Source organism: Prionailurus viverrinus, chromosome C1 (genome assembly GCF_022837055.1).
Source record: "Prionailurus viverrinus isolate Anna chromosome C1, UM_Priviv_1.0, whole genome shotgun sequence".
In the NCBI taxonomy this organism is placed as follows: domain Eukaryota; kingdom Metazoa; phylum Chordata; class Mammalia; order Carnivora; family Felidae; genus Prionailurus; species Prionailurus viverrinus.
The window spans coordinates 83,227,181-83,371,359 of NC_062568.1; the positions used below are offsets into that span (position 1 = coordinate 83,227,181).

General features: G+C 35.1%; 1 long non-coding RNA gene across 1 annotated transcript; it reads left to right on the forward strand.

The window, feature by feature from the left end:
- The first annotated feature begins 45,491 nt into the window (after positions 1-45,491).
- On the forward strand, positions 45,492-103,706 carry LOC125173207 (uncharacterized). Its single transcript, XR_007154963.1, has 5 exons — positions 45,492-45,538; positions 45,786-45,859; positions 82,390-82,566; positions 88,545-88,659; positions 103,541-103,706. It is a non-coding gene; the product is annotated as an uncharacterized LOC125173207 (long non-coding RNA).
- The last annotated feature ends 40,473 nt before the right edge of the window (positions 103,707-144,179 follow it).

Sequence of the window (144,179 nt, forward strand, 5' to 3'; positions counted from 1 at the left end):
TCCGCAGAAGCGCAGAGTTGGGTGTTTGCGCGGAGCGAGCAAGTTCCCTGGCAGGAACGGGTTCTCTCTGGGATTTTGGCCGGGGGATGGGCGGGGAAGATGGCGCTGGCGAGCGCCTTTGTTCCCCACCAAACTGAGCTCTGTTGTCAGGGGGCTCAGCAGCTCTCCCTCCCTTTGTCCTCCAGCCTTCCCGCTTCCCGAGCAGAGCTGTTAACTTACGACTTCCCAGACGCTAAGTCGCGCTTGTTGTGGGAACACAGTCCGTCAGGCCCCTCCGCTTTTGCAAGCCAGACTCGGGGGCTCTGCTTGGCCGGCGAGCCGCCCCTCCGCCCCGGCTCCCTCCCGCCAGTCCGTGGAGCGCGCACCGCCTCGCCGCCCTTCCTACCCTCTTCCGTGGGCCTCTCGTCTGCGTTTGGCTCCGGCGACTCCGTTCTGCTAATCCTCTGGCGGTTTTCTGGGTTATTTAGGCAGGTGTAGATGGAATCTAAGTGATCAGCAGGACGTGCGGTGAGCCCAGCGTCCTCCTAAGCCGCCATCTTGCAAAAAAAAAAAAAAAAAAACTATTTTCATGTTTTTAAAGAAGTTAAATCTCATACTAGCTTTTTTCCTTTTTTGATATTTCTAATTAGCCTTTAGCTTTTGTTTGTTGAAAGTTTCAACTTTCACACTCCACACATATGATGGCAAATTATTGTCATCATCATATGGATGCCTATCATCATATTAGGTGAGTATACACACAAATTTTGAAAATAAGCAGTTGTCCAAAATGATGGTGCCCTGGGTTATGTAGGGATTAAATTCTATAGACAGTGAATAAGATAAAAAATCACATTTGATCAAATAAACCACCCTTAAATGTCTAGGAATTTGACCTTTGGAAGGTTCAAGTAACCAAAACAAAACAAAACAGAAAAACCCTCACTTTTGAACAAAGACTTATTTAACACTTATGCTTGGTGTCAGGTACCATTCAAGATTTGGAAATACAAAACAGCAAAAACTCCTAACCTCAGGAAGCTTACATTTTAACGTGTGACACAGGCAATAAATATGATAAATAAATTTTATGTATTTTCTATAATGATGTGTTAAAGAGAAAAAACAAAGCATTTTTTAATTATCTTTGCTTTTCAGCCTTCCCTGTAACTGAGGAAAGGGCAAGAGGGTGAATAAAGGAAACTGTGTCTTTCTTTCCTTCTCTCTGCCTCCTGTCAAATCCAAGTCATTTTCAACTCTGGAACTATATAGTATTAGATATAACAGATCTTTTGATTTCTAGATTTTGGCAAACTCAAACTAACTTGAACATCCTTATTAAATGGATACATCTAATCTGCATGATGTTTGAGGCACAGGCTAACGGGTGGTATAGCAAAGAGAAATCCCTTACCTAAATCAGTGAGTGTAGCAGATTGTATGCACATTTCAGTGTAGTTTTAATCTATTTTATTTTATTTTATTTATTTTATTATTTCCACAATTGAGCTCCTTTTTCAGAATTTATTTTTTTGGATTTTATCCTCTATTTCTTTGTGGTATCACTTCATAGAGGTTTTGCATCTGCTTTAAAGATCTTCCATGCCTTGACTTCTGTATCATTGCCAAGTTTTTGATTCTGTCTTATTTTTTAATGCTTTACAGTCCAGCCTTTTCACTTCTCTGAACAGCAAACCATCTTTTTCTCAGTGTTCCATTCTTGAGCCTCTCCTATTTTCTCTAATATATTTCCAGGCAATATCATGACTTTAATTTTTACTTCTCTGTCAGTGGGTATTATCTGAATCTTCAGTGATTCTCTCTCTCAGGACCCAGCACCGTAATACCAACTATATTTTGGATACCTCTACAAGTATTCTGTGTACTTCAAATCCAAAGAATCTAAGAATGAACGCATAATTGTCCTTTCCACAGTTGTCACTTTTCCCATGTCCCTTTATGTTATTAGAATTAAAACTGTCTTTCAGAACTAAAGTTTTAGAATCATTCTCAATGTCTCCTTTCTAGTCTTCTGCATTAAGTCATTAATTACTATTGTTTGAAATCCATAAAATCTTTTTTGTTGTTATTAACATCAGAGCCATCATGCATGACTGCTCACCATGCACAGCACAATTCCAGGGCTTCCATTCACATATCTATACTTGGAATGGCACCTGGAACAGGTGTGTAGGATCATCTCCTTAAAGCATTTCTCTAACCTGTCCTTTTTTTTTCTAATCAAAGAACAGAATGTAAAAGACTAGAAAGTACACAGAGTATGGGATCTACTAATCCATGAAAAGTTTCCCTCTAGGGTGATCTCTGCCAAGATGTTTAACATCTCTGGGACCCAAATTTTATCTTCTGTAAGAATAATGGCGAAGTATGCAATTTTTAAAAAGCATAGCTCTACCTTAAGAGGAAATGCTACTTGGGTGTTATAATGGGGAATTCTGGGGTGTCACCAAGCAGAATGAAGGTCTCAGGCACTTGATAAGATAATAAACCATAGGAAATAAAGATGACATCAGAATATGAAAGGACGTCAAATGTGAATCTTTCCCACATCAAAACCAGGCAGCACTGGACTGGATAATCCACTGAAATTGGAAAATAAATGTAAATATGTAAGATTAAAAGTATACCACCATTCCTCAACCTTGTTCACCTTGTAGTGAAAACTCAAAAGGGAACAAAGAAACTGGAAAGAAAACATGATCAATTTATTCCTCTCACATTATTTTTAACTCTTCTCCCAACCCACGTAATGAATAGGATCTCTGTTAAAATAGGTGGTATAGTGGAATTAATAGTGACAAGAGAATTTGGTGCTAAAGAATGGGTTTTGTAAGCTATCCATTCATCTAATCCTGTCACTGAAATTAGATAATTAATTTGCATGGAAAACAGTTAATTCAGTCAAAGTTAATAAAAGTTACAATGAAGAGGCTTTCTCAAGATCATGATCTTTCTCCAAGTAATTGAGGTAGCACTCAAAAGCCTCTTGTGATAATAAAAATGGTTTTTATAGATAAACTTGATCTTCAAAATCTCCCACATTTTCTTTCTCAATTTTATAATAGTTAAAATGTTTTTTCAGCAAAAATGCAACTAAATCAGTTGTTTAAGTAAGAAAATAAAGTAGAAGGTAAATATGTTATTTTAAAGATTGTGTCAGTTTCTTCAAGGATTTTGTTTTGGTTAAAATGGATTTTTATTTGAAAAAAAATAACATCTCGAATAATTCAAAAAAAATTAATCACTTTCTTTTTTAGAATAACACAAATTAAAATGCATTTTTAAAATATTCATATTCCTGGAAACATATTAAGAACTTAAAAAATATTTTTGTACTAAAAAAGTGATTGAAGTTAAAATTTAACTTTAAACAAATATTTGCCCACTATTCTGCTTTCTCTGTCAACAATGAGATATATTTGAGCCAAGTGTTGCTTTCGATTTAGGGAGAAAATTGAAGAATGCTTTAATTTCTCATTAACTACATCATTAATCAGTGGTTAATTGTAATTATTTAGCCTGTAGAAAAAGTGAAAGTAGAATTAGAATCTGACTACAAGTCAAATAAACGTTGTCTTTCTTATTGATTTCAGCATTTTTTAAGACAGATATTCAATAACGTTTGCTTAGCAAAATTTTGGTATTGGTTGGTCAATGTGTTGAATAATAATTTAAGAGAGTGACTATGTCAAACTCTGTATCTCTTTCTTCGTCAACTTGCAAACATTAATAATACAGGACAGCATTAGTATGTTTTTTTCCAGTATCATTGTATAATTGCAATTAAGTAATCTGAGTAGTTATAGAAATAAATATATTCCCCTGTATTTTATTTAGAACAACTTAGAATGATATAAATTCTCTCAACAGGTTTCCCCGGGGGGTATTCTGTCTTGCTAATTCTTCAATGTTAAGATACAAATACTGAATCTTACCCATTTCAACTTCTCTTTTGCATGTGCAAAGTACCCTTTTGTTTATAATACAGGAGAGAAAATTGAAGACATAAACTTCAATTTTCAATAGAATGTCAGGAAATAGATAAAAACCCCATTTCAAAAATGTGAAAATGTTAATAATGTACCATGTCTAGTTTCTCAGTATAGGAAGGTGTGGTGGTTCCAGGGTCTCATCCTTTTCCTAATAACTATACTCAGAGCCTCTTTACAGTCTTTTCTGAATAGAAATTGCTCATCGAAGAAGCAACACCTGAATTTGGCATTCTTTAGCTTCCCTTTCATCAGTATCTAAATTATCCACATTTTCTAAATCCTATGTTAACACGCCTCTGCAGGCTAGTGCTAAATGTTATTAACCTTCAACAAATTGGATTCCTGATGAGTCCATGTTCATTTTTGAAATAGTGTCATCAAGTCATCACAGGGCCCCAACTGGAGCCCCAAAAGTGGCTCTGAGAAAGGGCCCAGACTACTTGGCCTACGCATTTGATGATATCCATGCCCTCTTTTGGTGGTTTATAAAATAATTGCAAACATTAAAATGTAACTTTACTTTCTATTTAATGGATATTTATTTGGTATGAGTGGAGGTTGGTGCCATGTTTGGGCGTGTTTGCTCTAAAACAACAGATACATTCACAGTATTTCTTTTATTCATTCAGTACATTTAGGTAGGAGTGGTTTTATAGAAGTATGTTCCACATTTTCGTACCTGCATCAAAGTAAGAGCACTAGACATAATTTGGCCTTTCTGTATCTTGAGTTAATAATGAGACAGTGAATTTTAACATAATCTATTAATCTGTATTTTATTTTTCAGATGTTTATTCCTAGTTTCGTGTGTGTGTGTGTGTGTGTGTGTGTGTGCGTGTGTGTCTTTATTCTATGAGGTTATACACAGCTTTTAGATTGCAAGGCAAAAATGTTGCCATTTCCATGCATAGAAAGGACCTCCACTCAGCCTTTTGTTTTCCATAGCCTAGCCGTATATTGGAAGTACATGGTTAAGAAAAGGTGGCAGCTCTAAGCTTTGAACTAATAACAATAAAGACCTATCTCTGCAATTTCTTACAAAGTACCAGATGCAGCCCTAAGCATCCTCAAATGCTAGGCTCATCTCTGTGATTTTTGCCTCTCAGTTTTCAGATTTCTAATTCTTCACTTCCTAACTCTTTAATGTTTGTCTGATGATCTTTATTATGTTTCCCTATCTTCTAAGAGGTCCTAAGCAGGAACATTGGTCTGGATGCCTAATCAGCCATTCGCAGAGTTGAAGTCTGGTCCTGCCATTTTCAAGCCCTCCACTGAGTGCCTCCTCACACTCGCATGCCCTCTCTGAGCTTTATATTTGAAGAGTAACAATACCCCCCAATACTTCCACTCTAGCCATTTGTGTTTGTCACAGCACATTGATAATAAAGAGAGCAGGCCTCTTCAAACTTGTGATTTTCAGCAAAGTTTTTATCAAACTTTCAGTTTCTAATCATTTCTCTTTTTTTCTTTTTCTTTTCTTATTCTCTGCTTCTTCCATTGGTGGGATTTTAGCTTTCAAGTGTAGAACAGCATGGTATTATTGGTTAAAAGGTAATAGAATTGTTTTAACTGCAATGTCAGCTGCAGGAGGAAGGAAAGGGAATAAGAAAGTTTAGAAAGGAAAAATAAGTTTGCAAAGTAAGCTACCTCAGAGAAAAATTACAAAGCATATAGTGCCTTTAAAGACTTTCCAGGGGGGAGTCCTAGGAGGGAATGGATTGAGGATCTATGGAAAGAAATATAAAGATATTTGAGAAATATAAGGCTCTCTAGGCATTAGGAATGGGTGGGATTAGGCATAGGATTCAGGAATTATGGCTTTTAGGAAGAAGAACTGAAATGTCTCACTTGTAAGGAATTTATAAGTCAGGGTTCAGATGAGAGTTGAGGACTAAACTGTACATATTTCCAAGGAAATTATCATGAAATGCTATTTATACCAGTAGGAACAAAACTGTGAGAAAATTCAGTTTAATAATGAAAATCTATATTAGATACAATCATTTCTTTAAATTACTTATTAGGTATTTTATTAGTTTTAGTAGGGATGCCACACAAATTTACCACAAACTGGGTACCTTAAAAAAACTCAGAAATGTATTCTCTCACACTTGGAGCCTGTAAGTCCAAAATCAATCCCTTTGAAAGTTGTAGGGAAGAATCCTTCAATTTCTTATTTCTACTTTCTGGAGGCATTCCATGCCTTACAGCTGCATCATTCCAATCTCTGCCTTCATCTTCAAATGGGCTTCTTCCCTCTATTTTGCTGTCATTGTCCTACTACAGGACACTGCACATTAGATCTAGGGTCCAACCTAATCCAGAATGATCTCATTTTAGTTTAGTCACATCTGCAAATATGGTCATATGCTGAGGTTTCAGGTGGGTATACAGCTTTGAGGGACAACATTCAACTTATTGTGGGTACAAGTGTTATATTTGTATCAGTAGCTAAGTATGCAGAGTATTACATTTGCTGTACTGCTTTTGTTATTTTATTTTATTTATTTTATTTTATTATTCTATTTTATTTTATTTTATTATAATTATCTCCTATATTCATATGCCTGGTCTTAGTTTATTTTATTTTCAGTTATGGATTGGATTCAATTACCCATTCAACAAGCATTTATTTTGTGTCTGGAAGGTGCTATGCACTTTGCTAGACACTTAGGATATAACAATGAATAAAACATAATAGATGAAAAAAACCAGAACATAATGGGATAATGAAGTTTCTAAATATGCAGCAATCATAAGTGGAGATTTTTAATGGCTATATTAGAAGTGATACTTTCCAAGTAGAGGAAACAACATGAGAGAAAATGACAGCTTTGAAATAGCATGGTGAGTTTTGAGAACAGCAAGCAGTTCTGAGACAAAGCAATACAAGGAAGGTTTGGTGAGAAGTGAAGATAGGAAGGAATTTAAGAGCCAATCACACCAATCTTCTATAGCCTCCTATGCAAGCTGACTATAATTCTTTTGATACTAAAGACTCACTGAAGGGTTTTAAGCTGGTTGAGGAAGATACGATTAAATGATTCAACTGGTATTTCGATTTTTTCACTTGCTTCAGATTTCTATAAATTAGATTATTGTTGTCTATTAACTTTTAGGTTTGCACATTCTAATTTTAGGTGTTATTTTGTGTTGCTTCTGAATTTGGGGAGAATATTTCTAACAGTGTTGATGAGTTCATCAACCACTACTCTCACCCTGTTGCTGACTATCCACCAGAGTAAATTGTGAAGATTTGATTACTACATGGGGCTTTGTAACTGGAAATACTTACTTAACATTGTGTTTGTGAGATTCAGTGTCCTATAGGCACCCTTCAGGGATGGCAGAAATCATGGGATTGTTTCTGATCCTTTATTCAAGGCTGTGGCAAGTGTAGCCATCCCCTCCCCACCTCCAAAATTGGTGCTGTTGGGGCAATTTTTAAGTGAAAATAGGAGATTTTTTTTTCTGATCTCATAATATGATAACTATCTTCTTCAAAATATCACACACACACACACACACACACACACACACACTATTCTTTAATCGCTATTTTTTAACTGCCTTACCCTGGTAAACTTCTTTGAAGAAGCTGGCCGTAAGGAACAGAAGTATCTTTACTGTTGGCTAAAGATGATGAGCACGTAAGGTCAGTCATCCATGGGATGTTGTCAACAGATCCCCCAAACAGGGAATGAAGTACTATATAAAGTATCAACCAGGAATTCATGTGAAGATACTCAGAGAAACACACAAAACAGGAAAGGCACAGAGATGATGGGGCGCCTGGGTGGTTCAGTCGGTTAAGTGTCCGACTTCGACTCAGTTCATGATCTCTTGGTTCATGAGTTTGAACCCCGTGTCAGGCTTTGGGCTGACAGCTCAGAACCTGGAGCTTGCTTCGGATTCTGTGTCTCCCTCTCTCTCGGCCCCTCCCCTGCTCATTTTCTGTCTGTCTGTCTGTCTCTCTCAAAAATAAACATTAAAATTGTTTTTAAAAAAGGCACAGAGATGAAATTTGTGATGTGCCTATGAGCCCACAGGTTGTTGATATGGGAAAACACAACCCTGGAGAATCATGTAGTTGTGGGGATACTATATACAGAACTTTTAACACCCCTTTTAGAACATACAGATTTCTATGAAAACAGCTCCGTTGGCCAGGAATCCAGAGATGCACCTTGTTTTCTCTTTCAAGTGATTTCAAAGTAATAAATAATATTAAGACCTTTCTGAAACCAATAGGAAATTATAATAATCAATAATTACAATTTTAATACATAAAAAATGCATTTAAATAGCATTATGCTGGAAAGTATTTTGTTTGTAGGTGATAGAAGTTTTCTAAAAGACAATAGTCTTTGGCTCAGAAACTGTAAATATATGCTCATGAGAGAAAGTGACTTCAGACTGAGGGACTGAAGGCAGGATAAATAGTCATATTAAAGCCTGAATCATTGGTAGGAATCAGAGCATGACTGGATGGAGAAACACAACAGAAGACTGGGTTCCAGTCTAAGATCCAGAACTGAAACAATAGTATCAGCATTGATGCAATAAAATGGGCATTTTGCTATCTAATTGTGATAATGCATAATTTGTGGATCTGTGATGAAATAAAATATTTTCTAAAAAATGAGCACTTTGAAGTATAGGAAAATGCAAAGATGAATAAGAAAGAATTTTTTGTCTCCTGGTTTAAAAAATCAAGCTTTTTTTTTAACATTTACATGAAATACTGAAATATGGATATATGAGCTGAAAGAAATCCAATCAATATGGACTTTAGCACGTGAGCTAGAATGTCACTCTCAATGTTAATTATGTAAAGACATTTCTTAAACAAGTTTTGTGTACTAGTCACTGGCATATATAAGCTGAAAGTCTCAGAATTTTCTGGAATAAAAACAAAATATTGTACATCATAGAACAGAATCTGAACTTATTTCATAAAAATTCTCTTAGTCTAATATTACATATAGGATCTGATACAACAACTCAGTTTTAGGGGGCATGTATGAATTCACCATTTCTCTGATCATTACTCCCAGACTGTCCTTAGCAATCGACTTCTACAACATTAGGTAGTGTCATAAAATAAGAAAATACTAAAAGTAAAAAAAAAAAAAATCACACAATCTTGGGATTATGACAAAAGGACATAGGACCCAATGAAAAGAGTCTTTTTTTTTTTTAACGTTTATTTATTTTTGAGACAGAGCATGAACGGGGGAGGGTCAGAGAGAGAGAGAGACACAGAATCCGAAACAGGCTCCAGGTTCTGAGCTGTCAGCACAGAGCCCAACGTGGGGCTCGAATCCATGAACCGCGAGATCATGACCTGAGCCTAAGTCAGACGCTTAACCTACTGAGCCACCCAGGCGCCCCTGAAAAGAGTTCTAGATGGGGACAGCTGGGACAATTTGAATAAATAAATAAATAATGTATCATTGGACTATAGCCCAAGTATAAAATAAATATCCATGAGTTTATACTGATACGAATAAATAATTGAATAAATAAATGAATGGGGGGGAGGGAGGGATAGATAAATATCCTATGCAGAAGAATACCAAATAATTTATACAGATACACTGCCTTCAAAAAGGTAGAGCATAACTTCCTACTCCTAAAGTCTGGGCTGACCATGTTGACTTTCTTCCAAAGAGCACAGTGTGGAAATGCAGGAATGATAACTTTATAGTGGAGAAACCTAACAAACACTATCTCAGCCGGGTGATCAGGTTAATATCAATAATGATAAGCTGTGTTGATATTATGTACCCTTGATATAATATATTGAAATGGCAATTCACCTCTGTAGTCTTCCTCCCAGTAACCCATATCCCCATTCTAATCACAAGAAAATATCAGATAAACTGGGATAAATCCCAGTTGAGAAATATTTTACGAAACATCTTACCAGTATTCTGTCAAGGTGATTAAAAACAAAGTCTGAGGAAATGTCTCAGTTAAGAGGAACCTGAGGAGACATGATGACTAAATGTAACGTAGTATCTTGGATGGGATTCTGGAATGGATTTACGAACATTGGATAAAACTGGACCCTAGTTAATAATGTATCAATATTGGCACATTAATTGTAACAAGTGTACCAGAGTAATACAAGATGTTAATAATAGGGGAAACTGGGTACAGGATATATGGGAAGTCTCTTTACTATTTTTGAAATTTTTCTTTAAATCTAGAATTGTTCTAAAATAGAAAGTTTATTTTAAAAAATTTACTTGTGCTCTTTCCCTGGTATCTCACCGCTGCGTCGGTGCAGGTAGGGGATTGAGCTCGAGCTAGCTCGAATAAAGGCTCTTTGCTTTTGCATCGGAAAAAAAAAAATAAATAAATAAAATAAAAAAAAATAAAAAATTTACTTGTTCATTCTGAGATATTGCCATTTCAGTACAGCTGGCTTGATGCTGAACCCCAGTAGAGAATGTGAAGCAGGCCTGGCTCAGTTGAGCATTACCTCTTACATAAACACACAGATAGTTTCCAAGATGGACATATAATCCATATTACTTCAGTCAGAGCAAATCCTGAAGTGTTTTGTGAATGGACTAAAAAAAAGAGGTGTTGTTTTTGTTTTTGTTTTTTTTCCTCTTCTGCCAGATGAGCTGTGTGCATGTGGTCCTGGAGCCACCCTGCCACCACAAAGGCAGCAACTGACTTAGGACAGAATGAGAAAATGAGCTGAGATTTGCAGAGTGTAATGCTTATTTTAACCACATTTTCTGAGTTCCTGGCTCTAGTAATATTTAAATCAAGTATAACTTTTGTTCTTTTCCATTTATATGAGCCAGTATGATCCTCCTTTTGCTTAAGCCAGTTCAAGTTGTGACCCTGGCAACCAATTACTCTAATTCTAACTGATATAATGTATTTGAGATAAAGCATAGAATTGTCAGGGGAGTATAGAGCTTCTAATAGGGTTCACCTTGGGAGACACTGTTTGCATAGCTTAAACCATGGACCTAGTGGCACAGGGTGACATTGTGGTAGACTGAAGACAGTTGTCTGATTTATCCCTCAACATTTGTATGAAATACAACTGTTCTATTTAATGAAGCAATTAGGTATTTTCCTGTAATAAATGAGTTAAGTGGAGACAATACGGTCCACATGTTCATTCATTATTATTATTTTTTAAGGAATGCTTGAGTGCCAGTATGTGAGGAGTCAACAACAGTGAACAAAAGACAATACTCTGGTTTCATTTTAATAGGAGAATATGGGTCCTATATAAGAACCAATGTACAAAAAAGCAAAATGAAAGTGACTGTATCATCAGTGAAGTACTGATAAACACCATGGAGCAAGTAGAGGATAGAGGAGACCAGAAGAGGAGAGAGGAGGGTGTCACACAGATGGCTGGGGAAGGAATATTATGGTTATGGGGAATAGCATAGCAAAGGTCATGAGTTGGCTATGACTGATGTAATGGTTAACTGTGTATGTCAACATGGTCCGGTAATGGTGCCCCAATATTCGATCAAACATTACTCTAGATGTATCTGTGAAGATGTTTTTGGATGAGAGTAACATTTAAACCAGTGGACTTTGAGTAAAACATATTGTCCCCTATGATGTGGGTTGACCTCAGCCAATCACTTGAAAGCCTTGATAGAACAAAGACTGACCTCCCCAGAAAGAAGAAATTCTGCCAGCAGATTTCCTTTGAACTTAAACTGAAACTCTTCCCTGGGTCTCCAGCCTGCTCATCTACCTGGGAGATTTTTTTGACTTTCACCTCCACAGCTGTGAGCTAATTCCTTACAAAATATATATATGTATATACACACACACACATACAAATATATGTATACATATATACACATATATATATATTTGGTAAATTAAAAAAATAGCAATGAAATCCAAGTGGTTTGGGCAGAGGGAGTAAGGGGGAGAATATGTCAGCCTTATTAGCTTTGCCTCACAGTCAGAGATTTTTATTTGTAGGGTGGAGATGGGTCATTCAGCAAACTGACAATAATTAAATTCACTAACAGTTTCAATCCTCCTAGCTCTGTATTGTTACTATTCTAAATAGTCTTCATGTGTTGATATCTTTACATGATAAGGTATACCTATCATTTCTACATTTTGAGTCTCCAATTAAATGTGGCTCTGACAATGATAAAACCACAGACTAATATGTCAAATAAAATAAAAATAAAGTAAAATAAAATTGATTACCTTGTATTTTATAATAAAACAAAGTCTCTAACACCGCTTCTCTGCTCCCCCTGACAATTATTACAATAAATTTTTATTTTCCCTGTTGCTTCTTGGCAGTGGGAAAATATATTGTAAGAAATTAAAATGTAAAATATTTCTAAATTTGCCAGTTCTTCAGAACTGAGTATTACAGTTAAGCTTCCAAAATTCCAATTCTTCAACTTGACACTAAAAGTTCCACTATTTTCTAACTCATATGAGTTGTGACATACAATGTTGTTTTCAACAAGAAAGCCTTCTGAGGAATATTAACCAAACCCCCCTACAAGAGCTAAGTAATTCTAGTCTTCTTATATTTCCATTTATTTTTCATGAATTCCAGCTCTGATTCCTAATAAATCATTTTTGATTGTAGGTACAAAGCAAATGACATTTTGTTAATTTGAAAAAAGGAGAATTCTTTATTGTGTCTAATGTACTGGATCTCACTTTTGTCATCAGATTTCAAAGCTCCCTTCCTGTTCCAGAGGAAGTTGAACAACAACGACAAATTTTTGATATGATTAGCGGACAGATCTAGGCCATTATGTAGGATGGAATTCAAGAGAAATCAAGTAGCTTTTAAGAAGTATGCTTCTACTTATACATTCAAATTAATGTTTTACTCTAAGTGGCCACCTTTGGAGGGGTGAGTTACTTATTCTAATGACAGTGTTATTATTCAAAATATGTTTAAAGCCTTTTTTGTTTTGTTTTGTTTTCATTCAGCCTCAGAACCCATTTATGAGTCACCTAAGAAAATTATTTGTTTCTCTGTGTGTATTATTCATTTAATAAACACTTATATATGCTAAAACGATTCAGGCATTGTCCTAAGACAATGTCCTTTTAAAATGTTCATTTACTTGAAACTTATACCAACCTCATAAAGCAGGTAATACAATAATCCTAATTTTATCAATAAGGAAACTTAAGTATTGCCCAATATTACACATTTAAGAATTTAGGGAGTTAGACTGAACTCAAAAGCCTCATAGTACTTGCTTTATCACTATTCATGTTACCTCTCACATCTACATTTTGTTTCAAAATTATCAACTATATTTTTCACAAAGTATAACATACCCCTAAATATTATTTTTGCCTTTAATATAAAGTGGCTTCTTCAATGACCCTTCAGAGATAAACTGAGGAACTTGGAGCAAAACAAGAACCTGAGTCAAGAAAGATTAAATCATTTATATACTGACATAAAAAGGGAAAATGGAAAATTTTCTGCTAGAAGTTTTCTGCTTAGCTTTTCGCTAATCAGAAGAACTGACATTGTCATAGCTTTCTTTCCTTTAATGTCTAGTGAATTGAGGTTTTGTTAAGGCAAATGTAGTATCAATTCTCTTAGCCACCAATTCAAAGCTATCATTCTTGAGTTTAAGATGTGCCATGTCAGCACTATGTTGACTTTCACTAACTCGGTCAGACCATTACTCAGTTGATCTTGATGAATCTCTACTAGTGAGATGATTTTGATGAGCTATAAATCAGTCTTGATGTCTTTTTGTCCCCTTAAATCTGTCTTGGTAGACTGTAGAAATAAGTTAACTGTGAAATGTTGTCCAAATATAGATTCAAATAATTCCAAAAAAGAATAAATTGTATACATATATATATATATATATATATATATATACACACACACACACACATATATATACATATATGTACATACATACATATATATACATATATACATATATATACATATATATATATAGTGTTATGATTTCTATTCTAAATATCGTCATCAAAGATCTAATCCAAAGAACAGAATTGAATGACTCTAAATTTCGTATGGTTTTATGAGTTGTTCATAAGCCTAAATTAAAAATGCAATTGCTTTTCATAGGGAAACTAATTTCTCATGAGGGGATCATTTAAGTGAAATCTTTGTAAAATTATTTGTTTCACCATTAGATATAATCTCTAATAGGGTAATGATGATGTCTATTTCACTCACCATTGTACTTAGCAACTAATACAATGCCTGGTACCTAATAGTAGGTACTCAATAAATAATTATTGAATGAATAAAGATTTCATTCTTATTGTTATAATTAAGATCCTTTTCTAGGATGGCAGGGGAAACTCATATCCTCTGAATGCTCATAATATTTCAGGAATAGACTCAAGTGGTCTCCATGATTGAGAAGTAAGGGATTTGGAATGCCAAGATTAATCCCATTATCTTGTATTTTTATAAAATTTCATATATACACCCTTATACTACATACACCCTTGTTATTTGCAGCAGCATCCATGAGAGTAGCAAAATAGGTTTTGTTGATTCTTCTTTTACAGAATATATAATAGACTTATGCAGTTTAAGACACTGGCTAAAGGGTCACACACTGAAGTCAAAATCCTAAGCAAGGATTTGAGTTTCTTCCCACAGAGTTCAGAAGGGTGTAAATCTGCCCCAACAGCATAAATTATTTAATGACCTAGATTCATCTTTTTGCATCCAGAATAAGGCTACTATATTTGCACCTTTCTGACTGCAGAGGAGAGAGAAAGCTCATGGCAGCTGGCAAGAAGGACAAGCAAATTAATCAGTGTATAAAATGTTTATAAACTCCCCCAAAATTTCAGGAGTTCCCAGTCTGGTTCTTCTCTTACTGTTTCTACGTATGGTTTCTTACAGAGGCTAGATCTGATGGTCAATTCAGATTTATTCTGTTTATTTATATGTTTTAGATATTTTGAGGTGTGAAACATAATGAGTATCTCAAAGAAGCCAGTTATCAAAATCAATGGTATTTGTGAAATGCATTAGGAAAAGGCTAATTATAATTTATTATGAAGCATCCCTACATCTATTGTGAATAAAGTAATGTGCTCTTCACAGCAGGCCCTAGTTTCATTAACCTTTTCATAGAAGCAGTGATCTCATTCAGAAATCTTATTTCTGAATTATGTGTTCATACCACACACTGATTCCTTCATACCTGGGTGAGGGGGGAAACCAATGTGCAGTCGTGGATTTATCTTATAGGTTTAAACAGTTAAGGGAGGTGGGGAAAGATGAAGAAGGAAAAGCGGAGTCATCTCATTAATAAAGGTGTTGATACTTCTTTTCAAGGCATTATTTTCTACTTTATCTTTTTTATTGTTCCCTTCATTCTAAAAAATGACATTCAAAAAAATTTTTTTAGCGTTTATTTTTGAGAGACAGAGCATGAGTGGGGGAGGGGCAGAGAAAGAGGGAGCTACAGAATGGGAAGCTGGCTCCAGGCTCTGAGCTGTCAGCACAGAGCCAGAAATTCAGCCAGAAATTGAATCCACGGACTGTGAGACCATGACCTGAGCTAAAGTTGAACGCTTAACCGACTGAGCCATCCATGTGCCCCTAAAAAATGACACTTTAAAAGAAAAAAAATCACAGTAAATGAAGGAGTGCCCACAATAATACAGTAATCAAGGTATATAGTGATATGTATTTAAAGGGGAAGGAAAGAGTCCACAAGGGTCTCTGTCACTCTCTGTCTCTCCCTCTCTCTTTCCTTCAGGTCCTTCCTCCAGATAGTGAGTTCATTTCCTTGATAATTTCAAGACAGTGAAAATGCCACTTCCATTATTATTCTACTTCAAGTATAAATCTCTCCTCTATCCAACACTCTATCTTGCTGGAAAGGCTAGAAAATTCATGATTCCTTTGTATGGTTTCTAAAAAAACAAAAAACTAAAACCCACAAAATACATTGCAAACTAAAGGTATATTCTTTTTTGCACACTTCCACACAAGGAACGCAAGAATGCCACTAAAGTCTTACAATCTTTTTCTCCTCTGTTTTAAATCCCTTTAGCTTTTCATAATCTTCATGGAGGCAGTAAATAAAATGCATGGAGAGTCTGTCAGGCTTTCAGCTCCTGAAGCCCTCTGACCCTTGCTGTTGGTGTCATTTAAGTTAGTTAAGTAAATTTAGATCTTCTATAGAATCTAAATTCTTGAGTAGGTGTTGGGGAGCAAGAGTTTTTTGCTTTTATAAGGTCCTTCTAGGTGGAATGAGAATCAAGTTGACATGAGACAGATTAATAGGAGAAAATCAAATTTAATTTCATACATATGGGGAAGCCACACAGACATGGAAATTCCAAAAACTGTCAGGCAACATGAAGTATGTATGTCATTCTGAACTAAAACGAATAGGGCAGGGCTCTAGGACTTCTAAGAGAAGAAATGTAATACAGAGGAAGATGAAAAGAAATAAATGTTTGGTAAACAAATATTTGCTAGGCCACTGAGAAAAATTGGGACATAGAAGATTTTGATCAAACAGGCCTTGCTAGGTTCCTCCTTGTCTATCCTACCTAATTCATATCATAATGTATTTACCTATGGTGAGAGCTCTCTTCTTGGAACAGGTCCTCTATCTAAATTCTTTTAAGCAGTTATGGGGGTAAAGAACTTCTCCTGAATCTGCTGGGGTTTGATTGCTTTTTAAGTCAATATTCTCTTCATGCCAAAGTGGCCCATCTTGGGGCAGCCTGTCCTTAGCCCCTAGTGTAGGTTAAAAAAAATCTCTGGGCTACTATTTATTTTTCTTAGGATCAAGTCAGCCAGGCTTCTGATCTTACTTGAATGTTACACACCAAGACTAAGAACAGGACTTTTCATTGACTATGACCATGATTTTGCATTACAGTACATTTTTAATTGTGCAACACTTTTGTATTAGCATACAGCGGGGCTGTTTATCAGTCCTTTGGGTAATATTAAAGCTCTATTGAACCAAAATCCTTCATGTTCTTGTCCTTTATTTTTCCAGGGAAATATATTCTTTCTTGTTCCTCCTTTCCATGCTAGAGTCTTCACTACTGGCTTTCAGCTCACTGTGAGGCCAATTTCCTAGCAAATTCCTTAAACAGTATCCTCTTAGAGGATAAATGCTTATTTTCCATGGTCTTCCCGAATATTCTAACCACTTGTTTCCCAGGTCTTGGTCATTACTGATGGGACCATTCTTTTTCCAACCAAGTCACAGTTAAAATAATATATACTATAGGCAATCCATTTGCATAAATATTTTAATCATACTTTAAAGTTAAATAATTCTATATCTGATGTAAGCATTAACTATGAGCAGTTTTGAAACTGTTTGAAAACAAGTCACATTTGTTTGAATAAGTCTATACCTAATTTAGGCAATATACATCTTCACATTTTTCCATAAAGTTAAAAAAAAAACATTACAAAAGATATTACAGTGAAATCTGAATTCTGTCGCTTAACCACAAAAGTGCCCTGGCTTAATAAATCATGAAGAGAATCAATGAGGCTTGCACTGAATGCCTGAAAGAAAGCTGTAATCATTCATAAGGAGTAACTTTGGATGATTACTAAGTTCTCTAAAGTAGTTGAGACTGCAGAAAACCATAAATGCTTTGTCCAACAATTATCACTATCTCATATACCACTGGAGCCATTTTGAAAGTATTTCCAATAAATCCACAAATGCCCTGACTGGAACTTACATGGACTATTTCTGCAGATCTCTATTGTAACTCTCAGTTACAAAGGTTGCTGTCTGAATGGAATAATAATGTTCTTTTGTCAAGATGATAAATATTTGTTTATAATTGTAGATCTCTTGATCAAATGCTTCTACTCAGGAGGAAAAACAACAAAAGGAAAGCTGTTGCTATGCAGAACAATGTAATGACATAGAAATATGACAAAATCACAAAACTGATTTAGTGTAGACTATGGATGATTAAGGAACAGCCATTTAGAGGCTTAATTGAGTTAATATCTCTCCTTCATAGCCAAGAAAATACATTTATTGAATATGTTGTTCCATATGCCACACACTGCATCAGATGCTAGAGGAAAATAAAGATGAATAGATTTGGTTGCTATTTTCAAATTACTTCAAATATGGAGAGAGTTCATGGTAGACAAGCAAGAATGCAATAACATAGGTTTGGCTAAAAAGAAGATGTTTTTACACAGCCATTCACATGGCCAGTTTATACTTTTCACCATTATCATAGGGATTGTGCCTGAGTTTCTAAACAAACTATTTATTGATACACACCAACTGCTATTGTTGAAGAGGACATCCTAGATTATTTGAAGAGAAAAATGTATAGACACACTATATATAATCCCTAAAGGGGGTAGAAGTTGCTTAAGTGACATGGCTACATCTTAGACTAAGCATAGCCAGAGGACATAGTAGGTCTTCATTAATTGGCTGGTGACTGAATGAACCTAAAATAATTATAAAAGCTGTATGAGACTTTATTATTCATGTTGCATAGCCTGGGTTCATAAACTCTGAATATATAAGAATTAAAGATATATTTAGAGAAGGAAAATGTTAGAAAGATTTAGCGGAAAGAAGCTATTAGGTGTGAATGAGGGCCAATATGCTGTGTAATTACATCATGGATATCTAGGCCAGTAATAATTTTAATGATTGATGGATTTACAAGGGCAAACTTATTTTGCATTATGTGTCTACTGTCAAATCAAGTGGATGATATGTGAAAACATATTTACTGGAGTACATCATTGAGAACCAGCCTGCACTTTCAACCCTTTCCTAAAAATAACTTATTTTGCAGTGTGTTTCAATACATGAGACTGCTTGGCCTTAGTTCATGGTATCCAGAGTGTAAAAGAGTGAGGGCATCTGTGTCTGCTCCCAATGGCAACACTATTCCATTTACATAACTCTCTGAATCATTTCACATCTCTCTTCACACACCATGGGTAAGAATGCAAGTGCTGAGTGTTCTCTGAAGTCAATGGAAATCTGTTATTAGGTTAGCTTGATATGGGTGTTGCAAAAAATTAGAAGTTTTTCCTTATGACTAAGGACCAAGAAAAACAGATGGCTGGATGAGGAATGTGGAGGTTGTCGGATAAAGCTCTTGCCAATAAGATTTGGTGCTGACATAATATATTCAGTCAATTGGAGCATCTTGATGATACCAAATATAGAAAAGAAAGATGCTTCTGGTTGTCTTTGTAACTTATGTGATGATGGAAGGAAAACTGACTTAACTTGGACTCAGTGATATTTGCTTATTATAGAACAAAGGTCACATTTCTAAAAAACAAACAAAAAAATGTTTCCCTGCTCATGTATCTTATTTTTATAAGTAAGTAATAATTTTTTTTTACCTTTAAGCCAAAGCAACTGTTAAAAATTAAAAATTAATTCATGACCAAATTAAATATATCAATTTTAAATATAGATAGATAGAGAAAAGGAGATAGATGTATAGCTCATGTACAAACACAATTTGAATTGTTACATGACAGCAATAATAACCATGTTAAGTTCAGAAAAAGCCTCCCTAATCCAATTAGGGAATGTAATACAATATACAACAAAGCAGCTATCCTTGCATATAATCCTTAGTGCATTCCAGTACAGAGAGGGCAATCTGTGGTGCTATTTATGGCACTAAAACAAGCTTTAATGGCACTTACTTGCTATATGCCTCTCTTTATTTTCTGTTCCTCTCCCTTTTATTGGCCTACATTCCAAAATTGCTTTTCTCTTAGGCAGACTGTCTATATCCTCTTTATATCTCTGGCTTTCTTCTCATAATCGTGTTGTATGATTATATTCCCTTTCTTTACTCTTTAAATTTATTTTCCTTAATGTCCTGACAGACACATCCATAGACATTTTTAGTGATTAATACCTATCTTTGGAACTAAAACATTCACTGTCTCAACATTTGGGACTGTAGATATTGTCTTAGAATAAAATTTATCATTCTATTTTCTGTTGGGCAATCAGGAAAAGAATGGAAAACAGGCAGCTTTATCCAAGGCTGAATAAGAGTATCTTCAGGAATAGAAAGACGTGGAACATAAAAGACCAGAGAAGCAAATAATATTTTCCACAGTGGTTTTTATATAGTCATGAGAAGAGGATCCATATACTGGATATGAAGAGACCATAGTATCTTGAAAAAAACTTGGAGTAAGGAAAAAAAAAAAAAAACTAGTAACATAGGCCTGAAATAAAGCTCATTCCTTTTCTTTACTGACTACTATAAACCTGTGTCCTCCTCCCCAAAATGAACATAATGGTACAATTCCTTAAGATGGTTGAGGAGCAGGAAATAATGCATATGAGGAATTTATCATAGGATCAAAATAATTCCTTCATTTATTTTCATAATTTACCACACATAGTTATTGATAAGAACATAAACGAGATAAAGGACAGTAGTGTGATACCTCTGATGAATGTCAGATGCTTATTTTTATGTTTATGCTTATTCTTTCATGTTCTCAATATATGCTTGATGTACTAACATAATAACATCAGAAAAGTTACTGCTAGGTTTCTTTTTATCTTCTTTTAAAAAAAATTTGTTTAGTTAACACAACAGCGTAATATTGGTTTCAGGTGTACAATACAGTGATGCAACACTTCCATACAAAGTCAGGTATTCATCACAACGAGTGCGTTCCTTAGTCCCCATCACCTATTTAACCTGTCTTCTTTAACTTTGGCAAGTTTGATTTTTTTTTTTACTTTAAACTATTTGTATGCCTAAAATTCTGAGTGTCTGAGTCCTAACATGGAAAGCAGTTTCAGAAAAATTTTCCACTAAACCAATATGTACATCGGAGACTTTATTTTTAGGGCTACAATAAAAAATAGTACCCTCATTCTTTCATAGTGATTCATAATATGCCCACATCTTTGTAGAGATATAATGTGATCAGAAGGTATCTTATCCATAGTTTTGGGGGGGATAAAAGGTGGAGGAAAGGACAAATCATTTATGGTCACAGGGTTTTTGAGTAGAGAATGAAGACACAAACTCCATACTTCATTAGTTTTTTTCTTTACTGCATGACTTTCTTTATGGACTCCTGTAATTCTGTTTGTAGATAAGTAACTTCTCCCGGATTAGTAGGTTGGTAGAATAAATCTTATATGTTTATTTCTAGAATTTGAGCACTGGGTGTTATATGTAAGTGATGAACCATGGGAATCCACCTCAAAAACCAAGAGCACACTTTATACACTGTATGTTAGCCAATTTGACAATAAATTATATTTTTAAAAAAGGCCAAATATTCTTAGATCTCAGCACATTCCCTTACAAATCTGTTAGAAGAAAATGAGACATCATCTACACTGAAACAACTTCATGTGTGCTTTCTCCACAGAAAGGAAAATTGTTTGAAAATCATTAGAATGCTAATTTCATATTAGCCATAGCTTGCCTATATTTTCAGTAGGGAACAGTATTTACAGCACTTTTTTGAAACCAGAATTATTTTCCATATGAGAAGAATGATTTGTCTTATCTTATTTAAAAAAATGTTTCAATTCACTTATTTTGACAGAGGGAGAGAGGGAACAAGCAGGGGAGGGGAAGAAAGAGAGGGAGAGAATCTCAAGCAGGCTTTACACTGTAAATGCAGAGCCCAGTGCAGGCTCCATCCCACCCACTGCGAGTTCATGACCTGAGACGAAATAAGTCAGATGCTTAACCGACTGAGCCACCCAGGTGCACCCCCCACCCCCCGCTTTATTAGTCACTTTTTAAAAATTCTTTAAGGTATGCTGCTATTTAAGAATAGTAAAATTTAGTATGAATTGAAACTTATATAAATTGTTCCTAATTTTTGAAAGCTTCAAGTATTTTCATTCAATTTCTGACATTATTTTCTGTTTTTATGAGGCAACTAAGTATTCATCAATCTTTTTCTACGTGTAAAATATTACTAAAATTTCTTTAGCTCCTGTTAACACAAAAACTCCAAAGCTGGCCACCAAAGTAAAAAGACTTTTAGGGTAACTTTATTTTGTCGTTCTTTTTCCTGCAGCACTAATAGAAAATCCTAAGTAAAAGAAAGGGTATTTGATGTGTTACAAAGTACATTTTTGCATATTGTATAAGTATGTGTGTGGGTTATTGGTAATTTGCTGCACAATCTCTGCATTCTTTTCAAAATGAACCTGAATAATATGTTTCACAAGGGTAGGTGAATATTTTTAAACCAATTCATTCATCATGGGAAATGATCTTAGGGGCTTTTAAAATCCTATAAACTGTAAGAACTTCCATAATATTGTTAAAAATACTCATTTAACTTTTGCTTGAAGATGTCTGTGGTCCTCATTACTTCCGAGAAAGCCACTGTCCTTTGTTGGATATGAAAAATTACCTAAATTTCCTTAATTTTTAGGGAGTTTTTCCCTATATTGATCTGAAGTCTATCTCCCTGTAATTCCAATTTATTCATTCCTATCTCGTGCATGGAACTATACAGATACAATTTTATTCTAGTCCTCCAAATGTCAAATAGTAAATATCATATTTCAAAATTCTTTCTAAAATATAACAGCCAGAACTGAACACATTACTCTGTATTACCTAACAAGTACAATACATAATGGAATTATTATTTTCCCCAGCCATGCAACTCTGCTGATCAAAACTGAGTAAATTAACAACTACATTCCTCCTCTTCCTGCACAGTTATTTTGTGTCAGGTACTATGTTAAGCAGTTTGGTTTATTTATATAGCAATCAGCTTAGTCAGCTATTTTTATTTATGTGATCCAGACAAGAAAACCAATGTTTGCTCAAGGTTCCATAGCTACCAAGGAGACAGAAAGGCTGAGCTATCTCATTTCAACCTCATATGCTTAGCTACTAGACGAAATTGCATTCCTAAAGTAAAATGCTGGAGACCCTATCACATGATCAGTGGGGTCAGATAGGTACTGCTGGTGACAGTGATTTCTTCCAAAGACTACACCTGTGCCTTGGCTTTAGGCAAGCTTCCTCACACCTGATTTTCAAGCCTGATTGTTCCTCTCTCCCAATAATTGTGATTTATGCTTAGCCTTTTGGAACAAGTGGTTTCTTTCTAATCAGCTATTTTTAGGGTAAACTTTATAATGGTTTTGTTTTTGTTGTTTGATCAGCCAGAATTCGATTTTGTCATTTACACTTAAGACTGACATACTCATCTGAAGAATGTTATGCTGCTATGGAATCTTGCGCTGTGATCAAGATGTATTACGTTATGTCATTTGTCTTCTTTTTCAGTAATCTTATGAAACATGAGGTTAAATTTAGTTTGTTCCATGAGAACGTCACTATTTTCTAAGTGTTTACCAACCCCCTGTTTAATAAATAAATACACCTATAATTTTTCTGGAGATTATAATAAAACAGAATCCATTTTCATATCTTTAATATATCACTGACCCATTCTGAAAATTACGAAAACATTTAGCCACTCCCAGTCTTCTGTTGGTAATAACTGAAATAATATCGGTAACATTTTATGTATGAGATTATGACATTTTGATGTCAAAACCAGTTGTCACATTAACCTTGATAAGAAAAACTTACTTTTTTTTCTGACTGTTTTAGAGAAAAAAACAATTAACAATTGTGTGATCAGTATATCTGACAAGAGTCTCGCCCTGTCAACATTTTCCCTGACAAGGAAAATTATCTCTTTTAGTCATTGTCCCCAGGATTCTCATTCCTGCCCTTATAATCCTGATCTTGTTTTTCTTTACCTCTTTTCCCTTTCTGAGGTAAACTGGGGGTAATAGCTGAGGTAAATTGGCATTGCCAATCCTATACCTAAATGAAAGTCCTGGATAAAGTCTAGTCTTCAACACAGCACTGTTCTTATTCTTACCACCTAACTTAATAATTGGTGTCCCTGGTTTCTAGTAGTCTTAATTCATGTCATACTACCTAGCATTTGACTTCAAACTGGCAAATATGGTTCTCTTGATATATCAAATGTGTCGTACTCTAACTATGGTGAAAGCATCTTTGAAAAGAAGACACTATTGCCCGCTTTCCTACTGCTTCTGCATCTATTTCTCTATGGGAGGAGCTGCAAGATTCCTAAGCTTACATATTAGCCCTTTATTTCCTTAGGCTGCTTAGTTGGGAATTTTTCCTGAAGAAGCTACAAACTTGCCCTAGTCATATAAATTCAGTGTCTGAAAACATGTGCATCAATATTCTTTTTGACTGTAGTTGTTCTAGAAACTATTTCTTTTTCTTCTTCTTCTTCTTCTTTTTTTCATTACGACCTAGGGCTGCTTATTTTTTGATACATTGTGAAAAAAAATTTTTGGTTTGTTTTTGGATGGTGTAATACAGACCTTTTAGATTGTCTGCTAAGCTATCAGTGGGGGTCCTGGCAGCTGTGATTGCTGGGAGTGACTTCATTTTCCTGGACATAGCTATGTGCAATTGATTTAGACACCTGGATCAAGCAAAAATTTTGAATTGGGAATTCAGAGATACTAGTCAATTTTGGCTCTCTTCTGAACTGAAACTTCCAAACTACAAAGCAGTTGGGCAAATATTTTTTCCCATATAAAAGAGGAGCAGAGAAAGACTTCACAGAGAGAGACTGGAATTTAAGATACTCAGAAGGATTCAGATCTGAAAGACTCTGTGGCCCTAAACAGTGAGGGAGGAGGGAGAGAAGGAGGGGGATAAAATGAACAAAAACAACCAGAGGGACCAGAGAAAATGCCTTAATTCCTGATGCCTTTTCAGCTCTCTCCCCCTAAAGCTGACAACTCAAACTTTTCCTGAGGTTCCTGAGCTACAGCTTTAGTTTTATCCTACATTTCCTATTTTTTGTAAAGCTAACTTTAGTGGGTTCCGGTGACTTGAAAACCAAAGAAACTTAGCCCAGACATGCTGCCATGGATATGAAATGAGAGTGGGGGGAAAACGCAGAGTTAAAGGGAGATAATTTAATAGAGTTACATTTGTATTAATATCATCATAACTTCTGTTTGATTTGGAAAAATTTTCAGTCTGAATAACAAAGCAAAGGGCTTTAGAACTTTTCATCTTCAGCAGGTGGTAATGAAACATGGAAGTTATTGCCCACAGACACACACTTAGGAGAGACATACCTGAGGCTCACAGTAGTACACAAGGACACAATTCCTAAATCTAAAAGGCAGTTAACATTCTACAAAGTGAAAAGAAAGCAAGGGACTTTATTATATTTAAATTGAGTTATAACAGCATTTAGAATGTAAATTCTGAGCAACCCAGAGTCTAAGACTTATTTTCAATTATATATAGAATATATATAATATAGTGCACTGATACAATGTACCACCTGCCATTCCAAGAAAAGAACCCACTGGCTCTAGAAAAATCTGAGATGTTGAGCTAATCAAACAGATAATCCAGACTGAGCCATCAGAGAAAATTTCTTCAGCCTGGTTAAGAATTTTACTTACTTTTTAGTGAAACATAATTACATGTCACTTCTGGTATTACACTGCACAGGATTAGTAGTATTTCATAATTTGAGTTGTTAACTACATGATTGATAATCTATAGCAAGGAGATAGTCTTTGTCATAGAATTATTTTATGTTTTTATATATGAGGCTTTCCTTCTTTTGTTTTTTTTCAAATGCATCCAAGAAAAATGAGAGTTGTGTAGGTGAAATCAACATAGAATTTCCCTTTAGACTGCTGGTCCTAGAAAGGCAGATATAGCAATAAGTGCCCTTAAAGAGGAGTCATCATTAGAATTTATTCCTATTGATTGCTTAATACTACGTATGTAAACTTTTCCTGCCTTCGCTTTTAAGAAACCAAGGTTTAAGCTGATGACTTGATAGCCTTAGAGAGAAAGTTTGTCCATAGGTCTGATTCTTTGTTTCTTAATCAGGAAAATACCAAAAACTAGGATACAAAGCAATATACTTGCAAATGGTGAAACACTATTGAGTATTAAAATATAGTTATCTGTGTGTTTTTGCTTTCCTATAATCTGAAGGCAACAATTGCTTCTCATTAGATGGCATCACTGCTATAATGCTCGAGGCAATTCACAGCCCTGTGGCATTTGTTCAGTCTGTCTGCACACCAGAATATCACTGCAGCTCACAACTGAAGGCAGGAATTAGGCTGTTTTCCATTTTTTACACTCATCAAGTCCACCCAAATTGATTACAGCCTCTAACTCTGATGCTAAAAGATTTTTTTTTCAAAACTTTCTACTGATTTCACAACACTTAATATTACCCAAAAGCATCAATCTTTTTTAAAAGGTTGGCGAAGGCAAGAGTGGGTAAAGGGTAAGATTTTTTTTTCCAACTTAATAAATGTCAAGCATAATATGTAGCAGGTTAAGAACCCTCCCCCTTTTTAGATCAACAAAATTGTTATATCTGCACATGCAATAGATGATGGAATGGTATTTCAACAATTGGTGGGAGAATTGCTAATTGAGAGATGGATTAGATGAGAAGAATGGGATGTGGAAATCATTAGTGGAGACCAGGCCAGTGAGGTGCAGAAGGGAGACCAAGAATGCCCTTGGAATATTTCTCATTTTAAAAGAACAGAACTTAAGCTAAGTGTCCGGTAAATAATTAGCACTAAATAAATGTTTGATGAATGAATGAACAAGTGAGAAATGTAAAAAAAAAATGCATGTATGAATGTACTTTTCTTGTATGCTCAGCTAACAGAAATATCTAAGCATTGAATGTCACCTATGTTGAATGACAAACATTTGCATGGAAACTGAACACAGTATTAACAATGAAACTTATAATAATACTTTTCAGATATTCATTTATCTTTTATAACTTTTGTCTATTAATTCACCTTTTTTTTGTTTATCTGCAAATTTTCAAGGCAATGTTTTAACACTGTGAGATCTGTGCAAATGAATAAAATAGTCCTTCCCCTGGAAGAGATTTCCATTCTAAAGAGATCATATAAGTGTATACAAATAATAGAGGACAGTAATCAAAGAAGAAGGGCGGCAGGTCAGAAGTGAGTTGAGAAATAAGTAAATATTGAAGTAGCTAAATTTGTTCCATAAACAGACTTGTTTTTTAAGCTTTTAAATTAACCTTTAAGTTTTTCTATTATAAAGTAATATGCATTTATTGAATAAATTTTTCATAAAGTAGATGATGAAACAAAGGAAAAAAATCACCCATATCTTACTAAACTCTAAGATACTAAGTCATGTATATTGATTTCTAGAATATGCACAACTTGCAAGATTATGACAGCAAAACAGCAGGACATTCCTAATAGGTAGCAAAACTTTAGTACTCTTTACTAAAGAGTTAGTTAATAAAAACAAACAATCATTAAAAAGATATTTTTAACTATATTTAATGTTATGGGGAAATCCAGAAAATAAGTGCATATTATACCTCTGGCATCATACATTTATATCTATACTTATATTTTTATATCTATTTATTATGTATCTATGGGTCTATCATCTGTCTGTGTATCTATCTATATATCTGTCTATCTACCTATCACTGGAGAATCAACACAACACAAAATAATAACTTACTAGAAGTAAGAGAATATGCTTCTAAACAAACATTTCAAAGAATGAATAAACAGGAAAAATTATCACTGTTCAGATTTAAATTAGTAGTCTGGGAAATCAAATAGAAGAATACCTCAAAACAGAGAGCGAAAATATAAAGAGATGAAAATCATGAAGTGGAAGAAAAGAGGCAAAGAAAACAGATACAAAAGACATAAGATATGAATAATAGAGGTTTCAGAAGGAGAAAAAGAAACAGATGGAAAAGAGACAGTAATTCAACTAATAAAGAAGAAAATTTCCCTGGTGTGAAGAAATATTTGAGTCTGCAAATTAAAATAGTTCACTGACTTCCAGACAAGATTGGTGGAACACAGACCTAGCTATATCTTGGAAAAATTTTTGAACTCTAAGGTAAAAAAAAATCTTATAGTCTGCCACAAAGAAGACTGAAGTTATAAACAAAGGAACATAATTTCTCATCAGTGACCTTAGGTATTACAAGATACTATAGTTTCTTGAGACAAATGGACTTCAACCCAAGAATCTTCTACCTAGGTAAGACAGCTTTCACATGGCAATGTAATGTTGGGAGAATATATAAGCCTTCATAGTTATCCCCATATTTAGTATTCAAGCAAAGCTCTTAGCAAATAATACATGAATTGGATCACTGATCTCAATGGGAGGAAGATAAAATAATGCGGTGGTGAGTGATGGCTAGGATATGGTAACTAAAAATATATGATCAGTTCTAGTTGTGGTTTCTTAAAGTAGAAGAAACAAACTTCTATAAGACACTGAAAGTACTAAACAATCACAGCAAACCTTACTGAATGGGAATGGAGTAGAGAAATAAAGTACTTCCCAAAGTTTCATCTCTTAATGGGGATGTAAGGAAGTAAAAGTATTTTCAAAGTCTTATTCTCTTTGTGGGAGGGAAAAAATGTAAGAAAAGAGAGCTGGTGTGAATAAACAGTTGGTGGTTTTTATACAATGATTGAGGATATATGTTTGATTGGGACCATTAGTTACAAGAAATGCAATCACCAATGGAAAGCAATCAAGCCAAGCATGTTTTGTTGTTGTTTTGTGAATAGGTAACATCTGTATTGAATGGAGAGTCCTACCTGGCTTTCTGGGTTAACTGCATTTCTATTTTTTTTTTTTAACAAATAGAGGCGGGCAGGTGGTGGGGAGGAGGAGAGAGAGGGAGGGAGAGAATCCCAAGCAGGGTCCGTGCTGGCAGCACCAAGCCTGACTCGGGGCTCAGTGTCACGAAGCGTCAGATCATGACCTCAGCTGAAATCAAGAGTTGGAGGCTTAACTGACTGAGTCACCCAGCGGTCCCTGAATTTCTATTTTTAAAAGGGAGGAGAAAATAAAATCTGAACTTCAATTCAGGGAGAAATCTTGTGGAGTTATTTTTGTTTATATTTGTTAAGACATTTCTTAGAACTTTCTGTCCCTTCTCTTAAAAATCTCACTAAAGGGGCGCCTGGGTGGCGCAGTCAGTTAAGCGTCCGACTTCAGCCAGGTCACGATCTCGCGGTCCGTGAGTTCGAGCCCCACGTCGGGCCCTGGGCTGATGACTCAGAGCCTGGAGCCTGTTTCCGATTCTGTGTCTCCCTCTCTCTCTGCACCTCACCGGTTCATGCTCTGTATTTCTCTGTCCCAAAGATAAATAAACGTTTAAAAAAAAAAAACTCACTAAAAAAATTATTTCTTTACCATCCATATATACTATATAAATAAAAGAAAGAAAATTTAATAACAAAGCATCTCACTTTCTTTTCAAAATCAAGTCCTAAGTAAGGGTCTCACTTCATATAAAAAAGGATCACTAAAGTCCCTTCTCAAGTAGAAAAGAAAGAATGCTCATGCTTCACCATTCTTATAATAAAGCGATGAAGATAAAAAGGAACTTGAATCTGTTTGATAGAAGTATAAATGCTTCTGTAGATTGATTTAATTAAATAATTATTGATTCAATAGTTTCATTGAATATCAGTTTTATACATCTCCTTGTGATGGTTATGGGAGAAACAGAGATGAAGGATATAATCCTACCCTTAAGAACTGACAGACTGATAGGCAGACAGACAGACGTACACTATAATCTTATAGTGTAGAAACAGCAGTGCTAGAAACAGCAGTGGCTAAAGGCACGCTCTTTTATAAAGGTTAGGTAATTCTTTAGAGGGGAAGAGCCACATGGACAGGAGAAGAATGAGGAGGAATATTATATGGAGCCTACAATGGAAGAGCATCTGTGAAACCACAGATGAGCTAGGTTGAGGACACTAGTTGTCATTGTGTATGCTCGCAATATTGAGTGCAGCAGAGAGATGTCATAGGGGAGGTATGTACTCGGCTCTAACCTGCATGTAGGTCATGCTGAGGGTTTGCACTTCCTCCTGTAGGCAACAGAGAGCCATTGATAAGCATTAATCAAGACCTTCCTTATTTAGACCTCTGATTTAGTCCCAGATTCTAAGTTGTTGATGAGCTATTGTGGCGTTTTCAGGTCTGAACCTTAAAATAACTCTCTTTGACAAAGCATTTTTATAGTTAGTATTGGTTTTAACGATATAAAGTAATGAATTAAATTCACAATCTGAAATGTATAGTTTGATATTGTTCTCATAAAATATTTTCCAAACACATAATATGCTTTCTTTCTTGTATTGTTTTTTTATTTATTTTGAGAGAGACACAGAGAGAGAGTGTGTGCACGAGCTGGGGAGAGGCAGGGAGAGAAGGAGAAAGAGAATCCCAAGCAGGCTCTGCACTGATGGTGCAGAGTTATTTGAGGCTCAAACTGATGAACCGTGACATCATGACCTGAGCTGAAATCGAGTCTGACACTTAACTAACTGAGCTACCCACGTGCTGCACGCAACATAATATACTTTCTAGTAGTAGTGCACTCTTAATTGCATGAGCCTTTCTTACTTCTGATAAAAATGCCAAGAGGAAGGGAAACATATATGATGTAGTTTATTTCATCAGTTTAGAGCCAACTTATTTACACATTTTAATGTCTCTAAAATTAGGATGTCTTATAATCAATGTCAATTTACAACTTTAATTGCAGATCTCATTTCTTTTTTTTGGCAAGATATAAAATAACACATTCTCTCCCATTTAGTGGAGTTGCTATATACAGTGAGTAACTTTGATGTATGTAGCATCTACAATCAGGAGCAAAATTTTCACTCAAGTGTAGCCTCTGAGGTTTGGCTAGAGAGAGTCCATTTAATAACTCTGCAAGTCTGATTTCTTACATTTTTGCAAATAGAATAATTGTATGCTATTCAAGTGTGCTAGCTAAAACTTTAGAAAGACTTATACTTTTAAAATATTAGATAATTAGATAATTTAACAGAAACACAAAAATTGAATCAAAACATCGAATTCTTAAAATCGAGCATGGGAATAAGACTACATGAGGGAGAAACATATAAGTAAAAATGACATAACCCAACTCTTAATCCAGAAATTTTGAGTTTAATTCTGGTAAATTCTAATATTAATATATGTCAAATCCAAAATGTTCAAAGCACTATTACCTGCTGGGTACAAGAAATATAACAAATAATTGCAAAACTGCAAGTTATTAATATCCTTTAGTTGTAAATTTCACTGCATATTCATACCTCATGAATTGATAACGATTCATCAACTTGCAAATGTCTCACTTTTTGTGTTAAGACTATTTGTCAAAGAGCTTGGGAAATAAGAAGAAATATGATAAAACTAGTTTAAATATTTCAGTAGAATTAAAATAAGCCCAAAGTTAACATTTAAATTTGCATGCATGAAAATCATTGTTGTTTGAGGATTTTTACAACTTTTTTCTTCTGTTGAAAACACATATTGGCTGACATATCAAGATATATATTTCATAAAATATTTGATTATTCTGTTTGATGTCCTGAAAGCTTTAAAATTTGCCTTTTTCCTTTAACTTACATCTCTTTTAAAGAAAATAACTGTGATCCTCCTATCTCTGTAGGGAAATTGTCAATGAAGTGCAAATCTGAACTTCTAAAAATGTTTCTCACCCTGGAAACATTATCACAAGTGACTCCCTCCTGGTAGTTCATAAAAGGTGACAGAAACCACAGAAGGGATTATAGATTAGTAAAATATTATTTGTTATCTGTACATGTGCTCAACATTAAAACATTCCATACTAAGATTATCAATGTTGTTTTGTTTCATAATAAATCAATGATGAGGCAATAACTCTCTTCAAAGAAGAAGCCTTGGGCCCAAAGAATCAAATAATTTTGGACCTAAGAGATTCCCTCACCATAAAACTGCTCTCCTACTCATGTACATTGAACAGATCTTTTGAACTGGTTTAACAATACGTGCAACATAAATAGTATATACCATAGAGTCAGGCATATAACAGGTGCTCAATAATTACTGGTAGGATCAGATAATTTATCAACTCACTTCTGTTTGAAATATCTCTAGCATATTTTAGCTTAACATAATCATCACAAGAAAAAGAGCCATGTCTTTGTATGATTATTTTCAATACAAGTTTTTTTTTTAAAGCAAATACGATATAACTAACAACAATGCTGTATCAATTTTCCACTTTAATGTATGTGTTCTGTGACCACCATTTACAACTTTTCTGGATTTCTCAGTGCATGCTCCCATTTCGATAATATTATTTTAAAAGTGGGGATGGGAACATATTTTTTAAAGATACAAAGGAAAGGGTGAATATGACTAAATCATCGTTGGTTTCCTGTCCAATATCTGCTCCCTCCATTTCTTTTTTCCAATTAGAAAATTAGTTCTAGTTTTATAGTACCTGGCTCTAATAAATACCTAATTCAAGTATTTATTTGATGACTATGCATTTTTGGTTAGGGATCATGTTTCAGCTAAATCCAAAGTGTTCAAACTTTAGCATGCCATATATTCATTCACCCGGGGAACCTGTTAAAATACAAATTGCTGGCTCCCACCCTCAAATTTTTCTAATTCAGTTGTTCTGAGATGGGACCCAAGAATTTGCATTTTTAACTAGTTCCTAAATGGTGCTGATACTGCTGGTTCAGGGAATACAATTTGAAACCACTAGTATAACCCAATTATAAATAATTATTAGTGCTATAATAGTACTTGTACTAGTAGTAGTACTTTCCTGTCTCTCACTACACTTAACAATTAGATTTGTAGACAGTTGGGAACATGGCTGGTCTGAACAGGGGTAGAGACGAGCAGTTTGGTGGGCTTCCCCACCATACCCAGTGCTGTTCCTTTTGTTTGTTTGTTTCGTTCTGTATTTTCTGGTGGGGGACACTAGTGTTCAGTTTGCCTCTCATCACAAGAAAGTTTTAAATTAGGTCATAAAATGACATTAATATAATTAACTCCAAGACCAAAACTATGTCCTTTATTCTAATTTTCTCTCCAATTGAGACAATGACACAACATTCATCTTATTTGAAGTTTCCTTGGGGGAAAGCTCACCTTCGTATATGGTACCTGCTCTCTGCATATAGATGCGGAGACATTTCTGACTTTCCACAAAATTGAAACAGTTGTAGTTTGGCAACCATAGTTATCAGGATCACTTGACATAATCTCCTTTCTACCTAACATACTGAAAATTTCTTCATGTCCATTTTCCTGTTGGTTCTGTGTATGTGTACCCTGGGCTATACTCTCACTTGAGTCTCCTCACTGAGGCCTGCCTTTCTTTTTCGGTTTTATAATATTGATCCCCAAGCATTTTTTTCATACATAATAACACCTAAAATAACTCCCCCCTTTTCTTATCACATGTTACTGGCAGTAGACTCAGGCATATCTCTGATATTGCTTACCTCACTTGGGGCTTGTCCTGTAAGATTATAACCTTTCTTTTAAGAAAAATAAAACAAAACTTCTCTTTCCTGATAGTCATAACATCCCCACCTTGCTTCTGCTCGAGAGCTGTTCTGTGAAATATATTTTTAAAACCAATCCAGTTGCCATTTGCATTCCAGCAAACTTTTTTGATGGACACTGAGATTTCCAAACACAGGCTTATGTAATTGCTTTATTTACTTTTGAGTGTGCAATAATTTCACTCAGCTATTTCCTTCCTCAATCAAAGAAAAACTCTCAGTCCTCTGAGAATACTCAGTATTCTTTGTATTCTCTGTATTTTTATTCTCAGTACCCTCAGAGTATTTTAAAGTAAATGGTCTTTAAAATGGGATGCGTGAACCCCTGGAGCTACACAGAAATCTTCCCAGGGGCATGGTTTCTGCATCCTCAACCTTCATGTATTCTTTTCCCTAGTGAGTTCATAGCAGTACTCCCATTTCACAAAGAGGAGAGGATTTCTCATCCCACATTTTGTCCTTTATAGCCTGTTCTGGAGCAAAAATGAGAGCTCCTAACCATACGACAATTAAAACAATGTATTTTGGAGAAAACCTTTAATGACAAATCAAAGGTCCAAAAATCTATATTAGTGTTTTAAAAATTCAATATCTTTTACATAATGCATTGCTTAAAAAAGGGGAGATAGGGGCGCCTGGGTGGCCCAGTCGGTTAAGCGTCTGACTTCAGCCAGGTCACGATCTCACGGTCCGTGGGTTCGAGCCCTGCGTCGGGCTCTGGGCTGATGGCTCGGAGCCTGGAGCCTGTTTCCGATTCTGTGTCTCCCTCTGTCTCTCTGCCCCTCCCCCATTCATGCTCTGTCTCTCTCTGTCCCAAAAATAAATAAACGTTGAAAAAAAAATTAAAAAAAAAAAAGAAAAGAAAAGGGGAGATATTAGAACTATCAGAAGTATTAGCAATATTAGAAATGGGTAGATTTGTAGAGATATTCCAAATTGAATGTTTAACACTGTGCGAATGGTAAAATTGATGGCAGTTTTCATTTAAGGACTTCATGATGTCTATGGTCCATATATATCTTACTCTTGCAAAAATCTGGTAAGATCAAAGACAACAATGGTCTTAAAAATTATGAATTTGAAAGTGATTTTCATTGTCTTTAATTATAAAAGATTATTTTCAGTTATTTTAGTCCTTGGTCATAGGGCTGGCTATTTGCCAGAATATTCTAAGAGAAGAAACAATAGAGCTTATGATATTGATTATTTTAAATAAAATCGGAGTATTTTTCAAGGACCATCAAATATTCCAAGTTATGTTTGAGAAAACTCACAGATCGTCATTTTGTATGATTCCACCAGATTCAGTGAATGTGTTATAATAAGATATTTTAAATCTATTTTATCAAATCATATCATGAAATGCTCATTCAATTACAATCATAATATCATTTTATCATATAAAACACTTAACATTTTCTACCTCATATTAACAAAAACTAAAAGCACATGTTAGTCTTAAACTGTAAATCTTTTACAAAATTGTATAGATCTTTTTCATTAAGTACATATAAACAGGTTGTGATGTCTTAATGGGGTTATTTCTGTGTGGGTTCTTATTTTTTTAACATGGCTCTTACTTATTATAAAAGTTGAACCCAGAAGTCAAAACAGTTATGCACTGACATTTTCACCCAATAAACACAGTGCCTATTATATTCTTAATCTCAGAAGGTATGTATGTTTATCCAATATTACTTGTAGTACTAAAAGTTAAATTATAGGAAGCAGAATGTTGACTTATTTATTTTTTAACTTATTATGAAGACATCTAAATAAATTATTTAGACACCTTTTAGTTTAATCTTGATTTAGCTAATTTTAGCAATGTATGTCTCAAATTGGATTCCATATTTTATATATCAATTTTTCTTATATTTCCCTAAATCATATTAACACATTTACTTAAACTATAAAATGGAAGCTACTGTGATGTTATAAAATTTTAGGTTATTCCAAAGCAAATCCACTTTAGAGGACACATTTGTTTGATTGATATTTTGATAAAGTATGTATGAATTAGGCTTTCACTTCCCTCCTTCCCTCCCACTTTTCCTTTCTCCCCTTCCTTCCTTCCTTCCTTCCTTCCTTCCTTCTTGGCTTCTTTACATTGTTCCTTTCATGTGTTTCACTAGTATTTCTTTCCCTATAATTTAAAGTTGCTATGCCACGCCTTCACATTTAGAAAGATTATCATTAGCTGATCTGGCTGTGTAGTTCAATGACCTTACCTATATTACTAAAAACATAATCTCTAAACTAAAATCTTAATAGACATCAGGGGTGCTTGGGTGGCTCAGTTGGTTAAGCGTCAAACTCTAGCTTCGGTCATGGTCTTGTGGTTTGTGAATTCGAGCTCCGCATCTGGCTCTCTACACTGACAGCACAGAGCCTGCTTCAGGTCCTCTGTCTCCCTCTCTCTCTGCCCCTCCTCTGCTCTCTCTCTCTCTCAAAAGTAAATAAACATGAAAAAAATAAAATCTTAATAGACATCATAGTTATATGAATTACAGTATTATCTTTTTAAGCCAATCAAGCTATTTTAAAGTTAGTATGCATACATACATATATAGTCTCCAGATTTAATAGTATATTATTGAGTTGAAAACAGTTTTTCTACCACTTTGAAACATTTCTTGGATTTCTGTCATCATCATTAGGTGGTTGTGGTTGACCGTACAATGACCTTTTAGATGTCACTGCTTTGGGACCATGCAATTTCACTGGAACAGCATCTTTGAATACCAGACCTTAAAAGTCAATACTGTTCTTCCTGTGACCTACTTTCCAGATAGCAATGTGGCACATGGGAAACATACATTGATAGATGAGGATCTTTGTTGAACATTAGAACAAAAAGAACTAAATTGGGTCTCCAGATACTAATTATTCTCAGAGACACAGTCCATCTTAGTGATCTTCAAATTGAGAGACAATTTTACACTTTAAGATGATTGAGAATAGAAACATTTCAGACCTGGAGCGCAGTAAGCAATATTACAAATGGGTTGAGAAGAAGGAAAAAAAAACACTTATGAACACATTTATAAATTAAGTTGAGAATGGTAATATTCTCTGCCCTGAGACATTTTGGCTAAGCAAAATGAAAAGAAAGGATAATTTTACCCTCTTCTGCTCAGTCTAAGACTACCCTAGGGACAACTTGCTTTGTAAAACAGATCAAAGCACTTTTACAAACAGATGTAGCTTGATCAAAGTAAACATAAATGATTTGGATTAATGTTCACCATAGGTAAAATAACAAGAAAATGTGTCCTTTGCCTTTTTACTTTTTCATACTGTTAGCTTATTTTAATCTTATGTGTAAAAGTATATATAATCAATTTATCTTGCCAAATGGATAATATTTATGTTGATTATTGTAGGCTCATGCTTGTTAGGAGATCAGATTAAATAATATATATAAAAAGGGTTTTGGAAAATATAAAGCATTATACAAATGGATGTGATTATTATGATTATAATCATTGTAAATAGTGAGAGTAACTGCTGTGAACATCTTAAAATATGCTTCCAACTAGGATAATCTGTCAGTCTGTCAGTCAATTGCATTTATTTTATGAATACACATACTGAATTCTGTATTATGCCAACTGGTGAGATAGAAATGAAGGAGATCTTGTAATAGGTGACTTCTGAAGGCTTAACAATGTAAAGAGAGCACATGATAATCTTAAATGAATATGTGAAAGATAACATATGTACACTACATATCAAATGCCAAGCATATAAATCATGTCAAGCTCAATACAGCATATCTACTTTTGAATAGCAGTTAGAAAAACAAATCCAATCAAATAACTGCAATATAATGGGCCAAGGGGAATAATACAGGTTTGCACAAGGCATGTGTAGCACATAGATTAGACCATTTGGCACAGTGGTGGCAATTTAGCATATCATAATCTCAAATATGATTGAAAGATGTGTTTTATTTGGTCAGTACATTGTCCCATTTTCCTCCCTCCTTTCTTCACTCTCTCCCTCCCTCCTTCTTCTCTCCCTCCATCCTTTCCTTCCTTCCGACAGAGGATGTGTAAGCCCTTTATACAGAAAATTATAAATCTGTATTGAGGATTACAAGGGTCTTCAGTAAATAAAATATATGCTGTTGTCTCTGAATTTTACTTTACCTTACTTAAAACCAGCCAAATTACTTTGATACTATTTTATAGATTGTGGCAGAAGGCACAAGACTCTTGAGTTACAGACAAACTATTACAGCTAAGGAGGCAGCATGAATATTGCCATATTTGCTTTGGTCCCTTTGTCCTCATCATCCAAGACCACAGAGTGGCATGGCAGGTAGATGCCTATACACAGAGGAGGCTGAATGATAGGAGAAGAAAACTGAATTTAAGGATCCATTCCTTTCATCTCAAGCAGTAAGCAAGACACGTTTTGTTTTTCAGGTTCTCAAAGTTGCCGGTTACATAAATAACACTGAGAAGTGACCTGTTTCAGTCACTGGAGAGCAGTCAGGGCCCTGCATTCTTTTCGTACCCAAAAGATGCATAGTGAGGACACAAGAGGCCCAAGGAGGACTGTCCTCCCAACATGTATCATGTCTATAAATGGCATATATAAATATGTGTATAATAATGGAACATTTGTATCATATAAATGTTAATTTTCTCTCAATTAATTTATGAATTTATTGCCAGTCCAGCCAAAATCCCAACAAATTTATTTGGGGATATGGAATAATATACATGGTTGGAGGGAGTGCATATTAATAAAATTATTATGGATTTTTATTTGACATTATCTAGCACAACTGATGATGGCCATCTTGTATAACCCAGAATTTCTGTTTGTAATGTGCCTACCTTTGTTAAACTCTGCCACATGTACATTATAAGGATGTTTGTGGTATTCCTTATGATATTGTTTGTTTTGGAAAAAACTGAAAAAAGTCTAAAATATTTTATCAATATGGGAATGGAAAATAAATTATTAAATAGTTATTGAAATAAATTAGCTAGATCCAACAGGTTAACTGGGATAATACTAAAAAAACTAATGTGCTATAAAATAAATTACCAAAGGATACATGTCATTTATGCAAATTAAAATGCAGAACAATATTATTTATTATTTATAAACACAAAATGCTAGAAATTTGACAACATGCAAAGAAAAAATACCACAGATTGAAATAGTTATTACCTTTGGATTAAGAGGATAAAGAGAAAATAGAAGAGTGAGGAGCTTTAATTGCTTATGAAATATTTTGTTTCTTTAAAATGAAGACTTGAAAAATTGCTAACACTGATATATAAATTCAGTAAAGTTGCAGGATACAAAATCAACATAGAAAAATCTGTTGCATGTCTATACACCAATAATGAAGCAGAAAGAGAAATCAAGGAATTGATCCCATTTACAATTGCTTCAAAAACCATAAGGTACCAAGGAATAAACTTAACCAAAGAGGTAAAAGATCTGTAATCTGAAAACTGTAGAACACTTATGAAAGAAATTGAAAAGGACGCAAAGAAATGGAAAAACATTCTGTACTCATGGATTGGAAGAACAAATATTGTTAAAATGTCTATACTACTCAAAGCAATCTATGCATTTATTGCAAATCTTATCAAAATGCCACCTGCATTTTTCACAGAGCTAGAACAAACAGTCCTAAAATTTGTATGGAAACTTAGAAGACCCCAGATAGCCGAAGCAATCTTGGAAAAGCAAAGCAAGCCTGGAGGCATCACAATTCCAGGCTTCAAGCTATATTACAAAGGTGGAGCCATCAAGACAGTATGTTACTGGCACAAACACAGACACATATATCAATGAACAGAATAGAAAGCCCAGAAGTGGACCCACAACTATTTGGTCAACTAATCTTCGACAAAGCAGGAAAGAATATCCAATGGGAAAAAGACAGTGTCTTCAACAAATGGTGTTGGGAAAACTGGACAGTGAAATGCGGAAGAATGAAACTGGACCACTTTCTTATAACATATATAAAAATATTTCAAAATGGATGAAAGACCTAAACGTGAGACAGGAAACCATCAAACAGATGGAACACAGGCAGCGACCTCTTTGACTTTGGTTGTAGCAACTTCTTATTAGACACGTTGCCAGAGGCAAGGGAAAGAAAAGCAAACTTGAACTACTGGGACTTCATCAAGATAAAAAGATTCTGCACAGAGAAGGAAACATTCAACAGAACTAAAAGGCAGCCTACAGAATGGGAGAAGATATTTGGAAAGGGTTGGTATCCAAAATCTATAAAGAGAGTATACAGCTCAACACCCAAAAACCAAATATTCCAGTTAAGAAATGGGCAAAAGACATGAATAGACACTTTTTCAAGGAAGACATCCTGATGGCTAACAGACACATAAAAAGATGTTCAAAATCACTCATCATCAGGGAAATACAAATCAAAACTACAATGAAATACCCCCTCACACCTGTCAGAATGGCAAAAATTAACAACCAGAAAACAACGGATGTTGGCAAGGATGTGGAGAAAGGGGAACACTCTTACACTTTTGGTAGGAATATGAACTGATACAGCCACTCTGGAAGACAGTATGGAGGTTCCTCAAAAAAGTTAAAAATAGAACTACCTTGTGACACAGCAATTGTACTACTAGGTGTTTATCCAAAGGATATGAAAATAACTCATTTGAAGGGGAACATGCACCACAATGTTTATAGCAGCATTATCCACAGTAGCAAAATTATGGGAAGAACCTAAATGTCCGTCGAATAATGAATGGGTAAAGAAGATATGATATAACTCTATCTCTATTTCTATCTCTATCTCTATCTATCTCTATCTCTATCTCTATCTCTATCTCTATCTCTATCTCTATCTCATCTATCTCTATCATTTCTATCTCTCTATATCATCTATATCACCTATATCTATATCTATCTATATGTAATGCAATACTACTATTCAATCATCAAACAGAATGAAATCTTGCTATTTGCAATGACATGGATGGAGCTAAAATTCATCATGCGAAACAAAAACTAGGTCAGAAAAGGCAAATACCATATGATTTCACTCCCATGTGAAATTTAAGAAAGAAAACAAATGAACATAGGGGAAAGAAAAAAGGAGAGAGGGAAACAAACCATAGGAGACTCTTAAATATAGAGAACAAACAGGGTTGCTGGAGGGAATGTGGGGGGGGATGGGCTAGCTGGGCGATGGGCATTAAGGAGGGCATTTGTGATGAGCACTGGATGTTATATGTAAGTGATGAATCACTAAATTCTATTCCTAAAACTAATATTGCACTATATGTTAACTAACTAAAATTTAAATAAAAACTAACTAACTAACTAACTAACTAACTAAATAAATAAATAGAAAGACTTAAAGCAGCTATGGCAAAATTATAACAGTTGTGAAATTTGGATGATGGGAACATGGATGTGTCACAATATTATTTGTTTCTGTCTGTATGTTTAAAACATTTTAATAGTAATAATAACTTTAATAATACAAAAATATAAACACTTTGTCTAGCTGTCTGTCTGAATTAATGAATTCACGCAAAGTATTAAGAATTTCCCTCAGTAGCTATACTGACTAGACATTAGTATGATTAGTTTTTAGCATGAGCTATGTTCTTGTGTTCAGGTTTACAATTTAATCATAATCACTGCGAAAACAGAAGAACATATAATAGTTGAAAGATAATATTTTCCTGGAAGTTAAAGAATGAGGATAAGCTGGACAAGTTCTTCTGGGCAGGTTATTTGAAATAGCGATTAAGTATTTTGACCCAAAACAATGACAGTGTTATTTTTTAAAGCTCTGTACTGAGGAGGAAAATAATTTCTGGGAGTTGTTAAAATTGTAATTTTATGTTTTAACATCAGGTTGTATTGGAGGTGTGCATGCTTTTATCATTTCTGAGTCACTATACCTTATTTGATGCTACTTATTCATGGGTGTTTAATTTTACTTTATGTTTAAGATTCAAAAAGTAATATATGCTCATTGTATAATAAATTCAAATTCCAAAGTAAACCAAGAAACAACAACCATATTCCATAACACAAAAACACCAACTGTTATTAACATTTGACTTCTTTTAATACTTTTATATGCATACCTTTATTTTTAACTTAATTGCAATCATAACATATGTAAACCATTATTCACAGCTTCTGAAGTTTGAGATTTATTTCCAGCAGATAAAATCTAGCAATTAAATTTAGTTTTAGAAGTGTTTTTGAGATTTGCATAAAGGTGGTGAAAACTACAGAGAAGTTAGAATTGGAAAGCTATATAATTATTTACAAAGACTTAAATATTCAGAAAGAAATAATTTTCAGAATATTATTCAGAAAGAAATAATATTCAGAAAGAAAGTACTGCAGCTGGAGCCTTTCTCTGACTTAAAGGCTACATTGAGAGCAGGGCTGACCTAGGAAAAGTAAGTGTTTACCTCAGCCCTTTCTGTCTTTTGGAAGGGTTGCTTAGGAATGAGTGGATGAAACAGTAGAAGAAAATATCAAACAAATTAAGTGTGAAGTCTCATTTCAGATTTGAGTTAGAGAAAACTTTTGTATCTCTGAGAAACCAGAACATGTTCCCTAGCAAATACTATAGAAGTTGATCAAGTGATTGTAGAAGCTGTCACAAAGACCATGAAATTGCGTACTCTTGTGAGGAAATGAAGAACACTATGACAAACACATCTATATCCCAAGGATTCCTAGTCTTGGTTTGATATATGTTGTCTCTAAGTTTGATCTAGTTGTAGTTTTAGTTTCTGCATATATTCATTTTGTAATAAAACTCAGAATTTTGTGGAACAAATCTTAGTGAAGCAACCAATGCAATAAGCTTCAATATATTGATAAAAACAACTTAGTGCTCAATCGCCAACTCAAATCTCTGTGAGACATTTTCAGCTGCTCTGACATTAAATGACTAATTGTATTGCTGGAAATTTGGGAAAAAAATACATTGAGTTTATAGGAATTCAGACTGCATGGCAGGTAAATCAGTCCACATGCATCTGTTCCTGAGCTGATGTCGGACACTTCACTGAGTGGTCCACCCAGGCATCCCTAAAAGATCATTTTAAATGTTAATTAATTTTGTAACATTCCTGCTAGGACATTTACAACATCGAAGTTTAAACTTATCAGTAGCCATTAAGAGATGCTTACAACAAATTTTAACAATTTGCCTTTATACATTTTGTGATTTTTATTTTAAATTACCTTCAAAGTTTAGAGCCTATTCTACTCAATATCCATGTTGAGAGCTTCCACCTGAGACTGAAGAAAAGAATTATTTTCTATTTAGTTTTTGCATTGAGGTATAATTGACATTTTAAAATGTAAATATGGGGGCACCTGGGTGGCTCAGTCAGTGAATTGTCTGACTTTGGCTAAGGTCATGATCTTGTGGTTCACGAGTTTGAGCCCCGCATCGGGCTCTGTGCTGACAGCTCAGAGCCTGGACCCTGCTTCAGATTCTGTGTCTCCCTTTCTACCCCTCCCCTGCTCATGCTCTCTCTCTCTCTCTTTCTCAAAAATAAATAAACTTTAAAAAAAAATTTTAAATAAAATATAAATATGGATGCCAAATTGTCATGTTATATCTGATAATGCCTAATTTGTAGGAAAGAGCATAGTGTGTGTGCCAATTCAATCTTCTCAAAAAATTCCAGAAATATACAGACTCTCCAGCCAGATACAGCTGTTCTGCACCCAGGCAGGACTTACCCTTACCTTACTCCTAAACACCCCTCCTCAAAGGCCAGAGCAGAGGAGAAACAGGGAGAACTCACTCTGTGCCAGCAACAGCTGAGAAGCAGGTAGCACTGGTACAGCCGTATCTACATAGTCCTCCTAAACTTAACTGATAGTTTATTTCTGGAGAGGAGTGGACATATAAGCACAAAGAGACTGGGAGTAGTGTCCATTCAGCAGTCTTAGCAATAAGAAAATTCTTGGAGTGAAGAAGTGTATTCCTACTATCAACACATAAAATGGGAAAAATAACTTTTTCCTTAAAATTAATAATTATTTATATATCTTTACAGATCTCATAACATTTCTCTTAACTGTACTATTATATAATCTTCACAATTTTTTATTTCAGTAGTTATTTTATTTTCATCTAGAAGATAAGAAATAGAGTCTCTGAGAATTTAAATCTCTTACCCAATATTACTTAGCCAGAAAGTGGAAGATATTTTTCCACACTGTGCTGCTGTCTATTGTATCTTCATTGAAATTAAACATAATCTCTCAAAAACTCTACAACCAGTTGAGTCCAAATTTATGAATGAAATGTATCAGGATCGTGATTACAATTATTAGCAACAAAATGAATAAAAACAGATAATTTTTCTCCTTTGGTTCTGAGTTATAGTTGTGAAGAAAAGTTCCAAAACCTTTTTGAACATTCGTTCTATTTCTAGAATTGGCGCAAAATTTACTGAAAAAATTACTTTTAAAATGGTATTACTTACGGGTGCCTGGGTGGCTCAGTTGGTTGAGTGTCCAACTTTGGCTCAGGTCATGATCTCACGGTTCACACTTTTGAGCCCCACATCCATTTTTGTGCTGACAGTACGGAGCCTTCTTGGATTCTCTGTTTCCCTCTCTCTCTGTTTCTCACCCACTTGTACTCTTTCTTTCTCTCAAAACTAAATAAACATTGAAAATTTTTAGATTATAAAAATAAAATGGTATTATTCATGTTAATACAAAAATCTAGCTTTTCTTAAAAATTAAAAATCTTAACATTTTCTATAATTACTTATAGTCAAACTTCATATTTTTATTACATTGTTCTGCATATGGATCCTCATCATGGCTATGACTTCATAGATGAAACTGAATACTTGCAGAGCAAAGCAAAATATTTTACAATACATTTATTTTTATTTAAAGACGACAATGTAGATAATTTGAGGTTAAAGAAATCTGCAGCTTCTCTCTTGGTCTATTGATGTTTTGGAAAGCTGTTACACAATTACCTTATAATCTTTGAAGTTAAATTCAAAATTTTCCATTCTGTTTTTTCCCCAAAAGTTTAGTTAAAGAAGCTATATTTAAAATACATACTTTTTTTTATTGTTTTTCAGTTTGTTATGCTATTTTGCTTCTGCTGTTGCTGAACCAAGTAATTTCAACAGCAGTGTTATTTTACTTTGCCCTTATAAGTTAAAAAATGCTGCATATTATTTGCAGTCTATAGGGAATTAGGCTGTAGTTTCTATTCAGGCAAATCAGGAAAATTCTTTATAGATTTCAATTTTTGCATGATTAAGAACTAAAGAACCATTCCTATTAATATCACTATACAATTAGGTCACAGATCAGTAGGATTTTTAGGCTTTTTACATGAATATAAAAATTTAAATTTCGAAAACCTTCATTATAGTAGGAAACTTAATCGGCACTTATTTGTTTCATACCATTATTGATGCACATTTTAATGATGGAAGATTCCTAATGCATTTGTTGATAAATAGGAGACTAGCTTTTCTCTATAGGATTACTGAGTTTTATCTTTTCTTCATTAAATTGTCAAGGCTTCTCTCCTCAATCACGAGTACATCCTGTATAATAATGTACAACAATGATTGGTGATAGAAAAGTGCAATGGGGAACATTTCAATTTTTGAACTTCCTGGTTTTTGGTTTTAGTTAATTATTCTACGATTGATGTGCAAGCAGGGATGTCATTGATCTCCATCTCCCAGATGCCTCATCTGCTGTCTGATATTAGGCTAGGCATCAGGGTGCTATGTTAACTCTCTCAGGCCAAAGGAACACTACTGAGTGAATTATAATGGGGCCATTATTATATTTGGGTTTTCTTTATTCAGGTCATTTATGGCAAGCTTCAGAGATGATGCCATGACCCTGTAGTATTGGCCAATTATTCTGTCAAGGTATGCCCTAGCCAGACTAGTGATATCACAGAGTTACAAAGCAGAATGAAAGATTCTACTTAAACAGCTTCATTTTAGGGAGGCATAAATTTTAGTCCAGAAGGATTAAAGACTTTGTGACATCATAAAGGTAATGACATATCTGGAGACAAAGAGAAATGTGACCTGACCTTTAACACATTGCTTTTGGAGAATCCAAGGTTCTTCCACTTATTGGCTGTGTGATATCTGGCAAGTTATATAGCCTATCAGGCTTCAAGTTCATTACTTACTCTTTATTGATAATGTCTACTTCATAGGTTTGTGTGGGGGGGAAAAAGGCAGATATACAGTAATCATTAAATTTCCTTCTTTTATTTTTATTTTTATTGTTTCAGAGAAATCCACCATTAGCTCTTGAAAATTTTTCCTTAACCATGGTCTCTTGGAAATATTACCTTTATGATTGTAGGTAAGCAGATTTTGTTAAAATTATTCTTTTTAATCAAAGAGTTAAAATACTTTAAAACATTTCATTGTTGTCAGTGGTTGAGTGGTGAGAGGGGCAGAAAGGATTTGAGGAAGCTTGCGTTTCAACTCACTGCATTAGAAATAAACTGCAGCTAGAAATATCTCAGCTTGTGTATTTCTTTGAGTGAAAGATTTTTTGTAAAATTTTCCTTTTCTCCATTGTATTTCCATGAACAGGAATGAAAGCGAGTGCTGATTCACTTGTCCTCTATATAGCTCCCTTTGCCTCTTCTCTATTTAATCTTGCAAGCATAGGATCCTGGGATCCTCTTATGATTTTTTTCTCCTACTGAGTAAAAACTTAGTCCTATATATGATACTGGTGAGATAGTTCAAAAATGTCAAAATTCAGTCATTTGATTGTTGACTTGAATTGCTGTTCAAGAAATACAATATAATTGTTGAAACCATGTATTTGAAATGGAACTTTAAATCTTCTGATTATTTTTAAATAATTATTTAAAAAATTATTTAAAATTAAAAAAAATATTATTTTTTTTTAAAAATTATTTTTAAATTTTATGTATCAAACCATCCTCATTACTGTTGTTGCCTAATTCTAGAGAAGAAATTTTAGAGGTGCTATTTATTTATAAAACCTCAGAAAAAAATGGTTAATGTCACTCTAGACCTGTGGGTTTTTGAGACAAGTATTTCGGTTGAAGCAGGATAGCATTAGGAAGAGCACTACCTAAGATGAATGTGCCAGCAGAACTCTTCCAAAAAGAAACAAAAGAGTGATAACATGTTTTAAAAATGTAAGTTAAACCTTTTCCAAAAAATTAATATTTGACATAAAAGAGGTTGTTATAATGGCTAGAATGGAATACACACTGCTATGCATTACAAAATAATTATAGACAAATTTTATTTGGATTCGAAATTCATTAATGATAGGTGTGTTTTGAAATATTAGTAATAAAACCATGTTAGGGTAGCATTAAAAACATTAATTTGTGATCCCCAATGGATTATTTACATAAAGTATCATAACTGCTTAATGACAATTCTTATATTTATAACTTTTATAGGTTATATAGTAATTGATGGATAGCCAAATATTATCATACCATCTTCAAACCATCCCTCTGAAATAAGATATTATACTTATTTTATAGATGAGGTAACTGAGGTTCAGAAAGATTACATTTCCCAAAGTTACCCAGGCCAGAATTTGAACCCAGCTCTTCTAGTTCCAAGTCTTTTGAGTTCATATCACACTCTAATACCATAAATAATAAACACTGTGATAATGTGAAGAGAAAAGTGAAATGAGAGTTTAAAATCTGGAGTTTGCTCCTAACTGTATCATTAACTCACTGTTGAACTAGCATGAGAACTTTTGAGTCTACACAGAGAAAACTGAAGCCTAAAGATTTTAATTTGCCCAGTCCAGTGTTTGGGGTTGAATAGACAGTTCTCACCTGGTGATAGTAGGAAGGAATAGTAACTACAAATTAAGGAAAATAAAATGATTATTTGAACCAAATGAGTTATATTAGGAAAAAATTTAAAGAAATATAGCTGAGCAACAAAAAAAAAGTGAAACATTGGAGACAAAAAAAATGACATTCTTTATAATATGCAGATGACCAAAGCAATTATCTTCCTGGTCTTTTCTTTCATCATATTTTCTCCAGAAAATGGATTAATCACCCTTTTTGACTCACATTTCTTTAATTTTTTTTAATGTTTATTTATTTATTTTGAGAGGGAGAGAGAGAGAGAGAGAGAGCAGGGGAGGGGCAGAGAGAGAGAGGGAGACAGAGAATGGGAAGCTGGTTCCAGGCTCTGAGCTGTCAGCACAGACGTGGGGCTCGAACGCATGAACCATGAGATCATGACCTAAGCTGAAGTCAGATGCTTAACTGACTGAGCCACCCAGGCACCCTTCTATCCATTCATCTATTGATGGACACTTGGCAGGCTCCACACTGTCAGCATGGAGCCAGATGTGGGGCTCTAACTCATGAATTGTGAGATCATGACCTGAACTGAAATCAAGAGTAGGACATGCAACTGACTGAGCCACCCAGACGCCCCACAAATACTTTGCGCTTTTTAGGCAATTTCATCAGAATTCCACTGTTGCCCATTTTGAGATTTGGTACATAATAGGTTCTAGAAAGTAAAGCCTCTCCAATTTTTGAGCAAGAGTTTCATCAGCTTTTCCTGGCTAAATACAGTGTTTAATTGAGATAGCCTATGTAAGTCTGAAAGCTATTAGCTAAAAGACAAAAAGAATACACTGGAAAGGAAGAACAATCGACTGTATTGTGAAGCCCAGCTAAAATGAAGTTGACACCGGGTTTGCAATTTTCTCTCTAGTCAAATCTAATCAAAGAAAATTCTGAACCTTACCTAAAATAAAACTACTTACAATCAAAGGAAATGTAAGTGAATTTGCCCAACTTGATAATCAGTTTTCTGAATGAGAATCGAATATATGAAAGATTCACCAAATTAGAAAGCGGCACAGTAGAGATGTTAGCAGTATTTCAAAGTGAGGAGTGAATAACAGTCCTGTAATCCCAACAGAACAATACACAATGGCCAGTGGAAGAGCTTCTTGTTCTAAACTATATTCCACCCCAAAAGATAAATCATATTCTGTCTCCACATCTTTAAAAAATATGTTCTAAAGTTCTTCCTCTCCTATTCATCTCTCCAACTGAATTTTGTGTCACCAACTAAAATCCTACACATTCATTAAGAATCCTCTCAAAAGCTACATATGCCATGATTGAAGCATTTCCCCCCACCCAGTGGATTCAAAACAATTCCCTCTGTGGTTCCACAGCTGTTTCTTTATTATACAAAATTAAATCACTTTGATAGTCAACAACAAATTACTATTTGTGGTATATATGTATCGGTATAGGTATCGGTATCTATCCCCTTTTAATGTGCTTGAAAGCAAAGAACTTACTTGGTTAATCTTTCAAGTTCCCACATTATCCCATCTATTCTAAGCAATGCTATGTTTTCAATAAATGTTTGTTCTGTTGAATTCACACTAAAATGTATATTCACACTATTTATATATCTTAATATAAGATTATTATATTTAGGAAATAATAGATTTAGAAAGAGGTAGAATAAGATCAGCTGGGAAATGATTCATTAAAATGTACAGAAATAGATGTCATGAGGAGTGAAAATAATTTCCTAGTTGCTAATTTATAGAAGGTAGGCAATTAGCTGGCCTGCTGCTAAAGTCATATCTAGTGCATGTATGTAAATGCATGTATGTATTGTCCACTATAGAATAACTTAAAATATTATTGTGATTCTCAGTCCTGGAAATGACTATAGGTAATTGAACTGTGACAACTCTGTTTTCATAAATCCTGAAACCTATTGAAGTTACATCTGCTCTGGAAGATTATAAATCTTTCTTAACAAGAATTTTGAGGCAGTTTTTAACTTGTATTACACAGACATGACATTTATTACTACACACACACACACACACACACACACACACACACACAAATTCCTATTGACTAAATAAACACAAGCTAAAATCTTTCTATTTAATTCCCTCATTAAACCAGATAATTTTATTTTCCTTCAAGGTTATTTTGAGAGAAATAGAGAGAGAGAGTGGGAAATGGGGCAGAGAGAGAGGGAGAGAGAGATAATCACAAGCAGGCTCTGCACTGTCATTGCGGAGCCTGATGCAAGGCTTGAACTCACGAATTCTGGGATCATAACCTGAGCTGAAACCAAGAGTCTGATGCTTAACCAACTGAGGCACCCAGGTGCCCCCAAACCAAATAATTTTAAACATCATTGTTCACTTTTTATTCTATGTGCTATAAATATTGGTTATGTTATATATATTAAGCAGATTTCTTCTCTGATCATATTATCTTGACATCTTCTTCAGAATAATTTTAACCTTAAATTTTAAAGATTTTTTAAACATGAATTAAATTTTCCAGTGAAGAATCCATTACTGTTATTTGTCTTTCTTTTTTTTTTTTAAACTGAACAGAGGTGAATATATAACAGCCTAAAAACAAAGTGAAGGCTCAGTAGAACATATACAGTATTCTGCCAAATTTAGTGATGTTAACATGTTGTTTTTTTAATGTTTATTTATTTATTTATTTTGAGAGAGAGAGAGAGAGAGAGAGAGGGAGAGAGAGAGAGTGTGTGTGTATGTGTGCGCACAAGTAGGGTAGGGGCAGAAAGAGAGGGAGAGAGAGAAAGGATCCCAAGCGGGCTGTATGCTGTCAAGGTAGAGCAAGACACAGGCTTGAACCCACAAACTGTGAAGTCATGACCTGAGCCGAAATGAAGTCGGGCACTTAACCAACTGAGTCACCCAGGTGCCCCAACATTTTTTTTTTGCATCTGAATTATTTCATCATGAATGTATTCTGACAAGCATAAATGGCTTTTCTTCATAGACACACAGGGTTGTTATTTTAAAAGAGAATGAAAATCAATCAAGTCATCAAAGTTTCTGTGGAAACAAATAGCTTTATTTATCTTCTTTAGATAATCAATCTGTGAATATTTTATGTAATTTCATTAACAACAGTGAAGACTTCCCTTCATATTTTATTGCCAGAGATACTCTTTTACTACATATTTCTTCTCTTTGTAATGAAAATTATGTCTAAAAAACAGATTTGCTTTTTAAAATATTTTTATTAATATTTTAAATGCATTTTTACATTTTATTCATTCTTCTTTCTTCACATATTTAGTATTTGATTTCTTCTGTAATTGGAATTTGTTCTTAAATATTACTTGATGTGCATTAGAATTACAAATTTCACTTCTATTATGCTGCTATATGCTCTTACACTTAAATTCATTGACTTACTCTTTTCTCCTTTTTTTGGTCTGACCTTGAATAATTATTTCTTCTCTATTAAATTTGTTGACTCACAATTTACACTTTGTAATACTTAAGAACCTCAAAGTCAAACTGTACTCCAAGTACATTTGTGAAAGCCTCATAAATGTGAATATAAGTTCAAAGTTGGGAAATAAAACTAAGACTTAGAATTTTTTTACACGGCACTCACTTTCACAAAAAAAACTTACAAGTATTTAAAGTCTCATCTCCTCATAAAACTTTCCCAAGTTACACCCTACAAATCTTGAATCTTTGCCCTTGAATTCCTATAGTATTTCTCTCCACATATATTTTTTCTATATTATCTTCTAATTGTTTTATAACCTTGGATAAAATTACACAATCCTTGAAGATATTGTTAATATTGTTAATATTGTTAATATAACCTTGGATAAAATTACACAATCCTTGAAGATATGGTTAAGGTTGTTTTTGGTATTTTCATTATTTGAAATGCCTGTCACCTTGTGATTGTATATTGAGGTATTTCGCATATTGATGAAATGAGATAATTTATGTAAAATATGTCATTAATTTGACCTCTATCCGCCATGGTTGAGGCACCAAAGCAGAAGTAATTTACAACCTCATAATATCAGTTATTTTGATTCAACCTACATGTTAACAATAATGTTTAAGATGGACAACAAAGTTTTAGTATCTATCCTCTTAGTGATGTCTTATTGGCCAAACAGCCAACTTTCCGTCATCTAGTAATTAAAATATTAGATAGGCTATCTTCATCAGTGCAAAAGCGACCTTTTGCCCCATTGCTCTCTAACCAAAGCCACTTTCCTTCTGTCTGAGTAGTCACTTCAGAAGCTACAAGTCACAGAATGTATGAAGATCTCTGCTTCTTCCTCAGGATAGCATTTCTGCTGTAACAAAATCATGAAGTACAAATTTTATTGAAGCAAATAAAGGAGCTGAGTACCCACTGAATCCTACCCACAGAAGAAGAGTTGTATGCTTAATTACAACAGAGAAGAGCCTCAGTTGTTCTCTGAAACAGGATCTCAATTGTAATATCTTTAGGTTTGTATCATTGTGATTGCTTTAAGTCACACAGTTTTAAAATAATAACAGACATTCACAAAGCTTCTAGTAGGTTTCAGACATTGCAGTATGATTACATTTAATCATCCTATAGGATAGTAACCCTCCAACCCCATGCTTGGTACTGGTATGTTTTATCACTCTGTTTTAGAGAAGATGAATTTAAATAACTTGGTTTAGGTAACCCCAATAACAAGTTTATAATGAGAATTTAAATATAAATACATCTTTCTTCAAACTCACATTCTTCACTAACCCATGTTGCCTCCACAAATCCTCTCAAATATAAAGTGTGAACTAATGGTATTTTCTTTTTTAACTTACAGCACTTATTCTTTTCACTTATAATATTGTGACAATTGGAGAAATTAGGTAACTTCTATTTTGGAGTATTAATTTTGTAATCTAGAGACAGTTAGCCAAGGGATTCAGAAATATCTTATGACTATGTTTTGACTTAGTTTTCCAGGTCAACTGTTGGCATTAATTTTACCAGTATAGATATCTTTATATCTTTGGAAATGAACATAAATACCTTTTAGATCATTGTTTACTTTTCACTGTCATTTTATTTTGAGATATATCATTTATAATCTGACATTTTGATTATGTCTTTAAACAGCTACAATATATATCATATTCAGTCAACATAGACGGTATAATCAGATAAATTGAATAATTCTCTATCATCACATTTTATTAGTGCTGATAATAACTCAAAAACATTCTATGAGGTTACTCTGTCTTAGCTCAATAGAAATACCATTGCTGTTTATTCACTATGTGCTTTTAGACAGCACCTAAATATTTTTCACTCATTCATTCACTCATTATGTATGTTGCTTGTAGGACAATAATTCTCAAACATTATTGACTCACAACTCATCAGGGAAGTTTATAACTAGCCCCATCTCAGAGATTCTAATTCAATAATTGACAAATATAGTCATTATGGAGCAGATTAACACAAGGACCATACTGTTATAGGAAATGCAGCTAATTAATATCAGTCACTTAGCAAATAATATTTATTTAGTGAAAAAGTGTATTTGTTTCAATGGCATATATTTCTGCCTTTTAGTATTCTTCAATTTATTTAGGGAGATAAAATTACATATAAATTTTAGGATATCTGTGAAACAATCATCAAATAGCATTTGTTCAGTAGTTTCTAACAACTGTATTTTTCAAAACATATTCTTTATTACCTTTCTTTTTTAAATAATTTATTTTTAAGTTAGCTAACATACAGTGTAGTCTTGGCTTTAGGAGTAGATTCCCATGATTCATTACTTACATACACTACCCAGTGTTTGTCCCAACAAGTGCCCCCCTCAATACCCAACACCCATTTTTACAATCCCTCCCATCCCCCCACCCACCCACCCATCAACCCTCAGTTTGTTCTCTGTATTTAAGAGTCTCTTCTCCTATGGTTTGCCTCCCTCTCTGTTTGTAACTTATTTTTCCTTCTCTTCTCCTGGTCTTCTGTTAAGCTTCTCAAATTCCACATATGAGTAAAAACATATATCTTTTTCTGACTGACTTATTTCACTTAGCATAATACCCTACAATCAGTTCTCTCCATGTTGTTGCAAATAGCAGGATTTCATGCTTTTTCATCGCTGAGTATTATCCTTATTTCAACATTACTTTCCCTGACCATTTTCACTTAGGATATATACAAAAAGGTAATTTTTCATCTTCTCCTACACATAGCATAAAATATTGACAGCTGGTTGAAAAGTGAATAGTCCATAAATATAAATAAATTATTATTAGGCTTAATCAAGTATCTTATAACTTGATTTAATCTATAGATTGTTTTGTCTTTTAAAAATGATTCTATCCGGGGCGCCTGGGTGGCGCAGTCGGTTAAGCGTCCGACTTCAGCCAGGTCACAATCTCCCGGTCGGTGAGTTTGAGCCCCGTGTCAGGCTCTGGGCTGATGGCTCAGAGCCTGGAGCCTGTTTCCGATTCTGTGTCTCCCTCTCTCTCTGCCCCTCCCCCGTTCATGCTCTGTCTCTCTCTGTCCCAAAAATAAATAAACGTTGAAAAAAAAACAAAAAACAAAACAAAAAAAATGATTCTATCCTTAGAATTTTGAATTCTAAAGAATTAAATTGCTGTATCTAATTAGCATAAAGCCCAGAAAATTTGTGGTTTATCATTTTCAGTTTATTCCTTGTTCTGATTCTGAGAATAAGTCATCAAAAATGTGGTAAAATATTAAGTTGGATTTTGTAATTATATGTATTTAGTTCTGATATATGCATAACCATCTGGGTTTATTTGGCATGTTATATGAAAAGTTAAGTAATCTTTACCAAACTAAAAGTTATTGAAATATTTATGAAGGTTGACATGTATCTTTCATCACTAACAAAATGAATGCAACTATCAAAGAAAATATCTGAAGATCTCACCAAGGGAAAAGTAAACAAATAAATAGTTAATCATGGGAGAAATAAGCAGGATTAACAACTACAGACATGTACAAGATCGTTTGTATTAATTATAGCCAAGTTTTGATGTGTCTCATTAAATTTCAGTCACAAATTTTATTCAGAAGAGTTCATTTAAGTTGGCTTTGCATTGAGCATTGTTGTAATGTTTAAAATCTGGACAATGGGCTTGAATCAGAGTGACAGTAAACAATGTCATGTTTTCCGGGTAACATAGGGATGAATTTCAGTCTGGTCTTATTTGAAACCTCATTAATGATGTGGGAGTCAGAGTAAATAGAGTACTAATGAAATTCTGAGATGAGCTCAGATTGGCAGGTAGTGACTTAAAAAATGGTCATTGTTTGAGACGACCTTAAACAAGTAGAAATTTGGCATGATAGTTAAAACACATTTAATTTTTTAAATGGGATAACTGAGGAAATTAATGGAAACTACAATATGAGCTCAATCTTTAAAAGGTATTTTGGAATTAAATAACAGGAAATATTAAATTAGAACATTTTATTCTAATTTCACCACAAAACAGTTCCATAGATAATACAGCATGGCATTCAAAAGTTTAAAAAGTTAATAGTTTATATTACACATACAGATATCCACATATCTATTTGAAAACCTACAGGCATTTTACTGTACTTAATACTCTGGATGTATCTACATTATAGCCCCTCAGAGACTGAACTTTAAATCTTGTTGTCGATGTTGGCTAACTCATTCCAAGAAAGTTGTAGATGAAGTGGCAGGAGAGAAAGAAAAAAACCCATAAAAAGCAATTAAGAGGGGAAAAAGGAATAAGAATTAGGAAAGAATAGCATTGGAATGACACCTTTGGGAAAAGAGAGAAGAATGCCTTCCTGGAATCATTTATATGAAACAGAAGAAGGGAAATAAACAGTAAAACATGAAATTTAAAAGAAATATCAGGACAAGAGTGGTAAAATAATGGAAAGAGTAGCATTTACAAATGAAATCAGTTTGAAAATAACTTTCACTACAAAGATTATCTTTTTAGAGCCAACAGATCTGTCTCTAAGTTATGTTACAAGCTCAACTGCCCTATTTATTACTATCCAGACTCCTTTCTACTCTGGTAATTTAAATATTTTTGTGACATAAACCTACACATTAATTTTTTTAAGGCCTATTTAGAACCTATTGGTTTATTTGTCAGTTCCTGAGCACTTTTTGCCTTAGGCAACTTCTACATTTGGTGTTCTAGACTTTGGTTGAGTTTTAAGAAAACCATGTATGAAAAATAAAGACATATTTGTTTAGGGCATGTGGAAGAGCTCTATTTTTGGTGTCAGAGCAAATGTATTTGAAAGAGTACTGAATTACAAGTCTGGTCAGACAGATTATATTAGTTAAGTCACCAACCACATTGATCTTGGATAAATTCCTTAAACTCTTATATTTAATTGTGAAATTGTAGAGGTAGAATTAGATGATCCAACAAGTCTAGTATTCTATAGGTAGGAAATAAGTCCTTTGTCCCTCTTATCATCCAAGATATAAGAAATATAGACAACATTTTTAGGAACACTGAAAATAGGGGCAATGTATTAATCAAAAGATTCTACTGTACAAATTACTTATCAGCTAACTAAACACTATATCAAGACAGTACAAATAACATACTGAAAACAATCTAGAATTCTGAAGATTAATGGGACTTAAGTGTGGATATTTAAAGACAGTTAGGAATTTCCTAAAAACTGAATTGTAAATATGAAGAGTAGATCCTAAGTAAGCAGAAAGAAAAAAGTGATCCTTTAGGGTCTACTGTTATTAAAGCTTAACTTTTGGTTCTTGTATTTAAATTTTTTATATGGAGTTTTGACAAATGCCACTTGGAGGCACTCTTATACTGTAGTACTGTACAATTTATACTATCAGGATGTCATATAATGAAACTTTCAGTTTTTATTTCCTTTTTTAATTCTAATAATCACTTGGGGATGGGTAATTAACACTGGTTGTGGTATTTAAACTTTCACATTATTCATATTTATCACCTTGTAATTTTTACTGTTGTAAATAATCTCCTCTTTATCTAATAAAACGGATTTCATTCATTCCTGTAAGGAATGGAAGATTTTAGGACAACACCAAAGAATTACTGGAGGATAAATTTTGGTTTACAAATTAATGTCTATTTTTCAAATTAGAAATTCTTACTATTTTTTAAATTAATGTTTATTTAAATTTGCTATTATCCAAAGTAGAACAACAATGAGAATTCAGAGACACTCTTGATGAGAACCAATCTCTTTAATCATTTGAAAAAAATTATGGAAAATATAGACAACAGGATTAAAATTACATTACATATACTAAAATATGTAATGGAATACAGAAGCATGTACAGGAATATACCTTAAAATTGATTTGCACAGGAAAACTAAAGTTCATAAGGAATGAAGTCATGTTATTTGAGATTTTCTTACTTTTATTCATTTTTATAAAGTTAATTTATTTTAAAATTATATAAAATTATTTCTATACATGTGAAGAATATGCATTGTTCATACTTTTCTTGGTTTCAAATATATTTGGAAGATGTTGAATGTTACATTAGTAAGGATATGAATTTTACCTCATTTCTACCTTAATCTGAAGGTAGAATATATAAAATAATGCATTAGAAGTAAACATTTTTTACTGTTACTTTTGCACAGGATATTTTAATGTTCTTATTATAAGCAATGTTATTATAACATTCAAGCTACACAATTAAAATTTTTATTTTTATCAACATTTTAATTAATTGGTAATAGATAATACTGATTAAAATAGTATATTTGACTATGCATGAAAGGAGTAAACACTAATAGAACTCATGTATATGTGAATATGTTATGTTTGAAAATATTAATAATTTAATTCTTTAAACTCTTGTTAGTCCAATGACATATTGAAAAGGATCTGTCATTTGGATAACTTCAGTGGGAAGGAGTTTGTTCGCTAACCTGACTTGTTGATTAAATCCCCACCCACAGTTTTGGGCACTGGCTCCCTATTCACTCTTTTGACATTCATTCCTTCTTAAGATGATTATTCATTTCCAGGGTCTTAACAGCTAAGGCATTTATGTTTGTCAGCACTACAAATCTTGCTTTGCCCTATTGTTCTACACAATGAAACATTTCTTTAATCTAGGAATTTGATTAATATTTGGACAAAATCTCTATCCAATCTTTATCTCTGTCCAGATATCTCTATCTCTATCATCTATCTACATCTTCTTTTTATTAGTTGGGGTTTTATTGGTTGGAATTAATATATCATATTAATATTAATTAATACATATTAATATATCATTGATTAAAAGCTAACAATTGAGGGCAAAGGTTACTTATTTAAATTCATACATCAAAAATGTACTCTCTCTAGGAACTTAATGGAAAATTATATTTACAGCTAAGAAAACCAAAAATACTGATGACTGAATTTTCCTCTTTGCAAGTCAATGGGTAAGCATTATATAAAGACAACATAATAGTGAGATATCTGTGTGTTCTGGTTGTTTATTTTTGTGTACTGAGCCACTGCACAATGGCTTAAGTCAATAGCAGTCGTTTATTTGTTTACAAATTTGGGGAATGGGACTCAGGCCAGTTCTTTCTCATCGCATGGGGTAGTGGCAGACACTGGTTCAGGCTGGGGCATAGAGAAGAATGTTTTACTCAAGCACCTGGTATTGAACTCCCTCTTTCCCACTACATGGTATCTGTCTCCATATGGCAGCTCAGGGTAGCCGGAATTTAGTACATGATGGCTTAATGCTTCCAGACCAGTGTTCCAAGAGACAGCAGAACATGCATGGCCTTTTCTAAACTACCCTTGGAAGTCATGAAGCATCACTTTCCATCATGTTCTATTTGTCACAAAGGTCTATCCAGTTTCAAGGGGAGACATGGATTTTACCTCCTGATTTAGGACTGTTAGAAAAAAATCACATTTTTAACACAGCTCTTTTATCAAATTTTCCAAGCAAAGATAAACCTCAACTTTACCCAAATCACAAACATCAACCCAGAATATTTTAATTATAAATACATTCAATTTATCATTTTGTACACTTTGAGATTCCTAATCCAAACAAGTATATATCTTCCTTCAAATGAATAGTGATTTTCTTTTTTTTCCAAATTTAAAATTAAATCTTTTTATTCTATACAAATGAGAAAATATTTCCTAAATCTGTAATGTACTGTGATTCTCTGATTTTCTGTTCCTTTACATATTAGGATGAATTCCTTAGTTGTCTAGTCTAATCCTCTGCATAAAGCCTAAATACCTTGACAACATTCCAGATAGGTGAAAATCAGCTAATGTCCAAATACACACAGGAATTATTGACTGACTCAGGGAAGTCCATTCACATTTTACCCAGAAACAATAGAACATTTCTTAATTTTTTCCAATTTTACTGAGAAATTATTGAGATACATCACTATATAAATTTAATGAGTATAGCATGATGATTAGATTTACATATAGTAAGAAATGATTACCATAGTAAGTTCAGCTCACATTCACCTTTTCTTACAGATACAATAAAAAGAAAAGAAAGAAAGAAAAAAGGAAAAAAAAATGTCTCCTTGTTATGTTAAATCATGATTTACTCTCTTAACTTTTCTATGTATCATATAGCAGAGTTAGCTACTCATCATGTCTTATGTTATAACCCCAATACAGTTAAACCTTGGATTGCAAGTAACTTGTTCTGTGAGTGTTCTGCAAGACGAACAAACATTTTTTTCTTTTTTTTTCTTCTTTAATGTATATTTATTATTTTCAGAGATAGATCATGAGCAGGGGAAGGACAGAGAGAGAGAGGAAGACAGCATCCAAAGCAGGCTCCAGGCTCTGAGCTGTTAGCACGGAGCATGATGCATAACTTGAACTCACAAACTGTGAGATCATAACCTGAGTCAAAGTCAGATGCTTAACTGAGCCACCCAAGTGCCCCTAGACAAGAAAACATTTGCAATAAATTTTAACTTGATAAACGAGCAATGTCTTGCAATACAAGTAGTATGTGAGGCCACGTGTCACATGATCACAACTAAGCCAGTGATCATTGAAATTCACTTTGATATAGGAGTGCTTTGGATTACAAGCATGTTTCTGGAATGAATTATGCTTGCAAACCAAGGTTTTATTATACTTATTTATCTTATAACTGAAAGTTCATACTATCTACCTTCAATTCCCTCCCCCACCAATGTCCATCTCATAACCACAAGTCTATCTCTTTTCTGAGTTTAAGATTTCATTTATAAGTGAGATCATGTAGTGTTTGTCTTTCTCTGAATTATTTCACTTAGCATAACGACTTTCATGTCCATCCATCTTATTGCAAATAGTAGAATTTCCTTGTTTTTTTATGGCTCAATAATATTCCATTATATATATTATTTCTATATATTCTAATATATTATATATTTCAATATATATTATATTTCTATATTTCTATATTATAAATTGTATATATAAACAAGTAAGTTATTACATATAACATCTTTGTCCATTTATCCATTGATAAACATTTAAGCTGTTTCCTTATCTTGACTATTTTAAACAATGCTGCTATAAATACGGGAGTGAATATATTTTTTCAACTGTTTTCATTTCCTTTGGATATATTTCCAGAAGTAGAATTGCTGGATGACATGGTAGTTTTGTTTTTAATTATGAGAATCTTCCATACTGTTTTCCATAGTGGCTCTATCAATTTACAGTCCCACCAACAATGCACAAGGGTTCCTTTTTCTCCATTTTCATCCCAACACTTGTTCTGTTGTCTTTATGATGAAGGCCATTCTAACAAGTGTGAGGTAATTATCTCCCTGTGGTTTTAATTTGCATTTCCCAAATGACTACTAATGTTCAGCCTCTTTTGATTTACCTGTTGGCCTTTCATGTATTTTCTTTGAAAAAACGTCTCAGGTCCTTTGCCCATTTTTGTATTGGATGTTGTTCATTTCTGTTGAGTAGCATAAGTTTTTTATATTTTTTGGACATTAATCCCCTATTGGATATATGGCATGAAAATATTTTTCCTGTTCTGTAGGGATTTTTTTCACTTTGTTGATGCTTTCTTTTGCTGTGCAGAAGCTTTTCAGTTTGATATGGTCCCACTTGTTGATTTCTGGTTTTGTGGCTTGTGCTTTAGGTGTCATATCCAAAAATCATTACCAATGCCAATGTCAAGGAGCTTTATTTCTATGTTTACTTCTAGGAGTTTCATGGTTTCAGATCTTACATTTAAGTCTTTATTTTAAGTTATTTTTTTTTAGTGGTGTAAGATAGAAGGTCCAGTTTCATTCTTTTACATGTGAATATCCAATAGTCCCAGCCCCATATATTGAAGACTATCTTTTCTTTATTGAATATTTTTGGTTCCCTTGTCAATATTACTTAACTGTATATGCATTGATTTATTTCTGGGTTTGTGATTCTGTTCCATTGTTCTATTTGTCTATTTTTATGCCAGTAACATACTATTTTGATGACTATAGCTTTATAGTATACCTTGAAATCAGGAAGGGTGTTGCTTCCTGCTTTGTTCTTTTTTCTCAGGATTTCCTTCACTACTTGGGGACTTTTGTGGTTCCATATGAATTTTAGGAGTTTTATTATTATTCTTTTAACTTGGTACAAAAAATCATCAGAGTCGTTTGACAGAGACTGCTTGAATCTTTTTTAACTACTGACATTTTAATAAATTAGTCCTTCCAATTCATTAACATTGGATACCTTTACATTTATTTGCATCTTCTTTGATTTTATTCACCAATGTCTTAATTTTTAGAGTAGAGATTTTTACCTCCTTAGTTAAATTTATTCCTAAGTATTTTATTGTTTTGGGTAATATTGGAAATGTGATTGATTTCTTTATTTCCTTTTCAAAGAATTCATTGTTAATGTATTGAAACGTTACTGATTTTTGTATGTTACTATTGCATCCTTCAACTTTACTGAATTCATTAATTAGATCTAAGAGTTTTTGGTTGAGTCTTTAGGATTTTCTCTATATAAAAATATCATATCATCTGCAAATAGACATAATTTTTTTTCCTTTCCAGTTTTGATACCTTTTATTTTGTTTTCTTGCTCAATTGCTCTGCCTAGGACTTCTACTACTATGTTGAGTAAGAATGGTAAAAACAGGCACTCTTGTTCTGTTCCTGATCTTAAAGGAAAACCTTTTAATCTTTCATTGAGTATTTTCAATGAGTCTGGAAGTGCTCCCTCCTCTTTGATTTTTTGGAAGAGTTTGAGAAGGATCAGTGTTAATTCTTTAGAGTTTGGTAAAATTCACCAGTGAAGCCATTAAGTCCTGAGCTTCTCTTCGTTGGAGATTTTAGATTACTGATTCAATATCGTGACTAGTAGTTGGTCTATTCAGATTTTCTATTTCTTCCTGATTTAGTGTTGGTAAGTTTATGTTTGTAAGAGTTTTTCCATTCTTCTAGGTTGTCCAATTTGTTGGTGTATAGTGATCATAGTAGCCTCTTATGGCCATTTTAATTTCTGTTGTATCAGTTATGTCTTTTTCATTTATAATTTTGTTGATTTGGGCCCTTCTTTTTTTTTCCTTAGTTAGTCTAGCTAAGGGTTTTCAGTTTTTAATTTTTTCAAAGAGCCAACTTTTAGTTTAGCTAACCTTTTCTATTATTTTTCTCTTCTCTTATTTATTTATACTGTAATCTTTATTATTTATTTTCTGTGCTAAATTTTATTTCCTTTTTTCTTTTTCTTTAAGGTATAGTGTTGAATTGTTAACTTAAGATCTTTCTTGCTTCTTACTGTAGGTATTTATTGTTATAAAACTCTCTTTTAGAACTGTTTTTGTTGCATCCCACAAGTTCTGGTACATTATTGTTGTCTCAATGAACTTTTATTTCCACTTTAATTTCTTCTTTGATCTATTGGTTGTTCAGAAGAGTCTTGTTTAATATTTTATGTGTTCAAAAATTTTCCAGATTTCCTCATTATTGATTTCCATTTTCATGCCATTGTGGCTAGAGAATCTACTTGGCATGATTTCAATTTCAATTTTCTAAGACTCATTTTATGGTCTAAGATATTGTTTATCCTATAAAATGTTACATGTGTACTTGAGACGAATGTGTATTCTGCTATTGTTGAATACAGTGTTCTGTATCTGTATGTAAAGCCCATCTGGTCTATAGTGTTGTTCAAATCCACTGAAACTTTCTCTGTATATAATCTATTAATTATTGAGAGTAAGGTATTAAAGTCCCCAATTATTATGGTATTAATACTATTTCACCCTTTAGCTCTTTTATATTTTGCATTATATATTTAGGTGCTACAATATTGGGTGCATAAATATTTACAGTTGTTATATCTTCTTTATGTATTGACACTTTTATTGTTATATAATGACCTTCTTTGTCTCTTTTTACAATTTCAGTTTGAAATCTATTTTGTTTGATATAAGTATAGCTACACACACACCCTTTTAGTTCATCACAATTTGCTTTAAATATCTTTTTACATTGCTTCACTGTCAATCTGTGTGTTGTTCAGGCTAAAGTGATTCTTTTATGGGCAACATGTTTTTGGATCTTGTGTGTGTGTGTGTGTGTGTGTGTGTGTGTGTGTGTGTTTAATCCATTCAGCCGTTCTTTGTCTTTTAATTGGGGAATTTAATTTATTTACATTTAAAGTAATTATTGATAGGTTAAGGACTTACTATTGTCATTTTGTTGTTTTCTAGTTATTTTGTAGATCCATTCTTCCTTGTTTCTTATCCTTTTGTCTTTTACATGTGTTTTGATGTATTATAGCATTAATATGCTTTGACTTATTTATCATGTCTTTTTTTCTTTTTTCTTTTTCTTTTTCTTTCTTTTTTTTTGTCTAATTACTATAGGAATTTCACTTTTGGTTACCATGAACCTCACATAAAATATCTTAATTTTCCCAATTGGATGGGGCAGGAACTACCTTGAGCCTTGGCTATAAATTAGTCCCCTGCCTGTAGAGCATGGTAATGCTTCATATCTGGTATTGGCCTTGTTCTGGGGACAATCAATTCTGCCCGTCCTCCTCTCAGCTCAATTGTTTCTGGGCTGCACTGTTTCCAGGAGTTGTCACCAGACCTTCTGATCAGTTGAGTTAGAAAATGCTTTCAACAGTGGGTTGGGTTGTGATTCAGCTCCTTGGCTGAAGGTGGGCAAGCAGGGCTCTACAGCCACTAAAACTCTTCACTTGATCATCTAAATGAGGCAGATCTATGCTCTGACAGCTCTCTAGTCATAGTGTGCCCCATCTTAGCCCTGTAGATGAACAAATCTCCTGGTTGGGTAATTACTTGGGCACTGCAGGTATGAACTCAGTATGCCAATATCCATGTGCCGGTTGTTGCCAGCTCCTTCCCTCTTCTCTTTTACAGTCAGACTCTGGGTGGTTGAGCCCCAGATTCCTCTGTAATCTCCATAATGCAAGATCAGGTTAGGGGTGCCCACAGGCAACTCCAATTCTGAGGTACTGGTTGTACTCCCTGGGTCTTCTTTTCCCACTGGATACTGGAGGCAGAGGGGAGACCTCTCCACATGATGTCATGCTAGCCTGGGGGAGGGAAGATGTGGTCAATGTGTAGCCTCTTCTCTTACCCTTTTAATGTTTTTTGGTTTGTTTGTTTTTTGTTTTTTGGGTTTTTTGTGGGGGTTTTTTGTGGCCTTTTTGGTGCACGGGAGAGGGTTACTTCAGCCCCACTTTTGTGTTCTAGGATCTCTCAGTGGTATCTTATTTGTGAATAGTTGTTACTTATTCTTATTCTGAATGAGATAGAAGTCAGAAACAACCTATGTCACCATCTTGGTGATGTCGTTCCTTCTTCCTTAATTTAAACCACCTTCTGCCTGCTTCTCTATCCTAGGTTCAAAATATTGAACCTGTACCTGATGACATCAGTGGACATGTAAGTGTGAACACATCCCAGTGGTTGGTTAGAACTTTGCATTATTTAAGACTGTGACTTCCTGATCAGATCACCTGCATCAAATTTTAAGTAATCTCTACAATGTAGGTCAAGCACATGCCAAAAGCCACTTCCCATTTCAGCACAAAGATCCACTTAAAAATTCATCTCTGCTTCACCCCTAAATTCCAAAATCGGTAACAAAATTTATTGGCTGGAAAAACATGCTGCTTAAATGAAACAACAAATGTAAAAGACTGACATACAAACTTGTCACCAACAATGTGGATAATAAATAGAAAAGTACTTGGCTTATTGCTCTGGCCCAGAGGATGATCCAAGACTTGAGGAGCTGAATGAAAGCCAAGACTCTGTTACATTAAAATTTTTGAGAGTGCTTTTGTCCCCATGTGCTTAAATTGAAAATTCTATTACAACATTGGAATCTGTTCATCTTGTTATGTTTGCAGTGATGTAGAGGGGATGACCACTCTTTTCTCTGCCCTCATACAATTTCCATGTTGCCCCCTCTTTTTGACTGAAAATTGAAAGGAAGCAGTAAATACAGTTTAATTGTACACAATGCCTATGGTACCTAGTATTTAAAAATTCAATGAAAATTTATTCAATAAATATATATTTACTGAACAAATTAGTAAAAATTTGAAAACTCTTTTTTGTCAAAAATGTCTTGACCTCCAGTTTAAAAACAAAGAAAGAAATTTCCATAGATAGTCTTCTGGAATGGAAAGGGGACTATGATGTAACTAGATTCAGCAGGATGACCCTTCCCTTTTTAATCCTAGAACAGTCATTGTTTTAAAATATTTTGATATACATATAAAAGTGATATCCATTCTCACAAACCCTATTATTTCCCCAAAACATGTCTACCTAGCCTGCCCAACTTTTTCCAACTTAAAGAAGAAAAATGCAGAGACCAAGTCTAGGGGAAATATTTAAACAGTAATTCTTATGCATCGAAACCATATTTAACGAAGTCTGTCAACTGGTGGGCTTCTTGCTGGCAAGAGTGAATGAAATCCCTATCATATATGAAAGTAAATAGTATGTCAAGGAAAGAGGAAAGGAAGGTCATGCAGTTTTTCATGAAGATGTTTTTCTTTGCTAGAGTACTAAATATTCTTTTGGGAAATCATTATGGGATTGAGATAATACACAACATTTAGAATCAGGTAGACATGAGATCAAATCCCTGTTTTAACATTGACTTTGGAAAGTTACTGAACTTCTCTGAGCCCATTAACTAATTTGTCAGTACAGTTGTTGTGAATATTACATCATATAATGTAAGATTATATGAACTAGAACAGTGTCTCTCCCATTCTGTTTCTCTTCTTTTTGTCATCAGTAGTTTATCCTGGATAATTACCATATCTAGGAATTTATAATTGTGGCATCAGTAATGAATGACAGATGTCTGTAAAAAACTGTTGAATCTGAGAAGATATACAGATGGCCAAAAGACACATGAAGAAATGCTCAACATCACTAATCATCAGGGAAATACAAATCAAAACCCTAATAAGATATCACCCTACATCTTTCAGAATGGCTAACATAAAAAATACAAGAAACCAAGTGTTGGCAAGGGTGTGGAGAAGAAGGAATACTTGTTGGTGGGAATGCAAACTGGTGCAGCCACTGGAAAAGAGTATGGAGGTTCTCAAAAAATTAAAAATAGAATTACCATATGATCCAGCAATTCCATTAATGGATGTTTCCCCCCCAAAAATGGAAATACTAATTCAAAAAGATATATGCACCCTTATGTTTACTGCAGCATTATTTACAATTGCTAAGAATGGAAGCAGCCTGAGTGTCCGTCAATGCGTAAACAGATAAAGAATGGAATGTTCCTCACCCATAAAAAAGAATGAAATCTTGCCATTTGCAACAACATGGATGGAGTTAGAAGGTATAATGCTAAGTGAAATAAGTCAATTAGGGAAAGACAAGTACCATATGATTTCACTCATGTGTGGAATTTAATCTACTGTTGTTCATTCACCCCCATTTCTGAAATGTCAGCAGAATTTTCATTGTTGTTGCTGTTGTTATCAAGAAGGATGAATATTTTCAAATTACCACTATGGCAGCAACAGTTGCACTTGCCAAATACTACATATGCACCACCACATCCCTGTTCCCCTTGACCATCTAACACATCCTGGCCTGCAGACTTTGGGCAGCAGGGATGTGTGCCACTTCAAGACAAAGCTTGGAAAAGCCAACAAACAACTCTCAAGCTCTCTCCTCTCCTAAAGCAACAGCAGACAAGGACTCATGCTGATATGATAAAGTCATAGATCAGTTCAGTCTCAGTTGCTGGGGCCCTACTTGTCCTAAACAGTTGCCCTAATCCCTAACAGGTTACATGCAAGAGAGATATAAACTTTTGTTTTGTTAAACCATAGAACCCTTGTGATTGTTACCACAATATAACAAGCTCTGTACTAATTCTCATGTGAGATATAAACATTATGGCCTCCATCCTATATCACTTGACACTTACTTTGCCCATGTAAACAACTCGTAAATATATCAAAGTACAACTGGGAGGCTAAGATAAGTTAAAAGTTAGGAAAATATATGTGTATATGAATAAGTTCCTTAAAGGGACTAGGGCTTCTGGAAGACCACAATAACGGAGGACCATTACTAATCCTCATTAATTGTATTATCATTAAGTAATTATGCTGAAGGAAACTAATGAGGAGATGAACCTAAAAGCTGGGAAATGGTATAGAGCACATACCCTTTTACTTTGAATCCTGCAGATCCACCCGCAGACTGAGGAACCTGCAACATGCTCAGGGAAGTCTAAACCTATCCACTGACTTTACTTCTTTCCAGTTTATATAAAAGAGTACTAATAACTAATAACTTATGACTTAGCCCATAGTACAAAGTTAAAAGTTCAAAAACCTTTTTTTAAAGCAAAATTATGTAATATACTAAAACTGGAAGCAGCAGTTGGAAAAAGCTTAATCTAAAAGTCTTCATTTTTACAAAAAGACCTCTGAAATGAACTACATTGGAATTGAGTGATAAATTCCTGGAGCTTTTAAATTTTCTAAGAAAAAATAAGTAGATTCATAACTACATTTCAAATTTGAAGTTTTTTTTATCAGAATTATTTAAATGCAAAAGTTTTTGGTTATTAATGGAAGGCTGTGTGTGGATAATGCCAATGCACATTTTTAAGTGTAATGAGCTATCAATATGTGAGTTGAAAATACCATTTCTCCAGTTATTTGAGTTGATTTAAATCCAGTATTGATCCATTTCATTTCTTCCCTCAGAACATTTTAAAGACACAATCCAAATGACTTTGATTACTTTGGTTATTTCTGATTTATTTGAAATATTTAAATGACTAGTTTTAACATAGACCTGTATCATATAATAATTGCCATTGGCTAGTAATTTAGACTGATGAGAAGCTTTTTCCATGCTATTTTCTGAAAATCTTAATTCACTATCTTCTCTATTAGAAACACTCTTGCAGAGATACTTTCACTTGCTTATGCATCACTAGGTGGATTTATGCTTCTGGTTTACACCTTAACTGGTGCCTGTTGCTAATTTGACCAGCCAACTGGCGGAACACTTAAAACACTTTCTTGTTAAAATGACTCAACAGAGGTAGAATTATGCACTAGAGCATTAATCAAAAGACCATCTGTTCTAACAAGAAATTTTGCAGTTTCCTAGTTGTTCTCTGAAAATTTAGTGAGACATCTAGGTTACAAATCTCAGCATTTGCATAATATTGACACAGATTATAGATTAGTTTGAAGTGTTTATAAGATAGAGAATGTATAATAATATGTATATATAAAGATAATTTTAGCTTCTAAAATTATATCCAAATTTAAAATGTAATTATTTCAACATTATTCACTCTTCTATGTTTTAAAATACATTGCTTAACTATATAGTTACCAAAGTTGGATGGGAATTCCTGATTTCAGATTAAAACCTAAGAAACAGTACATATTCTTTCCGAATGTGTCCTGTAACACCTCACCAGTGGTTATCTGGGAAAATGTTTGGTCTTTCTGAGAGCAGGGATTTAACATTTCCTTTCAAAAATTCAAGACCCTAGAAGAAAGTGAAAGCAGATAATAAATACATGTGGGTCCTAAATGCTAAAATGAATCAAGAATTGTTTCAACTGCAAGTAGTACTACTCCCATCTCAAAACTGCTTAGACAACAGGGACACATGACCTCATGTAACAAGATCCCAAGGGAGGAAGTTCCAGAATTCATTAAGTTGATGGCTAAATGAAATCATCAAACATCCAATTCCTCTAATCTTTCTGCGCAAGCATCCTCTTCCTGTCAGCTAATGTCCTTAGATTTGACCCCTTTTGGTGTTACTAATGAGCTTTTAGCATCCCACCCTCACATAACCATCTAAATGTCAAGAAGAAAGAGGATGTGAACCTCTCCAAGAGGGATGAAATCTTTTTCAGAGGCTCCTAGATTTCCTCAACGGAGTCCTTGTCTGAAATTATATAATAAAATCCTTCTTAAATTCTTCTTAAATCAGGCTTGAAAGGAGTGAACTGCCCTGATATTCAGTAATCAAGATTCACCCTCTAGGTAGGTCTTAAGGAGGAGCCCCTTTTTCTAAAGCTGGTAGCCACCTGGTGTCTTAGGTAAATCTGTGGTTAGATTAACAAAGAAAAATTAAGGAAGAATGGATATTAGATAGGTGACCAATAGTGTTGCTCTAGAGCACAATGGGCAAAATGGGATGTTTTGGTACTATTTCCCATTTGCAGAATCATCATCACTATTTAAAACTTGCTAATCCTTCCAATGATTAGTATTGTTGTATGATTAATACATAGTTAAGACTGAGCATTTCAATGGAAACATCATTATAGTCATGAAAGACTAGAAAATACATTGGGCGCCTGGGTGTCTCAGTCAGTTAAGTGTCCAACTTCAGCTCAGGTCATTAGTTGTTTCAGATCCTCTGTCCTCCTTCCTCTGCCCCCGCCTCAAAAATAAATAAACATAAAGAAAATATATATGGAGAAGAAAAATAATGCTTTCTAGTATTAGCAAGGGACATACCTGAGTACCCTTGATGTAGCTAAAAAGAATAAGAAAGTTTTAACATATTGGGGCAGTAAATAGTTTCTATTACAGTATAAAAGAAAGTTATTTGTTAGTCTACACTCAAATGCTGTTCTTAAAAATCTATCAATGTGTATTAAATATCCTGGTTCAAAATTAGCTCAAACACTAAGAAGATATTCAAATGTAGAATATTATCCCTCCTAAGTTGTTATTAAGAAAACATAATGGCATTAACTACATTGTAACTTTTAGGTGTGGAAGTTTTAGCATACAGAATCATTAACAGCCTTTTTTTTTTTAAGGAGGGATTCTCTAGCTAAAAATTTGTGCTTATAATTATAACAATAATACTTTGAGATTTTAAAATAAGTAGAGAATTCAGTAACAGGAAAACTTGTCCTTTATAGTATCAGTTAAATACTGACACATCCAATATTAATGTGGTAGAAATGTATCTTAGCTCAAATCAGACCTGCATCATTGCTACCTCCTGATATCACCTAGAGGGCATCCTTCTGGCCAGTAGACATAGTTCTGGGGGCATAATAGAGGTACATTTGTTTGAACAACAGATGACTGAGGTTGGCTGACTTGGAAACCCCTTAGAGCTAACAACTGCAGTGAATTCTCCATCAACTTTTATTTTCTATTTCCTCAACTTTAACACCTTGATCTTAATACCAGCAAATGGAGTATAAGTCTTTTGACTTATTCAAAGTTTGTTGCACACTTTGCACATTTGGTTTGGATGAATCATTGACTAGGTGGCTATTGTTATAAGACAGATAATGAGTGGGTAGTAGTGAAGTTATCTTAATGTCTGGAGAATCTTCTTTTTATCCCCTGGAGTTCTAAGTTCATTTTCTTCTCTGATCTTCAAATAGGTTCTAAAATTCCACCTTTTCATAGAAGACTTAATAATAGGAGGAAAACCAAAAATTCAGTTGTGACCTTACCTAGTTAAACATTAAACCCTAATTAGCTGTCATTGTTCACTGTCTCAAAAAATTAAATAGAACTTCTTTTTAGAATGTATATTCTTCTATTCTTGCTTTTTTCTCCCTAATCTCATCTTTTTATGCAGTGATGATTAATATATGACAGATATTATTTAATATTAATTATTTTATATAATTAATAACATATTATAAAATTAATTATATAATTAATATAATTATAATTCTATTAATTAATATTAATATTAACATATGACAGATTTGGGGGGGCCGTTCAAATATCACATTCTACCCCACTGCCCTCATAAATATGTGCTTACTGGTCAGCTGACACATTGTACATATATATCAAATCACTCCCTTATAGAAGAACAGAATTTTTCCTTATCTTTCATTCATAAAACTCTTCTTACACAAATATGATTTGGGTAAAATTAGAGCTTTCCATGTCCATATGTGAAGTTAGTGGAACTTCTAGCGTTTGGTGCTTTTTGAACCTCTGGTCAAGTGAAAAAATGAAGTAGGATGCATGAGGGTTAATTTTCCCAAAGAATATGAATTCCTTGAAATTAGAACAAGAGTAAGGAATATTTCTGCAGCATATTATAGCAGACTGCAGAAATGTTAACTTTGTTGGGTAATGTTATCTTTGTTGAGATTCAGACATTTTTGGGCATTCTTAGAATCCTGGTGAGGCATTCCATAAGAAAATTTCTTTTGCATGACATCTCAAGTGATCCTTAGGAAAGAACTCTACTGGGGAACAGAAATGTCTGAAGCATGTCATAGAAAAATAGTGTAACAGACCAACCTGACAGTAACAGGAGGAGATAATTCATCCCAAGAGAAGGAATAGCTGTGCATGAGAGTTAAGTGTTTAAACTAGAGTCATTGTAGAAGGGGAATCGTGATTCTGATTACACCATGATGAGTACTTTCAGCCCAATCTCATATATACCAAGGAGAAAAAAGACTATAAAAGAAAAAGTGTACAGAAAAACTGTGTAAAACACTGGGCTATAAGCAGCTCTGATTTGGGAGCTTTCTAGCAGAATACTGCAAAAGAGCAAGAGGCCTTTTTTTTCTGTTTGTCACAAATTGCCACATATAAGTAGGGCACCATGACAGGCTAGGTCATTGATTGTGGGGCCTGGTATATTAGTCCGGGTTCTCTAGAGAAGAAAAGAAAAGAAAGAAAAGAAAAGAAGAAAAGAAAAAAGAAAAGAAAAGAAAAGACATAAGAAAAGGAAAGAATTTATTGTAAGGAATTGGCCCACATGATTATGGAGACTGAAATCCACAATCTGCAGCGTGGGAAAGCAGACTGAAGACCTAGGAGAGCTGATGGTGCAGATGAAATCCAAAGCAGCCTATTGGAGAATTTTCTCTTCTTGGGAAAATCAGTCTTTTTGTACTATTCAGCCCCTCAACTGAAAAGGCCTACCTACACTATGGAAGGCATTCTACTTTACCCAAAGTTCACCAATGTAAATGTTAATTTCATCCCAAACCACTCTCGAAGTTGACACATAAAGTGAACCATCACAATTGCCAACAACTGATGGGAGAAGATAGGTTTAATGAGCATTCCTTGGGGACTCCTGAAAATACTGGTGAGTAAAAAGAGGACCCTGTAGGTTGTTATTCTATTACAATAGCAGGGTTAGTGGAATTCAAATCATTACAATTATTTAATTTCATACCATCAGGTAAAACAAAAGATTAGGGCCAATGCAAATTCCACTTACAAGTTTTACATTTGCACAATGGGCATCTTGGGGTATAAACCATTAAAAGGTTAGACAGTGTCTGATTTAGAATGTTTAGCAAAATAACATGTTTTTAACATAATATTTAATGACTATTTTTGCTAAAAGGGTGACATTAGAGTATTTAAAAGCATAATAGAATGAGTACATGGGCTCAAACACTGGTTCTAACGGCTGTGAGGCTTTCTGTAAATTTACTTGATGTTTCTTGCTTCAGTTTCCTTATGTGAAAATAGATATACTTGTATAACCTTTTTACATGGTTGTTAAGAAAAATAAATGAGACAATATGAGCATTTAGCACAATTTTTGTACATAGTCAATACATGTTGACTATTGTTCCTATAATAATTTTAACAGTGCAATTAAGCTATCTAAATGTTTAACTAATTATCAATCCATCCATTTGTCTGCATATATTATACAGCCAAAGCTTTACCAAAAAATAACATTTAACAGTATTGGGAGGACTGGTTAACAACAGCATGAATGTGGAGCTATGACAAGTGAAGGAAATGGTTAATAATATCTGTATTTTGTACTTAATTGGTTTATAATAAGGCAAAATAAAATTTTCTGTGTGAATATGTTTTATAATCTATATAGTATGGATTATATTCAGTGGACACCAGCATACAAGCAAAGTTCCTTTCTTCTTTGTTTTTATTTTATTTTTTTTTTTTTTTTAAATTTTTTTTTTCAACGTTTATTTATTTTTGGGACAGAGAGAGACAGAGCATGAATGGGGGAGGGGCAGAGAGAGAGGGAGACACAGAATCGGAAACAGGCTCCAGGCTCTGAGCCATCAGCCCAGAGCCCGACGCGGGGCTCGAACTCGCCGACCGCAAGATCGTGACCTGGCTGAAGCCGGACGCTTAACCGACTGCGCCACCCAGGCGCCCCCTTTGTTTTTATTTTAATAGAGTTTATTTTTTAGAGTAGTTTTAGGTTCAAAGAACAATTATGCAGAAAGTACTGAGATTTTCTATATTCCACTTGCCCCAATACATGCACAGCCTCCTTGATTATCAACATTCTTCCCAGAATGGTATAATCAAGCCAATTGACAAACTTACATTGACACTGACACACTGTTATAATGTAAGATTCACTCTTGGTATTGTACATTCTATGGAATTGGACAAATTTATAATGACATGTATCCACCATTATAGTTTCATAAAGATTAATTTACTGTCCTAAAATCCTCTCTGCTCTATTCATCCTTCATTCTTCCTTAACCTCTGGCAGCCACTGATCTTTTTTACCATCTCCACAGCTTTGCCTTTTCCAGAATGTCATATATAAACATCATATACTTGAAATTATTTGGTATACAAACTTCTCAAATTGGCTTCTGTCACTTAGTTATGTACACTTACATATCCTCCATGTATTTTCATGGCTTGATAGCCGTTGTGTGTATGTGTGTGCTAAATAACAGCCCATTGTCTGGATGCACCTCAATTTATTTATCTATTCACCTACCGAACTACATCTTGGTTGCATCCAAATTTGGGCAGTTATGAGTAAGTCTGATATAAACATTTGTGAACAGGTTTTTGTGTGAACATAAATTTTTAACACTTTGGGGTATATGCCAAGGCACACATAATTGTGCAATGTATGGAAAGAGTATGTTTAGTTTTACAAGAAACTGCAAAACTGTTTTCCAAAGTGACTATACCAGTTCGCATTCTCCTCAACAATGAATAGAGTTCCTTTTGCTCCACACCCTCACCAGAATTTGGTGTTGTTAGTGTTCTAGAGTTTGGACATTTTAATAGGTGTATAGTGGTATCTCGTTGTTGTTTTACTTTGCATTTCCCAATGATAATGATCTTTTCATATGATTATTTGCCAGTTGTACATTTTCTTTGGTGAGGTGTCTGTTAAAGCCTTTGGCCCATGTTCTAATAACATGTTGTTTGTTTGGCCCATGTTGTTTGTTTTCTCACTGTTGAGCTTTAAGAATTCTTTGTGTGTTCTGAATAACAATATTCTAGCAAACAAGTCTTGTAAATATTTTCTCCCAATCTGCGGCTTGTCTTTTCATTCTCTGTGTTTTTTGTCTTTTCATTCTTTTGAAAATGTCCTTTACAGAGAAGTTTTTAATTTTAATGGAGTCCGACTTATCAATCATTTCTTTCATGAATCTTGCCTTTAGTGTTATATGTCAAAAGTCATCACCAAATGCAAGGTCATCCATGTTTTCTGCTATGTGATCTTCTAGGAGTTCTATAGTTGTGCTTTTGCATGTAGGCTTGTGAAACATTTGTAGTTAATTTTTAGTGAAGTGTGTAAGGCTTGTGTCTAGATTTATTTTTTTTTCATGTGATATCCTAGTGATTCCAGCATCATTTATTGCCTTTCTTTTTTATGTGTGAATAAGCTTTTTATCCAAAAAATGTCTATTTATTCATCAGCAATCAATTTTTGAATCACTCATACATACAAGATACTACACACTATACTTTCAAAATGAAAGAAAAAAGACATATTCCTTGTCCATAAGGAACTCCATTATCATAAAATATACAGAGAAGTAAATTAATAATTAAAATAAAATCACACACATGTATATATTCCCATGAGGCAAACGATTACTCCTATGTATTGGTAAATATAAATTAAAATGCACACGTATATTACAACATGACATTGTAGACAGCTTAAGTACAGAAGGACTTGATGGGAATGATCATCAACAGGATTATAAAATATACTATCTCCAGTTTAGGAGAAAAAAATCTGTTAATTTACCCATGTAAACAATACTTACTAGATTACTATTAAATGGAAATCACTGAGGTGGTTGGGGTAAAATATTGAGTAAAATCAAATACAAACCCTGACGTCATGGAGCTTAGAAATATGGCAGAGATAGAAACATAACTGGTCATAACTCAAGGACAAGTAAGGTACATGCACCAAAAACATCTACAAGAGCACAGAAAACAAATGATGAAGAAAAGAAGAAATGATGGTTAAAAGCAACAGTGGACAAAACTGCTGTTACCTTAGCAGGAATCAAGGTATACACTAGCAGTCAAGTAGTATTGTAGTGGTAACTGCTACAGCTTGGCAGGTATTAAACGATAATTTCAGTTATACATGTCCTCAGTGAAGTTGTAAAAAGTACATATTTTATTAAATCTCAGCTTTTGAGTACATATTTCTAATATGCTGTGGGACAAAATGGAAAGTATGCATAAAGTACTTCTGCAGCATACTGAATATGATGGCCACCTAAAGGAAAGCCCTTGTGTGATTAGGCTGTGAGCTGAGCTAAAAACTTCACGAAACATCATTTTTCCTTAAAAGAATGACAAACTGATAAACTCTGGATATTTTGACTTGGGTATTTGTCAGATTTTCTCAAAAATAAACAAGTGACTAAAGTAACTGATAGTATATTCTGACAAGGGAGACAAAATTGAGTTTTCAAGAGAATATTAAAATTTTGGAAAACTTTCATCTGTCACTATGAGCTTGTCAGCTTCATAATATTTAAATATGCTTTGATGAGATCAAAGTTGCTATTAATGAATGTGATTTTTTTATATTATGTAATGAAATGTGTCAATATTTAATAGATTTTCAGAAATCAATGAACTATATTTTCCAAATGACCAACAAATTGTTATAAAATCATGCATTGGTAACATTCATTCAGACTGCAATATTGATCAATGAATATTAGTGCAATACAGTATAAATTTTAATCAGTATGGTTTCAGACTTTGCAGTGTAATCAACATTCAAGAAGCTATCTCATCAGTTTTTGGTGTTATATCAAAGAAGACTATCCATGATCATATGAAAAGACTATTAAAATATTCTTCCATTTATGGGGGCACCTGGGTGGCTCAGTTGGTTGAGTGTCTGACACTTGATTTCAGTTTAGGTCATGATCCCAAGGTTGTAGAATTAAGCCCTGCATTGGGCTCTGCACTGAGTGTGAAGCCTGTGTGGGATTCTCTCCCTGTCTGTCTCTCTCCTTCTCTCTCTCACTTTTCCCTTCTTTCCTGCTCATGGTCTCTCTCTCTCTAAACAAAACAAACAAAAAATATTCTTCCATTTTCTAACTATATATTTTTATGAATGAATTTGATTTTTTTAATACTGCTACCAAAACAATATACTGCAATAGAGTGAATGAAGCAGATATAAGAATCCAATTGTCTTCTTTTCAAGCAGACATCAAAGAACTTTGCAAAATGTAAAACTGTCACTCTTCTAATTTTTAAAATATTTTTTTCATAAAAAGTGTTTACATGTAGACATGCAGTGGATTTATCATCACCAGCTTAAATAAGTTATTAAAATATTTTAAAAATTTTATAGCTTTAATTTATACTAGATTTAACTCACATAAATAAAAGTTCCTTTGGGACTTTGTGCCGGTTATCACTTATGGCCTCTCAGCTCTGAATCCACTCTGCTCTATGATAATAGAGTTATTCCTTGTAAATATTTCTCCTTTGCCAGTCAATGGGAAGTTAAGGTTGGTTTATAAGAACACTGGAGTGACACTAGAGGTGGAGGAGTTTCATTGCCAGATTTCTGGAGAACATGCTTTCTGTAGCTTTCAATGTCAGGCAGCAGTGGTGTAGTCAGGACCCCCAGACACCACAACATCTGCAGCCCAGCCCAGATCACTACTCTTTTCATCCTCGCTTTAGCTCTGCATGTGCACATGCCAGAGGTCCCATCAATCTGCTATTTAGTGAGCAGATCACCCTACCTGTATTGCACACAGCCCAGGAATGCACAGAGTCTACTAGGTTTGTAAAGAGGAGGCCTGTCTAGCCCCTGGTTTCGGCAGTTCTGGCAGTGATACTCTGACTTCCTCTACAAGCCTGGCTACTAGCTTCAGCTCACCTGCTCCTCAGAGGGATCTTTCACTTTGTCCAGTGACTCTGGAACAGCTCTTCCAGACAACTGAGCAAAATTCTACTATCTAGTTGGTTTTTTAGAACTTCAACAAGGTCTGAGTTCCAACCTTGGGGACAGGATTCCCTTTTCAAGTTTGTTCTTTTTGGGGAACTCTCTCTCAGTCCCAAGGTACCCTTAGACTTTATATAGTACATATAAAGATAGACAGGTAACTAACTCTATCTTTATATTTAATCTAGTATAAAAGCTTGATAAAAATTATTTACATTGAACTTCCACTATTTAAATTACTGTAAGAGGTTTCTGACTCATTGCTGGACCCAGAGTCCTCAATAATTTCTGAGATGGTAAAAGTGTCCTGAGATCAAAAAGTTTGAGAATGACTGCTACAGGACGGTAAAAAAGTAAATGAAGGTGACAAACAGTGCATAGAAGGACTAGGGAACAATATTATTCAAAGCACTTGTCCCTGTAACAATCATTCCATTCTAGGTAAAGCTTGGAAATTGAAATGTCTCTTGAAATTGAAGAGAGATATCTTCTTGTGGTTGGAAGAATTTTTTATCCTATGGTTTCAGTTAATAAAACATATTACTTCTGAGACATTTAAAAAAATACGTACTTATCTTTCTCCACAACTCATTTCTCCTTTGGTCCTTCATGTTTCAGTTAATAGCCCAGAATCTGCCCACTTCTTCCCTCTTTTATTACTATTATTCTTAAACCAAGCACCCATCATTGCTTACCTGTTTAACAACAATGGCACCCTAACTGGATCTCAGGCTTCCACTCTTACCTCTTTCAGAATAATATCTACTCAGCAGGCTGACATCTACATAGCAGCTAGGGTGATTCTGCTAAAATTTAAATAAAATGATGTCACTCCCCTATCAAAACCTTCCTGTGGTCCCCCCATATAGCTCAGATTAAAATACAAAATCTTCACAATGGCCTAAAAGTTTCTGCAAAATCTTTGCTTCATGATCTCTCTGTCCTCACCATCTGGTATTGTGCTGGCACTCCTGTTCCAGCCATACTTGCCTCCTTGAAAACATCTCTGTGCTCTAACACAAATGTACTCCTTGATGACGGGATTTTTTTTTTTGAATTTTGTTTATTTCTATAAACTCAGCATCCAGGACAATACTTAAAAAAATTAGTTGGTTTATACATCTTTTTTTTTTCATAAAGTAGTAAAACCAGTCTAAGCTGAAATGCTATAGAAATTTAGATTGAATCTAACACTGTAATTTTCTCTGAAGTGAAACCTAATTCCCAAATTTGTCTCTGGTTATGAATATTTTCTTATATTTTACATCCAAAGGGATACTGTGGTTTCATTTCAGGTTAAAACTATATTGCCAAGATAGTGTCAGAATTAAAACATGAATTAGAACTAAGATGTTTAATTAAATCATTCAAAAAACATTCATTGAATGCTCACTTCGGCAGCACATATACTAAAAAACATTCATTGAACATTTGCCACATTTAAGATACTCTTTTAGCTACTGTGTAAGCCAAGATGATGCAAATATGATCCCTGTCAGTGATATGGAAGATAAAATAAAGTATATACAGTGGACAATTTCTCTATCAAAATGGCAGATGGTTCAAACATTGTAAATCACTGCTCGCCATCTCCAATCTAAAAAAAAATTAAAAGAAAAGAAACATAGAAACAGGTCAATGAGCATACAGCCTTGACCAAAATACAGAGGACTGCTCAGAGGCACTGAATTTGTGCAACATTTTTTAAAGGCATCCAAGTGAAATTTACCACAACCAATAAGCTAAGGACCCAAATAGAATGTCATAGCCCACAAGGGAGATCAGGCAGCCCAGAAGACAAATGGAAGAATTCTGTCCCCAGACTAAAGCACACAACTAATGACCAGCAAACTTCTGAGGAAGATCAACACCATTAATTAGAGGAAAAAAAATCAAATGTACAAAAATGCCCAAGAAAACAAAATTAATTTATTAATCCAGAAATAGATTTTAAATAAATTAAAATTAATAGGTATGTGTGTTTTATTCTCATTTACTAACAGGATATGTAATTAGAAAACATACTCTTTCATATGTATCATGGAGACTTAGAAATTCAAAGAGAAAGACCTGTGTGAGAAAGTGAGTTAGGAAAATCTTTTGGGAAAAGTTAGGTTTTTAACCATTTGTCATAGCAAACATGAGATTTAGAGTGATGGAGAAGAAAGACAACATCCATTTCACTTATGCATTATGAAGGCATATAGGGAAGGCTGAACTTTCTAAAACAGAGGACTGGTGTTAAAAGGAAGCTAAGAATCAAATTTCGAGGCAGAGACAAGGGAAGTTTGAAAACTTTGGATTTGAGTTAACATAACAGAAAATACTGTAAGATCATTAGTAGAGAAAAAACATGTCCCTGGATAGTAGAGAACCAGTTTTAAAGACATTTGCTTTTCAGTACTGAAAGGGAAGTAGTAGCAAGTGATAGAAAGAAGAATCTTAAGTGTAGGAAGGGTTAATGAATACTTTTGTAAGTCTGAAAATTTTCCCTAGGTTGTTAACATCACGCGTTTTCTTTCATTAATGTTACACATTTTCAAAATAGTCATCAGTTGATAAATATCATCTATGGACATTTTAATAAATGGGGCTCTTTTGTTGGCACTTTTCCTATTGATCAGTAAGGTCTATGCACTCTCTCTGATATTGAGTGGGTTTGGATTTACTGTGAACATGAGGGAAAAGCAAGAGTGAATGCATGAACATAGTACAATACTTGCTGTATATCCTTAGTTTGAATACTTAGTTTCAATACTAATTGAAATGGAATGTGGTACTTTGAAGTGGGGGTGAAGTCATAAAACAAAAAAGAAATGCAAAACAAAACTCAAAAATAGAGGATATAAAGCAAGGGGCACCTGGGTGGCTCAGTCGGTTAAGCATGAGACTTCAGCTCAGGTCATGGTCTCATAGGTTCATGAGTTTGAGCCCCGTACTGGGTGAGCTCCAGCCCCATTCCCGTTGAGCTTGAGCCCCTCATCATATCGAGTGAGCTCAGCTCTGCTTTGAGATTATCTCTGTCTCCCTCTCTCTGTGTCCCTTGTGGGATTCTCTCTCTCTTTCTCTCCCTCTCTGTCCCTTGTTCACTCGCGCATGCACTCTCTCTCTCTCAAAAAATAAATAAAAATAATAATAAAATAAAATAAAACACAAAAGCCAACATTGAAAACATACGTTGTTAGCCTTGGAACTGGGTCATGGAAGACGCTTGAATAGGCCTTGAGGAGGCTGTTGGGAAGGCTTAAAATTAAGTAAGGAAGCTGTTATTAGAACCTGGAGGAAAACAGATTCCTTGTTACATACTGATGAGGAATTAAGCAAAACTGGCACCTGCAGTAATATGGAAAATAGACAAAGTAACTAATGACATGAGAGATCCAGCTAAGGAGATTTTTAGGCAACATGTTCAAAGTCAATTATATTCTGAAACTGTGCATCATAAAATGAGAATACAGAATGATGAAATAGAGAGAACTTAGTTTTTCAGGTAGAACATAGAGAAAATATGAGAATCAGGATTTTTCTGGTTTCAAAATATAAGAACTCACCCCCAGTGCAGATCCTCCAAGAAGCAGATGTCAAAATAGGATTAGACTGCAATAGATTTATGGTGGGGGAGGGGTGGTGGTGGTGGAAATAGCTGTGAGGGAAAAAGAGAAGGGAGCCTAGGGAGGGAGGGAGAGGTAGTAGACTGTCATGCAGGCATGACACCTATAAGGGAGAGAGGAAAGGAAAGAAGACTGCATATGCAGAAGCAGAATCTTAAGACTATAGTGAAGTTCTAAGAAATTTTAGCCAGGCCAAAGTTGCTGCGAATTAAGATTGTGGTACAAAAATGCTGGTACCAACAGATGGCGGTCATCTGTCAATTAGAATCCCCGCAGCAGGAAATATGGGTTTTGCACTTTCTTAGCAACCACAGTTCACTGTTTACAGTGCACAGTATACTTCTCTACATGTTCCAGGAGCACTTCTCTGTGGTTCCCTGGGACCTCTTTTTCGTGAGAGTAAACTTAGAAGGGGAGATGAACTATAGCTCCAACCATAGTAACCTATCTTGGAGCCATCAAGAGGAGTCCTCTCCCTTCTCCACTACCCATCCTAAACAACTCTCACTCTCAGAATTTTCTTGGCTGCTTTGGTGGCCCACTAGCGACTAAACCTTAATTTCTGAGAAGCTGAGGTTGTTACACATGCCCATTCACAGTTGCGATGGAACAAAGGAAGGCCAGGAAGTACACAAGTCCATCACCTGCATTCTGCATATATCTATGTCCTCATTGAGTAAAAAGTAATTATTGCAGTGCCTGCGTGGCTTAGTTGGTTAAATATCTGACTCTTGGTTTCGGCTAAGGTCATGATCTCATGGTTTGTGGGTTGTAGCCCCAAGTCGGGCTCTATGGGGGTTCTCTCTGTCCCTCTCTCTCTGCCCCTCCCCTGCTTGTGTGTGCTCTCTCTCTCTCTCAAAATAAATAAATAAACTTATAAAAAGTAATTATTGAATAAAACCCAATTATTCTTAGAAATACTCTTTCACATACTGGTCTCTAGATATAAAATATCCCAAGTGTTGTCAAATGCACCATGGTACACTCCCATCTTTTTAAGTGTTTGCTCTAACTCTATGCTTTCACTGTGTTTTTAGAAGACTGTTTCTGCATTCTACCTATCCATCTATTCTGGAGAGTGTGACATGTGACAAAGCCAGTGGATCCTATGGTCATAAGCCTACTCTAGCATCTCTATTGCTATGAAGTATGTCCCCAGACCAGATGTTCCCCTGTATGGCATCCCATAAGCATTTGAATGATGTTGTTAACTCACACTTTTCTAGAAGGAAATGCAAACCCATATTCATAATAAGTCTATATACCTATGATGATGAACCATTGGCCTTTTCAGGATCAAAATGGCCTAATGCAGCTGATTTGCTTTCAAGTGCATGGTTTGTCTCCATGAGGGAATAGTGCCATATTGGCATCTAGGCAATGATTTCTATCACTGATAAATTAGACGTTCGAAGGCAGCAGTCGCTAGATTACCTTGGTAAGTGGGAATCAGTGTTTTTGATCCTATATGTAGTTTTTATCTTTGCTACCATAACAATTCCTGTCATGAGCACTACATCATTGTAGTTCTAGAGTGCATGGTGATGAAGGTTGGCTGTTGTCAACTGGCCAACTCATTTGGTGTCTTGTTTCTTCATTGTCATTTCCATGGTGGTAAGCATTAACATGTGGTATAAAAATCTCCAAATTCTGTGACTGAGCTAACTTGTTCATGAACTAAAGTGGGATTTTTTTCTTTTTCAGTTAGTCTTATAAGATCCCCCATACAGAAGCCATAGTGAAAGCTGGAGCAAGGTGCTATTGCAAATATGAAGGGCGACATGAGGATGTGGACTTCCCACTCATGCAGCTTATTCATGTCCTCTGTGTTTTGTTCCAAGCCTGGATATTTTGCTTCTGAATCTGTCCACCTCTGACTTGGTGAGTCTGATAGAATCCATCTCATAATAGGAAGTTCCAAATTCACAGTCAATTTATGCTCCAAGGTCAAGCATTTTATCTCTATCCTAATAAGTAACACATACAACAGGAACTGCTTCTCAGATGGGGTATAATTCTCTACCAGAAATGGCATCACTTTTTCCCATACTTCCAGGGGTCTGAAATTTTATACTTTCACTCAGGCTTACCATGAGCTTTATCCCACATTTTTCCCACTGCTGATGCCTCCAACACTACAGTGTCTGTCAGATTTTATACTCCAACTATGGTGACCAGCCACATTGGTTTCTCTAAGGCTTTCTTGGTTTTAGCATTGAAAGTCTCATGTCCCAGGCCAGGAACACTGAGATAGCTGGTCACACTACAAGTAACAAAAATGCTTGTTTGCAGGCCCCACAAAAAGCTAGTCTTCCATGTTATTCTGTAGATGGAGTGAAGAAGTATTCTTAAGTGTAATAGATGTTGTCTCCAGGACTCTAAGGGGCTTATTACCATACGCTGTGTGGTAGAGCACACAAGATGCAAGAAAGCATCTTTTATTTTGAAGGAAATACCTGGCATGTCTCTGAGGACAAAATTTCACTGAAGAGGTAGGTATCTGAATTCTGTAGCTGTTATGTCTCAGCTTTTGAGGCTCATGTGACTTTACCTGGCCTGTAGGCTGCCAGCCACCTCTTACTCATTTTGTCCACCAGTATGGCATAATCAATGTAATGATCTGTGTAATATTCTTTGGGATGTCTAGGCATAAGTATTATCTTCGGACTATAGTATGGCAGAAAGTAAGAATATTAACATAGTCCTGAGGCGAACTGTAAATGAATGTTGTTATCTAACTGACATGAATGCAAACTGTTTGATAGCCTTTTCTAATCTGAAACTAATACAGTTGTCAAATTAGTGGTCACATGCAGAGTACCTGAACTCTTGCTAATTTGTTCATGCAATGATATCACATCTGGCGCAGCAGCTGTCCTTGGTTAAGCCTTCAGTAGTCTACAGTCATTATTCAGAATCCATCAAGTTTTTGGAGTGGTCATACTGGTGAATTAAATGGAGGTTATATATAATAAGACCATCACCCTTGCATTCTTTTGGTCTTTAGTTTTAAACTCTATTCATTCCAGGATATGATACTGTTTTTGATTTACTCTCGTAAAGGTCAGGAGTTGGGGGTAGTTTCAGAGTTTTCTACCTGGCCTCCACTGTGAAATTCTTACTTTCAGTATTATGTGTGTAAGTTATTCTAAGAAACAGACAGAAAGAAGGGATTAAATATGCAAGAGATTTACTCAAGTAAATACTGTGAGGGGAAAGAGTGGGGAAGCCATAGGAGATGGGAAAAAAAAAACACATCTGATTGTGATGCAGGTCGGTCCACTGTGAAGGAGAGAGAGAAAAAGTATTGGAGAGGCAGATTACCCAACTATAGTGCAGTTCTAAGAAATTTCTGCTGGACAGATAAGGAGTCGTCAGGCCAAAGTCCCCCATTAGGAGAGTATTTCCTCTTACAGGAATATGCTTAATTTAGTACCCTTGCCACACTTAGTCACTGAGAGCAGTCCATGGGAAACATGGCCTTATTACTTACATAGTAGATTCTGTGTGTCACAGCTGGGATTATCTGTCAATGAGCGTCACCTGGCAAGACATCTGAGTGGCATATTTTTATGGCTACCACACCCACTACCGCCAGCTGAGTATTTCCAAGTACTGAAAGGCCTCAAGGCAAATCCAGGGTACCATCAGCAAAATATGGTTTCAGGTTAAAATTAAGCAATGGATGACTATAACATACTTTGTAACACTTCTGAAAGATTTAAGGTGTGCAGCATAAACACTGTCAGTGTATAAAAAGTCTCTCTTAGGCTTGTTTTGTTGAACACCAAGGGTTCTAAGACTCATAGGGATTTTTGTCATAGCACCTTTACAGGGAGCACAAGAAAGAAAAATTAGTAGGTGTGGCTTTTGTCTAATGCAGTAAATGATAAATCAGCACACAAGAAAAGAAACATATAAAATTAAAAAAAAATTAGAGCAGCTTAGATGGAAAGAGACAGAGACGGGGCAAAAAAAAAAGGCTCTGAACCCCTCTTCCCCTATTTTTCCAGGCAGGACTTAGGTTGAAACAGCTGCACAGGTGCACGTATGAGTTGTCTTTCGCAGGACAGAGGACAGAACAAGAACCCGGAGGGAGCTCATAGCCATGGAGAATTCCATAACCATGGGCCAGGAGATAGGACTGGGCTGTAATCTAGAAATTGTCAACTCCTACTGGCTGAATCTTAGAAAAGCTATGGGACAGTGACTGCTGTGTACTTCCTGTCCTTCTCATGTCCATCTCTGAGTAGGAGTGCCACTTGCAGTTACCCTATGCCTACCTTACTATTGTACTTGGGTGTGTGAAACAAGATAGCACATTTCTTTAGTTCACCAGCTTTAAGACCAAGAAAAACTAAACTCAAGGACTATACTAGAGGGATCACACTGAGGAGCATCATCCATACCTGGACTGTATTTAGATGACAGAATCTTGGCTCAATTTTGAACCTAGTCCCATAAAGAGTTTAGGCATTTTGAAAGTCTTGACAGAGCCTGATTCTATTTTTCATATGTGATAAATATAAATAATTTGTGGCCAGATGAAATTTTGTTGGCTTTTTAAAATCATGGTAAATTACTTCAGCCTCCTTCCATGAGAGGTCATTTTATGTCCCCTTGCCATGATTACGGGTAAGGTGTGCATTTGCTTCAAGTAACAGAGCCCAGCAGAAGTGGTCCTATGTGACTAGGATTAGTTTATGAAAACTCATGTGGCTTCTTCCACATTCTCATGCTCATTCATATCACATTCTTTCTTGGAACCCAGCCATTATATTATGAGAATATCAAGCCACATAGAAAGCTTCTTGTAGGTGTTCCAATTGACAGATCCAGTTATGCCTATCCTTTGAGTCATCCTATCCCTGGTATAAGAAAGGCCTGAGAAGAAAGCTCTAGATAATTCCAGTCCCCTGCTGTTCAAATATTCCCAGGTAAGCTCCGACACTGTGTAGCAGTGTTCTGTCCTATTTCTTGGCTTACAGAATCCTGAGGTGTAATAAAATAGTGTTATTTTCTACTCTACTGATAATCAGTTTTGAGTGGTTTGTTTCACAGCAGTAGTAACTAGGATGTCATCCAATATTCCTTATTGGAAAAGCTGAAAAAAAAAAGGTTAGGGGAGCTTGGGGAGCTCAGTCAACTGAGTGTCTGACTGTTGATTTTAGCTCAGGTCATGATCTCAGGGTTGTGGGATCAAGCCCCACATGAGCCTTCATGCTGAGCATGGAGCCTGCTTGGGATTCTCATTGTCTCTCCCTCTGCCCCTCTCCCCCACTCTCTCTCTCTAAAATAATAATAATAATAATAATAATAATAATAATAATAACAACATATCTATAATACAATAAAAAACAAAAAGTTAAGTTCAAAATAAGTCTCTAACTTAAAGACTCTCTTCCATATTCCAAATCAGTTATTTGTTTTTTCCCCCAAATATTTGCAACTACAGCACTTATAGGAGTCCCAAAATCACATACTTCTCCTAAACCATATTCTTGACTTTGGAATTTGAAAGATACACCTACAACAATGCTACTAGAAAGTTTATAATCCCCAAAGAGTATGTTTTGGGATGAAAAACAATATTTAATAATTAATCTTGAGTCATTATTAAATAATTATTGATTTGACAATATTTCATCTTTAGGAAAAGGAGAAAAAAGAATATTTATGTTGTTAGAATATATTTAGAAATATAAATATCCACTGCATATTTTAAAATTCTAAAAAGCCAAAAAGCAAAGTTCAGTATATGAAACACATGTATCTCCTCACAGAAGTGGAAGTATTTACATGTGGAAAAACAGAGTCAACAGGGAGAGAGAAGTGAGGAGGGATGAGAAGGGAACCATATGAAGTATGGAAACACTTAGGGAAATTTTGCATGTTTCTATGGACCATATTTTCTAAAATTACAGAATGTGAAACTAGAATGCCATGTGATTTCTTATTCATCAATTAAAATTTAGTCAATTTCACTCTAGTAGGCATTTTCTTTTGAGCGGCAATATTTCTAGAGCTTAATGTGCCATTTGGGTGCTCAGAAGGGCCTTTGAACAGCCTGTGGTGATAGAACAGACCTTCACTCAGTGAAATCTTGCTAACAGCCGAGAGCAGAACATTGCATTGTGTACCCTTAAGATAATATAATTGTTGAGATGCAGTTACTCTTTCATCTTATAGTGATAATCAATCAATGATTGACAAGTCTAATTAGAAGCCTTGGTACGTACGGCATAATAGCACTTTCAAACAACGTTGTAGCCTGGAAAATCTTTTTAGCAATGCTATAATAAAAACATAATATTTTATAGATAATTCAATTTACATTGCTGCCATTATTGTTTGGAGATATGAAAAGGTTTTATTGGGGTAGAAGAATACTATCTTTCCAAGTACAAATATACCACTCTAATGGTTTTATGGTGTCTCCCAAGACCTCAGTATTTCTGCTCTAAAGGTTTGATGATTTTTCAATTTGGCAAAGATGGATTATTGTATGTGTACATTATCTTCAGAACATAGTGTATTTCAGGTGCATAGATATATTTTTTGATGAAAAACTTTCCCCCTCCTCTTCCCAACTGAGGTAATTCATAATGGGATACAGTAATCAGAAGAGAAATGGCATCTGTTAAAAAATATGGTGCTTGGTTACAATGTCAAGATAAAATACCATATTTTGTTAGGCACTGAAAATATCTAGAAAAATCAGTGCTCATTTCTTTCTATAATATGACATGTGTTAAGAAGTCTCTGAACAGATTTTTTCACATTGAAATATCTTCAAAAATGTTAAACTTCAAACTGGATAATTACACTGTATATTTGTATTTTAGCATTTCAATTAGGATCTGTTAATCTTGAACTCGTGTTACTTACTTTGTATGCAGAAGGAAAAAGTGGAATTACAGGAAGTATTAAACCATTCTTTTTGTTCTAGATAAAATGATATAATAATGCACAAAGTGCTTTCCTTCACTTTTCTGATATTTCTTTTAGAAAATGAGGCTTTCCATCATACAGAAAGTGATAAATTACTGAGAAGACATATTATTCTTTCTTGCAGTATGTAGACTGCATCAGACACGGATTTTCCTGAGATGCCAAAGGAAAAGACAGCATAAAAAATACAATTATAATTTTGCTCCAAATATCCCAATACAGTAGTTTGAATTTAAATGCCTCCTTAGACATTCTATAATTTAGCAAACACACATTTTCAAAATAAAATTTAAAACTGAAAGGTACATGCAATATCTGGAAAAGCACCAAAAAACAGTCTTTGGCAATATGTGGATATAAAGGAGACTTGGGGATCCCTGCTTCAAAGGGATCAAGTGTAAAATACCACAGAACAAGTACAACTCAGCAATTCATTTTTTAAAGATGATTTTTAGATATTATGTAAAGTATGTATGTAAAGCTCTGTGCTGACAGCTCAGAGCCTGGAGTCTGCTTCGGATTCTGTGTCTCCCTCTCTCTCTGCCCCTCCCTGGCTCGTGCTCTGTCTGTCTGTCTCTCTCAAAATAAATAAACATTAAAATTTTTTTTAAAAAAGAATGAGAAGAAGTCACTCCTTGTTTTAGAAATATTTTAAAAGATTAGGGAAATTAACTTGAGATACATACTATAATATAGCTATATATTGTTTGGAATTTTCCATTGAACATAATTTTTATAATCTCTTTATTTGCTATTATGACTTTACATTTTTAATAATATTTTTCTAGGCTCTGTAAGAGCCTGAGCTTAAAGAAAAATAAACTTCAAAAATTTTAGGGTATGTTTTCAGAACTAGAAGGACCTCCTAGATATTCAGAATATTTACTTTGTCTCCATCATCCTGTTAGATATTCCAGCCCTTACATGAGTGTCAACTATATGCTCCATTCGTCATCAGTATCATCATCAGTAATTACATGCTGCAATCAGTATTCATTCACCTCCAAAAGAGACTAGGTATAGGTAAGGTTTATTTAGAAATATCATACTGCAAACTTAATTGAGAAGATAATTATTTATTGGAGATGCTTTTGTTCTATTTACTCCTTCTCAACTAATTTACTTTTTTTTTCTCTTATACTTTATAATACAACTTGCTACCTCCACCTGAATTTGCACAGTACACAGGCTTATTTAAAACAAAATAGTTTTGGATCCAATATCTTAGTTTAACCTCATAAAAATTTAAAGCAAGTAAATTAGAGTACATATTTTACCATGGAGGAAATGATGTGTGTTAGCTCATACACCTAGTTATGCCAGAGATAAAAGTGGAGACAGTTTCTTGATTTCTGGCCCATGTCTTTTCACTGGACTATAGTACTATCTATATCTATATCTATATCTATATCTATAACTATATCTACATCTATATCTATCTATCTATCTATCTATCTATCTATCTATCTATCTATCTAAATTAATGTGCACTGCTTACCTTATAGTCAAGTAAAGCAAGAAAAAGAGGCAAGTGTCCAGATACTATGAGACTTAATGTCATTTTCTAATTTATCTTGACTTTCAGCAGTACTTTACAATTTTAATTTGAGGTCCTAAACCTAAACCTAAAGAGAGAGAGAGAGAGAGAGAGAGAGAGAGAGAGAGAGAGAGAGAGAAGGATAAAGAGAGAGAGAGAGAGAGAGAGAGAGAGAGAGAGACAGGGAGAGAGAAACGTATGAATTCTATGTCTGATTAAGTTAAAAGAAAGCTGAAAAACAATATCAACAAAACTGGACATGGCTTTACTGTTTAAACTACCTTTTCAAAAAGTGGAGAAAACAAAGTATAATATAAGCCCCCAATTTTATTTTAGTAGGTATAAAGAGAAAACACTTAGCCTAATAAAGTATATCATATAGAAGCAGTCCTAAAGGGTTTCAGCACATATAATCAAGATTCTTTTAGGAGGAAATATCTCATTGGTTTAAGAAAATGGTAAGAAATTACATTTTCAAGAAGATTTTTTCCATATGTGCTTGTAATAAAGGGTGCTCTTATTAGTTTGACATCTTTTTAAATTAGCCAACATGTTATAATTCCCTCTGTTTGTGTACAGTGAGATTTCATCTCTTTAACAAAAAAAAAAAAATCAAAGATTGTCCATATCATAAATAAAATACTCTGAAACAGATTGGAAAGGAATATGCCAAATATCCAGTCTGCTTTTCTGAGTTCATTGACGAAACTACACTATATCTGAGCATAAACCATAAGCATTAAATGCCCAATGCCATACCTGGCACATCTCAATTCCTCACATATGCTGTCTTCTCAGCAATGTTCCCTTACCAAATACTAACTTGGAGAACTATAAAGGACATCCATTACACTGAACACCTTAAAAAAACTCCAAAAACCCAACAAAACAATCAATAAACAAAAACCACTCCAAAGAGCCCATGGTGTCTGAATGAAAGGGTAACTAAATTTAATTTTGAAATTATTTGAACATTGAGATACATTGGGTGTTTCAAGGGAAAACTGAGAAGAACCATTACTGATAATACTCTTCAACCGTATATAATTAAATAAATCATTAATTTTCTATTTAAACTGCATTTCTTACAGCAACCATCTAATAAAGATGACTCTATTAGACTCAAATATTATTGAAGACAATTAAATCCTGTCTGGATACAAACTGCTGCCTACAACTTTTCATATACAAGTTGAAACTGTTCACTTAATGGGAAATTATGCTGAAACAGAAATCTTTGGGGGGGAAATGTCAGAGAAGTAAAGTTTCAGGATGAAATAAAACTAAAAGCAAGGGTTCCAAAGGCTTCATTTTGATCTATATAATTTAAAATGGGGGCACCTGGGTGGCTCAGTTGGTTGAGTATCTGACTTTGGCTCAGGTCATGATCTTGCAGTTCGTGGGTTCAAGCCCCACATCAGGCTCTGTGCTGATAGCTCAGAGCCTGGAGCCTGCTTCGGATTCTGTGTCTCCCTCTCTCTCTGCCCCTCCCCCACTCATGCTCTGTCTCTGTCTCTCTCTCTCTGTCAAAAATAAATTAAAAACATTAAAAAAATTTTTAATGGGACAAGCTGATATTATAGGTAAACAAAAGTGAGTAAGACATAGTCTTTGATCTTTAGAAGTTATGGTCTAATGGGCTCTTGGAAACATATGATTATAAAGTATTTCTAACATAAGAAAGAAAAATTGTGTTATGAGGAAAGTGAAAATGTAGTCCTCTGAGAAGTCAGAGGGATAAATGATATCTATGTACTGAAGCTCTGGAAGACTGTATTGAGGAGGTGATGTTTAATTTTTTTTTTTTCCAACGTTTATTTATTTTTGGGACAGAGAGAGACAGAGCATGAACGGGGGAGAGGCAGAGAGAGAGAGGGAGACACAGAATCGGAAACAGGCTCCAGGCTCCGAGCCATCAGCCCAGAGCCTGACGCGGGGCTCGAACTCACGGACCGCGAGATCGTGACCTGGCTGAAGTCGGATGCTTAACCGACTGCGCCACCCAGGCGCCCCGAGGAGGTGATGTTTAAATGGCCTTCTATGGATGCCTGGATGGCTCAGTCGTTTGAGCAACCGACTCTTGATTTTGGCTTAGATCATGATTCCAGGGTTGTGGGATTGAGCCCTGCATTGGGCTCCTTGCTGAGCATGGAGCCTGTCTCCTTGTGCCCCTCTTCCCTGCTTGCACACTCTCTCTCTCTCTCTCTCTCTCTCCAAAATAGAATAAAAATAAATAAGTAAAAATAAATAGCCTTGTAGAGTGATAGAAATTTTAGTAGGCAAGAGATTGGAAGGGAAATTATTCTAGGAAAAAGATAGGAATGAGAAAATTTAAAAAAAGTGTAGAGTTATTTAAGAGAGCCATGAGGGATATATTAAGGAGATTAGTGAAGTATTGAATGTTCTTCAATGTTCAAGTATGGTTTTTAAAAAATTTTATTCATTAATTCAGTAGACAATGGGTGACCCTGTGAAAATGAATAATATTATTTGAGCTATACTTTAAGAAAATGAATCTTCTGGTAAAGGAGACAATTTATTGGATACTCTAATTCAGGGACTATTACAACTTTCTAGGGAGGACATAGTGATGTTTCTTACCAGAGTGATAACATTAGGAGTGGAAATCAAAGGATGTTACAGCAGTTACAGAAAAATAGAAAGTAAGTCTTACCATGAAGGGAAAAGAGACGTAAGGAAGAAAGGAGACAAAGGAAAAAGAAATATAACTTTGAGGGTGTTAGTTAACTGGGATGATGGCATAGATGTATTTTAAGTAATCTGCGAATAGACATGGAAAGTAGGCTGGGGCCAGAGGAGATTATAAATAGTAAATTCTTTAATAAAAGGGCAGCTGGGTGCCTAGAATGTGTCTCGGGGGAGACTGAAAAGGGGTGTTAGTGTTAATAAGATACGGATATAACTTATACATCCCTCCTTCCTTGCTATTCAAGGATGAGACTAGCCTAGCCCTCATCTTTAGTCTGTGCAAATATCACTGTACCTCAGGAAATTAAATTTCTCATTGAAAATTAATACATTGACACTTAGATGTATCAGAGATATTTTTTATATATTTGATTAGCATGAACGAATTTTTATGCCAGAGAGGGTCTGGTCTGATCATTTTCTGAAATACTGAGTTCTTGAACTTCCTCAGATGAGGACCAGATTCATACTTGAATAGTAAGGAGGGAGGGTTGCATAAATTGTGTTCATATCCTATTAACAACTTTGCATTTCAAATTCTAAGTTAATTTTTGTGTTCAAGAAAAGCTTGAGCAAAATTCATCTATTCTAAGATGACAAGGGCTTTCGGGAAATAGAGATATGGGAAGAAAAACTGTAAATCTCTACATATTTCACTTTTCCAATCTGTGCAAAGGAAAGTAATAATAGTATCCACCTTGTGGAGATACGAATGGTAAATCAGATTATACATGAAATTATTGAGAACAGTGTCCAGCACATGATAAGTAGCACAATTCGTGTTGACTATGATGATGATTTAGATGAAGGTGAAAAAAGTGACAATAGAAAGAAAAGTAGAAGAACAATGAAAAGAAGATGCAGTTTTCAAAGAGACTAGGTCCAGAAGATAGAACATTTTTAAATGAGCTATTTGATGGAAAGTTCAATAATCCCCCTTATTTTCTCTTCTGGAAAATGATTTATCCTACAGAATTTTAGTTCACTGTAAAGTGTGTTTTAAGATTTGCCTACTTGTTTGTTTCCCACAGAATATTAATATCCATGTGAAAGTGAAAGAATTCACACCTCAGAAATAAAGCCTATTCAAAATAAAATTGCAATAACATAAATAAGAACAAAATAGGCATTATTGCGATGTGCACATTTCACATGATGGAAAACAATAGAAATTTTAGCTGACCACATTTTACTTATGTTATTTAAATCCTATATATTAGATTAGGATAGTGCATTTGAAAACTGACTCTGAGTTGCATTTAAGAATTTTTATTATCTTGGCCAGCTACACATGTTAACACATTTTATAATGAAGTTATTTTATAACAGCTTTCAAAAAACAGACCAAAAAAATAATAATAAGCTGCCAACCTTCAAAAGGAGATAGCAATCCATGAGTGAAATGTTTTGCTTTTCCCCTTAATCTAAATGGGCTGCTCAATAACTTGGTATTAAAAGTCAGTTCTAACTTTGGTCTAAGTACCAACTTTTTCAATTTTATGGTTATCTATAAACCTGGATTTAGTATGTGACTCTTTCCCAAAAGCTATAATTTTGGACTTACTGTAATTAAATTTAAGTTCTTATCTACTAGAAAGGATGGTAAAATATCTTTCAAATATGTGAAGGGTCAGGTCTTCAGAAGGTTGTGGGCAAGGGTGGTGAGGGTATCTATGATAAGAGCTCACATTTTCTTTCACCTCAGGAGTAATACTTACAGGATAATAACTATTCACATTTAGTTCACTGAAGGGAACCATTAACTGTTGGTGTATTCAAGTAACTAGCAAAAGCCAATTTTAAATCAAATTAAATTGATGGATGCTTGTGGCATATTGACATTTGGGGCCATGACTGTAAAGTTCCTGAGGGTTAATTGTTCTTTGCTTTCAACCCATAGTGCAATGTCATCAATTAGCAGAGAATTAATAAATGCTAATTGAATTGAACAGTTAAAAAAAGTGAAGACATTAGAATCAAAGTATAAAATATAGAATTTTAGAATAGATAGATAATGTAGATTTAGATAATTTAACCTTAAGCCCCTTTATATTCTGAGACAATATGTAGTCTCTAAATTCTCAAATAGCAATAGACAAAAGAGTTTTGTATATTGTTGTTAGTGGGCAACATAAGAAGGGGAAATCTAAGGATACACTGATTAAAATGAAGTAGGAAGCAAATATATATACAAAATGATGAAACAAAAAATAATAAAATAATGGATTCAAAGTGAAGTCAAGGGATAAATCAGTGAGTTCATGTGGCACAAAATAAATTTGTATCAAAAATAGGTAGATTCTCAAGAAGATATAAAAGTATGACATTTTTCTGTTAAAGACTATAGATAAAGGAGTGACATAGTACCTGGCACTGACATATGTGGGACACTTCACTGAAATACTCTAAACATAAAAGCAGCCTATGATTTTGAAGAGAGAATCATTTTGGGGACTGAAGAAGAAATAAGGCTGAAACTCTGGAGTCTCAAAAATTTACAATTGTGGAAATAGGAGTTTAAGAAATAGCTTGATAGTAATCAATACAATGAAACTACTAGACAAGCAAGGGACAAAAAGATATAGACAAGAGGCTTTTCTGCAAAAACATTTTCATCTCCAGAGGGTCTTAATTTCTCTATCAGGTGAACATGGAATGTGTCTATGTTCAGCTCTTTCTTCTACATTGGAGATGGGAGTCCAATAGCATATGATGCGAATTCAATCCTATATGCTTTATCTTCAACTTTAACTTAATTTTCTTGGTATAAACTGTGAAAATATGATTCTTGACCAAACTTTTTTGATCAATTTTAATGATTTTTGCAAATTCAGTAGGAATTAAAGAGAATTTGGAGCCACAAAATGACAGATTGAGATGCACGTCCTGTGCAAAGTCTCATAGCTAGATACAGGGAGGCAAAATGGTACAGCCAGAAATATCAAGGGAAGAATGACATATATGGCTTCACATGCCGAGATTCGAAGGCATGAGAAATTAAGTTAGATATGGAAAATTTATATGCCAGTTTCCCTCTGTTCTTTTCCATTTTCCGGATCTAATATAATCTCTAGATTTGGCCCCTTATTCACATAATTTAAAATAATTTAAAATAATAACTAATGATTTGAAAAAAAACATGTTTATATCTTCACTTCTAAATATATTTTTAACTGAAAAGGTAAAGGAATCAGAAGTCTATATCCTCTAAAAACATCACATTTAGGATTAGATTTGATTCTATTCATTTTTAGATTAGATTATACAGACTGCATTAAAGAAGAAAATGAGGACACAAAATGTCTTTAAGGAAAATGTCTATCTACAGTTTCAAAATCACTTAAAAATGGAAGTGCATTTCATTATTAAAACTTATATGGTATGTTAAATATTTATTCTTGGCTTTTCAATTTTAGATTAAGTGTGCTACTACATATTTGCAAAAAACAAACAACAACAACAAAAACCAGAAAACAAATGTACCAACATTATAGCTGGATACTTTATTTTCTAAAAATAAATTATAGAAGAATCAAATTCTAGCAACGGGAATCAGTCGTTAGCATTCTGATTTGTTTTAAGATGCTCCCATGACTACAGCATGCAAAGAAATTTGAGAATCGCTGCATAAAATGATTTGGCCAAAGTCTCGCTGTTTCAAAACCTGAGGGAGACTACAGCTTCCCTACATCCAGAACATTACTTGTTCTGCTGACTCTACCACAATTACCTATCTTTTTTTTTAGATCACAATACAATGGACATAATAGGTGTGATTCATCGTGTAATCAAGAATGGAAAATTAACAGTAAATTGAGGTCCAGATGCAAAGAAACTGGCTTGTTTTCTGTGTTTACACTGTGATTGTCAGTGACCATTATCTGCTGGGTCCAAGTAATACTGGAAATAGCTTCTTCAGGTCAGTAATATCAGCCAAAATAATGAAATAGTAGCCGTGTCAGGAAGCAACCTCACCTGACTCCTCTATTAGTTGGGAGAGAATATAAAGTGACCTGCCCTCTCTAACATGATCTTAGACCAATTATTATAGTGCATTGTTCTCAAAAGGCCAAGATATCTTAAACCAATGCCCATCGATAAAAGCTTTTCCCATAAACTCCTCCTATTAATTAAATCAAATGTAGCTTTTAAATTGATGAGATTGCAAAGATAAGTTATTCCTTAGGTTTAGTATATTTATCAATAAAATAATGTAAAACAAAACTATGAGTAAGAATACTAAAACATTTAGGAAAAGAATTGTGCTCTCCAATTTCAGTTGTCCCTGTGCGTTACTATAATTTAAAGAATAGAGTTACTGAGGAAAAATTTAAAAACAAGCAAAACAAAACAAAACAAAACCCTGAACAGTTAGTGAATATCCAAAGTATAAAATGTGGTTTCATGTCATATCTATTTTGGCTTTTACTGTATAAAATGATCCTGAAAGTGAGCTTATGGAAAATAAAGGGTCATTAAACTAATATCGAAGACTCTAAATAAAAAGGTCTACTATTGCCTTAGAAAAGTGAGATTTATATATTGATGCATTTAAAATATGTGGCCTATTTTCAGCATAAACTTAGAAGAAATTGTAGAACCTACTGAGAAGCCAAAACATACATTTCTGTTGCTTCCAAAAATTAACATTAATCCACTTTAATATGCTGGTTTCAAAAAACAAAGATATAAAAGATAAAATAAGTTATTTTACCTATATTAACTTTGAGACACCCTTAAATCCAATGTGTAGTTAGGATTGAATTCCTAATACTTATATATAGTAATTCTAAATGTTCATTGGAAAATTCTGATGCCTACCTATATTTATTTAACAATGACAAAGAAGCACTTAACAATATTTTTGAAGCTTTGTGCCATTCAGAAGTTGCTTTCAATTTCCAGAAGGACATGTCATAAATGGAGTTACTTTCACAAAGCCCTTGAGTAGAGTGTTTCATTAGAACTGAATTTCAGACAGACAGTTTTATTTATCTGGAAAACTAACAGAAAGTACCTCTGAATTTAATGTAGGTCAAAAAGCACCAGCTATCTCCTAAAGATATTTTAAATTAATTACATAAAAATAAGAGCTCAGGAAAAAGTATAGTTAAATCAGGGTAAAATTCCTTCAGTTAGAGGGTTCATATTTCAAATTATATCTTGATACCCATGATATTAGCACATCTATATAATATAAGGTCTGTAGAAAAATTTCATTTTTATTTTAAAATTGTAATGTTACTTCTGAAAAGCAAAGAACACACTTTAGTAGTGAAAAAACCTGAAAACTAATCTTATTAATCAATCACATTGTCTCCGGTGTGCATCACTAAAAGCACTAGCATGTCACCAAACATTGAACTCAGTTACGGACACATATGTGAAAAGACAAAATACATGTTGAAATCAAACAGATGTAGAGTCACCTCTTGATGCCACCTCTCACAAAATGGGCAGTCGTGAGACAGCTCATAATAAATGGTAGTCATATACGTATTAACTCCGGGCACCTGGGTGGCTCAGTCAGGTAAGCCTTGAACTCTTGATTTCAGCTCAAATCATAATGTCATATGGTTTGGTTTCTGAGATTGAGCCCTGAGTCAGTCTCTGCACTGACAGCGTGGGTCCTGCTGGGGATTCTCCATCTCTCTCTCTCTCTCTTTGCCCCTCCCCTGCTTTCTCTCTCTGTCCTTCAAAATAAATAAATAAACATTTTTTAAAAATTTGCATTAGCTCTTAATATTTCATTCACTCAAAATATCCTTGTTCAGAACAAGACTCACTGGGTGTGCAGCTATAAATAGAACACGATATAATCTCTGCCCTCATGGGGCTTTCAATCTAGTGGATGTTTCTTATAATTTTTATCTCATGTTTTATTGATACATTCTGAAATTCCCTTGGTTTTTAGGATTATACACCCTATTTCCAAATTATATAACATTGCTGGTTACTAGTCTCAGTAGAAACCACCTGGATTTGGGGTAGCAAACTAAAGGCAGAGACCAGTTTGGCTTACAACATTTTATTTAGTTTTAGTCTGTGCTTCCCAGGACATCATAGGAGTAGATGAGGTACCACTTTCAGCTCAACTCAAAAAGATTTACAGAAAGGTCTCTCTTCTCATTCCTTGTTCTAACTCCTTGGCCTAGTTTCCACAATCCTCAATAATTATTTAAATAAAAATATTTAGAATATTTTCTTTCCTGCAACCAGTTTTCATTTAGATGCCACTTTACTTGTCATCTTTGGCTGGGGTTACCTAGGTTCAAATCAGAATAATAATTTTATCAATTTGATTAAATTATAAGTTAATATGTTATTATTATTAATGTAATAACAGATTAATATTAACGTATATAGTAATAGCTATTCAATTCTCCCTACCTGCCAGACACCAGATTAAGGAATTTATATTGTATCACTTTGTTTAGTCTTGGTTATTACTGGATGAAGTATTATTTTTATCTTTTGCAATTAAAACACTGAGGCTAAGAAATGTTAAAAAAAAATTACTAAAAATCCACCAATTAGTAGGATGATTAAAACTTGAACCCAGAACATCTCTCACTGGTTTGTACTGCATTCTTATTTCCTGATTCTATCCTGGCTCTAGATTTGTCTTTCTCCCTTAACATCCACTCTTTCATCAAGGCCAGATAGTTCTCTAAGTTTTCATTTATTTTTTAATTCCATCACTTCTCTTGTGCCATCACAGTCACCATCTTCACACAGGTTTCATCAGCATATGACTTTACTTCTCTGTCTCACTTACCCATCCTTCAAATCATGGCTAATGTTAGTCATCCTATAATCCCCACTTGGTATAGGCCCCTCCCATCCACTCTGCAAGATTCTTCATTCTTAAATGCTTTTTGATGACCCTTCCGGCTTCACTCCTGCCTATATATACTTTAGTGTATCTCCATGATGGGAATCCTTTCCTGATCTTATAACTGTGAAAACAATGTACAACTAAGAGCTGAGGGTATTCAATTCATGAATAATCCTATGGGGGAAGAAACTACAGTGCAAGAGTCTGTATCTAGCAGGGTGAAATCAGTGCAGGTATAGAGTTAGTGGCATTTCAGATAGAACTTGATGACTAGATACACTATTAACTTGTATCTAGGCCCAGAGATGTGGCCAAATAGAGTATGTGAAAGTAATTTGACAGTCATATCTTTCCCCCTAGGGAGTGTGTAATTTGTTTTAGAGCAAAGTCCTTGCTCTAGTCTTCATTTTCAGATTCTTAGTATCCATTCAAATATTAAGGCTATAGTAGGCTCTCTATAAAGTTTTTTTTAATAAATCTCCAATAAAATGAAATTGATATCATGCTGAAAATTACTAGAAATGTGCACATTAGAAATTATCTCCATAAAAATCATCAAATTGTCAATGGTAAGTCAATTAGCATGGGTAATAATGATTTGTGCACTGTACCAATCTCATAAAAGGAAAAGAAAAGTTTGTATTCTACCCAAGTACAGGACTTTTCAGTCTCAAAATAATAGTCCTTTAACATGAGAATTTAAATAAACTAAAAAATTAATCTTAAAAGTTCAGAACTAAAGGCAAGGACATTCTCTCTGCCAATATATATTACAAAAGAGGTAGAATTAGAAACTCCTTTTAACAATGATATTTTAAATACAATTTACCAGAAATAGAAGTGAATGAAAAAAAATGTGGGTATCCATATACTGTTGTATAGAACATTTCAATTTTATTTCCCGCTTTCTACTTATTAGAAATTGCCCATCATTGTTAGAGATAAATGAATCATTTACATTAGTCAAAAACAGACTCTTTGCTAAAATTTTGACCAGGAATATTTTTCTAGAGAACTAAAATTAAAAATTAAGCATAGGCATATATTTCTTTTATTTAAATTTCTTAATATTAGCTGTAATTAAGGACAAAATTAATAAATAGAATTGCTTTCTGCCTTTCTACATTTTTTCAGCAAGTCTCCAAGTGTACCTGGAACATTAAAAAGCTAAAATAGTTCCTTTATTTTCAATTTCCTTGTAGAAATACCACTTTTCTTACTACCTTAGGAGTTAGCATCTTAGGCATGCTGAGTTCTCAAAAAACTTAAGTGGTAATCACAGATACAAATGAACTAAAGCTCACTCACTACTTTCTATGATTATCTCTAGTATATAAGTTAGTCAGGAGAATTGAATAGTGCAGCTTCCTTACATATTGATGCCAATCAAATACATCTTAGAATACAGAATCATCTTTATAAAATTATGTTATAATAAAAAACATTATTTTGTGCACAAGTAGGCATATTAAATAGGATTTTTACAATGTTGACACATTTTAGCTTCAGACATTTGAATTTTTCCCCCCAGAATTGGCAATATTTTATTTTATTAATTAATTTATTATTGTTTCAATGTTTGTTTTTACTTTTGAGAGGGAGAGAGAGAGACAGAGTGTGAGCAGGTGAGAGCAGAGAGAGAGGCTGACACAAACTGAAGCAGGCTTCAGGCTCTGAGCTGTCAGCACAGAGCCTGACACGGGGCTTAAACTCATGAACTGTGAGATCATGTACCTGAGCAGAAGTCAGACGCTTAACCAACTGAGCCACCCAGGCATCCCTGAGAATTGGCAATTTTAGAGATCCAATAGCCTTTATTCTTTATATCCCTGAAGGATGCAAGATGCAGGACAGTGCCTAAGAAGATGAAATACTAAGTTGTCATTATTATATGTAATAGAATATACCCATCAGAATGACCAGTTGACTCTGTTTATCCAAAGTTTATACAATAGATTAATATCATGATGACCTGTACTCCCAATTTAGCTTTGAAAACTAAATGCTAAGCATAAATTATTTTTAAGTGTACAGAACTGGAAAATGACCCAAAATAATTCTTATTCTTGATGGTTGGAAATTAAGACTATTATCCTTCTCTGAAGAAATGGAGTTTAAAGGAGATATTAGGAGTCCCACAACAGGTGTCTGATTTTTTTTTCTTTTTTGGAGATATACTTTGATGTTTTTGTCAATGGATTTTGATTCTTCCAAGCATAAATATCCTTTTATTACTTTAAAATTTCTTTGTTATATTAATGGGGCCTTTGGGAGGGCTACTTCATCCCAAATGATACTTTACACCAAAAAAAGAGAAAATAAAATCAATTAGAAAAATTATATCTCTATCTCTATCTATCTATCATCTATCTATCTATCTATATAAATTTTCAGCAATCACATTCAGATTTACAGTGCATATTCTGGTACTGTTAAATTTGCACAATTTCCTTCTCTTGCAATAAATTTTTATCAGATACTTTGTACCCAGTTGTACTCTTGTCTGAAACCTTCCGAAGTGCTGTTGTTGCCAAGGAAACCATTTCCTTATTATCTGTGCATTCAGCACTGTCTCACTGTCTGGCTCATTTTTCTCTTTTTTTTTTTTTTTTCACTCTTTCCATGACTCAACTGGAAATTTTATGTCATGTGTTAGTTAAAATAAAACACATTGCTTTCCTCCTCAGAGTACAATGCTCATTTAAAAGATGCAGAATGCATAATAAAATATTATTATTTTTTGTGTGAAAAAAAGAAGGAAACCAAAAAAAAAGACACTTTTTCATGCTTTTTTTTTTTCATGGTGAACGGTGTATGATGTCTTTGTTTTGATCTCCGAGCTATATATGAGTGCTATGAAAGTCTGAAACAAGTGCTCTTTGAGTAATTTTTAGCCCTGACTCTCTGCATATAGTGTAAGAAGGAAGAAACAATAGTGTAGGAAAGGTGACAGAAACATGAAAGAGAACTTGGAAATGGTAAACTGGTTTAAGGTCAAATGTTTTATGAATACTTGTTGCCTGTTTAGTCTCTGACACCTTTCTCCACTCCCTAATTCTTAATTTGTATGCATATAATAAAATGTCTTTAATTGTTAATTAGAAAAAATGTATAGAGCTAAAAGAAAATTCCACAGTAACAGTGGGGAATTTTAACAAATGGCTTTCAGAACAATGAAAAAGAAAAGAAGACAAAATAATCACTGAAGCTATGGATCTTACATGCATTCAATTTGTTTGTTTTGGTTTTTTTTGTTTTACTTAAATTTCTATCATAAATATTTATCAAATACCTGCTGTGTTCTAGGTAATATTTTCAGCTCTGTATTTAGTAATAAAATGATCAAGAACATAGACAACTACCTTGATTACATTAGGTTTCCATTCTATTGAAGAAAGATGAGAGATAAACAAATAAACAATTTACCAAATAAGATAATTTCAGATGATAAATGCTATGAAGAAATTAAGATCAAGTGACATGACAGTAAACAAGTATGTGGTGGTGGGCTACTGAATATATAAAATTCAGGAAATAATTCTCTGAGGAGATAACATTTAAGCAGAGATGTTATGAATGTGGAAAATGAGCTAGACATCTTTAAGACAGAATACACTAAATATAAATGAGTAGGTATTTGAAAGCTTACATGAACACATTTTATGAACATGATCATGATATATTGGAGATATTACTCTAATGCAACTGTCACACCATCTTACCTATGATGTCTTCCCTGCCAATCTCCCACAAACCTAGGACGAACCACTATTTCCTTATTGTTGTTTTGTTTGCTAGGACAGAAGTGGATGCACACATACTCAGTAGACACTGACGTGCAGTTGTTATTCTCATCTTCTTCATATATGCTATAGAGATATTTTATGTCTCCAGAGCTATAAAGACTTATGCTTTTGAGGGGAAATTTACTACTAGCTTCTGCTTCGGTGTGATTAGGCTAAGCATAGCTGTATGCAACATGGAAAGTTGGATGGCTAACCACGTCCCTTCTGAATCAATATGTCTTCCCTGTTTTTAGTTCTCTTATTCTTCACTGCTAAATAAGCCTGTAAACCTTCGTTGCTTCTAGTTGTAGCTTCTCTTTAGTTATTCCTGTATTATTTGGCATTGATAAAGTTTATAGGTAAGTTATAGAAAGTTATAGATAAGTTATAGATAAGTTATAGGAATTCCTGACCTGTGCCTCTCCCTCCATTTTTTGAAATGTATATAAGATGAAGTTTCTACCTGAGATGAAGTCAACTAATACTTAAGGAACTCAATGTTTTGGGAAAGAAATATTCAGGTCATACCAAGGGTCAGTCAAAACATCAATATTTTTTAAAAGTGGCTGTCGTTTTAAAGTGGCCACTTCTTAAAAGTGGCTTTTGATAGTGATGAGGTTTTGGAGTGGTGGGCATCCAGAGCCAATGGCCAAGAAAGAACTCTTGAGACATGTTTGGTGCAAAAAGGTGATTTTATTAAAGTATGGGGACAGGACCTGTGGCAGAAAGAGCTGCCCTGGGACCACGAGGAGAGACTGGTTATATACTTGGGAGTTGGGGGAGGTAAAGTTAAGGGCAAGTTTCCATAGGGATTTTCATATGCTAAAGAAGATTCACAGGATACTAAAGTCCTAGCTATTGTCAAGCTAAGGTTGTTTTTCCCTCTAGCAAAGCATTAACATTAAGACAGTAGGGAGTTCCTGGAGAAATGTTTTAGTCTGCCAGCCTCAAGTTATTTCTCAACGTGTTATCTGCCATTTCCTTCTGCCTTTATTTCCCCCCTTGAATCTGTTTTTTTGTTTTTGTTTTTTATAGGTGTTCTCTACATTTTTATGAGAAATGAACAGCACTTTCATTATAGAAAAAAAAAGAGAAAATGTTAAAATTCGAAATGAAGAAGTTATCCATGGAATTCTTACATTGCTAAAAGAGAGAAGGCAAGAGCAACAAGATAAAAACATAAATAAAAACAAATACCAAGAGGTTGATATAGGTGGTGGTCATCCACAATGTCTATTTCAGATGGCTGGTTTAACTGCTTTCCTAGGTTCTTGAGGTGAACACTTTCTGATGTAAAGGGAATGAATCCGCGGTATGACTCAGACCCTGTTGTCTTCTTGCTCTCTGCTCTGTTTTCCCTCAATAGCACTTGGTTGAGAAGACTGACCTTTCAAAAGTTTTATCAGCAAAACTACACACTTTGATTCTTTGGCATAGTGAACTGAACAACAGCTGTCCCTCAAGTTTAGCATAGGTTCTTTTGTAGCAGGATTCTCACACAGACATATGGGACACTGAGGCTCTTCTTTCCAGGAAGCAGCTTTATTGTGCCAGCATAGGCTCAGCAGGCTAGACCCCAAAAAGGTTGAGCCTGAGTGCAGTGGGGTGTAGACTTTTATGCAATTTCTATTTCTTTGTCTCCATATATGGTGACACATATAGTCTGACTGGACATAGCCCAAGTTACAGAGTTGTTTCAGAGCTATGCATACATGTATAGGAGTTGATTGGGCCATGTTGCATGTTGCCTTCCTTTGTTCTGAGAAGGCCTCCACCACATTCCTTAGGGAGGGCCTCTATCACACTTTGATGCTTGGCAGAATTGTACAGTCCAGGGTGATCAAGTGTTGTTTACTGGCCATAAAGTCTCTTTTGTCTTTTTCAACTAATTCCAGCTTCTGACCTGCTCCTGAATCCTGAAATTCCCAAAGGCTGATGTCTGAAGAGGCATATTCTTTAACTTATACACAAACATCCACGTGTGCATCCTTATTGACAAACTGTGAACTTTGGAAGGAAATAAAAAGAAGGGCAACAGAAAGAGGGGGAAGGAGAAAATGAGGAATAGGAGTATAAGAAAAGAGTCAGGTGGACAAAATGAAACATGGGTACACCTAAAATCAAACTGCTCTTTTGAAGTAGAATTTAGGTTATGATTTTGTGAATTTATCAAAAGGATAGTGATAAAGTTTTGGGGTGATGGTTCACAGGGTTTGGAGCTGACAGCCAAGAAAGAATTCTTGAAGACATCTTTGGTGCAAAAAGATGATTTTATTAAAGCACATGGACAGGACCCATGGGCATAAAGAGCTGCAGTGACTGGTTATATACCATGTAGTTGGGGACATAAAGGCAAACAGGAAGTTGCCAAAGAAGATTCACAAGATGCTCCAGGCCTAGCTATTGTCAAGCTAAGGTTGTTTTTCCCACTAGCAAAACATTAACATTAAAACAGTAGGGAGTTCCTGGAGAAATGTTCTACTCTGTCAGCCTCAAGTATTTGTCAATGGGCTGCAGGTTTTAAGGAAATTTAATGTTATCTGCCATTTCCTTCTTGCCTTTGTTCCCCATATCACTATGTTGGGGTTCTAGGAAACTGAACCTATAGGTTTCTAGAGACTAGGCTACTGATAAGAATTGCTTTTTTCTTATAATTTACTAAGACATTTGTACTCTGATGGAGACTCATGTCCTGCATGACTGTGATCTGTACCACTTAACCATTTGTCTCCTTTCCTTCATTCTTGGGCAGCCAGCAGTGCCTGAGGAATATCACACTTATCCCACGTGGGGGATGGGGCTGGGTGTGCTAGCCTGTACTTTGACCTTAGCCTGCCTTATGCTCCCTCATCAATGAACAAAAAGGTAATAAAGGTTTTGCCTCTGTTTAGCTTTCAAAGTTTCATTTTTGTCTCCTCTGTTAAGACAAAATATAAACAGTATGCTCCCTTTGTCATTATTGGTATCATTCCAACCAATTTCAGATTACAATGATTTTTTTTCATAAAGAATAAATGAATCACTTTAGATTCTTCTAAATGCCAACTCTTACTTCTTAGGTGTTACCTTCTCCCTGTAGGGATTTTGTATAAAGGGGTAAAATTGAATAAATAAAATATCAAAAATACAGACTATAAAGTGACAGAAACTCCCCATTTTGACTTTGCCAAATTAGAACTTCATTAACATTATTACCTAGAACTCTACTAGTTTGGTTACTTCTGTCTTACTGATTTTTTCTGAGTGAATAAGTTCTTGTTAGTGGAAAAACTAAACCCACTTTTAAAAAGTTTTAGAAGATATTTGGCCTATAAAAAGCACATGATGCCTTTAGACTCAGGCATTGAAAAGCTAAGGAAAAGGCAATCTGCAGAGACAAGCATAATTACAAGTAAATAAATTGTAGGGCTTAATTGTGAACACCCTTTTACTGTGCTCAAGGGAATAAAGCTATTCTCATAGTCTATTTTAGACCTAGAGAGGAACTTTGAGAAAGGCCAGACAGACCTCTGTGCTGCTGGAGCCATTTTTAACTCAAGGGGATCAGAATAGGACTTATTTCCTAGAGTTATTATATAAATTAAAGGCACAAGGTTAGCTTTTGAAGTGTTCGTTGAAGTAGGTCACCAGCAGAAAAACATGAGTACTTTAGGCATATGAATTGGCACCATTGGCCTGTTTACATTTATTGACAAAAAAAGAGGAAGAAGGAAGCAGAAGATGAAAGGAGACATGGGAGTTTGTTTATTTGTAAACTTTTCTTTTTATACTCAGAAATGAAGATAAATTTCAATTCTATTTGTCAGTTATACCCCAATAAAGCTGGGGGGGGGGACCCAATTGTGCTGACTTAGACCAAAGGCTATTGCATCAGTGTGCAGATTGTGTGCTGTTAGGAATGAGGGGATGGAAGGAGAGTTGGTACCAATGGGACAATAGCAAGGACGAAGAGAGAAGAGACTGGAAGTAGGAAGAATTATGCTTTATGGTAATCAGATTTTCGCTATATGGCCTAACACCCAAATATCATTCTCCAGCTATTCTCATTGTTGATCTAACAAGGTTTTGAGTTTCTTTTTTTACAAAGCACTTAATGTGACACCTGACATGTAACAGACACTTAACAAATGGCAGCAAATATTGTTATCCATGTGTATTCTGGCCTCAGTGTTCAGATGCTACATCATACATGCATACCACCATTTAACCAGAATAAATGGAAACATCATTTCAGACTTATCCATACAACAGGTGCCTACTTAATAAAAGTACAGGTGATCTATCCTCCTCTGGAAATATAATAGTCTTTCCCTTCAGTTCAATCCTTTAATAATTAATTTCTACACATACATTTTCCTTTTCCCTTTCTTTCTCTCTCCCTCTCCCCACCCCCCTTCTCTTTTTGCCTTAGCTAACAGAAGAAGGACCTATATGAAAGCAGTCATTTGTAAACGGCTGTTTTCAATTTATTGTTGAAAACATCACTCAGATCCTCAGATGGTTACTGCATGATGCTTGTCTTGGGTAGCAGAGCAGAAATGATTTAATTTGAAAGCAAAGGAACTGTTCCCTGAGCTATCAGTAAACAAATTAATGGAAAACATTTCCTTCCTTTACTCTGCGGCAATCTATCTACTGCTTAGGACCTTCTAACACCTTGTTCCTTTCAGGTATGTGGATTGTGGCCTCTTTCACACCTTAATCACTTGACCTTTCTACTATTTGAAACCAGAACATATTTGTCAAAACTTTATAGATGTATTCTAATGGAATCTAGGTGGCCAGTGGGTCTGGACTTTAGAAGCTGAATGCTAGAACTTGAATAGTGATGTTAGAGAAAGTGCCCTGGGGCCAAGAAAAATTCATTTCAAAAGGAAAAATTCTAAGAGAGACAATTCAGAGCATATTTGTCAATATTCATTTTGACATTGAAAGTTATTTTTTGACCTATCTTTTGACAAAGCCTTGAACTTTAAGAGGAAAAACAGACCTATTTTTTTTTTATGTTTATTTATTTTTGGGACAGAGAGAGACAGTGTGAGAAGGGGACAGGCAGAAAGAAAGGGAGACACAGAATCCAAAGCAGGCTCCAGGCTCTGAGCTGTCAGCACAGAGCCCGACTCAGGGCTCAAACCCACAAACCGCGAGATTGTGACCTGAGCTGAAGTGGGACGCTTAACTGACTGAGTCACCCAGGTGCCCCAAAACAGACCTAACTCTTAAATGCCATTGAGAAGTTTTGCCAAATTTCCTATCAGAGAACATTATTATTCATTACATGGTTTTTCACTATCACGTGTATGTTATGAACTAAAGAAAAGGAAGGGTCATTGTGGAAACCTGGCCTAAGGAAGCAGGATCGGCTTAAGAGTGACATCTGTTAAAAATGTAATTAAACGATTGTTCTCCTATAAAGCTGGGCTGGGCTAAGCTGGTCATCTAACATGGTTGCCTGAGTTATACAGAGATTTCATGGAATCTGTGCCCAGGGCATTCTGTGTTCTACAATCATTCACATTACTATGTGTCTATTTACCCAGAGCCAAAGGGAAGCCAAGTGTTCAGACTGATATGAAGCCTTAACGATTTCCTCTGTGTGATCTTTTCTAGCCTTTGCTTTAATATATATTTTTTTCCAGTGGGTAGGAAAGAGGCAGGGACCAAACATGTGGCTGGATGAAAACAAGGTTCACTTAGTGTCTCTGTGTAAGAAGCTTCTAGAATCTCTGATAAGTAAGGGTAGGTCAGGGCAAATCTCCTCAGTGGGGTAACTTTTGGTCAATTCTGCAGCACTCTAGTAGCATAATATTAAAACCATAGAAGGTTGACAAGCAATATCTTTTGTCTCTTAACAACTACCCAATTTCACCTCTGCTTCCACTGGTCCAATTCTCTCTGATTAGCTGTTTCAGTGGCAAATGAAATAAAAATCCATGGTATTAACCTGTCATATTAAAAAACCCTTTTTGCTCTGGCGCATACATTTGGCACAGCTGTGCATTTTGCATTTAAATATCCCTCCACCAGTGGGCTGCTTGAAACTATTGCTTTTCTATGGGAAATTAAACAGGGAGCTGCTTAATGCTCCTTGTTAGTTTTTTAATAAAAATGGAAGTGAGAAGCCAGCAGTACCGGGAGCAAATGTCTGCAGGACCCCATGGCTGTGCTAAAAGCAAAGAGGAGGAACCAAAATGCATATTACTTTAAACTGCCCCTGCACCGGTGGCTTTGCAATACCCACTCCACTGTGGACCTCTGAAATTGCCTCTCAAATGTTGTTTAGAGGTTATGTTAAATTGGGAGAGTCTTCTCCTGGGATCATTAGGCAGCTTTCAATTTGGTTTTCTAATAAAATATTGAAAGTTACAATGTAGAAACAAAGCCACAGCTATTGAATTTGTGTGGCTTTTGTGACTTAGGGAATCAAGAAGAGGACAACAAGAAATAGAGGAATGGAGAAGAAGAGAGAGGGAGCAAAGAGATTGGGAGAACCAGATGCAGCTCTTTCAAGGAAGACACACGCGCGCGTGCGCGCGCGCGCACACACACACACACACACACACACACACACACACACACACAAACAAGAGAGACTGAAGCAGAGACTGAAAGGAAGAGAAAAACAGAGAGCAAAACAGAGAGAGAGAGAATGGCCAAAACTCAGCGTTGGTGTCTGACATGGCATTAAACAGAAACAATTTATCTAGGCTGAGCCCTTAGTCTCATCAAATTCATTTCTGTGGCTAAATCCTAAACTTTCAGGGAAAATAATTCTGGATTGATCTAACTGCAGTATCCTTATTTCAATGCAGACCATGTCTGGTGGAGTGTTACAGAGATTTGTAATTGTAAACATGAAATTAGTCATTAGCAGCGGTGTCCCAAAGCAATAAAGGTTTTATTTCTTTTTCTTCCTTACCTTCATCATTTCTATGCTAACATGCATACAATTAAATTTATTGAGATGACAAAACCTAATTATCCAATTTTAAAAATAGTGATATGAACTAACTTTAAAACGTTTACTGTTCAACAGACATTGACAAACTTTCTGTATGAGGCCAGAGAATGGGTAAATCAGTCATGGAGTGTCAGACTCTTGGTTTCAGCTCAGGTCATGATTTCAGGGTTCATGAATTCCAGCCCCACATTGGGCTCGGCACTAACAGCACTGAGCCTACTTGGGATTCTCTGTCTCCCTCTCTCTCTGCCTCTCCCCTGCTCTTGCTCTGTCTCTGTCTCTGTCTCTGTCTCTCTCTCAAAAATAAACCTAAAAAAAAGCCAGAGAATATATAGGTTTTTGTGGCTATATGGTCTCTGTCTCAACTAGTCAACCCTGCAACATAGGGTAAAAGCTCCACAGACAATTGCCAAATGGGTGCGTTTGTTTTCCAATAAAACTTTATTTACAAAAATAGGCATTAGGATGGATTTGGCACCAGGATCATGTCCCTGCTATGCAGCAACACTTTTTAAGTAATCCAGGAAACATGTACAATAAGCTTCCGGGGGAAACAAATGTCTGGTAGGGAAGCTTTTCCTTAGTTCTAACTCTTTCGCATAAGAGAACAAATGCCCTTAAATTTTCTGATATTGCAAAAACACTTAGTATTCTCAGACTACTTATAGCTGCATTTGACACTAGTGTAAATTAATCTTCATCACCTCCTCAAAAGTCAATGTCCATGCTCTCATTCTAATTGGAAGAGTGATAACTTTGGTCGTTTATTTATCATTTTAATTTCTACCAATTTAATACTTCACTAACCTCCTTTGACTTTTTTTTTCTTTTTGTATTGTTTTTAAGCACACACTTCAGTTTTTTGGCCTGTGGTTTTAACTTATGTTTTCAGTAATGCTTTGATATAAGAAGTTCAAATAAAGTGTTTTTTTTTTTAAGATTTCATTTTTTAAAGTAATCTCTACACCTTACATGGGGCTCAAACTCACAACCCTGAGATCAAGAGTTTCATGCTCCACTGATTGAGCCAGCCAGGTGCTCCTCAAATAACGTGTTTTTTTTTTAAATCCCACAAAACAGCATACATGAGATGTTCATAATTGGAGTGTGTATGATCATGGTACTTCATAACTAGGGGTTATAGTTAGAGACAATATCCCTTCACTCCTCAATCAGGAGGGAGCTCACAACTCCCAACTTCACTCCAAGGAGTGAAGGTTTGCACTCTACATCTAAAGTTCCAACTTTTAAGACTGCCACCTAAGAAATGTCCCCCCTAAAACATTTAGCTCTTAAAGCCAACAGAACTTGCATCCAGAGACCCACAGAGTATAGAAAACAAAAGAAATAGATCTTAATGGGTTCACAAAGACACTGTGGCTATCCTCCAAGGGTTCAGCCCAGAGAGAGCAAGCACAATCCCATTTCCTAGTCTTTCCCTGAAAGAGGACTATTTACATAATTTAAAAGCTGCTGCCTGAGGGTCAGGCTTCTAATTTAGCACAAATCTAGGAGCTAATTGTGATCTCCCTGGAGGCCAGGGAAGCCAGCAGACATCATTTTTGCCTTCTCATTCAAGCCCACTCCAAATAACTAATATCTACCTAGAAGGGATGTGTACACACGACCAGAACCCCAGCTTTTGTTGCTGCCACCCAAGGGACAGGCTTCTAGGTCATCTGGCTCTAACAGTCAATGGAACTTGCTTTCACAAGTCTTACAGGACTACAGCAAACAAAAAAGACTATTCATGGACACAAGAGCATGCCCCCACCCCAAAGATGCACCCAGACCCAGCACAGAGGTTAGGAGACAAAATAAACAAAGAAACAAAAAAACAAACAAAAAACCATCAGCTTGCCCCCAGGTGCTATGATCCTGCACTCTTGAACAGTAATAGGTGTTAGCACACCCTCAACACTGGGGGCCAGTAAGAAAAAAGATGGCTTGGATAATCACAAAGGTTTGAAATGTTTAGAATAGGCCAACATAGTCAGAAAGTAGATTGGTGGTTGCCTAGGTGTAGGGGTTGAGGTGGGCAGCATTGAAATATGACAGCTAGAGTATCAAGTTTCTTTTTGAGTTGATGAAAATGTTCTAGATTGATTGTGCTGGTGGTTGTACAACTCTGAATATATTAAAAATCCTTGAGTTATACATACACTTTAACTATGTGAATTTTATGGTAAATTGTACCTCAACAAAGCCCTTAAAAAAGAGAAATTGGAGTCATCTCTTCTAAACCCTCATTTCAGTAAGATATTTATTTTATACTTAAACATATGAACATACACTAAATTTTATAATATTTTCTAGCATTTATTGAAGGACAACAATGTGTGACTTTTAAGTCTCTCTAAAGACAGATATTTGTTAAGAGAGAGAGGGAGAGATACTGATGCTCTTACAACAAATTACTTCTAGGGAAAATTCCCTGCATACCTCATCACTTTAGCTACCTCTCTCACTTGGTTAATGCTTTGGGTAACAGGGGATAATGAAGAACCAGTTTTCAAATGACTGACAAAGTTTTGAGTATAACTTAAAAGCTGAAAGTGAAATCTCATAGTTAAGCATTTCTATGTATATTAGCCCAGACAGTGAACAAAGAGAAAAGCAGATGAAAACAATTTTGATTGAGACCCAGAGTTTATAGAGAATGGAGAAGCCAGCCCACTCAGAGGGTCAAAGATCCTGAAGCCAGGGTCTATTGCCTTTGGGCTTCCTATGGAAAAGACACCTCAGACCAGTAAACATGAAAAAATAAAATGTCCAGGGGAGTGTATTGGAAGGGGGTGAGCAAGAAAAAAGTATCAAAGAAGACAATTTTGAATAATTCATACAGATTTTGTTTTGGTTATCCTGATCAGAAATGAAGATCTACTTGATTGGAAGACAGAAAATCAGGTGACTTAATGTGACTCCTACAATTGACCAACTGATGACCAGAGAACTCAAAGGAATCATAGGTTTTGGGGTGATAAAAAGTTTCAGACAACTCTTCAATATACTTTTAACAATATCTCAGCCTCATTTTTTTCTGGTTATGTGATAAAGAGTTTATCTTATTTCTGGCTTCCTTTGTCTGGCCTTTTTGTATCTCCAGTGCATTTTAATGTTTCAACAGTTATGTCAATTTTATTCAAGGAACACAATTTCTAACCTGTATTAGTTCTCTATGTTTTCTGCCTTCTCCCTTTTCCCCAAGGTACCCACAGACTAGCAAACTTATGTACCCTTTATTTGATCTCCTTGCTAGTAATTTAGAATATGTTAGGATTTGCCAGGTTGTAATGTGGTATTCAAGTTGTCTAACTTGATATCATAGCAAGGTATGCACTAAGAGAATTTTGCAAATGAAATCTCTTAAAGACAAGATGATGACACATCACAATTTTCCTTTCCTAGTCGCAAGCACTACAATGCATGAGGTGGAAATTATTAATGTCTCAGGAAGACACAGCAACTCAAAACTGCTGCAGTGTAGTAAGGTGCTACAATTGTGGGGAAAAAGAAGAAAACTGCCAAAAGAGCGTCAGGGAAGTTGAAAAAATGATGAAGTCTGGAAATGCATTTATGAGTCACAATAGATGGCTTTTTATCAACTCACTTGTAGGAAAGTTGAAAAACAATGCTGAGATTCTGTTTGTTTTTTTCTCATTCCCTTTATCATTATTATTATTGAATAATAGTATAGTACAATTGAATAATAATTCCAACAGCAGATCTTTTTTTCCTTAAATGAAGGTCCTAATTTCATTAGGAATTACCTGATTTCAGGTCAGCCATTTTCCTCACAGGCCAGCACACAACAGCAGTTGATGCCTGGTGGCTAACCTCCTGGTAACCACTGCAGCTTCATTTGATGATTAATTATTCACTGAGCACCTACAGTGCCCAGGGAAAGCCTCATGCTCTTGCTAGCGACTTGCAGCTTACTAGGCAAACGCTGACCAAATGAGGCAAACAAAAATGTGACACAAGTGTGACACATTTACAAATGTGCATTCTGGATCCTCCAAAGGGGAGCATATTTCCAAGATGGAATCATGGCCTGCATCATCTTAGAAATTTACCAAATCATTTGAAAATAAATATTTGTGTATGTAATTATGTAAATATACATATATAAAATTCAGAATTTAATATATGCGTGTGTATCCATTTATCTGCATCTCTATATAAATATGAAGTCCACAAAGGGAAAAAATATTTATAAGGTAAAACATTTTCAATCTTTGCTTATGATGAATGACAGAAAATTGGCATGGTGTTTTTGTGTGGCTTTTAAAACAATACCCAAGCATTAATACCATTTATAAATAAAAGTTGCCTAAAAACAGGGCAGAAGAAGATTTAATTGTGAAAATCTCAAACTGAAAGATAGAAATCTTCTGAGACTCTTGCTACAGGGCACACAATTAATACATGTGGTTAGGGATTCAGGGAAACTTAGTTCCAGCTTAGCACCTCATTCTCCAGACCAATTGTGGAATGCTTTGCCAATCTCTGAGGCATGAAGTCCCAGTTTTCTATATGGATTGTTACAACAAGCCACCTTTGTGTCCTGCCTCTCTCAAACACGTGCTTACAAATATTTCAGAGAATCCTATGAATGTCATAGGCTGTACTAAGCTTTTACACTATTTCTACACTGCATATCAGTTTACCAATGAGAAAATGGGGGTGAGGGCAGTGTGTTGATCTTAAATTTAACAAATAAGTGTATGTTCATAAAGATAAGGCTGGAGAGCCCTTATTATTTCATCTTTAGCTGGGGTGATATTTTGAACCCCATTCTTATAAACTTAAATGTCTAAAGCTCCTAGGTTCATTGAGTTTTTTGAAAACTTGCCCTGTTTTTTCGTTTTCTCATCTGTCAACATTACAAAATGTAAATGGCATGGCCATACAAAGAAAATCAAGAATGCTATTTAGTTTCTAAGTCCTAGAAGTCCTTCAAAACAAAGCTTATGCATACCTAAAAGCACTGATCAAAATTAAGTCTGCAGTCAAAACTAAATAAATATCAGCCAATGCATCTTAGTAATAAAGATTAGAAAAACCAGGAGATGCAATGAATGTGGTATGTGAGCCTTTGTATCTTTAGCAAGTAAAACAGCATCATTTGTGGAAAGCACTGCATTTACCTCCGCGGAACTGGAAAGGGAGTAGCCACCTCGCCCTTATTTCAGGGAACTGTCATTTTTTTTAAGTCTTATGTGCTTTGGCCTAGACATATGTTAACTCATGGGCTAATATATTTGATTTTTATTTTGATATATCCATTCTTCTTCCTGAAGTGTTATTGAACCATCATCTTATTTTCCATATTCCCCAAATGTCTTCTAGTCGATACATTTTCTAGTAGTGTTGACAAATAAAATATAGAATCGCTAGATGACCTGAATTTCAGAGAAACAATAAATATTTTTTTAAATATAATATGTACCATGAAATATTTTTGGCATACTTATACTTAAAAAATCATTCATTGTTTATCTGAAATTCTAATTTAGCTGGGCATCTTGTAGTTTTATTTGCTAAGTCTGGCAATCCCTAAACATAGTAATTCTTTCAAAACTACATACACTTTTAAAGGAAATGTTTATCGGGGCGCCTGGGTGGCGCAGTCGGTTAAGCGTCCGACTTCAGCCAGGTCACGATCTCGCGGTCCGTGAGTTCGAGCCCCGCGTCGGGCTCTGGGCTGATGGCTCAGAGCCTGGAGCCTGTTTCCGATTTTCTGTCTCCCTCTCTCTCTGCCCCTCCCCCGTTCATGCTCTGTCTCTCTCTGTCCCAAAAATAAATAAACGTTGAAAAAAAAATTAAAGGAAATGTTTGTCTTAGCCAGACCTATCACTCCATACTTATCTCTCCTGATTAATTATTAACAGTAAGATCATTTGTACATAAATGATGAAAACAGTAATATTTCTTTCTGGCATTGTAGCCCCAAAGAACCAACTTTTTCACTTCCTATGGTGCAGATCTTTTTATCATGGAAACCACTGCCTTCTGTAGCTACAAAGTGCAGAGCCAGGAGTTCATCTGACCTCTTCACTAACCAGAGCCATCAATGCCTTTCCACTTCATTTATTTTCATTCCCTGAAGTAACAGCACAAATAGAAAAACTTCAGTAGAATAATTATGTGACAGTGGGTACAGAGGAAGGGGCCCAAAGTGACATGCTTTGGAGCATTAAAAATACTGTAATCAATGAGACTTTTTGCTCAGTGATGTGACTCATTTGTTTTTAAACATCTTGTGGCCACATATGGTCTGAAGACTGGAGACAGAATCATACAAGATTTTATAGAGGCTTGTGATTTTTCTCCCTTGGAAGAACTGTTTTTCACTAGTACTTGCTGATTTCTATCTATGTAAGTTTCTGATGATAAAGTCTCTTGCATTTGCCAAAAAATAAAAATAAAAAAATAAAGCAAAAGACACTATTTTCCCAAGGTCCTTTTTTTTTGTTCTCAATGTCACCTGCCTAGATCTGTTTCCTTAATGCTTTGGCCTATTTATTTACACAGAATGACCTTTAGCTTCAGTTTTCTCATTTGTAAAGTGAAGGAAACAGTAGTTACCTCTCTTAATTGTCATGATTATTAAATGAGATGAATGTCAAAATTCTTAGCTTTGAACAACAGTAGTGTATTGTTTGACACTGGTTGGCTGAATACCTTCCCATCTGCTACTCTTACCAGTTTGCAACTTACTTATTGACATGCTTTCTGTATAATGTTAAATATGCAACTATCCAGCTTCTTGCCTCCACATGGATGGTTGGATTCTGACATTTTGGAGGCACAATTTGAAGGGATAATTGCTATAATTTCAATGTTATTATGCATTTGTCCTAAAGGACTTCATAGCTTGGGGGGGGGGGGATTGTTTTGCTTTGTTTTTGTGTTGTTAAACTTTACTAAACTGACCATCATTCATAAGTGTTCCATTACCAAATTTAATACACATTTAGATTTTCTTAACTGATAGAAACTTTTAAGTGGGATCAACCTGAACCTTGCTTAATTGTTACCTTATTGTTCACAGCAATTAAGCACTTTCAAAGACCATCTCCACAAAGAAGATGTCTTTGGTCATATGTCTACACCAAAAACATAATCTAAGGATGGTGACTGGTTGAGAGGAACAATCATATTTATTATCAACAGTAAATCAATAATACAAAAGGTTAACTAATAGTACCGCCACTCTCCTATAAAATGATAGCAAATCCATCATAGTAAGTAGCATCTTCAAAAATACAAGATTCTGATAACCTCTACAGCTAGGAAAAATGAATAAATACCTCAAAATTAGATATAATCTATTGAGTTTCATGTTATGTAATTTGTGAACTATGCAACATCAAGTTATGTGATGGGGTGGGGGGGAGCTAAAAGAGAAGACAGCTTAAAAAGAAGCTAGCTATTTCCCTAGAACACATTTACATTTTAAATAATTAACAGCAGTTTTCATTTTTTGAAGTTTAACTATCTCCTACAGTAGCCATGTTTTATGACTTCATGTGATTAACCTAAAACATATGTTACAATAACTGAAGAACATTAAAACTTAAATTTAAAAGTTATATTTACAAAGAAGTTGAACACAAGATCCTTAAATATTAATAAGATACATGCCTCCTAGGGCCTAAGATGTCAGAAAAAAAGCATGCAAAAACTCACTGAAATACAGCGGGTCATTATAGAATGCAACCTCAGTTAAGACTTTTGGTCTCGGCACAACTGCACCAGATGTCAAGGTCTGTGATCATAATGTATTTAAAATATTCAGGTGCACAGATGATTTATTAAACCTGGTCAAAGAAAAAGAATGAGTGATTACTTCATACTTAGCCTTTAATTAAAACAGAATTCTTTCTTGAAAGGGATCTCATTTTTTAAAATTATGTTTGTCCTTCTCAAAGGGGCAAGGGTTATATTTTCTCTTTCTATGGAATTAATATTAAAAGCTAATGAAAAAAATCTATGTGCATCACAAATACAGCATACCAATGCAACAGACCCTGCTTTTATGAATATAACTTATAATAATGTGGGCCTGATATTGCCCAAATTTGTAAGAGATATTATCCAAGTCATAACTAGAGGCGTGTGGAATCAGAAGGTAGTGCATCATCCCATTAATACATTTGAAATTTAAGGGAAAAAACAATGATGACTCATTTGGATGAGTTATAAATAAGGGAGAACTCAAGGAGAAATTTTGACTTAAGGTATAAAGATAAAGTATTGAACAGAGCCAGGGAAGATATAAGAGAAAACAGGTGGTATGTTAAAAAGGTGAGTGGAGGCAGTCTTGTACAACACAGAAGCAAGAGTTCCTATGTGTAGTATAATGACTAAGAACATGAACTTTGGATTTAAACATGTCTTTGTTTGGGGCGCCGGGGTGACTCAGTTCGTTAAGTATTCAACTTCGGCTCAGGTCATGATCTCAGGGTTTGTGGGTTCAAGCCCTGTGTCAAGCTCTGCGCTCAGAGCCTGGAGTCTGCTTTGGATTCTGTGTCTTCCTCTCTCTCTCTCTCTCTGCCCCTCCCCTGCTCATGCTCTGTCTCTCAAAAATAAATAAACGTTAAAAAAAAAGACAAGAAAATTAAAAACCAACAAACAAGTCTTTTTTTTTAAACTCGGTGCTTCCCTTTACCAACAGTCTCAGAAATTTCATCTCTGTAATGGAGATGATGATAATGGTGGTGATAAAGATGATGATGATGATGATGATAATGACACAAAGATGTTTGCATCATGAAATCCGAGGGTGCACACAGAGGACATAGCACTCATTACATGTAACAAATAGCAGGTCTTTGTATTCCATGGGTGGAAAGGTTTAGTTAAAGAGAACTGGACTGAGCTGATTGTCACTATACATAACACAAAAACAAAGTAAAACTGCAGTCAAAGTTGAATAATAATGTGCATTTAAAAACATCATTTAAGGGGCGCCTGGGTGGCTCAGTCAGTTAAGCATCCGACTTTGGCTCAGGTCATGATCTCGCGGTCTGTGAGTTCGAGCCCCGTCAGGCTCTGTGCTGACAGCTCAGAGCCTGGAGCCTGTTTCAGATTCTGTGTCTCCCTCTCTCTCTGACCCTCCCCCGTTCATGCTGTCTCTCCCTGTCTCAAAAATAAATAAACGTTAAAAATTTTTTTGTAATAAATAAATAAAAACATCACTCAACATGGAAAAAATTTAAAGACAAAAAAGATGAAACTAATGTGCATTCAGTATGAAAAATACCTAAACAAAAATATTTAAAGTTATATAATATAAAAAATTAAAAATGACTTCCATAATTCCAACACCTAGATATAATTACTTTCAACATTTTTCTTTCATCTCAGACTTTTAAAAATTCATTCACATATACACATACTCATTCACACTATTTTATTCTTTCAAAATATAACTGTACTAAGAATACGTATCTTGTCTTTTTGGATATACATATTTTTCCATGTCATATATATGGTGATATAGACATATAATATGCTACATATTATTCCATTGTATAAAATAAACTCACAGCCAAGAGACACAGCCTAAGGAGACATGATGACTAAATCTAATGTGATAACCTGGAAGGGATTTTGGAAAAGAAGAGACATTTGATAAAACCCAAGGACATCTGAATAAAATACAGACTTTAGTTAATCACAATGCACCAATATTAATTACAATACAATATTAATTGTAACAAATGTACCACACCAAGGAAGATGTTAATAGCAGGGGAAAATGTTGGGGGGATGTATGAGAACTCTACCTTGGTAACTTTTCAAAAAAAACGGCTTCTTATACAAACATTTTGTACTCTCAAAAATGCTCAGTATGAATTTCCAAGAATGAAAAATTTGGGGTCAGAATATTCACATTTGGAAACTTTGTAAATATATTTTCAAGTTATCCTTTACTACATTGTACTATGTACATAAACTAAGTTTGTAAGTACATATTTTGTCTCCACTCAGAATATTATAATCCTATTAAATTTTTCATGTTAGATTAAAATTATATTCCTTTTTAAATTTGTAAACATGTTTTTAGTAATGAAGTTGACTGCCTTTTTACTGGCAATTCATATCCATTTACTTGTAATTATTAATATGTATGTATGTGAATTAACAGGAATATTATAACATTCAGAATAATTCCACTGTTGACATTGTTTTCGTTCTTGCCTATACCTTGGTTTAAAACTGTACTTTTGAGGGCGGCAAGATGGCGGCTTAGGAGGACGCTGGGCTCACCGCACGTCCTGCTGATCACTTGGATTCCATCTACACTTGCCTAAATAACCCAGAAAACCGCCAGAGGATTAGCAGAACGGAGTCGCCGGATCCAGACGCAGACGAGAGGCCCACGGAAGAGGGTAGGAAGGGCGGCGAGGCGGAGCGCGCTCCACGGACTGGCGGGAGGGAGCCGGGGTGGAGGGGCGGCTCTCCGGCCAAGCAGAGCCCCCGAGTCTGGCTTGCAAAAGCGGAGGGGCCTGACGGACTGTGTTCCCACAACAAGCGCGACTTAGCGTCTGGGAAGTCGTAAGTTAACAGCTCTGCTCGGGAAGCGGGAAGGCTGGAGGACAAAGGGAGGGAGAGCTGCTGAGCCCCCTGACGACAGAGCTCAGTTTGGTGGGGAACAAAGGCGCTTGCCAGCGCAATCTCCCCCGCCCATCCCCCAGCCGAAATCCCAAAGGGAACCGGTTCCTGCCAGGGAACTTGCTCACTCCGCACAAACACCAAACTCTACGCTTCTGTGGAGCCAAACCTCTGGCAGCGGATCTGACTCCCTCCCGCTGCCACAGGGCCCCTCCTGAAGAGGATCACCTAAGGAGAAGCGATCTAAGCCTGCCCCTCCTGCCCCCGAGCACCTTGCCTACCCACCCCAGCTAATACGCCAGATCCCCAGCATCACAAGCCTGGCAGGGTGCAAGTAGCCCAGACGAGCCACACCACCCCACAGTGAATCCCACCCCTAGGAGAGGGGAAGAGAAGGCACACACCAGTCTGACTGTGGCCCCAGCGGTGGGCTGGGGGCAGACATCAGGTCTGACTGCGGCCCCGCCCACCAACTCCAGTTATACACCACAGCACAGGGGAAGTGCCCTGCAGGTCCTCACCACGCCAGGGACTATCCAAAATGACCAAGCGGAAGAACTCCCCTCAGAAGAATCTCCAGGAAATAACAACAGCTAATGAGCTGATCAAAAAGTATTTAAATAATATAACAGAAAGTGAATTTAGAATAATAGTCATAAAATTAATCGCTGGGCTTGAAAACAGTATACAGGACATCAGAGAATCTCTTGCTACAGAGATCAAGGGACTAAGGAACAGTCACGAGGAGCTGAAAAACGCTTTAAACGAAATGCATAACAAAATGGAAACCACCACAGCTCGGCTTGAAGAGGCAGAGGAGAGAATAGGTGAACTAGAAGATAAAGTTATGGAAAAAGAGGAAGCTGAGAAAAAGAGAGATAAAAAATCCAGGAGTATGAGGGGAAAATTAGAGAATTAAGTGATACACTAAAAAGAAATAATATACGCATAATTGGTATCCCAGAGGAGGAAGAGAGAGGGAAAGGTGCTGAAGGGGTACTTGAAGAAATCATAGCTGAGAACTTCCCTGAACTGGGGAAGGAAAAAGGCATTGAAATCCAAGAGGCACAGAGAACTCCCTTCAGACGTAACTTGAATCGATCTTCTGCACGACATATCATAGTGAAACTGGCAAAATACAAGGATAAAGAGAAAATTCTGAAAGCAGCAAGGGGTAAACGTGCCCTCACATATAAAGGGAGACCTATAAGACTCGTGACTGATCTCTCTTTTGAAACTTGGCAGGCCAGAAAGAATTGGCACAAGATTTTCAGGGTGCTAGATAGAAAAAATATGCAGCCAAGAATCCTTTATCCAGCAAGTCTGTCATTTAGAATAGAAGGAGAGATAAAGGTCTTCCCAAACAAACAAAAACTGAAGGAATTTGTCACCACTAAACCAGCCCTACAAGAGATCCTAAGGGGGACCCTGTGAGACAAAGTCCCAGAGTCATCACTATAAGCATAAAACATACAGACATCACAATGACTCTAAACCCGTATCTTTCTATAATAACACTGAATGTAAATGGATTAAATGTGCCAACCAAAAGACATAGGGTATCAGAATGGATAAAAAAACAAGACCCATCTATTTGCTGTCTACAAGAGACTCATTTTAGACCTGAGGACACCTTTAGATTGAGAGTGAGGGGATGGAGAACTATTTATCATGCGACTGGAAGCCAAAAGAAAGCTGGAGTAGCCATACTTATATCAGACAAACTAGACTTTAAATTAAAGGCTGTAACAAGAGATGAAGAAGGACATTATATAATAGTTACAGGGTCTATCCATCAGGAAGAGCTAACAATTATAAATGTCTATGCACCGAATACCGGAGCCCCCAAATATATAAAACAATTACTCATAAACATAAGCAGTCTTATTGATAAGAATGTGGTAATTGCAGGGGACTTTAATACACCACTTACAGAAATGGATAGATCATCTAGACACACGGTCAATAAAGAAACAAGGGCCCTGAATGAGACATTGGATCAGATGGACTTGACAGATCTATTTAGAACTCTGCATCCCAAAGCAACAGAATATACTTTCTTCTCGAGTGCACATGGAACATTCTCCAAGATAGATCATATACTGGGTCACAAAACAGCCCTTCATAAGTTTACAAGAATTGAAATTATACCATGCTTACTTTCAGACCACAATGCTATGAAGCTTGAAATCAACCACAGAAAAAAGTCTGGAAAACCCCCAAAAGCATGGAGTTTAAAGAACACCCTACTAACGAATGAGTGGGTCAACCAGGCAATTAGAGAAGAAATTAAAAAATATATGGAAACAAACGAAAATGAAAATACAACAATCCAAACGCTTTGGGACGCAGCAAAGGCAGTCCTGAGAGGAAAATACATTGCAATCCAGGCCTATCTCAAGAAACAAGAAAAATCCCAAATACAAAATCTAACAGCACACCTAAAGGAACTAGAAGCAGAACAGCAAAGGCAGCCTAAGCCCAGCAGAAGAAGAGAAATAATAAAGATCAGAGCAGAAATAAACAATATAGAAACTAAAAAAACTGTAGAGCAGATCAACGAAACCAAGAGTTGGTTTTTTGAAAAAATAAACAAAATTGACAAACCTCTAGCCAGGCTTCTCAAAAAGAAAAGGGAGATGACCCAAATAGATAAAATCATGAATGAAAATGGAATGATTACAACCAATCCCTCAGAGATACAAACAATTATCAGGGAATACTATGAAAACATATATGCCAACAAATTGGACAACCTGGAAGAAATGGACAAATTCCTGAACACCCACACTCTTCCAAAACTCAATCAGGAGGAAATAGAAAGCTTGAACAGACCCATAACCAGCGAAGAAATTGAATCGGTTATCAAAAATCTCCCAACAAATAAGAGTCCAGGACCAGATGGCTTCCCAGGGGAGTTCTACCAGACGTTTAAAGCAGAGATAATACCTATCCTTCTCAAGCTATTCCAAGAAATAGAAAGGGAAGGAAAATTTCCAGACTCATTCTATGAAGCCAGTATTACTTTGATTCCTAAACCAGACAGAGACCCAGTAAAAAAAGAGAACTACAGGCCAATATCCCTGATGAATATGGATGCAAAAATTCTCAATAAGATACTAGCAAATCGAATTCAACGGCATATAAAAAGAATTATTCACCATGATCAAGTGGGATTCATTCCTGGGATGCAGGGCTGGTTCAACATTCGCAAATCAATCAACGTGATACATCACATTAACAAAAAAAAAGAGAAGAACCATATGATCCTGTCAATCGATGCAGAAAAGGCCTTCGACAAAATCCAGCACCCTTTCTTAATAAAAACCCTTGAGAAAGTCGGGATAGAAGGAACATACTTAAAGATCATAAAAGCCATTTATGAAAAGCCCACAGCTAACATCATCCTCAACGGGGAAAAACTGAAAGCTTTTTCCCTGAGATCAGGAACACGACAAGGATGCCCACTCTCACCGCTGCTGTTTAACATAGCGCTGGAAGTTCTAGCATCAGCAATCAGACAACAAAAGGAAATCAAAGGCATCCAAATTGGCAAAGATGAAGTCAAGCTTTCGCTTTTTGCAGATGACATGATATTATACATGGAAAATCCGATAGACTCCACCAAAAGTCTGCTAGAACTGATCCATGAATTCAGCAAAGTTGCAGGATACAAAATCAATGTACAGAAATCAGTTGCATTCTTATACACTAACAATGAAGCAACAGAAAGACAAATAAAGAAACTGATCCCATTCACAATTGCACCAAGAAGCATAAAATACCTAGGAATAAATCTAACCAAAGATGTAAAGGATCTGTATGCTGAAAACTATAGAAAGCTTATGAAGGAAATTGAAGAAGATTTAAAGAAATGGAAAGACATTCCGTGCTCATGGATTAGAAAAATAAATATTGTCAAAATGTCAATACTACCCAAAGCTATCTACACATTCAATGCAATCCCAATCAAAATTGCACCAGCATTCTTCTCGAAACTAGAACAAGCAATCCTAAAATTCATATGGAACCACAAAAGGCCCCGAATAGCCAAAGGAATTTTGAAGAAGAAGACCAAAGCAGGAGGCATCACAATCCCAGACTTTAGCCTCTACTACAAAGCTGTCATCATCAAGACAGCATGGTATTGGCACCAAAACAGACACATAGACCAATGGAATAGAATAGAAACCCCATAACTAGACCCACAAACGTATGGCCAACTCATCTTTGACAAAGCAGGAAAGAACATCCAATGGAAAAAAGACAGCCTCTTTAACAAATGGTGCTGGGAGAACTGGACAGCAACATGCAGAAGGTTGAAACTAGACCACTTTCTCACACCATTCACAAAAATAAACTCAAAATGTATAAAGGACCTAAATGTGAGACAGGAAACCATCAAAACCTTAGAGGAGAAAGCAGGAAAAGACCTCTCTGACCTCCTCCGTAGCAATCTCTTACTCGACACATCCCCAAAGGCAAGGGAATTAAAAGCAAAAGTGAATTACTGGGACCTTATGAAGATAAAAAGCTTCTGCACAGCAAAGGAAACAACCAACAAAACTAAAAGGCAACCAACGGAATGGGAAAAGATATTCGCAAATGACATATCGGACAAAGGGCTAGTATCCAAAATCTATAAAGAGCTCACCAAACTCCACACCCAAAAAACAAATAACCCAGTGAAGAAATGGGCAGAAAACATGAATAGACACTTCTCTAAAGAAGACATCCGGATGGCCAACAGGCACATGAAAAGATGTTCAGCGTCGCTCCTTATCAGGGAAATACAAATCAAAACCACACTCAGGTATCACCTCACGCCAGTCAGAGTGGCCAAAATGAACAAATCAGGAGACTATAGATGCTGGAGAGGATGTGGAGAAACGGGAACCCTCTTGCACTGTTGGTGGGAATGCAAATTGGTGCAGCCGCTCTGGAAAGCAGTGTGGAGGTTCCTCAGAAAATTAAAAATAGACCTACCCTATGACCCAGCAATAGCACTGCTAGGAATTTATCCAAGGGATACAGGAGCACTGATGCATAGGGCCACTTGTACCCCAATGTTCATAGCAGCACTCTCAACAATAGCCAAATTATGGAAAGAGCCTAAATGTCCATCAACTGATGAATGGATAAAGAAATTGTGGTTTATATACACAATGGAATATTACGTGGCAATGAGAAAAAATGAAATATGGCCTTTTGTAGCAACGTGGATGGAACTGGAGAGTGTGATGCTAAGTGAAATAAGCCATACAGAGAAAGACAGATACCATATGGTTTCACTCTTATGTGGATCCTGAGAAACTTAACAGGAACCCATGGGGGAGGGGAAGGAAAAAAAAAAAAAAGAGGTTAGAATGGGAGAGAGCCAAAGCATAAGAGATTGTTAAAAGCTGAGAACAAACTGAGGGTTGATGGGGGGTGGGAGGGAGGAGAGGGTGGGTGATGGGTATTGAGGAGGGCACCTTTTGGGATGAGCACTGGGTGTTGTATGGAAACCATTTTGTCAATAAATTTCAGAAAAAGAAAAAAAAAACTGTACTTTTTTGGTACCTAGCAGTATTTTCAAGACAAGACAGAAATCTCAGTCAGTGAGTGTTCATATACTCTTATTTCTCATACTGTCTCTACCTCTGGGAAAGACACTTGAAGCTGCCTTCCAGCTATATTCCTGCTATAAAAGGTGAAGGAAAATTGTACAACCAAGTGATGACTGTAGTAGATTTATGTGCTATTTAAATTTAGAACAGGGGAAATATTAAGTATTTTCCTATATATCTCTATTTTTGATTTGTAGTGCATAATTATTTGCAAGAACAAACTAAATATAAAAGCCAATTTACAATATATCAAAAAAGAAAGAATATAAGATAATTGTGAAGATAAATAACTTTCAGAACTATCAGATAAAAAGATGCAAAATACACACCATCTTTTATTACAGTTCAACTGTTATATAAATTGCTTCTTATTCTGGTTATATGTAAGCTTTGTAATAGTTTTTTTTTCAGAAACATATTGATGTAAGCTAGAAAATTCTGCAAGTGTAATAATCCTCCTCAAAATGAATATGTTTTTAAAAATCAAGTCTAGAAGAAACATGTTCCTTATAGAAACCAATTAAGTAATACCCAAGGCAAGGCTATAACTTAAAACATCTGCATAGACTTTTTAGCATTTATATAAAAGATGAATTGCTGGGGTGCCTGGGTGTTTCAGTTGGTTAAGTGTCTGACTTCTGCTCAGGTTATGATCTCATGGTTTTTGAGTTTGAACCCTCTTTCGAGCTCTGTGGTGACAGCTCAGAGCCTGGAGCCTGTTTCGGATTCTGTGTCTCCTTCTCTCTCTGCCCCTCCCCCACTTGTGCTCTGTCTCTCAAAAATAAATAAATGTAAAAAAAAATTAAAGATGAATTGCTGCCCAGTATTTTGTCATTTTTCTCCTTCATAGGGCTTAAAGATCTGGGATAGTGTCTCTTTCCTGTATTCCCCTTAACATTTGTGAAAACTGCATCATTGTTGAGAAAAAAACCAAACATCTTTGTAAGTTAGTTTATTGGATTGATATCAAATTTTTACTGCAAAACTCTTTGTACCAACCAATTACTCAAAAACAGAGCATCTGCACCCAGTATTGCCCTGTGTATCCCTTCAAATTTTCCAATACATGAAAAATATGACTGAGAACATTTGCTGATATTTACTGAGCATGTATTATGTGCTATTCTAAGGGCTTTAAATAGTTTTATTTAACCCTCACATAACCTTACAAATCAATGCTAATCCCCATTTCTACAGATGACGAAAGTAACACATAGAGCAATTAGCTTACCAAGTATCTCAAAGCTAGGAAAGGAGACAAGTCACTGGAAACATACAGCCTTCTTTAGAAAACATATTATTAACCTTGTGTTATGCTCCCTTATAGATCACTGAAGACATTGAGGCAACACTGGGAGAAAGATGTTATTAAAATAAAGTTATGATGCATGAACTTGGGAGAACACAGGTAACATGGAGCAAGTAAAGTGATGCAATTCACCTTGATGATATACAGAAGAAACTAGGTCTTTCCTGTAGACATTTACAAAAATTTCTTGAGTGCCTACAATGTATATGTCAGGCACTGCTTTATCATTCAGGTGAATAAAATCAGACATAAATGTTACCTTATGGAACTCATCATCTAATTTGGGATGCATGTATATTTATAAGTTGTAATAATTGTGATAGGAAGAAGCTATTGTGAGTCATGAGAGGCTATACTGGGGCTATTTGTAGGTGTCTAGGACCAAATCTTGGGGCCTTCAAATATGTAACCCTCCCTTCCCCCCCCAAAAAAGAGAAGTACTACAGATTAACACGGATGGGTCAGAAAGGTAGGAGATATGGTAGATCAGATGAGTATATTGCTCATGAAAGCCAAGGGAAAAGCAACTTTTGAGAGACAGAATGATTAATACTAATACTAGTATGAGTTCAAATAAGAGAAAGAGTTAAAAATATCCATTGAAAATATCAAAATAGATATAACAGGTAATCTTTTTTTGGATAAGCTGCTGGAATAACTTTTTATTCCTCTACTCTCTCACTGTCTCTTCCTCTTTTTTTCTTTTCCATAAATTGTGTGTATTTGTTAAGAGAGGTGAAGTAGAGGTAGGTTGAATAAAAGGACATGATCAAGTGTGTAGATTACTGGCTTGAACAAGGCAGAATCTATCAGTGCTCTAAGTTAGCTGGATACTCTTAACATTTATTTAAATCTCAGCCTTAGAGAAATGAGCTGATTCTCAAATTAGCTACAAATAGCCTGTAGACAAGCCATTTAAAATGTGATTTTCTCAGTTTGCAAAAATGAACCACACTTACTCTTGCAAAGAAAATCATGCTGTCCATCAGGTGGGTGATTGAGTGGCCATCATGCTTCTTTGCTGTCTAGCATGCTGCTCATGGTCAAAAGTTCGGTGGGGATTTAACATGAAAATTTGGAGAATTACTGTGCCCAGGAGGGGAGATGATTTAGGCAAGAGAACATACTGAGATGAATTGTAGCAACTGAAAATAGAATTTTTGTGTGGCTTTTTGTGATGGTTCCAGAGACTGTGGTGGTTTGCCTTTAAGTTCTACTCTGATTGTAGGTAAAAGATGGAATTTCCTTTCACTTTTTTACCCATTCAATCCTGATCATCCATATTATTCTTATCAGACATGATCATTACTACATATGGATTAGTCATTCTAATGTACTGGGACTTGGCAGAAAATATACTAATTATATTGCATCAGTTAAGCCCCTTAGACCTCCACAAAATAGGCTAATGTCAAGAAATGATATATCCTCATAAAAAAATAAATAGGGAGCTTGAGATTAGAATTCAGGGCACTGGTTTAACAATCCTTTTCTCGTCACTTAGCTACAAAACTAATGTTACAGCTGTTCATGGCCATTTAAAATAGAAGAGAACATATTGCCAAAGGAGGGTGTGGGTGTATGTCAGGCACTGTTTTCTGGCCAAATTTCAAGTTGGATAATTCTTTACCAACTTCCTGAATCTCTGTTATTTTACTGGAACAATATCCATTCCTTTCCTCTCTTGTTAATCAGTGTTGTTTGCTCTTAAATATTTGCCACGATATATTTTAAAGCTGAAATGGAAAGTCCTAGTTAGTCTTCTGAAAGGTAATAAAGCAATCTCATGTACATACATTGGGTATCTTCTTTGAGCTAGACACTTTGAATTGATAAGAACATCTGAAAGTCTGTTATTGTAAACAGAATTTCATACTTACCTAATTGAGCTTTTTCAACAGTGCTTTAACTTCAGACCAAATACTGACACCAACTGCTAACAAACAGGAGCTTACCGGTTGGGATATCTGTTTTGAAAGGCACTAACAAAATTTAAAGTCGTATTTCCAACTTAAAACTTTCTGCTTCTTTGCTTTACTGCCCTCCTCATCTCCCCCCTGCTATATACTTTTAACAGAAGCACTCAGAGCTACTTGGATGGAAAAGCTATCTTGACTTCTTACAAAGACCAACATCTTAAGTGGTTTCCAAGTTGTTTTGATGGATATTGTTTATCAAGTCATTTCTGTCTCTCTGTTTAAAATACACAAAACCAAATGTACTTCGAGAGACAGTAAAACAAATCAAATAATACATATTCAGCCCTTTCCCAAATGCCTGAAAGAAACAAGTGAAGCACTTACAAAAAAAATGACAAGTGCTTTGCTGCCTTTATCTTTTTCTTTCTTTATCAGGCTTGAAATCATTTCTGAAAGGAAAAAAGTGTCTAGTGTGGACATTTCTATTTCAACAAGATAGCTTGCTATTCTGCCTTAAGTAGCAACAGCAAGGTAAATACAGAAAATAACTTTAAATGGACATATTTAACTGTAAGAACTTGAATGCAATTGATACACTTCTAAGAGCAGATTCTGAAGTAGAAAAAATATGTATAATTACTCCTCTTTCCCCAGAATAAAAAGGAATATGTAAGTACAAATAAAACATTGGCTTCTTTATATTAAAAAGATTTAAAATATTTCCTTGACTAACTGACAAGAGATTCATTTTAAGAATTATTTAATATTTTTTAACCTACCACTGTTTGGCAATTATACAAACATATTATGCATTTAGTTATTTGAATAAAAAACAGAAAAGCACACTACAAAATCAAGACGTTACCTAAACATCCCCACATAATCAGGATATAAATATTATTCAAACAGTGTGCACTGTTCATATGCTCTCTGAAATATCTAAGTGAATTTCCAATTCAGTCAGTACAAATTGCTTCAAATATTCAAATAGCCCAAACATGCTAGTTTATAGGACTCTGGCTGGCTGCGAATGTCCAGCTCTTTTATTACCCTATGGTCTTCAGCCAACTTTCCCTTGCTCACCTCCAACATTTGTTCATTTTACCCTCTCAGTTGCTTAAAATGCAATTTCACACACTCTTCTTTCTCCTCCTTCGCTACCTCCTTTTCCTCCTGCTCATTCTTCTCATTCTTCACGTTCCAACTCCACATATTAATAATACTTTCTTTACTTTAACAATTCAAATATTTTTAATTCCTCCAAGAAAACTCTGAAACACTTCTCTATGAAAACTAAAACAGGGATTTGCCATGAATCCTCCATTCCTGCAATTATAATTACTTAAAATCTTTTTTTTTAATTGTATAATTGGTTGTTGAAAACCTCTGTGGACCTATCAGTTTATATGCACTGATTACACATGCTTTAGATTAAGTCACTCTTGTGAATTGATGATATTTCCTGACATACCATTTGAGAATATTTTGTTCTTGCTCTTTTCCTCAATCCATATACAATTCAAATACCTACTCTGGAATATTTAAAAGCTAAAACTTTCAGCAACTAAGAGGCATCTTAGATTTGCTGTCTTCAACTGATGGTGAGTCAATGAGAGTGGACAACATCAGGGCATAGACAAAGACAAGCGCATCATAGGAGTTAAGAAATGCTGAGATGTGCCTGCTGAGCCCACTGTCTGGTAAGGATCCTGGATACTTGGAACAGAGATTCTGCAGAATGGAATGAGAAGTTCCATGAATTTTTTTTTCTTGGTTTTATATCTAATAGGAACTAACAGAAGGAAAAAATGTTGGAATAATAGGTTTAAAAAAACAGGGGCACTTGTATGTACACAAACCTCAATCCCATGACTAATAGACTCATCTGAAGAGTTCCCATTGTTTGAGGGTAGCTATTATTGGGAAATATGCAGAATGACTGCCAATGGTGCCAAGTGGCCCAAAGAGAGAACTTTATATCAATGTACTTAACAAAGGGCTCACAGTTCTATAGTGTCCCAACCTAAGTATCTGAGGAGTCCATTTGATTTGACCCCACCTATAAAAAAATGTGATATTTTTATTTATGTATGTAAATTTGTGTGTATCCATATATGATCAAATACATATCTATATCATTACAGCTAAATGTTTAAGCTTCATGCGGTCGTAATCTTACTTAATACAATACTATTTCTTTTGTTTTACTCATTTGGCTGAATACTAGCACTGTTTCAATCTTTTTCCTGGCCTTCAACATTATAACCTTGACTTATTCTCTTTGGCATCTTATTCTGCATCATTTTATTTCCCAGTTAAACATCCATACAGGTCTCTCTGAGAAAAGCTGCAATGAGCTTCCCTCAATTTTAAATCAATATTCCTTAATTAAGTCTTATACAGTAATTATGCCCAGTAAGAGAAATAGAAAATCAAAATAAGTAAAATAAAATTGAAGTTTATTTTGCCCTGTCATAAAAGAAGTACAGAGTTCAGCTCTCCAGGACTGATAGGAAAGCTGTCTATTGCCAGCAAAGAGGCACACACCTTTAATAGCCCCAAGAATTTAGCACTCAGCTTCCATCCTCAATGTCAAGGTCCAAAATAACTACAGATCTTCATCCGTTTGGTCTTAGTTCTACACAAGAAGAAGGAAATGGAAAGGAAAGAGATGGCAAAGAGGTGCACATTAGCCCTCTGTCCCTCCCTCAAGGAATTTTCTCAGAAGTGCCATCTGTCAACTCCCCCTTATATGTAATTGACCACCTTAGCTGCAACGGAGCCTGAGAAACACAGTTGCTACTATGGGCACACAGCCGAGCAATAAACTAGTAATTCATTTCTAAGAAAAACAGAATATACCTGAAGTAGGAAACTAGTATTCTTTGATTACAAAGTCTTTTTCTCCCTAGGGGGAAAAATAGTAGTATTCCAATGAATACTCCAGCTTTCCCTGAATTTTACACTAGCTCTTTAAATTTGTAACTACCCTAAACATATCGAAATGTTTCTATTTTAATTTTCTATGGTAATTTATGTAACTTTTATAACATAGGAGATATAATTTGAGGAACTCAGTGGTTTAAGAAAAAATAGCTTTCTTCTACTATTTGTGTGGTTGATTGCATTATGATTCCAAATCATTTGCTTCTCTCTCTCTTTTTGTCTTGGAGGTTTACATATCTTGACACATTGCAATATATCTTGCATTACTTTACTGTAGGTGAAATGTATTTCCTTTCTTCAATGTCAGGTATGCCAGTGTGACTTACTTCAGCCAATAAAATGAATCAGAAGTAGTACAAGCTTATTCTTAGAGGAAGCTTTATGTGCTATTGTCTGTCTCCATAAACTGTCTTGTTCTTTTCCCTTTGCCATAAGAATACCACATCACAGATGGGGGTGATGCTCTGAAAGGAGATGGCCTCTTTGGCCTCTGCTCTGAAAGGAGATGGCATATACAGTAGAAGCAAAGTAGATGAGAACCATAGACATATCAAGCAAGAACCAAACAAATGTTATTACGTGCTGTTAAGATGTTATGGTTACTTATCATCATTGCAAAAGTTGGTGAAAGTTGCCTAATACTAAAATACTTAAGTAACTTATTCTAGTACCCATGTATACAATGAAAATTTTACTTTTTTTCATCTGATATTATTAAAATTTCTTGATAAGCAAACATGATCTAAGAGGTCACTTGCACCTGAGGGTCATCTTTCTTCCTCTCCTACAGGTATATTTTAGCCATTACCACAGACTGTATTTGGTGAGTTCATCTTACAGAGTGCCTGTCATTATTTCTGACACAGGCAAGGTAAGATGAGGTGAAAATAAAAGTCTAGAACTGCTCCTCCCATCTACTCTCTTTCTTTATTCAAATGTGAATCCTCATCCTTTTCTAAATTCTCCTATTAATAAAGAAACAAGAAATGAAACATAATGGAAGTCAAGCAGAGGGCATTCAAGCGGGATTTTCATTCTTTTGGAAATAGTTGAACTAAATCAAAGTTGCCCAAGGAAGAATAAAATGTGATTTTTCTTTCAATGAACCCCACTACATCGTCTGAACATGCCTGTAAACATTTCATAAACAATTTTGCTGCTAGTAATTAAAAAATGAGAGAAAAGTTAGTGATTTTTTTTTGCTTTTGGGGCGTACCAATGAATTGCTTAAAAAATTTCTGCCTGAGTTGGCAGTCTAGGTTTTATCACAATTCAAAACAACTTAATTTAACATAAAGAGATGATTTTAAGAAAATAGTTATGGGTACTAGATTTAATTATGACTAGGTGTACATACACATACATTTTTTTCCTTCTTTTTTCTCTCACCCTGGTTCAACTTTATTAATTCAATCTTCATGTAATTCGAATAGCTGTGATTTTGTTTTGTATTGTTTTGTTTTGTTTTTGTTTGTTTGTTTTTAGAAATAAGATTAGGCACAACAAAGGAACAAAGGTAGAAAAAGAGATTAAGGAATGAGTGATTTAATAGGCTTTCTTCAAAGTATAGCCGTCATATGATCTTGAAAAGAAGAACATTTTAGGGAGAACATATAAAGAAAGGATAGCACCAGAGCTATCACTGGAGCCATAGTTTTCCTGACGAGACACTTTATTTTGGACTAATTGCTGTTAGAAACTAAACTTCTTTGGGTAGAATTCATTAAAGAAATCATTTATACCAAATCTCATGACATAGCAAGTTGTAGTGGAAACAAGGCTGTATGCTTGGTGTGATGGCAGAATAATGGCTCTCAAGATAACCATACCCTAATCCCTGGGACCTGTGAATAGGTTACTTTATATGGCAAAGGGGACCATGCATGTGTGATTAAATTAAAGATCTTAAAGTGAAGAGATTATTCTGGATTATCCAGGTGGGCAAATAGAATCAACATGGGTGGGTCCTTACAATCTTTCCCAACTATAGTCAGACAGAGATATGACTAGGGAAGGATCACCAGGAAGATGCAAAGTTGGAAAATGGAAGAATGATCTAGGAGCCAAGGAATGTGCTGGTCTTTACAAGTTGGAAAAAGCAAATAGATTTTCCCTAAAACTTCCAGAAAGAAGCAAAGCTCTGCCAACAGCTTGATTTTGGCCCAGGGAGACTTATTTAAGATTTCTGTTCTCCAGAACTAAAAAATAATAAATCTGTATTATTGAAACCACTGTTTGTGGCAATTTGTTATAGCAGCCTTTGCTTGTTAACACGCTTACCAAACACCACTACCTTTTCCTGCCAGATACACATTTGAACCACATTTCCCAGATTCCCTGGAATTTAAGTGAAACTTCAGGTCATCTACATGGGCATGTGGACTGCACAGTCACATTATGAACTGTACTTAAAAAGGCTCTGTGCTTGGTTCAATGCTCTATTGTTATAATCACGAAATTCTCAATTATGTTTGGCCAAGAGGGCCCACATTTTCATTTTTTACTGGGACCCCAAATTATGTAGATGGTCCTGCTATAGCACTATAGAGTAGACTATAGAGACTATAGGACTGATGTCTGTCCAGTGACATTGACAGAGATGAGTTATGCCACTTTGGGGAAGGACCCTAAAAGAAAATAATGAAATTAAATTAAAACATCCCAATTCTCATGGTTCTCCTTTTCCCTTTGCCACCAAGAATTAGAGGATTCAGTAAGGATGTACCAGTGTAAAGAACTTCTGGGCCCACTAGTCTGGGGGAGCTATCAGGAATTCTGTGCTCACTAAGCACTGTGAACAACATGCATATAGAAAGGTGCTGCAGGGAAAGGATGCAGACACACATTGTGCATCAAACCTCTGTTTGGACACTTGCTCCACTGACCCTTTGACATAACTTACATGACACAAGTTCAAAGATAAAATGTTTAAGAATTTCAAGATGTCAAGAGCAGAACTGAGCACAGTGCCTTTTTGACTGAGGAGGCTTCTGCATCTATGTAGGGCATATGCCTATGAAAGCAGCCTAGACACATTTTGTTTCATTTTGTTTCTCTCTCTCTCTCTCTTTCCTTCCTTTCTTAATGTGTAGAGGGAGAAAACTCTTAATCCTGCATGACCATGTCTTGTTTAGGCTCCGGAATACTGAAAATACAGCCAAGAAAAGAAAAAGCATATTTAAAATTACAGGCATTTAGTTACAGAGCTAGAATCTGGGTATCCTGATGATTAGATCTTAACAAGCAATAAAACCTTTTAAGAAAGATGCTAATGATCAAAATAGCTACTTCCCTTCTTCCCCTCAACTAATTTCGAAGATATATTTGTAAAAACAAAACAAAAACAAAAACAAAAAAGTAGAAACAAACCAAAAATGGATCTTTTGAATGACACCGTGGAGCAAAGCCCCTTGATTTGGACTGTGATATTAGCTAGAAATAAATTCTCATTATATTAAGTCCTTGATCTGGTAAGATTGTTTATTATAATAGTTGGCTCCTTGTAATAAAATATAGTTTATACTAAACTGGAGGGTGTAGCCTAATTATTACCTGAGCAAGAAATAATATTTCTAGATATGACAATAGAAGTAATGCCAAAAATAACAACTGCTTATTCAGTTGTTGTAGTTAATAAATAAGAATAATCTTGAAAAATACTGGAACAACCTAGACTCAATTCTGCTTCCTCAAACCTATCAGGTCTACTGGCGAGAAAAACTTAAATTGGGATTTTATATTTTTATAATTCACACCATGGGAAATAAGCCATTCCCTGGTTTAAGCTGGACTTTGAAAGAGTTAGACCTTCACAATGATTTTATAACTGCAAGATTATATTGAGTTACTGCTTTGCATTGGGCTTTTTGTTTTTCTTCCTGAGAAACTTCATCTTTTTTTTTTTTTTTTTTTTTGGTAGCTATGAAGAGAAACAAGAGAAAGCCACCATGTCAATGTTTAGTTATTCAAAGTCAAGCTCCCTTAACACAAAGTTTTCTGTTCTTCTCTTTCTTCACTGTTAATTAAATCTTAATAGTAGCTCTCCAAATGATAAATAATATTATACCTTAACGTAAGCCTTCACAGAAAGTGGTTAAATTGGGAGTGTGTTTCTAAGTGTTTTTCTTGGTTATTATTTTCATCATTGCCTTTGTTCCAGTCTTCTAATCACAAACACAGTTACATAAAATGGCCTCACTGAGAAATAGGATGTCAAGAAGAAGGGAAAAAAATATATAATTGAAATTTTGTAGCTGTTAATAGATTGAAGGGCTCAGAACATATTTTGCTATTATTGGCATGGTTAAGATGACTTAGATGTTTTGGTTCTTGAACTAAATGAAATAAATGTACAATGTGCCAGTAGTTCCAAACAATGATTCTGCTTTTACTTTTCTGCTCCACTGAGATGAGTGACTTTACTGTCAGTGAAACTTATGACAAGGTTGGAAGGGAGATTGATTTTGGGGTGGGAGGGATGATGTTAGAAAACCAACTGAGATTCACAGAACACAAAACTGCACATCACTGCACATTAAAATTACACTTGTGGTTTTCTACAAAGAAGTACTAATTGATTGAATACTGTGTGCCTAGCATTGACTTAGTAAAATATAATATAGGAAAACATTTTTCTATAGATAAACAAAACTCTTTCTAGTTAGGATTTTAAAATACTTTGGAAGAAATCGAATTTACTTATTTTAATCATGAAAGGTTTGTAGCTGAAAATCACTTGAAACATGAGTTGTAAAGTGAAAGAAATCCATGATTCAATTACTTGCTAGCTTGGCAAAATCTAATTATGGCTTTAGTTTTTGATTATATTTCTGGGGATGAAGAAAAATTTTTATTGATTTTTAAATTACCATTGGTAAAATGTACAACAGTTATATTTTTATGTCGAGACTATTTTAATGGTGACTAATGTTTGAAAATTGCAGACAACACAAATGCATATTTCCTCTTTCTCTTGATACATCATTAAAATAATGGTAAAATAGTAAGTACTATAAACCACTACAATAAAGAATATCAAATGGAGGCCATGAAAAAATAAGAAAGGCTAGTAAATTTCAAGAATACAGAAAACAGTAGACACAGTGTTGACTGATGACATGAGAAAGCCATAGTCTAGTTGACAAGCAAACAGGTTTGTAACTGATGAGCTAGCTAAACTGCCTGCCAGGCTACAGAAGGGAAGAGTGTAAAGCAGGGTTGATTGCAAGGTCACAGGAGTGGTTGCCCCTGCCTGTCTACAATTCCACTCCACAAATGGGATCATCTAAAATAAGGCTGCATTGCTTTAAAAAACCAAAATGTTAGGGATGATTTACTTGGGCAGAAATAGTAGGCATTAGTGCTTCCATTCCTTTTCTTGCACTGAAGGGTTCCCCAGCAAAATGACCCTGTACCAGAAGATACTTCCTCCAGGTCATAAAACTCACACACATATTCACAACTGTGAATGAACCTTTCTTTGGCTCACTTAAATATGAATAATTTACTGTTGGCCCCCACAAAAGACCCTAACATTTAAAGACAAAGACCAAGATAAACAAAAGAAAATCAATTCTGAAGGAGATAGAAGTTAGGAAACAGAAAAAAATAAGTAAAACTAAATAACACAAACCCAAATTCTAATTAAAATCTTCAGAGAGAGAGAACATATAGATCTATATACACACATATATATACACATATACATATATATGTATGTGTTGCATTAATTAAAAAAGATACTATGAAAAAAATAATTACAAAATACGTAGAGTTTCCTGGAAGCTAAAACCAAAATATAAAAAAAGATTAAAAGATACATTTCAAGAAATCTCCCTCAATATAAGGCATAAAAATAAATTTAAGTAAAAATATGACAGAAAAGATAAGAGATAAAAAGTATCAACTATTGGAAAATTCAGAGAAAGCTATCAATAACAATTATATTAATACAAGAAAATTTCTCTGAGTTAAATACTTTCACATTAGAGAGGCCTGAATCCAACACAAGTGAATGAAAAATTATCAAAACTTAGATACACTGAGGAAATCCTAAAATTCTTGAGTGGGAGTAGGAATGAGAGGCACCTATGTAGATGAATCCAGTAGCATCGTTCTTATAAGAATGAATTAAGTTACTTCTTTGTGTCACTAAGTGAACAATGATTTTCAACCTCAAACATTTTTCACTACAAGCCCTATGGATTACTTGACTTTTATTTTCTAGTTTTAATTAAACTTTTATGGAGATAATTGTAGATTTGCATGCAGTTACAAGAAAGATACAAAGAGATTCCTTCAACATTTTGCCCGGTTTCTCTCAATGGCACATGTGTCTATACCTAGAATGATATGACTTCCTGGTATATTCATTCGTTTATCAATAAGTAATGTTCCTCTTTGTCTCTAATATTTTTCTTTGCTCTGAAATCTACTTTATTATATGTTAATATAGCCATCCCTGCTATGTTCTTCTTGCTTAATATTTGCATTATATATGTATATGTACACATATGCACACATATGCATACACATATGTATTTGTATATAGAGATATATTTTTACTTTCACATTATATTGCTGAATTTGAAGTCATTTTTCATAAGCAGCATGTGTTGGGGGTTCTCAACACCATCCCCTTATATGATGATTTGTTAGCAGTATTCACAAGATTTAGCATATAGTCAGATTCACAGCTACGATGTATTAGAGCAAAGGATTTACCTGGCAAAGGGAAAGTCATATGGAGTAAAATTCAGAGAAAACCAGGTGCAGCTCTTGAAGAAGAGTCCTCTCCCAGTGGAGTCATACAGTAAGTGCTTAATTCCTCAGGCAATGTGTTGCAATAACAAGTGTGGAATGTTTTCCATTAGGAAAGCTCCTTGGAGACTCAATACCCAGAGGTGTTTTTTGTTGTTTTTGTTGTTTGTTTGTTTGTTTTTTAATTGGCAACGGGTCACGTAGGCATCTTCTGCTCAGCATGTACCAAAATTCCAGATTCTCCCCCAAAAAGCAGGTGTTTGGTATAGACCATACTATTTGCATAGTTTAGGCAGAAAGAGTCAATTTTATCACAGAAAACCAACTTCCAAGATTTCAGGTAGGGGCCAATCTTACAAAATGGTGCTTTTAAGGCCTGATAGTCTCAGCCTACTCTGTTAATCCTTTGCTGCAAAAAGCATGTATAATATAGGTTATCTTTTTGTATCCATTCTGCCAATCTGTCTTTTGATTGTTGTACTTAGAGCATTTACATTTAAGATAATACTGATATGTTAGAGTTTCAATCTGCTATTTTATTTGCTTTCTATTTGTTTCTTCTGGTTCTCATACCTGGGTTACTCTTTTCCTGCTTTACTGTAGGGTTTTAGGCATATTTTTTAAGATTCCATCTTCATTTATTTAAAATGTGTTTGAGAGTATCCCTTGGTAGAGTTTTCATAGGAGTTGCTCTGTGTATTAAAATATATATGTGTGTGATACAATAGGCTACTGGAATCAACATTTCACCAGTTCAAGTGAAGTGTGGAAATCTAACTTCCATTTAGGTCACACATTTAAATATCACTGTCTTGAGTATGAGATGGTATTATAATTTTTGTTTCAGTCATCATATATGATTTATAAAACTCAAGAAAAAGGAATTGTTTATTGTATGTATCCCTATTTCCTCTCTTTCCACTGTTCCTTCTTCCTTCCTGATGTTCCATGATTCCTTTTTTATTGTTTCCTTTCTGTTTGAAGAACTTCATTTAACCAATCGGTAAGGTAAGTCTGGTAGCAGCAAATTTAGTTTTGTTTTGTTTTAGAATGTCTATATTTCCTTTTTCTTCCTAAAGGATAGTTTCACCAGGTATTATAGCATTAGGAACTGCAATTGTTTTCTTGCAGCACTGAGAAAATATTATGCCAAGTTCCCTTTGCCTTCCACAGTTTCAGATGAGAGATCCATTCCAGTCCAAACTAGTGATCCCTAGGGGTAATGTGACATCCATCTTAGCTGTTTTTAATTTTTTTCTTTAGTTTTCAAAAGTTTAACTATAATGCATCTTGACATGGATTTCTTTGGATTTGCCTGCTTGAAATTCACTCAGCTTATCTATAGGTTGGTCTTTTACCCATTTGGGAAGTTTATAGCCACCACTTTTAAAAATACTCTTTCAGTCCCATTGTCTTTCTCTTCTTCTTCTGGCATTCCAATGATACAAATATTAGACCATTTTTATGTTTCACAGGTCCCTGAATCTCTGCTCATGTTTTTGTTGCTGTTGCTTCTGTTTATTTTCTATTGTTCAGATTGCATCAATTATATTGTTCACTGATGCTATTATTTGTCATCTCCATTCTACAATTGAGCCCACCCCAGTTTTTCTACCTTGTTTTTGTATTTTTCAGTTTTATATTTTCAATTTGGTTTATTTTGATGACTTCTATGTCTTTGCTGAGATTTCCTATTTTTTTTTATTTTTATTTTTTAGCATTTATTTATTTTTGAGACAGAGACAGAGCATGAATGGGGGAGGGTCAGAGAGAGAGGGAGACACAGAATCTGAAACAGGCTCCAGGCTCCGAGCAGTCAGCACAGAGCCCGATGCGGGGCTTGAACTCACGGACCGTGAGATCATGACCTGAGCTGAAGCCGGCCACTCAACCGACTGAGCCACCCAGGCACCCCAGAGATTTCCTATTTTTTAAATTAATGAGTTTTTATTATAATCTGTTGAAATATTTTTATGACCCCTGCCTTAAAAGTCTTGTCAGCTAATTCCAACATATGATTTATTTTGGTGTTGGCATCAGTTGATTGTCTTTTCTTATTCAAGTTGTATTTTCTTGGTTCTTTCTATGATGGGTGATTTTTTATTGTGTACTGGACCTTTTGTCTCTTGTGTTAGGAGAATCTGGGTTCTATTTAACATTTCTTTTTATTTTAGTGGAAATATTTAGAACCTGGGGTTTGGCCTATGTTTGTGGACTATGGTACTAATGTCAGTTTAATTATCAGAGCCTTTGTGGTATTATTTTGATCAATCTCGTTCAGCTGTTGCTACAGTGGCTCCAGCTGTTCCCTGCTGGTGCTGCATCAGGGGTGTGGAAGGAGTTTCCTTAGTCCTGGCTGCCAGGTATCTCTCAGCAGGGAGGGTATAGGGGGATTCTCCTACTGGGGTTCCTCCTCTGCATTGTATTTCCAGATGGGGGAGGAAAGTCTGCTGCCTGCAGCGATACAGGTGCTTCTCAGATGAAGCCCCTTTACGTAGCTGGGTCCTTTGCCCTAGTAGCCCAACCCAGTGACTCTTGGCAGACAGGAAGAATCTGGGTTTCACTGAAGCAAAAGGACCTCTTGGACCAGGACGCTTGATGTGGCTGCATCCATTTTCCCAGTTCCAGCTGCCCACTATCCTTTGCTAGGCAGGGGAGGTGAGTGTAGATACAGCAGGGACAATGAGGCTTCCTGAACCAGGCCACCTACTGTATATTGGCTCTCCTGCCAGCTCTGCCTGCCCAGGTGGGTATCTCTTAGTGGGTAAGAGGAGTGGAATTTTTCAGGCCTAGTGGAAAATAAGAGTACCTCTCCTGGCTGTTTATTTCTGGTAGGACTTCCAACTGACCCTTTTTTCAAGTAGTATCCGGCTTCCCTGCTTTTGTCAGAGGGAATTCTGTTTGGGGAGGAATGACCTTCCTTCTGTTGCTAATTTAGGATTTGGGAAATGCTGGGTCTGGGTGGCCTTCTTCTGTCAGAAGGGGAAACACAAGATGCCCTGCTGCTGCTGTGTCATTCCCAGTGTCCTTCATACCACCCTTCAGGGTCCTTTGATTGTGTCTTGTACCCTTTCCAGGGTATATAGTTGTCTTTAGAGGAAAGATGCAGGGAAAAGCAATTCTACACCATCTTGTCCAGATTAGAAGTCTCTTAATTGACCTTTTAGTATGTATCGATATATAATAATTCAGAAAAACATCTTGTAAAATACTAGTTGAAATACTTTCTTTGGGAAGTAAATAAAAACAATTTTAATTTTGGCCAGTTTCAAAACCATATACTATTTTTTTTAAGTTCATATGAAATAACAATGACATCTATCATCTTTACAAAACTCATGCAGGTAAACTCTTTTCCTTTTTGAAAGAGGGAAAAACTGAACCCCTGAGAGATCCACTGAATGAGGGGAGTGTGAGGCTAGATAGTGCTGTCATGGACAGAGACTCAAATTTAGATCTATATAGTTTAGTAAACTGTTTCTTTACATTCCAATTTTATGATTTTAGTCTCAGCCTTCTAAAATTCTGTATATATTTATAAAAAAATGTTCACTTGGAAACCCTCAATATGCATGAGCTTGTTTATTTTATTTTTAGTTTTTAATGTTTATTTTTGAGAGAGAGAGAGAGAGAGACAGAGTGCAAGTGGGGGAGGGGCAGAGAAAGAGGGAGGCACAGAATTCGAAGCAGGCTCCAGGCTCTGAGCTGTCAGGACAGCACTGGATGTAGGGCTCAAACTCATGAACAGTGAGATCATGACCTGAGCAGAAGTGGATGCTTAACCAACTGAGCCACCAAACAGCCACCCTGTTTGTTTATTTTAAATTAAGTCTATTCAGTAGAAATATGAACCTGTAAAATGTGGTTTGAAGTCAGACTTTTCTTTCCACATATCCAGATTTCTCCATTTACGAACAATAAGACCTTGGATAAATTACCTTATCTTTCTGATTCTCAATTTTCATAGCTGTAAATTGAATTTAATAATATTCGCCTCATCATGCCATTCATTGTAGTGATTGTATAGTGACAGAAAAAACATTGCAAAACACCTAGAATGATTTCTGACCCATAAAAGGAACTTAATAATGATATATTATTATTATTTTATTATTACTATTGATAGATGATGATGATAAGAATGGTAGAGATGAACAGGAGGAAGAGGAGAAAGTCTCTTCAAAAATATCGAGGCATAAAAAGGAAATAATCTAGCCTAAGAAATCAGCTACAGCTAATTGTATTAGTCTGGATGAGAGATATGAGAAAATTGGAATACATAATGAGAAAAGGTATTGGTTAAAATGGATGAAGCAAAGAATAAATATAATTTTATAGAATCAAATCAAGTTTTTCTCATCAGCATTTGTTTTCCATGTAAAGGCAGAGCAGGTAAAATCACATTGGGAATTCAAGGGGAAGGAAAAGTATGAGTTGAACACATTTAAAATATTCACAAATTCTTATATCAAGTAGTTAGAGGCTAAGAATGGATCACTGGCTCAGTTTTACAGTTATGGAAATTTCATGCATATCCTGTTAAGATCTTGAAAAGTGAAAGGCACCACCATTTTGGATGAACTGAAACATTTTAACAATATTTCCACTAAATAAGAAGCAGAAATTTAAATGCTGGTGGTAAATGTAAATGGGGAAAATAAATACCCCAAATCTGTGGCTGCTGTCAGAGATCATATGCAAATATCCAGCACATGACACATATTAGAAATTAAGTGGAACATTAGAAATCATCTGACCTAATGAAATTATTCTACTAATAAGGGAACTGAGGTTAAAAATGCACAAGATGAAAAATGTGGCTTTTCCCACAGATGTAAATCGCTAAGGAAAAAGAGAAATAAAACAAAGCAAACCACCTTATTTCTGAATCAGGTCCACTGGTGGTAATATGAATTACAGAAGCCTATTTGTATACAGGTAATATAGATGTTCCGATCAGGCTGACAGATATTCTGAAAGTAGATTGTAAATAAAGTCTGTTCTAAAATATGATGAAATTTTCTCCAAGGCAGTTTAACAGCTAGTGAAACAGACACACCATTACCTATGTTTAACCCTCGTATCATTTCCATGCCATTTTCATAAGAGAGAATAAAAGAAATGCTAAGATTACGCTGGGGGCATAGTGATTGGTAAAAGGCTTTCTGAAGGAGCTGATTTCCAAGTATGGCATAAAGAATAAGTATAGATTTGGTGGTGGAGATGGAGGAAGAGATGTTTCAGGCATGAGAAAAATTATAGAGGTATGGAAGTAATTGTGTAAATAACCTAATAAATGGGCAGGGTGGTGGGAACTCAACGCTTAGAGAATAGAAGGGCACCGATAATCTGAGATAAGGCTAAAATTCAAGGTTGGAACCAATATGTAAGGTGTTTGATGCCATTTTTTTAAAGTTTATTTATTTATTTTGAGAGAGAGAGAGAGAGAGAGAGAGAGAACAGGGGAGAGGCAGAGAGAAAGGGAGAGAGAATCCCAAGCAGGCTCTGTGCTGTCAGCATGGAGCCTAATGCAGGGCTCAAACTC